This window comes from Magnolia sinica, chromosome 12 (genome assembly GCF_029962835.1).
Source record: "Magnolia sinica isolate HGM2019 chromosome 12, MsV1, whole genome shotgun sequence".
NCBI lineage: Eukaryota > Viridiplantae > Streptophyta > Magnoliopsida > Magnoliales > Magnoliaceae > Magnolia > Magnolia sinica.
Window position 1 is genome coordinate 13905972 of NC_080584.1, and position 111211 is coordinate 14017182.

The 111211-nt window shown below is 40.1% G+C and overlaps 5 protein-coding genes, 1 long non-coding RNA gene, 1 other non-coding gene and 1 pseudogene across 7 annotated transcripts; 5 read left to right on the plus strand and 3 right to left on the minus strand.

Annotated features, from left to right (window-relative positions):
• Positions 1 to 2647, minus strand: part of LOC131219942 (transcription elongation factor SPT6 homolog) — a 3332-nt pseudogene extending 685 nt beyond the window's left edge.
• Positions 2648 to 2929: 282 nt separating this feature from the next.
• Positions 2930 to 6327, minus strand: LOC131220375 (dol-P-Man:Man(6)GlcNAc(2)-PP-Dol alpha-1,2-mannosyltransferase-like). Its single transcript, XM_058215314.1, has 2 exons — positions 5988 to 6327; positions 2930 to 3186 (listed from the first exon to the last, which is right to left on the minus strand). The coding sequence occupies exons 1-2, from the start codon at positions 6209 to 6211 to the stop codon at positions 3075 to 3077; spliced, it is 336 nt and encodes a 111-aa protein (XP_058071297.1). The 5' UTR covers positions 6212 to 6327; the 3' UTR covers positions 2930 to 3074.
• A 14478-nt stretch (positions 6328 to 20805) lies between these two features.
• On the plus strand, positions 20806 to 22458 carry LOC131219943 (UPF0481 protein At3g47200-like). Its single transcript, XM_058214927.1, has one exon. The coding sequence runs from the start codon at positions 20806 to 20808 to the stop codon at positions 22456 to 22458; it is 1653 nt and encodes a 550-aa protein (XP_058070910.1).
• Positions 22459 to 42064: 19606 nt separating this feature from the next.
• Positions 42065 to 47743, plus strand: LOC131220376 (uncharacterized). The gene is made up of 4 exons (XM_058215316.1): positions 42065 to 42111; positions 42662 to 42724; positions 44087 to 44188; positions 47014 to 47743. The coding sequence occupies exon 4, from the start codon at positions 47044 to 47046 to the stop codon at positions 47350 to 47352; it is 309 nt and encodes a 102-aa protein (XP_058071299.1). The 5' UTR covers positions 42065 to 42111; positions 42662 to 42724; positions 44087 to 44188; positions 47014 to 47043; the 3' UTR covers positions 47353 to 47743.
• Positions 47744 to 54893: 7150 nt separating this feature from the next.
• LOC131219944 (UPF0481 protein At3g47200-like) lies at positions 54894 to 55841 on the plus strand. The gene has a single exon (XM_058214928.1). It carries the CDS (start codon positions 54894 to 54896, stop codon positions 55839 to 55841), a length of 948 nt encoding a protein of 315 aa, XP_058070911.1.
• A 5597-nt stretch (positions 55842 to 61438) lies between these two features.
• Positions 61439 to 64303, plus strand: LOC131220377 (uncharacterized). Its single transcript, XR_009158540.1, has 3 exons — positions 61439 to 61542; positions 61656 to 61787; positions 63748 to 64303. It is a non-coding gene; the product is annotated as an uncharacterized LOC131220377 (long non-coding RNA).
• A 15286-nt stretch (positions 64304 to 79589) lies between these two features.
• On the minus strand, positions 79590 to 79696 carry LOC131222017 (small nucleolar RNA R71). The gene has a single exon (XR_009159727.1). It is a non-coding gene; the product is annotated as a small nucleolar RNA R71 (small nucleolar RNA).
• A 14919-nt stretch (positions 79697 to 94615) lies between these two features.
• Positions 94616 to 97796, plus strand: LOC131219946 (uncharacterized). Its single transcript, XM_058214929.1, has 5 exons — positions 94616 to 94657; positions 95300 to 95365; positions 96004 to 96066; positions 96190 to 96291; positions 97051 to 97796. The coding sequence occupies exons 1-5, from the start codon at positions 94616 to 94618 to the stop codon at positions 97387 to 97389; spliced, it is 612 nt and encodes a 203-aa protein (XP_058070912.1). The 3' UTR covers positions 97390 to 97796.
• The last annotated feature ends 13415 nt before the right edge of the window (positions 97797 to 111211 follow it).

Consider the following 111211-nt stretch of genomic DNA (forward strand, 5'->3'; position numbering starts at 1 on the left):
AGTCAAGAGGGATCGGGCTTCCTTTTCCATTAAAGGAAGAAGAAAACTAAAGAAAGCATCCTTCAATATCAACTTCCGCTGCTCGTTCCAAAGTTGAGCAAACTTACTAACTCCATCACTGATGTTATAATCATTTGAATCACTTATTAACTTAGTTTGAATATTTTCTGGCAATTTTATGGTAACCTGAAGGAGTTTCTCTTCTTCCGCTTTTTGGATAAGAAGCCACTGTGCATCTTTGAATCGATAGAATGGCTTCTCATCCAACCACTTGACAGTTGCAAACTGATGAAAATAATCTATTGCAGTTTTCCCATCAGGTGTAGGACTAGTTGAGACCACAGCTTTCTCCATGAATATACTGCGAACATGTTTCCTGACAGATGGCTCACAGCTGATCTCTACTGCCACCTGGAGCATGCAAAAAAAAGAAGAAGATGAAAATGCTAAAAATGCCAAGCACAATATGCTGTAAATTCCACACGAATATTGAAACTTAAGATTCAGGGCAACAATAAAGTAGAATTCATACCATGTGCCTGGCACCTTTGAGCACATCTTGAGGAGTCTCAAACATCGCGCAAGTAAAGTTCGCAGCTATTTCATCAGGTGTTTCCTTGACATCTTCCAATTCATCCACCAGCTGGAATCAAGTGAAGTGGGGCATGGTTACACTTTATGTTCAAAGCCAATGCAAGGTTATGATAAGAATATACATACCATCTTTACTAGTCCTACAAATACCCGAACTTGTTTGCTACCTCCCATAGACCAGCCTTACTGCAAATACTATACAGAGATTTTCGTTTTGGCCTCTTAAACTGCCCTTCTTCCACTTCCACTTCACCTGGAGGGAAATGCAAATTAAATTTTGCATCAACATCATCAACCTCTCTTTCGGATTCAGCAACCTTAAGAGACTCAAGAATAGAGTCGAAAAGCTGCTGATTCAATGCAAGCCTCATCTCATCGTCAATCCTTCGAGCTTCTTCCTGAAAGCGCTTATTGTAGTACAATTGAAGAGCATTCTTTTGCTTTTGAAGCAACAACCACTTTTTATCAAGGTTCTGGATAGCCCAAAGTTTCTGGAAAAGGAAAAAAGTAGCAGTTATCTCTTCAGCACTCCATGAGCTCATAATGCAATAGTCACACTCTATGCATGAGCAAGAGAATTACCTTGAGCCACTTCAGCTTAGGCATTCTCTCAGCTCTATCTTCACCATCTGCCAAATCTTGCTCAGGGTCTTCCAGTAGGCTAAGGCAGAGCTCCTTCCGATAAGTATCAATAAAAGGAATCTACAATATTGGATTCAAAATTGCCAATATCACTCTCAAAGCATTTCTCGTATCCGATCATCCCTTTCAGTCATATACTTCTCCGCAAGAATGGAGGTTTAAATTCATCCTCAAGCCTCTTTTCCCTCCACTCTCCAGAATCATCATAACTGCCACCTTTCTGAAGACCTCATTTGCGAAGCATTAGGAGTTCATCAACATCCCCAAATATGTCATGAGCTTCCTGTAACGCCGATGAGGACACACCAGGTGCTTGCCTTGACTTTTTTTTTTACTTGGTTTCCTCTTCCTGTAATGTGACCTAGAAAAGACATTGTAGTGGCAACATTGATCTGTGAGGCTAAAAATACACCAAGTTCAATTACAGAGTAATAAATTTGTTCAAACTATCGAAATCTTAAATCTTATATGGATTACATAAGATGAAACAATGATTATTGAACACCCATTCATTTTTGGGCTCATGACCCACGATGATATGGAAAAATGAATGGACAATCAAGCTCAAGACCCACATCATGGAATGTTTAGATTATCCATACCTTGATTGGACTCACTACAAGGGTAATCTTTCAATGATGGCCCACTGCTTCTGATAATCACTACAGGGGTAAGAAAATTACAAAAAGTAAGACTCATGAGATGACATAACCTTCCTTGAATGAAAAACAAACCTTCTTTGAATGAAAAACAAACCTTCTTGGAATGGGTGGACAGGACTGAGTTGGTGTATATTCCCATGGGCGACATTGGGTTCACATGAAGAAATGGGCAAGAAAGGGTTATAATGTCCAAATGAAAATTCCTTTTGTAGCAGAATAGGAATGTCTAAAAACAAACCTTCCTTGAATGAAAATTCCAGTTACAAATATGAAACTCCAGATATTTACAAATTATAATTCACCCAGACATGTTCAACCCATTACCTTCCATTCCAGATTTTGAGTTCCAACTCTAATGACTAATGGAAAAAGTCAATCTCATAAGGACATACCTATACTCACACACAAACTCTCAGACTCAATGAATCCAATATACAGTGAAATAATAATAATTAAAAAAAATAATGAAATTTTGATAGAGTAGGACACCAGGACAATGTCATATTCTATTTTCCTATAATCTCAAATGTGAAATGATGATGTAGGAATACCTGGCCATTATTGACTATTATATTAATTTTGCTGTCAATAGCATCTGCTAATCCAATACTCTTCAGGTCATGGAAATTGGTTGTCAAATTTGAAGATTCTGCATTATCTGAAACCAAGCCTTTTCCCAGACTATATGGCAAATAATACCTGCATAAGCATTGTTTACCTGACTGCAGTTTTACAAACAACAAAACCATAATATCTTATCAATAATCCTGAGAAAGTGAAAAAAATGAAAAGTTGACCAGTTACAAAGTCAACAGCAAAAGTATGAAAGAAGCATATAATCCATTTACAAAGGTTTCCCCAAAAAAAAATAATCATTTAAGCAAGACAACTAATGCATACATTAAACACCTCGAAACAGAAATAAACTGTAAATTTCAAAGTCGTATAAGCCTAAATTAAACCTAGATTTGAAAATTCCCAAAGAAAAAAAAAAGACCAAAATTTCAAAGAAAAACAAACAAAGATTGAAGAAACTGTATTTCATAGTGACAAATTATACTAAAAAACTAGATAGTGCAGAATGTCACATTAACGTCATGGGGAATTGAAAGAGCCTGAAAACATGCCCATGCTATGGAGTAACAGGGAACACGACCTTAGCAATACAACATAGTTCTATAAGACCAGCAAATATAAGAACCCATCGCAAGACGAGCTTACATAAAGAAGGTTGTTTTCTGAAGCCAAGACAACTATGTCAACAAACGGTAGCAGTCCAACTTTCACTCTACAAAAAAGATGGCAAGAAGTAAGATTCATATAATTGGTATGTGGCTAAATTTGTAGTTGATCAAGCCTCACTACCTTGGACGTGTCACAATAATAGAAGCAGCAGCAATCGCGGGATGCTCTGGCTCATGTGAAGTTTAACATCAACAAGAAGCTCATTATTACTCTCATCAGTCTGAAGCCTTACATAGCGTAGCACTTTTTGTTCTTGAAGGAGCAAACAAATAATAGGCCCCTCATCATTGTCAGTTGCCAGAAACACCTAAACAAGTATGGCAATGGCAATGGCAATGTAACTTACAAGATATAAAAAAGACAAACATGGTTCCATACTATTAGTAACATTGGAGAGAAAAAAAAAAATCATGGATCTATTGAATGTCATCAAACATAAGGTTACATCATTAATTCCCTCTAGAAAGACTAAAATGACCAAACATGCAAAAAGAACATACATCACATCAGCTGCAGGAAAACTAAATAGTCTAACTACACAAACATTATTAAAATGCATTGTGCATGCCGAACATCAAATTCCTATATCAGTCTCCGCAATATTTTATGCCCCATTTTTTGGAAAGGTGGATGGTACCACCGAATTTATTGATTAAAAAGGAAAATTAAAATGGGGGAACAAAACATTACACCAAGAAAGCTAACAATGAACATCATATAGCACAACCTTATCCAAAACAAAAGCAAGTTTAGCCTTAGCAGGCAGAGAAAACCTATTATCGAAAATTTCATTAGATTGACAATCACAACACCATCAAGGCATCAACCACCTTATTCCCTTCCCTGAAAGTTTGCATGAAAATCACTGTCAAGCTATATCAGATATTTTGAAATTCATTCCAAAGCAAAAGAGAATTCCTAAGAACATTAAAAAGTTTGAAATATCTAATCCTATCAACTAGTATTCTTATCTCTTCACTCAATGTTATAGCAATGACCAGTAGTGGGAGAATCGAAGAAAGGAGAAACCAGGGGAGCTGCCCAAACATGAGTGATAAGACCTCCTCCAGAAATACCCTGGTTCCCACAAGAAGCACCATCAAGTGCAGAGAATTTTTTTGACAAAGCTCAGAGAATGGAATCAAGCTATATTGACAAAATTAGAAAAAGAAAAACAAGGATATCATATGAATTGGGACCATCCACCTATTGGGTCCCATCATGGATGGCCTGTGGTGCAAGAACCACATAATTGGATGGTCACAGTGATCACAATCTCCACACTTCTCCTCATTAAGTGTTGCCACTAACTGTTTTTTTTTTTCCCACTGTCAATTCAAAGGAAGACCAGACAGATTCCAATATGCACTGATCAAATATTGTTTTTGATCCATGAGCCATCCATGCCCTGGCCTAGCAGACAGACAAGTCCCGATTCATAGATGGCCTGACCATCTAAACAGCGGACGTGGGGCTCTTGTAAAATAACCAAAGCAATCAGCAATCACAATTCCAAAGCATCCTAAATTCACCTCTAGGAGAGCAATGCAGTTGTTTAAACCAGAATCATCCAGTCATCTCTAGACATTTGCTGGTTTTGTATACACATTTATCTCTTATGAACAAATGCATGCATTTGCTGAATTCATTAAGAGGGGAGTCAGAAGAAACGACCACTTATTGATGTATCTGTAGAAGTTTGATTGCCATCACAACCACTGAAAGAAATGGCCAAACCACCACTCGTACCTTTATTAACTCCAGACAGAGGTCTGTGGTTTTCCCACTGGTAGAATCTAGCCCTGTATGAAATCAACAAGGAACTAAGAATTAGTCCTGATGCATCAAAACATGGTTGAAAATTCTAACTAGTAGCATCAGCCCACATGTGAGGTGTCACAAATGCACACATGCATCTTCCATGAAGGGTTTAAGAAAACTTGGGCTCTCGCTTCAAAGCCTAACCACTTAAGGAAACTTCACATGAATATAGTAGCATGAGAGACTCTTAACCCTTTCCATCTAAGCTCAAAACGTGTGGGCCTACCCATTTCTAAGCACGTAGTTCAGGGAGAACTGGGGGAAGGTGAGTCAAGGGCATCTACATGTGTGGATGTATGGAGCATCAATCTGAACCGTTCATGTGGACCCTAGTGGTTGGCTGGATCCGTTTAGACCATTCTTTCATGTGGTGTGGTCCATTTGAGCTTTGGATCTGCCTCATTTTTTTTGCTCATGCCCTATAAATGAGCTGGCAGAACCAATGGACAGCATGGATATGACATATTCATCACGGTGAGCCTCACGATTTTTATCAGTATAGAAATGCACAGGCTTCCCTTTTTTAGGAGAGATGATTCACACAGTTTTGAGGGAGCAATTCTCCCTCGACCAAACAATGGTAAGAAATAATGATGGGCCATTTGCAGGTATTTACAGTGTAATTAGGAAAATCAAATAGCCCCTTAGGTTCATTTCCATGGAAATCAAGCTGAACAACAAATAAGGTACATTGACACGAGTCCTTGTAACATTTACACTATTTTCTGTGTTGACTGATTTCCATGGGGGTTTCCGTATCAACATTTCATCATCACCCTACTCAAACAACCCCTAACCAGCTGAATCAAGTGATTTCCGATGTGTGTTTTGCAGAACCAGGACCGTCACGATGTTTGAATCTTGCCCAGGTTCTATAACACGGAATGCGGTATTCTGATCATGGGATTGGACAAAACCCTAACCTAGGTTCTTGGAATGAGGAACACGAAAATGATCTTGGACTCGAGAAAATGACTTTGGACACTTCAAAATAGAATTGAAAGAGATGGAATGAGGGTTTACCTGTATTCCCAGGTCTGGAATCCGGATTTGAAGAGGAGAAAATGTAGAGGCTCCCAGTAATTAAAGACCTCGTCACAGTTGTGTATGATGTTGGATGTCGCGCTCATGTATCGGAGGGTTACCAGTGCGAAGAACGGGAGCTTCCAGCTCATGGATCCGTCATTCGTCTTCTCTCCACTGTCCAATTTCTTCTCTGGTTTGTCCTCCTTGGTGTAGCTCTCCATAGAAGGTGAAGATGAGGTGGGAGGGCGTCGTTGCCTCAATGTGGCGAGAGAGAGAGAGAGAGAGAGAGAGAGAGAGAGAGAGAGAGAGAGAGAGAGAGAGAGATGAAGAGGGGGAGAAAAGGGTGGATGCGGGCGGGAGATAAAAAGCGGAATGAAATTTTGGGGAGGGCGCGTGACGGACGGACCATTAGGACCATGCGTTTTTGAACGTGGGGCCCACTGTGATGTATGTTATTTATCCACTATGTCCATTAATTTTAAAATATTATTTTATAGGTTGATGTAAAAAATCAGTCAGATCTAAGTTTTAAAAAGACTATACAACATATTAACAATAGAAATTTAATTTTTATTATTTCTCATGGTGTGGTCCACTTATATTTTTAATCTATATAATTTTTGGATTAATCCACTGAAATTATATATCAGAATTTATAGACGGCTTAGATCAAACACATATATTCTAATGGGCCTCATGGAGCCCCTTAACCATAATCAATATCTAATAAGGTCCTGATGAGGATGTAGGTTTTAGCTACAGATCAATTATGTTTTTGTTACGGATTAAAACTATAGTAACTGTAACAAAGGTTTATATCCGTAACAAAAAACTAACGTGGTCCGTATCCTTTGCCCCCTTTTTTTGGTAGTGTATGGATCGCAGTTGTCCTGTTATATGGGTCGAGTTATCCTGTTATATAGGTCGTGGTTATAATGATATGTTGGTCGTGGTTATCATGTGATATGGGTAACCGACAAGGTGTTTGGATCGGATCACCCCATTGTGGGCCTTAAGCTATGGTACCAATCGTTTGGTAAAAAAGGAAGTGAACACGTTGCAAACCACGAACCATGTAACATAACAACCACAACCCATATAACATGACAATTACGACTCATGCAAACCATGACCCAAATGGGCCCACATTGATGTATGTGAATAATCCATGCCACCCATCCTTTTTGTTGTGTCATTTTAGGAGTAGAATCAAATATCAACTATGACCTTTTGTGGATAAAAACCGCGATCTATTATGCATGTGAACCACGACCCTTCAAATGGATTGTGATTGTCATATAGCAAGGGTCATGGTTGTCATATTATATGGGTCGTGGTTGTGAAGTTATATGGGTCGTGGTTGTCATGGGTCATAGTTGTCAAGTTATATGAGCCGTGGTTGTCATGTTATATGAGTCGTGGTTGTCATAGGTCATGGTTGTCATGTTATATGGGTCGTGGTTGTCACGGGTTGTAGTTATCATGTTATATGGGTCGTGGTTGTCATGTTATATAGGTCGTAGTTTTCATGTTATATGGGTCGTAGTTGTCATATTATAGGGGTCCTGATTGATATGGGTCTTGCTTATCATATTATATAGATCGTAGTTATCATGTTATTTAGGTCGCGGTTTTTACGTGACATGTATAGTTCGTGGTTATAATGTAATAAGGGTCAATGTTGTGATGTTATAAGGATCGTGGGTCCTGTTGTGTTTTGTAGATTTATCTGTAGACACTGATGGTAGTGATTATTCTTTTAGGAAAAAAAATTCTAATGGGAGATCTTATATCACAAATTCCAAAATGTGAACGGTTTAAATTGTTGGAACACAGAAAATGTGGGGCCCAGATCGGCGACAGACGCTTTATACTAATCCGCGACGGAGGCAAACCAAACTCTTTTCTCACCCAGATTCTCCCATGACAAGATATCATGAGATTTGGTTAGGTTTTTAATTATGGGGTCATGGTTCCGTAATTAAGACCATTGATTTATTTTTCCCCCCCACTTAGAATGTATTATGCATAAAAAATCTCCTTCATAGGACTTTCTTAGCCTTTTGATGTGGCCTACAAATAAACGGTTGAGAAAAGAAATGTAACAACGGTCCAAATTGTTGTATTTCTCTTCGTAACTATCTCTCCAGGACACAAAAAACATCCTAATATCAGTTGCTACATCTTCCAATCCAGAGGTTTAAGGGAAACTATCCATCTACGGTGGGACTCAACGGACTAATGCCCTAGATTAGGGAACCATGGCCCCACTTGTTATAACTGAAATCCCATGGAGCCCTACCCGGACGGATTACTGTTCGGGCGGGGGTAAGTCGCAATCCGCGTCCATGTACCACACGCCAGCTATATAGCTACTATAGGTACATGTTATGCGAGGAGAGGAAACAGATTGGCTACTCCCCTTGATGCTCCTCCAGCTTAGAGTTGTACGAACGGTTACATGGGCCCCACAGTGATGTATTTATTATATCTACATCATTTATCTATTTTTAGAGATCATTTTAGAGCATTATCTAAAAAATGAATCATATCCAAAGATCATATGGACCACACCACAAATAGCAGCGGAGATAATGATTTTCACCGTTAAACAATTCATAAGGCCCACCATAACGTTTATTTTCCATCTAATTTGTTCATAAGGTCACAAAGACCTAAATTAAGAGGGAAAACAAATTTCATATTGATCTAAAACATCTATGACCCCAAAAAGGGTTTCCATGGTAGACATTTAATTCCCTACTGCTTTTTGTAGTGTGGTCCACTTGATATTTATATTTGTCTTATTTTTCATCTCAAGCCTTAAGATGAGCTAGAAAAATGGATGGACAGTTTGGATATAACACATACCTCATGACCAGACCCACAGAACTTGCTGACGTCTACAACAGCTGGTGTGAGGTACACTAGTCAATCTGCTTCTGATGGACACGGATGGACGTGGATTAGATACAGGTTGAGTAGCGAGTCGGCTACTAAAGTGACGTCACCAAGTTCTATGGGCCCCACTATGATGTATGCATTGTATCTACACCATCCATCCATTTTGAGATATCATTTTAGGACATGAGCCAAAAGAATGAGGCTTAATGGTGGGCGTAGCACATACTTCCACTGGAGCTTTGGATATAACTTATTCTTTAAATATTGCCTTAAAATGATCTCTCCAAATGGATGGAAGGTGTGGATACAAAACATACATCATGGTGGGCCCTTGGAACTTGGTGATGTCTCGCTACTCAACTTGTACCCGATTAGATACGGACAGGTTGAGTAGCGAGTCTGGATACTCAACCTTTTAGTAGCAATCTGCGCTTGCAGGTTGAGTAGCGAGCTTGGATACTCAACTTGTCAGTAGCAATTCGTGCCCGTTTTTCTTTCTTTCCCAGTGTAAGTTGTGCGCAAGAGAGGAAATCGGATTGAGTACTCGGTTGGGCCCACCTTAAATGTATGTGATCTAGCCACGCCATCTATCCATTTTTCTATCTAATTTAAGGGGTTGAGCTCAAAATTAAAGCATATCCAAAGATCAATTAGATTATACTACGACCTTAATCTGTAACCTTTGATCCATTTACACTACAAAAAATGGATTGTGGTTGTCATGGGTCGTAGTTGTTATGTTTTATGGGTTGTGGTTGTCATGTTATATGGGTTGTGGTTGTAATGTGGTAAGGGTTGTAGTTGCTATGGGTCTTGGTTGTCATGTTATATGGGTCGTGATTGTCATGTTAAATGGGTCATGGATCATAGTTATCATGTTATATGGGTTGTGGTTCTCATGTGATATGGGTCGCGGTTGTTACATGTTCACTTCCTTTACTACCAAATGAAAGGATAACCATTGGTACCATAGCTTAAGACCCACAATGGGGTGATATGATCCATCCACCTTGTCGGCCAACTCGTCGTGAGCCCAAAAAGTCTTGACTTAGGCAATGTCCACTTTTAACAAACATCTCAGTGAGCTTGAAAAGTTTCAAGAGTGGGTGCCACTGTCACCATTATTTTCTATAATGTGGCCCACACGAGTACTGGATCGGGCTGATATTTGGGCCCTAGCCCTAACATGACACGACAAAAAAGATGGGCGCATGGATTATACACATACATCAATGTGGGCCTCGAGATATGGTCAAATTCTCATGTTGTGGTTGTAATGCAGTACGGGTCATGGTTGTAAGGTGGTAAGGGTCGTAGTTTTCATGGGTTGCGGTTGTCATGTTATATGGGTCGTAGTTGTTATGTTATATGGGTCATGGTTGTCATAAGTCGTAGTTGTCATGGATTGTGTCATGGGTCGTAGTTATCATGGATCATAGTTATCATGTTATATGGATTGTGGTTCTCATGTTATATGGTCGTGATTTTCATATTATATGGGTCGTGGTTGTCATGTTATATGGGTCGTGGTTGTAATGTGGTAAGGGTCATAGTTGTTATGGGTCGAAGTTGTCATGTTATATAGGTCGTGGTTGTCATGTTATATGGGTCGTGGTTGTCGTGGGTTGTAGTTATCATGTTATATGGGTCGTGGTTGTTGTGGGTCGTAGTTATCATGCTATATGGGTCGTGGTTCTCATGTGATATGGGTCGCGATTGTTACATGTTTACTTCCTTTACTATTAAATGAAAGGATAACCATTGGTACAATAGCTTAAAGCCTACAATTGAGTGATTCGTTCCATCCACCTTATCGGCATGCTCGTCGTAGGCTCAAAAAGTCCTGACTTAGGTAGTGTCCACTTCTAACAAATATCACAGTGAGCCTGGAAAGTTTCAACAGCGGGTTTCATTGTCACCATTATTTTCTATTATGTAACCCACACGAGCTCTGGATTAAGCTGATATTTGGGCCCTAGCCCTAAAATGACACAACAAGAAGGATTGGGGGCATGGATTATACACATACATCAATGTGGGCCCCACGAGTTTTGTCCTTGTCCATGCACAAAAAAAGGGTTCCGTACGCATCACTTTATTGGCATTAAATATGACATAACTTCTTATTCCCTAGAAAACCATACAACTACCGAAACAAAGCAAGGGCATTTTTGTCTGAGTAAGTTTTAGAGGCTTGTCAGAAAGCTGCTCTTGGGATATACGTAGTGGCTTTTTAGGTAATTGACTCAAACTTCAAAAAAAGTACTACCAATCTCCCAAAAAATTAAGCATGTCTTGGTTTTAGCATGATTTGGCTTTGGTCTCATTGTTTTAAACCGAGAGAGTTCATCAGGGGCACATAAAATCTATAGATATGGAGCCCACAATAACATATATGTTTGATCAGATCTATCCATTCATTTTGAAAGATCATCTTAGCGCGTGAGACAAAAAATTAGGTAGGTCGAAGGATATAATGGACCACATGACAGGAAGCAGTGGTGACAATGACACGAAATTGAAACCTTCTTAAGGTCCACCGTGATTTTTATTTTCCATCCAAACTGTTCCTAAGGTCACGTAGAAATGGGTCAATAGAAAACATAAATATCATCTTGATCCAAAACTTCCGTAGCTCCCAAAGGTTTTCAGCGGTAGGTATTCAATCTCCACTGTTTCTTGTGATGTAATCCACTCCAGCATTCGATCTGTCTCATTTTTTGCCTCCTCACCCAAAATGATTCATTAAAATGGATGGACGGCGTAGATAAACTACATACATCACGGTGGGTCCCACAGATTCCCTGACAGGGTTGTCTGTCTCCAGTTAAGTATCAAGGTCAACCATGCACGGGGTTGCGTGCCCCTTGCGCAAAGCACGAGTTCACGATGTGGATATAGCGGATCAAGTGTGCCCATACGTATGTGCCCAGGGCTGTCGACAGAGATGTCCGTGAAAAATCCACTCCGTCCATCTGTTTTGAAAAAGCACGATAGGGCAGGGTTTTAAAAATTAGGCAGATCCAAAACTCAGTGGGCCATACCAAAAAATAGTGGCAACAGCAAAGTCCACTGTTGAAACCTTCCTGGAGCTGACTATGATGTCTATATGCCATCCCAACCATTCATACAATTATTAGATGTCTACATGCCATCCCAACCATTCATACAATTATTACCATTCAGATATCATCCTAACACAAAACTTCTGTCACCACCAGACGTCCAATCCTCACGGTTTCGTATGGTATGGCCCACCTGAGTTTTGGATCTGCTTTATTTTTTGAATCCTACCCTATTATGGGCTTTCGAAACAGATGAACGGAGTAGATTTCTCAAGGACATATCTATGAGTACATTCAATCCGCTCTCAGAAAAAGGACAATGTGCCGGATTAAGTATGCGTACACGTGGAGAGTGATGGATCACACGCATGCACTCAACAACTGTACACGCCCCATACATTCCAAAAGCTCGTACGGCATGACCAAAAAAATTAGGCAGATCAATATTTCAGGTGGACCGCACCGCAGGAAACAATGGTGAAAAACCATTAAAAACTTCCCGCGGGGCACAACAATTTTGGATGAAGCTGGTATTCTTGAGGTCCATTCACTCGTTTTTTCATGACTTTATCAACAAATGGGTAGAAAATAAACATTCCAATGACTCACGAGAAGTTTTTAATGGTATTTATTTAATCAACACTTTTTCTTAGGGTGTATGTTGGCCCTAAAATGCAGAAATATATCATAAAATTTGAAATACTAAACAAGAGAGAAAATTGGAGAGTTTAGACACATTGTTGTTGCTGTCTTAAAGATAGATTTGCCTATACAAGAAGACGATCCCTAATGCGTTGGGTCTTAATAAGTCCGTCCCTAGGATATAACGGCTCTCCTCTAAGATGAACGGTTTAGATCTAGTGCACTTTCGATCACAGCCACATAAACTCAAGAATACTCGAATTGATTTGCCCAGAAAAAACACATAAAGAAAATCTAGAGGAGAGAATTTTCAAATGAATTTTGCAATGGAGAGGTGATGTCCTTATAAAGGAAATGTAGATAGCCATTGGAGCTCGAGGCGTATGCGAGCGACGTAATAAATGTATGTTAGCGCATACTTGCTCATTAATTATTAGGCAAGTGTGCAACGACTCTTTGTCTTCTCATATATGAGTAAGCCAAAACATATGCAGAGAAAATCAGAAGTATCCGATCAAAGACATAGCATACTGCACCACACGACGCCTCGTCACGTCAAATCCATGACCATGGCAGCAACACGGGCGCGTGAACGAGATTGCTTTCATGGCATACCCTTGTTTTCCAATACAAAAGATAAGTGAGTGATTTTAATATAAATGCTTAGTTTTTCTAATAACTTTCCAATGCGGAAGAAAACTAAACAAATTAAGGTAAGTTCGTTAACAAAGGAAAAAATTAAAATTTTTTTTTCTAATTTTTCAAATCTAATTTAAGAACCTTTTTAATCCAATAATCTCCACATACTTTGAAAAATCACAAAACAATTATAAAACTAGTTGAAAAAATTAACAAAACGAAGTACATCAGCAAGTGTATTTAAAAGATTTGAACCTTTCTTAATGTAGATATGTCTAGTTTGTCGGGAGAAATTAACATAAAGTTTTGAACTAACCTCCCATAATAATAACCTAAACACATCACATGCACAATATTTTACATCAACTTAAATTTCTTAAGCTAACACGTTACAACCATGTGCTTTATCCAAGTTTCATGAGTGCTTTAGACAATGTCCCAATTCTCATAGGAAGTGACCCCACTTCTACACTCATATAGGTGAGTCCTTCAGATATGTAACTTTAACTAGACATCTTACTATATTACAGTTATGAAACTCATTAAGGACATAGTCTAACTTTCATCGCAACAAGTCATTGCACTGTTACATCATATGAATGTGGTTCTAAATTTGAATATATAATATCGATACCAAATCAAAGTAACTTATTGTTACCCCCATTGAAGCTAGTTCTTCGGATCTCTAGTCATATAGGTTGGGTTCCCATTGCCAATGATTTATTTAAATGTGACTCAACCCCGTTTCCCTCGATATACTCATCAGTAACTCTCTGGTCAATGCTTTAGTTAGTCGATCAACTAGATTCTCTTTAGATCTTAAAAAGTTAATTGCAATTATTACTTCTTGGATCAATTGCTTGACTAAGTTATGTCTTAGATGTAAAATGTTTAAACTTTCCATTATAGTTTCTATTATTTGCCTTAACTATCACAACTTGGCTATCACAATGTAATATAATTGTTGCCACTACTTTACTCCATAAGGGTATATCTAAAAGCATATTTTGTAAACCATTTGGCATCTTCGCTTGTATTTGCAAGAGCAATAAATTCGAACTCTATCGTGAACCGAGATATAAAAGTCTGCTTCTTAAACTTACAAGATATTGTGGCTCCTCTAAGAGTAAACAAATAGACTCTAGCGGACTTGGATTCTATTCAATCTGATATCTAATTTGCATCATTGTATCCCTCTGGTACGACTAGATCATATCTAGTATACCTAAGACTATACTTGTAAGTTTTGTTTTTTTTTTTTTTTAAATTTATTTTTAGTATCATAGTAATATATTTACGGTATTCCAGTTATCTTCTCTAGAATTACTGGTGTATCTACCCAGCTTACCGATTATATATGCAATATCAAGTGTAGTATAGTTCATTAGATACATTAAATGCCCAATGATACTGGAGTACTCAAGTTGTGCTATACTATCACATTCATTTTTACGTACAATTTTATATGTGGATCAAATGGAGTACTTGCCGGTATACAAGATAGTATTAATCCACAGTAACACCAGGGAGTCTTGCTCTAGCCACACCTCAAAAGCAGGATTGATATTAATGGAGGTGGGCTCCCCTGTATCATCAATAAGAATTTGGTTCAAGCACTTGGATGAACCATTAACGAATTTAAATAATTTGTTTGCTCAGAGAATTAGGATAAATTGGCTTTTTGACGACAAATAGTTGTCATGATCCAGCTTAATGGAGACCAAACTGGTAACGTTGGACACATAAAAACCAATAGAGGATGAAGAAGAAGTCGCTATAATTTATTTTTTAATTTATTTATTTTTCCATTAACACATTCAATGCAACATCATCCAGAGAGGAATTACAAAGTCAGTAATGCAACAGCCAGAGATAAAAGGAAAGGAACTAAAAAAAGACCATAGCCAAAGATATCTAAGGATGAACATAAATATGATTGAAGGCATGCATCGATCTGAATAGAGATTAGATAATAGGGACAAATGCTGGAAAATTGACAACGGTAGCAAATGGAAGTGATGACAGCGACCAACTATAGGTTGCAAGGGCCGAAAGAGTGGTTGTGATCAACAACAGAGAGTGGTTGTGATCAACAACAGAGTGGAAGGCCGGCAATTGGTGTCACAAAAAATAGATCCAGTGACAAAGTTGAGAGGCAAGTGATCGTCCCGTGATCAATGGGTTGTGCCGGCAGCTAGCGTTGCTAAAAATAACAACAGATGGTGCGTAAATATGTAGTGCATGAGTTTTGAATAGCAGAGGTCCCAACAAAGTCGTTTCCTTTTTCTTTTCTTTTTTTTTGATTGTTTTTTTAGCGCGGTTGACACTGGATTGTAAAAAATGGCGTATCCGACCTGAAAAGGAAATCAACGCGTGGAGGTGAAATGATTGGCCGTGCGTCGACATAGGGGTCGATGATCTCCGAGCGCTGGCGACAATGCTGACGGCAGAGGTCCCAACAAAGTCGTTCCCCTTTTGTTTTATTTATTGTTTTTTTTTTTTTTAGTGCGGATCCTGGAAACGGCGAGCGGCTGAATCCGGCTTTTTTTATTGGTACACGTCACTGTAAGTGCCACGACACCAGTTTTATTACATATATTAAAAAATTACATTTCACGGAAAGTCCAACGGAAACCGTTAGACGGTTTTCATTTGAAAATCGGATTGCCTGTACACCACGCTCTTATCTGAGTAAACTCAGTTGGGCCCACCTTGTATGTATGTGGTCTATCCATGCCGTCCATCCGTTTTTCCATCTAATTTAAGGGGTTGAGCCCAAAATTAAAGTATATCCAAATATCAAGTGGATACACAGTAAACAGTGGGGGATAATGATTTCCACCGTTGAAACCTTGCTAGGCCCCACAGTGATGTTTATTTGTTATCCAACCCGTTCATAAATTCATACAGGCATGGATGAAGGGAAAACACAAGTATAAGATTGATCCAAAACTTTTGTAGCCCCAAGAAATTTTCAACGATAAATGTTCAATTCAACTGTTTCCCATGGTGTGGTCCATTTGAACATTGTATATGCTTCATTTTTGGCCTCAAGCCCTAAAATTATCAGGTAAAATTGATGGACAGATCGGATAAAATTTATAAATCATGGTGGACCCCAAATAGCGTACTCAGTACGCTACGTTACTCACCACGCAGTCCGCTTCCTTCCATTTGGGTACTCCACGCCTTCCATTTGGGTACTCCACACAACGGGTTGAGTAGCCAGACTTGCTACTAAAGTGACGTCACCTAATTATGTGGGTCCCACCATGATATATGTTTTGTATCCACTCCGTCCATCCATTTGGAGAGATCATTTTGGGGCATGAGCCAAAGAATGAATCAGATCCAAAACTCGAGTGGACCCCACCATAGAAAACAGTGGAGAGAGTCATGTCCTCCATTAAAAACTTCCAAGGGTTACAAACATTTTCGATCAAGCTTATATTGTCTGTGTTAACTTACGAACAAGTTGTATCTCAAATAAAAATCACAGTGAACCTTAGGAAGGCTTCAACGATGGATGTCACTCTCCTCACCATTTTCTGTGGTGGGGTCCACTCCAGCTTTGGATCTACCTCATTCTTTTGATCATGACCTAAAATGATTCCTCCAAATGGATGGATAGTGTGGATACAACACATACATCATGGTGGGCCCCACATAACTTGGTGATGCCACCTCAGTACCGAGTCTAGCTACTCAACCTCCTGTCGGTAGCTAATCTGCCTTAAATTTCTTTCTTCTAAAATTTAATTAGGTCACATTATCTCACGTCAATTTTATAAGATAAAAAAGTATTTACAAAATCTACCTTATTAGCAAGGAATATTAGTTGCGACCTAAGATGAGTGATGTCCGTAGGATCCTCACCGCGGGCCCACCTTGATCTATACATTGTATATCTACCCCATCCATCCGTTTTCTCATATTATTTTAGACAATTATACAAAAAATGAAGCAAATACAAGTCTTCGGTGGACCACACCATAGGAAATAGTGGTCATTGAATGCCGACCATTCAAAACTTCATTGTCCACTTCAATGTTTATTTGCCATCCAATCTGTTGTTGATAAGGTCACACAGCTCGGACGAAGGAAAAATACAAATATCAGCTTGATCCAAAACCATTTGTGGCCCACAAATAGGTTTTAATAATAAATTATTATGGTTTCTTGTAGTGTGGTCAACTTGAGATTTGGATAGGCTTAGCTTTTTGGCCTACTCTATAAAATGACCTCGCAAAATGGATAGATGAAATAAATATTCAATGTATATAATTAGACGGGTCTCACTTACATTGGGGGATTCGTAGTTGTCGGGTTTTTTCTTTTACACTCGGATCACATGACATAGTACACAACACCAATGTTGCTATTGTGTCACCTAGTAACTCGACTTGATGTTTACAACCCTAAGTGTAGGGTCGCGATATAGTAATAACTCGGTGAGACTGAGGTCGAATCCATAGGGACTAAACTTATATGTATTCTAAAAATAACTAGAACTAGAACTAGAACTAGAACAAGATTTAAATTTAAAATCTGAATAAAAGAGAGTATAATGTTTGACCCTTTAAAATAAAGGGTGGACATCTCTCTCCCAACTATTTCCTTTAGTGCGTATCTCTAGGCTCAATATGGGATTTAATAGCCACTGATTATAATGGATATTAAATAAACATCGCAGTGGGCCCCGAAAAATCAAGAGTCATGCCCCATATATATATATATATATATATATAGGGAAAAGGTTCTATGCAGTCGAGCTCATGGGAACTTCCCTTGAGGTCGAGTTGTGTGGGCCCCACCGTGATGCATGTCGAACATCAACATCGTGTATTTGATGGGTCCCCTTTAAATTATGGAATATCTCAAAGATCAGCTGTATACGGAACTCAGGTGGGCTATTCCATTTAAAATCATGTGAAGACATGCCTAAAACATATAAAAGCACTTGGCGAGGCCCACCTGAAATTTGGATGCATCTGAAACTTAGTCTGACCCTCATCCAAGTGGGACACACAATGGATGGGTTGGATTTGTGAACCACATCTCAGTGGGCCCAACAAATGATTATGAATGTTTTAATGGAAGGATAACCCCTCTCAACTTTTGTATGTGGTGTGGCCCACACAAGTCACGTATTGACTTGAATTTTAATCTCGAGGCCCACCATGGAATGGTGCATCTGACTGATGGGGTAGATGTTCAACTCGCATCACAGTGGGGCCCACACAACTTGACCTCATGGGAAGTTCCCATGAGCTTAACTGCATAGAACTTTTTCCTATATATATATATATATATCTTTACAATTGGAGAAGTATGGGGGATTGAATTTTTTGTGGGGGCCCACCACGATGTGTATTCAAAATATACTCTAACAGTTAGATGCGTAATCATTTAGGCCCGAAAAAAAAAAAAAAAGGGTTAAGATGAGATTCATGTGAGCCACACTAAAGAAAATATTTGAAAGAGAGACATTCATACTTGAAACATATAGGACCCACCATAATGATTGATGATTATATAAAATGGACACATTATTTTATCCAATGAAACCTTATCATTTTGTCTAATGGAACCCTATCACTTTGTCAAATGAACCTGTCACTTTGTCTATTGAAACCCCGTCATTTTATTTGACAAGCCGCCACTTTATTTAGTGAAATCTTGTCACATTGCAGAATAACATCATCACTTTATCTAGTGGAACCAAGTCACATGAGGAATGATCTACGACTTGCATCAACACAGGTGTGGCGAGATCTGATTGAAACTACTCTGTGATGCTAAGGAAGAAGACCATCGATGATCTAATATATAGAGCTGATTTAAAAGCTCTATGCGAAAGCCAACGATCGGAACCGAAAGCTGTAACTTGTAGATGGGTTCAAAAGGAACCTATGAAACAGATTTGAAAGTGTGGTGCACATAGACCGTAGATGCAGAAGCAATTGACAAAAGTGAAATAGGAAGGAAAGTACATGAAGGAACTGTCGTCGAAACAGTTGGACGAGATAAAAAACCATCGGATGCAGAGGATCAAAAAAGAAAGAAATGAGAGAATACATCTCGATAGGTCTCTGCTACCATATAAAACACTTAGTAATTGACATCAATTTGATAACTTGGATTTCATGTATTCATCTCTATTCATAGAAGTTGGATTACAAAAAATATTTGAATAAATATAAATTCAAATATATTTGAATTTGAATATGTCGTAGATGAAAAGCTAACCTATAGAGAAAGTTTTAGAGTAGACGGGGATTGGTGGTTAACAAAGCAGACCATGCCGTCCATCGTGGTGTATGCATTTGATCCACGGTATCCATCAATTATACTAGTTCATTTTAGGGAATGAGCTTAAATAAGTTCAAGGGGACCACATCATAAGAAATTAACAGGGGGATGATGTTGTTGATGTCTTAAATATTTCTGCAACAGGGTCTGTCGATGCCATAGACAGACCATCCAATGCCATCGAGAGATGTTTGATGCCATCGAGAAAATCCAAAAATCCCAATTTGGTTGCTGGACACTTTGTAGTGTTGTGGTTGATGCCATCGATAGCCGTCAATGCCATCGAAGTGCCATCGAAAAAATTCAAAAAATACATGTTTAGTCGCTGGAATGATTTAGTGTTATACTTGATGACATCGAAGGCCTTCGATACCATCGACAGGTCGTCGATGCCATCAAAGTGTCATTGAAAGGGTGCGCATAATTACACAGAATTGCGTAAGTGGGGGATTTGTTTCATGTTTCGATTGTCATTCTCATATATGCTATATGTATATATAGGTGTAATCAGGAATAGGGTGTATCTTAGAGTATTCTAATTAGTTTCAAAATGTTTTAAGGGCTTGTAAGGGAGATTTGAGGCTTGTTCAAATCAGGTAATCTATCTCTTGTAATTTTCTACTTTCATAGTGCATATCTATTGTTTTATACCGTGGTTTTTTCCCGCAATGGTTTTTTATGTTAAATCCAGTTTGTTTGTGTTTGAACTTGGTTGTGCGATTTATATACTCTGCTTGATTCATCTCCATGTGCTTCCGCAGTTCCCTAACAGATAATGGCATCCCCTTGAAAGGTGAAACCATCTACGAATCTAGCATTGATGTGTACCTGTGATCCAACCTATTCATTGTTCATATGGTCACGCAGACATAGACAAAGGGAACACAAAAATATCAACCTGACCCAAAACAACTTGTATGGCCGGCAAGAAGTTTTCAATGGTAGGCGTTTAACTCCCCGTTTCTTGTGGTGTGGTCCACAATTTTGAGATCAAGCCCTATTAAAACGGATGGACAACAAGGATTAGAAACCGGATCCATATATTTAATAATTTCCCCGTGGTATTAGCGTCAAGCTAATCACATGTCAACTAAATGATTATTTTTTGCCTCTATTTATAATGGTAAATAGAAAATCAACCACTATAAAGTGATTGTCAGGGTTTGAGAGAAGTGCGAGAGAGGAAGCTATTCTCAAGGCCATTGAGAGATAGGGATAGAGAGAGCGAATCGGTAGATTGCAGTCCACTTGAAATGGTGGAACATCAAATATTGTTCATGCAAGAGTCTACTGTAGACAATGAAGAAAAAGCAAATCAAGGAGTACAGCCACACGTTCCGACAGATGCAACACGGGCTTCTTCACTCGCGCACAAGCTTCTCATCAATCCACAGCTCCAAAAGGAATCATGGATCATCAACATCTCCTGCCCGACCCACAGAGTCCCCAACAGCTTCCCGCCATATGGCAGAGAAGCTAATCAAGGAGAAAATCCACCAGTTCCAATACTCCACGATGATCTAGATCCAACATGGGTTTCTTTGCTCGAGCAAAAGCTTCTCATCGATCAACAGCCCGATAGGAAATTATCATCTTGTTCGATCCACAAAGTCCCCACCTGCTTCCACAAAGGCGACGAGACCGCCTACGTGCCTCAGATTATCTCGATCGGTCCGATTCACCGGACAAAGAAGAGCCTACAAGCCATGGAAGAGCACAAGAGGAAGTACCTTCACGATATTATTTCTTTGACCAAAACCAACAGCGAAGATTCGGCATCGAACATCTTCAAGAGGTTCCTGACTGCTGTCAAGTCGGTGGAGAAAATGGCATGGGAATGTTACTCAGAGAGCATTGATGATGATCTCAACAGCAACGCCTTCGTCGAAATGATGGTGATTGATGGTTGTTTCATCATCGGCCTACTTTGCAAGGCTGCCCGCCTTATCAATGTCGATGGTGAGGATCCCATCTTCAAAATGAGCTGGCTGCTAAGCAGGCTTAGGAATGACTTACTGATGCTTGAAAATCAAATCCCTTTCATCATCCTCGACTGCTTGTTCAATCTGATGAACATTGTCCGTGGTCCTAATCGTCCCTCCCTGGCCCACCTAGCCCTTGATTTCTTCCAAGGACTGGTGCCACAAAAGAGTACTAGGTGGGCCATGAAAGAGAAGTCCGAGTATAAGCATTTACTCCATCTCTTCCACTCCAGCCTACTTCCAGCGGTGAAAGAAGATAAACAAAGCGAGAGAAATGCTTGTTTTAAACTGATTGTCAGCTGGATAAATGTGTTTAAGAAGTCTGGAAACAAAGAAAAAGATAATGAAATGGAGGCTAATCACCTCAACCTGATACATTCGGTAACAGCACTTAAGGAGGCTGGAATTGGGTTCAAGAAGGGGAAGGCGGACAGCTTCTTCGATGTGAAATTCAAGAACGGCACGATGGAAATACCAACATTCGTGATCCATGGAGCCACCTACTCACTGTTCCTCAATCTGATTGCGTTTGAGCAATGTTACACTGATTGCAGTAAGCACATCACAGCTTACACTGCTTTCATGAATTGTCTGATCAACTCCGCCAAGGACGTCGAGACGCTCCGCCACTGTGGGGTCATCGAGAACTGGCTTGGTAGCAACGACGAGCATGTGGCCTGTCGGTTCAAGATGCTAAGTAGGGAGGTGGCCATTCCGACTGGCAGGTCTTATCTCTCCGACGTGTTTTGGGCTGTTAGTCGGTTTCGCAGGACAAAATGGGAGGAATGTAAGGAGAGCTTGAAGCGTTATCACTTCAATAGTCGGTGGGCTATTTTCCCATTTGCAGCTGGTATTTTTGTTTTGGTTTTTACTTTCATGCAGACCATCCCTACCGTGAATTCATTTTTTCACCATTCATCCTAGGGCTGTGATGGTCTTCTTCTTCTTCTTCTTCTTATTATTATTTATATTGGGTTAAGATGTTTGTGTTCTCGGTGATATTGTTATCTTTGTTTGTGCATTGTTGAAGAAAGAAGTAGGAGGGGGATGTGCAGGACGGGGGCAGGAATGATCAAGGGGGCATGCCCACTGATGTACACTAGAATCATGTGGGATCCACTGTGATGTTCCATTCTGAAATCTACTCCGTCTAACTGATTCTATGGCCATAGTAACACCCAAGTATGGGAGACACGGGGTGTTACACGCATGAAAATGAAAGATTAGAAGCTATTTGTTGAGTGGACCATAAATTAAGGTCCAGCTCAAATATATATTTTATGGTTCTCGGCCACACACAAGTCTGAGAGCTAGTCCACGTTTACGTGCGTTAAGTAGTACATGTTTGTGTGATTCAATGCATCCATCTGGTGGGCACAACCATAGAAAGGTACTTCTTTTATCGAGCAAAACTTAAAACCTAGATCCAAAGACTCTATCAGACCTGAAAGGACTACCTAGATCCAAATTTGGTTAGCCCAGGCATGGCACCATAGGACCTGACCCGAACCTGATCCATTGACAACCCTGGACTTCATAATAGGTGTGGCAATGAGTCTGCAGGTTTGAGCCAGGTTGAGGTTGGCCCATTTTCTAAACATGCTGAATAATTCTCTAAAGCCCATTACCCAAAAGCCAACTCATCCCACTCAGCTTTCATCAAGCTGACCTCACCCATTTAGAATTCCAAGTGTGATCCACTCTATGAGTGGATGTGGCTTATTTTTGCATGAGGTAATCCAATGGTTGGGCCAATTTATTGTACGGGTAGGACGTTGGACACACATGAAATGTTGGAAGTTATTTAGTGGGTGGACCATAAATTATAGTCAAGTGGATGGACTTAAAATCTTCTCAAATATATATAGACCATTCTAACAACAAAATGAGACGTTTTCTAAGTCACAAATGTTTGTGCGATTTAATTCATCCATTCCATGGCTCAGTGTAGACAAACTCTATTTCAACATTGAGATAATGAGATTCGACCCACTTGATTTATGAAACCATTGTGTGAGGCTATGGGCCCACTATATGTTTGGCCCTATGTGGGCCACTGGTTGGGAGCAATGTTGGTTAGATGTCCACATAGATGGGCAATGCCGGTTAGATATCCACATTGTGACCTTCCCTTTGGCCTTGTTCAACTGATTTGTCAAGCCTGATTCTGATTGTCAAGGCCAATTATATAGGCCGATTCCGATTTGTCGAGACTGATTGTATAGGCCGATTTCAATTGTTGAGGCCGAGTATCAAGGCTGATTCCGGGTGTCGATTTCAATTGCCAAGGCTGATCGTCAAGACCTATATGATGTATATGCGACCCGTAGTTAAAACCATTGTGATGTATTCGTGGCCTATCGAAAAGGCCCATTGTGATATGTATCAGGCCCATGATGCATGACCCATTTGATGTATTCAGGACCCATGTGTAAGGCCCAATGTCATGTATTTGAGGCCCATGGGCAAGGCCCATTGTGATGTATTCGTGGCCTGTGGGCAAGGCCCATTGTGATATGTATTAGGCCCATGAGTAGGGCCCACCTGTTGTGTATATGTGCCTTTGAGTAAGACCCATTGTGTTGTATATTTGGCCCTTGTGTGAGACCATGTGTCCACTATATATTAGACTCTATGTGGGTCATTCCTTAGGGGCAATGTTAGTTAAATGTCCACATTGTCGAGGTCGATTGTCGATGCCAGTTAATGACATCGATTATGAGTATGTGACAGCATAGCATCATGATACATGCCTATACGCATCATCTGCATGTTTGTTATGAGATGTGGTTGATCATTGCATATGTCATTGAGCATGTTGTTATGAGACTCCTTGATAGGTGGAGTTTATTTAACACGAGCGCACGGTATGCACAGGATTGATGCATGACTAGATTGTATTGCTCATGCATCTTGCATTATGATTACTATACGCCCTAACGACATCAGGGTCGTAGCCTCCACAGGCATATCGTGGATGGCTAGACGGGACACCGAAAATTTGTTCCAGCATCGGGCTGTCATATATGGCCCTAGGTGAAAATTCTTAAACCCTCTTAGTACCAGAGGATGCCCTAACATCGAGACCGAGTGGATACATGAGCGCCCGAGTGCCGAATACTAGGAGGCCACGTCTCCCACTGTGTCGTGGTCGGTTGGGAGGGGGTGTGGCCTTACCCACCCGAGGGTAGGTGGCATAGTTAGGTTGAGTTTGACCAGCTCGTAAATGGGTCCGCTATCGACGTGCCAGATAGGTATTGGCAGACTATTGGCCAGGTGGATAGTGAGGTTTCTTACACTCACCTGGACTGTGTTGTTGGGAGAGGGGCAGTGCCATTTAGAGTGTACTAGACCCTGGTGATGCTCTCAGAGAGAAACCGTACTGATATGTGGACTTATTGAGCAGGAGTTGCATACTCATTTATTCATTCATTCACTATCCATTCGGGCTGGTGGTGCAAAACTATTTGTTACGTGTACCTTTGCAATAACTAGAATTTCGATTAGGGTGCGCAACTAACTTGAGATTAGGAGTTTATCACATCGAGTCTGAATATCCAAATTTAGGAATGAGACTGGTTTAGATAGAAGTCCCTTGTGGTGGATCCCATAGCTTGCGACCCTATGTACTATCATCCCGACTTCACACTCCAGCATGGTCATTCTATTCGCACCATATATTGTATTACATTCGCGGTATATGGTATTTTGGGTTACTGTGTTTCTGCATTTATATGGTCTAGATACTGTTGACGCTATTCATGAACTCATCAGGAATTGCATATTGCATTGCATCCTTGGCATCTGATATTTGGATCTTTATGACTCCTCATTTGCATAGCTGTCCTATGTTGCGTATTTTGATATTGATTGACTCATGGACTTGTCCGTATTTCCGCTTACTCTGTTATCCTATAATTTATGATCTTGTCAATATTTTTGCTTATTCCGATATTGTACGATTTATGGATTACCAGTATTTTTGGTATTGTATGATGATGGCATTGTATTTAATACTTGGCATTTACCTTGTGCATACACTTACACCACCCTCTAAGCTTTTTATAAGCTTATACATGATAGATGCGTGCAGGTGATGTTAGGTTGTAGCAGTGTTGAGCTTAGAGCGTGCAGTAGTCTTCTGGAGCTTGATTTTTAATTTATGTATTTTTCTTTTGGCATTGTACTTAAATGATTATATTAGTGGATATGTGTTGTTGATGTTGCCTTTGTGAATTGGGTAATCTTATGGTTATGCTTATTGCTAGTTAAATGTGCATTGGAAAAGGAAATAAAAAAATCCTCCTTGTAGGATCCCAGGATCGGAATCTGGCGTATGGACGCTAGGAGCCGAGACTGGGGTACTACGAAGGCTGTCGGCACTGAATTCGACGATTGGGATTCATGTGAATTCGATTTCTGAGTTTGGGGCGTGACATAATATGTTATGAAATTCAACAAACTAGATAGTGTTGTTGAGTTGCTTTGTAGCTCCTTAGCCGAATTAATCATTAGTTGCGACCATATTTCGATCAATATCCATTGTCAGTTATGAGGCCATTACGATGAATAATTAACTTTTCCACCTTAGCAAGATACGTGACATGCCTTCCATGACAGTATCCAGCTGAACTTGCCATTTTTGGGTTGTTAATGACTTTTTTTTTTATTCTGATCAAATTCGACCATCACAGCAACTACAGAGATCATTTATTTCGTAGCATATTGAGATTTCGTCGTCACATGGTGTCATCATAGTCAAATTAGGTGTAAACAATTACATCAAGAAAAGAAAATAATTTATCTTGATTTGGCATTTTTCTATTGTTTAATTTACAAAGAAAAGTAAACATGTTGAGTCATTCATTTACCATTGCCACATTTACTCTTTTTTTTTTCTTTCTAAGTAAGATAATATTGCTAGGTCCCCGATCCTACACATAAGTAAGAAACGCTAGTCCCATCTAATTTTCTGAATTCAAGTGTAAGGAGAGGAAGATCCTAGATCCTGGTATTCTATTATTCTCAGCTATGACTTCTCAGACAGGTATGTTGAAAAGGCCGAGTTAAAAGTTCTTCGGGGGGGTGTGAATAGGACTATGCCAAATTAAAAATTAAATGCGAAATTTAAACAAATATAATTAAAGATAGCAATTAAACAATCCCACAATGCAGAAATGTAAAACAACCTCAAGTGTACAAGTATTGAGAGGTTGATACAGATATTGTTCTAAGGACAACCTTACATTAAAAACTAATGGCTTATGGTAGGACAACCTGATTCCTAGAATGGTTTGTGTATCAAAATCTCAAACTGATACAGAGGAATAAAGAAATAAATAGGAAAGAAGGAAACTAAGCTATTACAACATTCCCACACTTGCATTAAAAAGATTACAACATTCTTTACAAATACATAAAGGGAAATTACAACATTTACAAAATGAAATAATCAATCAATCACCACAAGACCAGAAATTATAGTGGTTCGCTTTTGTGTATACCAACTGTTTAGAAAAATAGTCACACAACTACTCTACTCCTAATATCCTCACACAGTGGATATTAGCGTTTACTTTGAAATAGGTTTTTCAAGGTTCACCTAAAACCCTCACAATTGTGTCTTTCAAGTGGGCTTATATAATTCAAAAAACCCCACACTCTGAGTTTTCTGGATCACCTCAGACAAACCAAAAGAAAGAGATTTTTCTGGCACAATCTCAATGAAACCAAAAGAATGAATCTACAAAAACTGTAAAATACTTATCTGAATATTTTCCTTTGTTGCAACTCAAAGAACCAATTCGCAGTAGAAGTTCAATGTAAATGTTCAATGTTCACACTCACTTATGAAATGGTTCTAAGTTTTAAATTGATTTTAGATTAATTCACCTTAGGCTAGCTTGATTTGATTTTGATTCCAAGAAATGGGAAAACTTCAATCCCTTTTTCAAATACGATTGAAATGTAGAATATAAAATTAAATACAAAAAGTTAATTAAAGCGAATATAAAATGAGCACTAAATAGCCTAAGAATATCACTAACTTATCTCTCAGAGTGGTGTCTTGATTTTGCTTGAATTGGATATCAAACTATGAAAATCGTGCTCTATTTATAAGTATAGAAATCGCGCCTTCGACTGGTCCTAAGGTCGGTTCGACTAGTCAAAAGACCAACAAACATTTGAAATTTTGGGCACGTTAAGATAAGACCGTTCCATAACTAGTCAAAGGACCTACTCGACCAGTTGAGTGGCCTCCACGACCGGTTGAGTCCTGTCCACGACTGGTCATGTGGGACTCATTTTAGTTGCTGGACTTTGAGTTGAGCCTAAAGGACTGGTCGAGCACTGTTCACTTGACTGGTCGAGCAGTCTCCAGGACTGGTCGAGGCAATAACAAAAAATTCTGAAAATAAGTAACAAACTTAGGACTGGTCGATGATTTCTTGGACCGGTCGAGCTAGTGCTAGGACTAATCGAGCTTAGTCTAAGACTAGTCGAGAAACAGGCTATGCACTTATAAAGTGACCTAATTAAATTATGTATTCAAAATGACCTAACTTATAGTTAATCTAGGGTCATTCATACCTTATAAGCGATATATGAACATTGAATCTTCTCTTTGCTTCAATTAATAGTTGCTCTTTGAAGTTCATGAAGTTTGAGGTCTTGACATATGATGAAGCTTGAACTTCAGACATTGTGAAGCTTGAATTTGAAATTCATTGAAGCTTGAGCTTGAGGTACTTGAGATATACTTCACCTTGAGCTTTGAGTACCAAAGTAAAGACTATTGTCTTGCCTTAGAAGAAGCTTTGAAACCTTGAACTTTGAAGCTTGAAAGAGTGAACTATCACATGGTGTTGTACTTGAACTTGTATATCTCTTGATCTTGCATTTGAAGTTCTTGAGGTAAAGACCTTTGATCTTGTACATGAGATGCACAGTCTTGAAAATGTAGATGAGCTACACAAGACATAGATTCCAAGAGGTTTTCCAAGAGGTTTTAGCACTACAAAATTTGACAATCATAGGAGCTAGAAAACATAGCACTTACATATGTCCTCTTCCCTCTTTAATCACCATGTTCTATGCACAGCAAAGTCCATGGGCTAATTCCGCATATTAGATTAGTCCCACAGTTGGTATTAGAGTAACTGTGCATAGGTATGGATGATCAGATTCATCTATTACAAATTTAGATTCAGAAATTAGGGATTTCGAATCCCGAATCCTCAAATCTAATTTTGAATTTAGGGATTTTGGATTTCGATCCCCAAATCAGGATAATTAGGGATTTTGAATCCCAAATCCCGTATTAGGGATTTCATATCTCAATCAGATTTTGGGGATTCGAGTACCCAGATCATGCAATCAACGTTAGGGTTTTGGATCCTCTAATCCCGACAGTCATTGGGGATTTTGATCCCATCGGGATCTTGGCACTTGCAAACAAACGGAGGAGGAGCCATCATCCATCTGCGAACTCCTTTTTCATCACCATCACTGGCAACCGCTGTTTCCATAGCTTCATCGACATCATGGATCGATCATGTGTCATCAAAGACTGTTGAAAACTTAGACAGGAGGGTGATATGGACCTTCTCCTCATCTGGTCGAGTGGGTAGAGAGATTTTCTCTCCTTCCCTCTTGCTGTCTATAATAGATTGGCGATAGCTCCTCCCCCCTTGTTTTCTCTCTCGAGGCGTGGATTAGGTCAAGAACTGACTTATAATACAGTCAAGTCTACAAGACCCGATTCCAATACATCCAGTTCCGCACTCTGGACCTGTGAACCAGATCCTCCTACAGGCTACATCCATTGGGCCCAACACTCACACTGGGCCCATTTCGTGAACACGATCCACTTTAATTCCATTGATGGGCTTGATAATTGCACAAGGCCCATCACTTATATCCTGGGGATTAAATCTATTATCTCCTATCACTGGTGGGCCCCAGTAGTAGATCATACGCATGGAAAGTTGTTGGGGCCATCTTTTGGATCATATAATTGACATGCCTTTCGGATCCATATGTAGGCCCACATCTGATCCATTTGTTTAGTTCACAATGAGCACTCACGATGATTTATTCACTAGATAGATAACAAAGTACATAACCTTCATTTAATGAATATTTAGATTATGGACTGATCCATCCATCTTATGGACACCCATGGATGGATCTACACATTAAATTATAAAGTTTAATACTTTCTATCTATCATGTGAGTGTCAGGAACTAGACTAGTTATGCTCATTATACATGAACTGATCATGTAAAGTCTTGATTCGGCTCAGTTATGGGCTCATTACCCATCCTTAAGAACTTAATATAAACCATTGGATTATAGAGAGTGAAACGTATCCGTCTGTTTCTGTCCATGAATTCCTCTATTTTCCAATGATCAATACCAACCATCTTGTGGGCTGTATTAGACTAATTCAGATATAATCCATTGAGGACAGGATTATAATCACGATCCTAAGTCTACAATCGTAGAATTAGATTCCTTTGTGTTAGCCACGATGGTGACCTCAATTGATGAAAATTTTACAAATACAGACTTATGATAACTAGGATTTTAGAGGATTGCATACAGTTGTGTTCACATTCCTTGCAGATGGTAACGAAAACACAAACGATCACTGTTTAGTAGGGATATGAACAAGTGGAGTAAATCGTGCCAGTAATGTAAAGTTGAAAGACTTATTTTACCCTCAGGTACTAAGTGTCTTAGATTTACATAATTGGCATTGCTTAGCTTCATGTTTAGGAGGATCACTGACATATTATCATTACCTCCCATAAGAGGAATGATGATGTAACATATCCTTACCAAGATGTGATGGTTGAGCTTATCTTCATCTTGGATAATTCAGTTGATGCCTCCAGTAGCAACCGAATTGATTAGCTTTGCCTGATATTTCTTTATATTCATGAATTGTTTTATGAAATAATGAACAAATGTGAGTAAATATATCTCGTTCATTTTAGTCTCAATTCCAACTAATACGCACCACGTTCCTGCCCTAAATGGATCCAATTATGCTCATTGGAAGGAATCCATTAAAGTTGTCTTGGGTTGCCTGCAATTAAACCTTTCTTTGATAAAATCAGAACTGCCAAAACCATCTAATGATGCCCTTGAATTAGAGATTAATTGTTACAAGGCATAATTTAGATCGAATGATACATATCTAAAAGTCATAAAGTATTCAATTTCTGAGTCTATGAGAGGTGTCATGCCTAAAGTAGATAAGGCCAAAGCTTTCCTGATCGAAATGGAAAAACGATTGAAGAAATCTAATAAAGCTGAAGTAGGTTTTCTTTTGAATAAATTAACTTGCTCATCCTATGACGGAAAAGGAAACATCCGTGAATACATCATAGAGCAGATCGAAGTTGTATCTAAGATTCGCTCTCTAAGCCTCGTATACTTACTGATGAGCAACTGATTCACTTTATCATGAATAACCTACCTCCTCAATATGGCACGTTCCTGTTGAACTATAACACTCTGAAGGACATGTGGAAATTGGATAAACTGATCCCTCAGTGCATTCAAGAAGAAGATAGGATTAAGCAGTTGGGCAAAGTACAAAATGTTAATATGATGACCTCAGGACATGGGCATAGGCATGAGCATAAAGGGAAAAGGAAAAGGAACCAAGATTCTAATAATGGATCCTCTAGTCCTCCATTAGAAAACCATAAGAATCAATCAGAAAATGGATTGAACCGCAAACGGTTTAAAGGTAATAATTGTTTATTTTATAAAAAGGCAGGCTATCTAAAGAAAGATTATGAAAAATATACGAAATGACTCATAAAGAAAGGTAATAACTCTGTTATTGTCTGTTTTGAATTTAATTTGACCGATATATCAGTAAATTCATGGTGGATAGATTCGGGAACTACTATTCACATATGCACTTTCATGCACGAATTACTACAGGGTAGGCCAACAATTGATGTAGAGTGCTCAGTATATGTAGGGAATGGTGTCAAGGTCAACGTGGAGGTAAGTCTATAGGCTTAAGTTAGAGTCTAGTCAGTTTTAGATTTACTAGGTACATTTTGTTTGCCTTCTATAAGGTGTAATTTAGTATTTCTTATTTGGATAAAATGCGATATTTATTTCAATTTGAGAATAAATGATTCAATATATACTTTAATTTGAATAAAGTTGGCATCGGCTCTATGAATAACAACTTATACCAGTTAGACTTAATTGCCTCACACATTTATAATGTTAATGCCTTGCATGGAAATAAAGCAAGATCTAAGCGAAGGCTAGACTATGAGAGTTCCTCCGTGTTATGACATAGGCGACTATGTCATATATCTCGTGAGAGATTGGACAAGCTTGTGCGAGAAGGAATTCTTCATTCTCTAAACTTTTTCAACTATAAAGTGTGCATTGATTGCATAAAAGGAAAACAGACCAGAACTATAAAGAAATGCGCAACAAGAAGTGTAGGTATCTTAGAGGTGATACATACGGACATTTGTGGACCATTCCCTATAACTTCATAGAATGAACATAAATATTTTATTACCTTTATAGATGACTACTCTCGTTTCGGGTACTTCTACCTTATCAGTGAGAAATTACATGTCATGGATGCCTTTAAAATTTATAAGGTTGAAGTTGAAAATCAACTCAATAAAAGGATTAAAGTCGTTAGATCTGACCATGGTGGTGAATACTATGGCAGATATGACGAATTAGGACACAATCCAGGGCCATTCGCTAGATACCAATAGGATTGTGGCATTGTCGCCTAGTACACTATATCTGGTACTCCAGAGCAAAATCGTGTGGTTGAAAGACACAATCGCACACTTATGGATATGGTGTGAAGCATGGTTAGTAATTCGACATTGCCAAAATCTTTATGGGGTGATGCGATCAAAATCGCTGTTCATATGCTTAACAGGGTCCCCGGTAAGATAGTAAGCAAAACCACTTTTGAGCTATAGAATAGGAGAAAACCAAATCTTCGATATCTACACGTTTGAGGATGTCCTACTGATTCCAAAATTTACAACCCGCATGAAAGGAAACTCGATCCTAGAACCATAAGCTATTTCTTTATCGGATATCCAGAAAGGTCAAAAAGTTTTTGATTCTACTGTCCTTCCCACCCTATCAGGATTGTTGAGATTGGGAATGCTAGATTCATTGAGGACACTGAGAACAGTGTGAGCAGGAACATTAGAGACTTTGTATTTAAGGAAGAAAGGACTGTGACTCCGATCATAGTCACTTAAGATCAGGTGGATATAAATGTCACAGTCGACCCTGAAATTACTATAAAACACCACGACGAGCCTCAAATTTAACCCATTTGTGAGGAAAACAAAAATCCCACCCTAGAGACTGAACCATTAAGAAGATTTAAAAGAGAGAGAAGACATGTAAATCGAGACGATTACATCGTATACTTACAGGATTACAATTTTGATATAGGGGTGGAAAAAGATCCTAAATCCTTTACACAAGTCAAACAAAGTGTTAATATTTCTCGTTGGTTTGATGTCATGACAGATGAGTTAAAATCTATGAGGGACAATAAAGTATGGGATCTTGTTAAGTTACTCACTCGAATAAGGCCAGATGAGTTAAAATCCATGAGGGACAATAAAGTATGAGATCTTGTTGAGTTACTCGAATAAGAACAATAACTCTTATGGCATTCGCAGAGGTTAACATAGCCCATATCTTTAAAGAAGGCAACGCTCCAGCAGATTCTTTAACTCGTATGGGTAGTGCAAACCAAAGCTTCAGGATTTTTGATGACATGCAGAGTCTTCCTCTTAGAACCATGGGTTCGACTTTCTAGATAAGCTAAGTTTGGAAGCGATCAAAAAAACTCATTCTCAGTAGTTGGCGGGTGCTATCCTCGTTTGGCTACCTTCTTTTTGGTTTTCTCTTTTTAGTTTCTCTTGCTCACGTTTCATGATAGGTGTGACCTATTTCTTTTTGCTGGGGCACACCCGAAGGGCTATAAATCTCATGTGATTAATGAAATTTTGCTTTGAAAAAAAGAAGAAAGAATAAGGCCGATTGGTTGTAAATGGATATTTAAAACTAAACAGGACTCTAAGGGTAATGTCGAAAGATATATAAAGTTAGACTTGTTGTCAAAGGTTTTAACAAGCGTGAGGGCATTGACTTTAAGGAAACTTTCTCACCAGTATCTAAGAAAGACTCATTCAGGATTATAATAGCTCTTGTAGCTTATATGGACTTAGAGTTACATCAGATGGATGTAAAGACAACATTTCTTAATAGGGATCTAAATGAGAATGTATACATGTTACAACCCGAAGGTTTTGTAGCTAATGACTTAGAACATTTGGTTTGCAAACTAAAGAAATCCATATATGGGTTGAAACAGGCATCACGACAGTCGTACCTAAAGTTTCATGAAGTAATTTCCTCATATAATTTTGTAAAAAACACTGCAGATGAATGTATCTACATTAAAAATCAGTGGGAGTAAGTTCGTTATAATGATTTTGTATGTTGATGACATTCTTTTGACTAGTAGTGATATTAGGATGTTGAGGGACACTAAGAAATTCTTATCTCAAAGATTTGAAATGAAGAATCTTGGTGATGCCTCTTATGTCATCGGTATTGAGATTCGCCGTGACAGATCACGTGGACTACTCAGCTTGTCACAAAGGGCCTATATTACTAGGGTACTCAAAAGATATGACATGCAAAATTGTGCTTCCAAACAGTCGCCCATTGTGAAGGGCAACAAATTTGGCCTGTTTCACTGTCCAAAGAATGATTTGGAAAAGAATCAAATTGATGAAATTCCGTACGCATCAGTAGTAGGGAGCATCATGTATGCTTAAGTCTGTACATGATTGGATATTACCTTTATTGTTGGAATGTTGGGGAGATACCTATTTAATCCAGGAATGCAACATTAGATAGCTGCAAAGAAAGTGTTGCAGTATCTACAGAGAGTGAAGGACTTCAGACTCACATACAGAAGATCTAATCAATTGGAATTGATTGGATATTTAGACACAGATTTTGTAAGCTGTGTTGACAATAAGAAGTCCACCTCAGGATACATCTTCATGATGGTTGGATGAGTCGTGTCTCGGAAAAACGTGAAACAGTCTACCACAGCCTCATACACCATGGAAGTTAAATTCATTGTCTGTCATGAGGCATCTAATCAGACATTATGGTTACAGAATTTCTTATCAGGTTTGCGGGTACTGGAGCATATCTCAAAATCATTGAGAATATTTTGCGACAATTCAACTGCAATTTCATTCTCTAGTAACAACAAGCATTTATAAAGGTCGAGGCATATCGACATCAAATATCTTGTTGTAAAGGAAATAGTTCAAAATCATCGAGTGTCCATGGAGTTCATCGGCACTGAGCAGATGATTGCAGATCCGCTTACTAAAGGGCTCCCTATCACGCCATTTCAGGAGCATGTGACATTCATGGGATTCATTAATCCTACAGATGTTTTTGGTTAGTGGAGTTGAGCGTACTTTGATTTTCACAAACATTCAAGAGATCTCATTTTATACAGCTTTAATGATTTTCATATAAAATTTTATTTTTGCTTCTCACTTAGTATGCACAATCTAATTTGAGTAAATAGAACTTCAGTCGTGTCTTGTTGGAGACATTTGAAAGCTTCAGGACCTCTTAAGGATAGACACGCATCATCACACTACATGTGTAATCCTTGTACTATACTTCCTAGTTTCTGATCTATATCGTTAAGGTTGAGAGCATTCGTGACTGCATTTAGCCTCACTTCATCTAGATTAAATGTTGTGATGACTACCGTGATTCGATGCTGATAATCTTAATGGACCAGATTAAATAGCATTACCCGTATTATCCTATAATTACGTTGGTTAACCATTTGGATGTTTTCTCAAAATCAAAACAAATTCTCTCAAAAGCATTTTCAAAGGATTAATCATTGACATTGATCAATGTGGCCCGAGTGGGAGAATGTAAGATCTCTAAGAGGTGGGCCTCATCGATCAATGGTCCAGAATAACCTAAAGGCCGGATGATATAAACGGGTATACCAGTGGGCCCCACTTCCGAGTGATTCTTCCAGAATACTTGCATTAGTTTGCGTAAGGGGTTGGAATGCTATAGTAGTGGTTACGCACATAACAATTTATGTTCTACTAGGATTCTGAAAGTGTGGAGCCGTGTGAAGAGAGTTGTGATACGTTTTAAACTTTCTTCACCACAACAACTATATAACAGGTGCTAGGTCCCTGATCCTACACACAAGTCAGAAACGCTAGTCCCATCTAATTTTCTGAATTCAGGTGTAAGGAGAGGAAGATCCTAGATAATGGCATTCTATTATTCTCAGCTATGACTTCTCAGACAGGTATGTCATCTTCCCTCTTTGACCACCATGTTCTATGCACAACAAAGTCCATGGGCTAATTCTGTATATTAGATTAGTCCCACAAATATGTTATAATGACTAATATAAGATTTAAACTAAGTTTACGTTGTGAATCAAATATATATACCTAGCTTTTGGAATTAATTATTTTCCTCTGGCAGTAAAAATCGCCATTACTTTTTTCTTCGTTTCCTTAAGAATCCTCCTTATAAAACAGGCCCTAAATGTATCCAATGCCAACTTGCCAGCATGTTTCAGCAAAAATCATCTGCAGAGCAATAGGTAGATCATTAGACAATTCATATCAACTATTGGTCCATTGAACCATTAATATGGCTCATGATGTAGTAATAAACTCGGTAAGACCGAGGTCGAATCCACAGGGACTGATACCTGTACGTTATCTGAAACCAACTAGAACTAGAACTAGACTAAGATGTGATCTAAACCAAATAGAATTTAAGAAATAATTGTGGAAGAATTATCTAAGACTTTAAGGAATTCAAAGAAAGGGAACTAGGGATTCAGAGGATCCACTTGTAGAGATCAGGGAGATCGTATGCCAGTATCACAAATTGTGATAATTCACTGAACTGCCATTGATATAGGTTTCAAGAGATGAAAGGTATATGAATTAGAAGGGATTCCATCATCTAACTATGCCCAGGAGACAAAGTAAACAACAGGATTAAACTAATTACCAACCAATCAACAATGTATGAAGATCAGGAAGGGTACTGTCATTCTACCATGCCCAGGAGACGATGGTGAACAACAGGGCTTCCTGACTTCATAAATATAAAAAAAGGAAAGAAATATTCAAAGCCATTGCAAGCCCATTGTAATTTCAGTCACAACATGCCATTAAAAACTAAAGATATTCCCATAAAGTTTAGTAAAAAATAATCTCTTAAATCTTAATCAAAGGACACCAGCAACATCTCTCCCATCAGGCTACAAGCTTCACCCCTTAGCCCTAGCTAAGAGGTTTAGCTACACATGAATGGCTGATTAAAATATAATAATAAAAAGAAAAAGAAAAGAAAAAAATAACTGAGTTTTTATCTCTCACAATCCAGCCACTGATGCAGCCAAGCCAAACTCCATGTCTTCCTCTTTCTGATTCTCTTCCTTGAACGCCTAAAACCAAAATAGATCACCCTGCTCCAGCACTCCCCTGCCAATAAACCAGCAGCCACGCCCCTCCTCTTTCTCTTCCGTTTCTCCTCTTTTTCTCTCTCCCGCCTGGATCCCCCTTCCTTCTTCTTTTCCTTCCTTTTAAAGATGGCCAGCCCCCCCCTTCCGGTGCTGTGGAGTCCTATCGGGAGTAGGCTGCGGAAACAGTCCTTTCGCAGCCTGGAACGCGTCCCTCTGCTGCGAAAGTCCTCACGCAGTCCGGAATTCCGCATCTCCTTTCTTCTTATTTTTTTTTTCTTCTTTCCAAAAGGACAGCGTCCCCTGGGAGATTCTTGGCCCACCTACATGATGAACGGTTCAGATCAGCCGTCCGACCGCCCCCAAGGGCGTACAACCCGTCGCAAGGGTCGGACGGCGTCCGGCTTTCACGAACGCGTGTAACAGGGCACGCGCTGACACGCGGTGGGGCCCACTTCACCGGTTTTTTGAAGGATCCACTCCGTCTATTCGTATCAGCTCGAAAAAACAGGTGGGACTCAATGTTTTTGGATAAAAATTGGTGCGGTCCAGGGATGGTTTCATTCAGCCGTCCGCCTCTAGTTTTGACGATCAATAGCCGGCCTCCGATCTTTCTTGAAATTTTGCCATCTAGGCGAGGATGATAGGGGGCAAGGGTTTCTGATGGACGGTCCGGATTGATCATCCGATGCACGGTGGTGCCCCACCAACTTCCGCAGTCCGATCGTCTGCGTAACAGCGAGACGTGCTGCAGCGTTGAGAGGGTGAGTTCGAGTCCAGGACGGTTTGACCGTCCTGGAGTTGCCGTGTACGCCCGGTGCACGCACGCTGTATATGTGCGATGCACATGTGGGTCCCATGCTGATGTATGTAAGAGATCAGCCCCGTCCATCCGTTTTGTCAGCTCATTTAAACGGTCTATGACAATTTTGAAGCATATCCGGATATCAGGCGGGCCCCACCTAATGATTAAAGGGGCTGATCATGTAGTTGGGCCACTTCCGCAGTGATCCAGGAGCTGAAATTTTATGTGTACGGTTCATTTATGGTTCTCAGGCCACGTATGGAGTTTTGAACTGATCGGATGGTGGGAACCCTATGATCTTGCATTCTGGACACTTTTCAGGCCACTTGAGCTTCAATTCCTCAATTTCCTTGGACCCCTGGTGTATAATTCCGTCGCTCTTGGTCTTCTAGAGTCCGTTCCTTGCCTTGGTGTCATTAGAGCGTTAAGTCCATGCTTTAAACACCCATTTCGGTCCAGGCTCGTACATACACTCTGCATCACATACACAGTTAAACCAAGCCGTTAAACAGAGTCATGCTCATAAATCCAGGTAATAAATGGGGTCTGATATGCAATATTTGACCCTCAACAGCTCACATTAGCAAAACCAAATCAAGCAATCAAATTTAGCTTTCTGGTTCAAAATGAGATGCAAAAATTATATAAAAGATGTGTTGGTTTCAAGTTGGGTCCACGTCAAATAAAAGTATTCACATGGTCAGGCAACCTGAACAGACGAATTAGATTAGGTACGTGTGTCACTTTGTCACATGCATGGTGTACGTAAATAATCTTTCTTACGTGTGCAGGGCTAAGAAAACCTTGTTCCATTACTAGAAGCACCATATATGTTGACTATATTTATAGGATTATTATTAGCTGACCGACCTTGATTTCCACCGGTCCACAATGGTGGGCACCCGAATTTTTTTACCAGGTTGCCTAAAAAAATAAAAATAAAAATGCTTAATTTTTAAATTGGTTTGAGAAATTGGATCCAAACACATTTTATAAATTGGTCCAATGCTCTTCAGCATGCACATGGGAGTTTGCAGCCAAAGATCTCACACCATAGGGACTGGATTGCCTGAAAACTCCCTGGTGTCCTGACTTAATTTGTGAGGCCCGTTGTGCTGTCCATCGTTTCTTTTTCTAGATAATTTTAGGGCATGGGCCCAAAAATATGTGGATCTGAAGCTCAAGTGGACATACCACAGGAAAAAAGTGGGGATTGAATGACTAATGTTAAAAACTTCTCGACAGTCATAGAATGTTTGGATCAAGCTGATATTTGTAATTTTATGAACTGATTGGATGGTAAATAAACATCAATGTGGACCTTAAAAAGGTTTAAACATTGTATGTCTTTATCCCCACTATTTTCTGTGTTGTGGCTCACTTGAGCTTTGGATATACTTCAATTTTGGGCTCATACCTTAAAATAAGCTTGGAAAAAAAATGGATGGTATGGATAAAACACATACATCATGGTGGCCCCACGACGTCTGGTCAACGTCTATGGTGTTACGGTCACCACGCAATCCACTTCCATCCGGGAAGTTGCAGCCTATGTTGTCAAATCGCATCTCATTGGTGATTGAATACTATATCTATGCTGTCCATCCATTTTTTGAGATCATTATAGGGCATGAGACCAAAAATGTAGCTGATCCGAGTCTCAGGTGGACCACACCACAGCAACCAGTGATGATTAGATGCTGATCATTAAAAAAGTTTAAATCGATATAATATTTGTGTTTTTCCTTCATCAGTGTACACATGACCTTATCAAAAGGATGGATGGCAAATAAATACTACAGTGGGCCTTAGGACGTTTTTGACGATGGGCAATATTCAATCATCACTGTTTCACGTGGTATGGTCTGCCTTGGATTAGGATCTGTTCATTTTAGTATCATGCACTGAAATAAAATGAGATGGCAAATGTGGATGGAAGGCATGGATATGCAACACATATAGAGCTGGGCACGGGACAACTCGACTTGATTCGTTAGACTCATTCAGACCCAACTCAATCCGAACTCAAATCGAGTCAAGTTCAGGTCACTTAGGAATTAGACTCCATTTAACCCAAAATCCAACTCGGTATTGACTTGACTTGATCCAAACCGGACATATATATATATATATATATAATTTTTTTAAAAAAAATCACATTTGACGTTTCAAATATGAGATAGCATGCAGTTGATGGGGTGGCTGCAATTACGGCAGGTGTACTTAGTTTTTGAGTTGTGATCATTTCAGCCCGTGGATACCCACTGCCCATGACATGACTCGGTGCCAACTCGACCCGTCTCAGTACCTGCAACTGGGTCAGACTCGATCATAATTTGTCCAGTCTGGACCCAGACTCGGATCCGGTCAGGCATGCTTTACTATGTACCCGGTCGGTCAAGTTTGGATTAAGTCTACTTCCAAATCAGGTCAAGTTTCGGGTCAACCCTAACTTGATCCCACTCGACTGGATGCCCAGCTCTAAACACATACATCATGGTTCACCACAATCACAACCTCATCGAACCCGCTTCCAGAAGAATTGACTCGATATCAACCACTGATTTTGGCAACCTCTATTATTCCAACTTCCAAGATATCATATGATCCTCTCTACCTGAGTACGTGTACAGTGTCCTTGTGCCCTCATTCTTTACAAGTCGGGTCCATGTTTTGCTGATCCATACAATCAATCGGATATCCACAAAACCATTCAAATTGAAAGATTCTTGCAGTTCAATATTACATGCCCACAAAATCTTCGAGATTAATTGAAAGATCCTAACGGTTCAATTTTGGTCTTTTAACATTGACCGTATACCTTTCTCATATACAGAACATGGTGGGCCTCACACAACCTGGAAAGTTTTTAATGATGTCTCTCGATCCCCACTGTCCTATGTGTCGTGGCCCACCTGAGTTTTGGATAGGCCAGAATTTTGAATGCATAGAAGAAAATTAGGGGGCACACGTTATAGACAGACTAGATACCATGAAAACGTAACGGTGGGTCCAACCGGACCATTTTTCCTGCTCATTTCAGGACATGAGCCCAGAGATGAGGAAGGTCCAAATCTTGGTGGGGCCCACAGAGCTTTGACATCAGCTGGCTGGCTGGTCTTGGGGTCACTAGCCAAACCGCGTCCCAAACTACAGGCCCCAACATTTATTGGCTAAACAGCACAGGATATTGCATCGATACTCACGCTGAGGATCGTATGGTTCCTCCTCTACAAAAGGAGGTAGCGAGTATGCTCCATCTGCATTCCTGCCGGTCTCCCCTTTCAGGCTCTTCAAGCGTCTTGATGCTAGCTATAATCTCTTGATTAGCTGCTAATCTCCAACACCATCTTATCTAACCGTTGATAATCGCGGCCTTCTCCATCAGCCGTCGAAAGGATGGACTTCAAGAGGTTGCCGAATGTGAAATTTAGGGAGGCTACGGTATGATAATCTAACACCTAATTTAAGACCATGTTTAGGCCTTATTTATCTCTACAAATGGATGGTTGATAATCCCAAATGCATGTATGGCCCAGCTGGGCACATGCCTGTGATTACATGTGGCACACCGTAAATATTGGGTGGCCTGGAAATCGGGACCGTTCACAGTGTATGAAACGAGATGGATGGCAAAACCAATGTTTTCTTTTGTAGCTTGTGGGCCCATCTGATGAGTGAACGGTCCAGATTTTTCTGCCCCCTTTAGCCATTTTTTAAAGCAAACACCCACAAATTAACGAGAGACTCGATTTGCGAGTTGCATCGAGTTGAATGAGTCAGCAAGTAGACTCGAACAGTCTTGCCGAGTATAAGACGAGTCAACCTCACTAGCGAGTTTCGTAATGACTCAGCTCGAAATCCGTCGAGTCACTGAGTTTCATAACTCCGATCTATGGGGGCTCCACTAAATGTCCGAGTCGAGTTTTTGTTGGACCTTTTCACCATATAGATGATCTTGACCGTTATTTTGTAGGCTGCTGATTGATGGCTAGATTTGTGTTTTTCATAGTGGTTCAGAAAGTGTTGTCTGTACCTTTCTTCATGCTCGTTATAATCTCTTGATTACCTGCTAATCTCCGACACCTCACATCTAACCGTTGATACTCGCAGCCTCCTTCTTCGCCATCCGATGAAAGTTCATGCTCCACCGGCACACTGGCAAAGAAAGAGGATAAGGTATGATGATCTAACACCTAATTTAAGAGCTTGTTTAGTCCTTAATTATCTTTACCAACGGAGAGTTGACAATCCCAAATGCATGTATGGCCCAGCTGGGCATGTCTGTGATGATGTGTTGTTCACCTTATATATTGGGTGGCCTGGAAATCGGGCCCGTTCACAGTGTATGAAAAAAAGATGCATGGCAAAACGTCTTTTTTTTTTTTTTTTTTTTTTTTTTTTTTTTTGTGGTAGCTCATGGGCGCATCTGATAAGTGAACGGTCCAGATTTGTTTGCCCCCTTTTTTCCTTTTATTAAAACATACTACCGGAAGTGAGTGAGTCGATTTGCGAGTTGCATCGAGTTAAATGACTCGATTTGGACCTTTTCACTATATAGATATCATCTTGACCGTCATTTCGTAGGCTGCTGATTGATGGTAAAATTGTGTTTTTCATGGTAGTCCAGAAACTGTTGTCTGTAGCTTTCTTCATGCATGCTTGCTATATTCTCTTGATTAGCTGCTAATCTCCAACCCCATCGCATCTAACTGTTGATTACTTGCAGCCTTCTTCATCAGTAGATAGAAGTACGTACCTCACCAGAACACCAGAAAACAAAGAGGCTAAGGTATGATCGTAACACCTGATTTAAGAGCATGTTTACGCCTTTAATCTCTACAAATGGAGGGTTGATAATACCAAATGAATATATGGCCCAGCTGGGCACATGTCTGCAATGACGTGTGGCCCACCTTATATATTGGGTGGTCTGGAAATCGGCCCGTTCAGTGTATGAAACAAGATGAATTGCATAGGGACACTTCAATGATCCGATGGATTGATCTGCACTGTCCGTTGCATCCTGTAAACGGTCCATGGGCAACAGTGTGAAAATCACACTTCAGAATGACCTGATTCATCCATAAGCTTACCTTCTTACTTACAACCGTCCATTCTTTAACCCATGGATGATGGGATGGTTAGGATTAGGCACCTGAAGTAATTCTTTAAAACCATAAGCAATCCATGATGAGACTTAACAATAACAAATAGATGGCTCAAATTACTGATTGGACCTCTTTCTTCATAAATCATCCTCACCGACTTCACAGGCTTTTGATTGGATGATTTGAATTCTTTGGGCAGCGTTTGAAATATACTGAGGACCTAATAGACGGTCCAGATTCATTCATTGGACTGTCCAAGTGCAGACACCACCAGGGGCTTTGAAAGAAAACTTGAGTTCCCATGCTGTCGATCTTGTTTAGGGCCCATCGTTATGTGTTGGTGGAATCCAAACCGTGCATCTGGTACATTGCCTCATGTTCCTTAGGTTCCCAGATAACAGGCTGATAAAAAATCTCTGGTAGGCCACAACGAAAAGAACAACATAAAATCACAACTAAAGCCCTTTAGTTCATGTGATGTAGACCACTTGAATTTTGGAATGACCTGCTTCTTGGGCTGTCCCAATCCTGGTGGGGCGTGTCTGATCCTATTGGACCCCACACAGACCCGGATTGTGTGGTGACATTGCCACCACCGACCTCTATGAAAGCAGGACTTTGTGGGGCCAACCCTGATGTATGTGATTTATCCATGCCATCCATTTTTCCAACTCATTTTAGAAGATGAGCCCAAAGCATATCCAAAGCTCAAGGATAAAACAGAAAAATGGATGTGGCATGGATAAAACATATACATTATGGTGAGGCCCACAAAGTCTTGCCACCACAGAGTTCGGGGGTGGTAGGGTCGCCACGCAATCAACGTCCCTAGCTACCCATTGCTCCATCTTGTTCTCTCTGAGCGTTGGATTAGGCTGAATTTTGGTCCCTTATCACGTACGTTTGAACATACGTGAGTAATATTCATATGTATTAGCAGCGATGATGAGGCTTTTTCTTTTTGAGTGATCATACGATGAATGATGTAAGAGGTCGAATTTATTTTTCTCTCTCATTTTTTTAGTTTTCCTATGCGGGCGTAGAAATCTTCGGGTCCACTCGCACTAACCCTACTCCTTGAGGACGGGTCAAAGCACGGTGAGATTGATTCCTCCGCGCACAGTGAGAGAACGCTAGCGGCTTTGGTAAGTCTTGCTTTCACATGCAATTAATTTCGTGTTCCTCACTTCCTGATTATACAATGCTCCACATTCAAGTTCGTACAAGTAGGGCACATGGTTGAAAGGTGGGTCCTATTGGAGATAAGTTTGGGGAATGATCATTCCCATGTGGGCCCCACCAGACTAACGGTCTGGATCATGACAAGTATACCACCCACTTATACTAACTCAAAACCTTAGGAGCCACTTGGTTACCAACGAGTTCCATTCGGATAGCGTTGTTGGGATAATGGCAACACCACTATCTAATGATAAAGTGGGCCCACATAATGGACTGTCCATATTAAAGTTTGGCCTGTAATAATGAATGACCCACTTTGAAGTTAGCCCTGCATGATGGACGGTCCAATTTAAAAGGTAGGCCCCACATGATTAGCTATCCACATCTAATGTTTGCCATGGTGGCCGGCCCACATCATGATGGTCATGCAAACGAAGAGCATTAGATCAATCATGATGTATACATGCTACAAAATCATTCACTATTAGTGATAGATCGATTCCATCTTGTTCTCTATGTGAGCTATATTGGGCTCGTAAGTGAACCTAGTATCCTTTGTGCTCTTTAAAATGTGGTCAGACTATGTTGAAGTAGTGCTACTTTGGTGTACATCATCACTATAATGGCTAATGGATTCAACCAGGTCAGAAGAATGCTAGGAGAGTGGTGTAAGTCAAAAGAAAGACTATAGATGCTATCACATGGTTATTCGGAAATGTAAATGATGCATCCAAGGGCCCGGATTGGATGGATGACTGGATTTTCACTGTTAATCTATTTGAAATAATATATTTATATATTAGAAATTAAATATTTATATATACCAACGAGTTCCATTACTGTCTGCAAGGCAATTGAGGATCAAATGATAAAGTGGGCCCCACTATAAAAATCACTAATAAACCAATGGTCAGATTTGGGCCGGGATACTGGTGTGTCCTATCAGCCATGCCTGAAGTATGGGTTCAAAATCTGATCAGATTCGGACGCGGTTTGGCTACTGACCCAAACACCAGCCAGGTAGCTGGGGTCAAAGCTCTGTGGGTCTCACCATGATGTATGCTGTTTCATTCATTTTTTTCAGCTCATTCCAGGGCACGAACCCAAAAATGAGGTAGATCCAAATCCAAGGTGGACCACACCACAGAAAAAACAGTGTTGATTGATGTCCACCGTTAAAATTTTCCTAGGGCTTACTGTAATGTTTATTTGCGCGTCCAACTTACTGGTAAGGTTTAAAAATAAAAATAAAAATAAAAATAAAATAAAATAAAATAAAACCTAGATAAGAGAAAACACAAATATCAGCTTGATACAAAACATATGTTGCCCTCAAAATATTTTCAACTATGAGCGTTTAATTCCCACTGTTTCTGTTTCATGTGGTGTGGTCAACCTGAGATTTGGATCTGCCTCTTTTTGGGCTCCTGCCCATAAATGAGCTGGAGAAATGGATGGACGGCGTGCATAGTAAATGAGCTGGAGAAATGGATGGCCGGCGTGCATAAAACATATATGTCATAGTGGGGCCCACAAAGATCTGACAACAGCTAGCTAGGTCATAGCCAAACCGCATCCATCAGATTCGGGTACACATTGTATCCTGTTAAGTCTGATTTGTTTCACCGAGAAGAAGAGGTGGGCCTAGTGGTACCTGAAAGATATGGGACCACATGATGTATATAGCACATCAAACCCATCCATCAGATGCATTACCTCGATAAGAAATTAACGCCCAAAATCAGCTTAATTCAAGACTCAGGTGCCCCACAACTCATGGAACAAGGTGGGAGGGGACTCTCGCCCTCGATTTTCAACAAGGGGTCCACCTGAGTTGGAAAAGGGGGTGGGCGTCCCTTCCTAGCGGGAGCGGATTAGGTGAGACCCCGGATCCATCGAGGTGCATGGGACCCTGACTATGGGGCCCACCTTGATGTATTTGACTACATCCTCACCGTCCATCTGTATAGAAAACTTATTTTGGGGCATGATCCAAAAAAATTGAAGCAGATCCGAATCTCAGATGGACCATGGTATAGGAAACAGTAGTAATTGACCATTAAAAACTTGTGGCCACAAAAGCTTTGAATCAAGATGATATCTGTATGGTCTATTTATATAGTTATTTATGAACTTATCAACAGCTTGGATGACAAACAAACATTCTGGTGGACTCCATGGCGTTTTTAGTGGTGGGGATTCAATCACACTGTTTCCTGTGGTGTGGTCCACCTAAGATTTGGGCATGCTTCATTTGTGGGGTCATTCCCTGAAATGAGCTTTGAAAATGGTTGGACGGTGTGGATTTAAGGCACATACATCACTGTAAGCCCCACAGTCAGGGGTCCCACCCACCTTGGTGGATCCGGGTCTCACCTAGTCCCCGCTCTCCTACCTGGCTTGTTTCCGTGATGTGGCAAGTGAGTTTTGGACCACCCTGATTTTTTATCCTTTCGGATATTTTGGGGTGATACATCCGGTGAATGTGTTGGATGTCGTTCAAACATCATAGGGCCCACATCTACCCAGTATCACCCTATCTCCTGATACCTTTGGAGCTAAACCCGAATGAATTTGGTTTCAGAATATGGTCTGTAATCGGATCCATGTTATGCGGTTTTAAATTAAAAATAAATAAATAAATAAAAATTAAAAAAATATATTAAATAAAATTTAAAATTAGATCAATGGTCATGATGTGCTTTTCATCCTGATCATCATGGTGAGCCACATTATGTATGATGCTGGGTCCCAGTACGACTAAACGGTCCACTATTGTATACAACAGGAGCAACAAATAAAGAAGTGTAAGAATAAGATGGAAGGCCTTAAAAAGGAGATGAACACTCTAAAAGAGCAACAGATAAAGGAGCGTGAGAAGCAGATGAAAGGCCTTCAAAATGTGGTGACCAATCTACTGCTGAAGGTGAGAGAGCTTGAGGCCAATGACAAGACCCATCTGACTCGAAAGGCCGAGGCCCACCTACTAATAGAAGCTGCAGAGCCATCAGCTACAGCTTCCAAAGAGCAATTGATGAACGCTAATCAGCTTCGAAAAGATTCGAACACAAGTAAAAGAAAGAGCTCAGATGGTGATCATAGTCCTGAGAAAAGGCAAAAGAAGTAAACAGAAGACGACCAAAAGAAAGATGAACGGTAATGATCGAGTAACAAATTGGGCCACTAGGTGTACCTGCTTGATTGCACATTGGAAGTGCATGTGCACGAGATCCTAGCCGATCATCAGGTGGTCCCTATTATGTAGATGCCATGTCTTAAGAATCAGACTGATCTGATGATTTCACATGTGAGATCAATAAAATAAGAAACTGTTTGGATGACGGCCAAATACCATTAATTTCTGTTTTAGCTGTTTTTTCTTTTTTTAACATAAGGCAACGGTTATCCAAATGTAAGACATAGTCATTGTTAAAGATGTATTGTGTAGTGGTAAAGTAGAGGATTGGATGTTAGGAAAACGATGCATATCCATGGATAAATAGAAAAATACAAGTGTGGTGCACTCAATCATTGTGTGGCTGATTTTTGTACAATGCAATCCTTATGATGAGGCCAACATATTGGACGGATTGGATGTGGTACAAACATGAAAGGTTGGAATTTATTCACTGGGTGGACCTTTACTTGAGACCTTGTTGGCAGTAGAGTTGATAAATGCATCTTATTGCATTTCTTTCGTAAAGTGACTTTTTTAAAGACTCTGGCATCCAAACTATATTTTTAAGGGGGAAAAAAAACTCCAGAGAAATAGATGGTATCATTAAAAATCATTTCTAGATGAAATTAATTTGCAGAAATTGATTTTCAAAATTATCATTTTTAGATACATTTACTTTTAGAAAAGTCATTACAGAACTGTTTTTTAAACTACAGCTGAAGCTAATTTGTTGTCATATGGATCTCCTCTTTACCTTTAGGGCATGTTTCTTTTACCTTATGTGTCAAAATAACATAAATGAGTAATCATTATATTTTAAAATATTTATTTAAATAAGTATTATGATATATATTTGGAGGGTCAAATATAGATAAAAGATGAGTCCTGCCAAGAAATTATATAATGATTACAATTTTATATTGGAAACACCAATTGGAATAGTAATATTAGTTTATTTTTGTATTGATTTATATTTTTACATGGATAAATTTAATAATATAATAGGTTAAACAAATAGGCTATTCAGAATGATATACTACTGTCATTGATTCAAGATTGAAGAGGTGGCTTGCTGGGATGAGATCCACACCGTTCAACCGTGCCCAGTCAAATAAGGTCCATATTTGAAGGTCCACATTAATCAGACCAAGCCATTTGATGAGGACTTTTGCTTGCTGAATGTGGGCCACAACTTATTTCTGACTATCGGTGTTCAGTGTTTGAGTGTTCTAATTGTGTGACTTTTAAAATGTGCACCAACATGAGATGGCCCACCTTATTTTCTACTTGAATCTTGTCCTGAGTTGCAAAGTGTAAGTGTTTACTCGTTACCTGTCTATGTTAGATTTAGAGATTTAGATGATGTCAATTTGTGAAAGATCTTTTTAGCGGCCTAGCAATCGAATATGATACGAATTTGAAAAGTTATGAGTAGTCCAAAACGATTAAATTTAACTAGTCACAATTATAAGACACATATTGCACGTATTACTCATGTATGAACTAGTTATTCACCATAATAGCCTTATAACAAAAAATAGGTATCAATCAAAACACAGTTATAGTACGTAAGAATTCATCAGATGCACAATAGCATCACATAAAAGGCCAAACAAATTTTTTTTTTAAAACCACTTAGCAAAAAGATAATAATAACAAGTTAACCGAGTTTTATAATGCACTACACATGTTCACATAGAGAAAGAGACTATTACCACTAACATATGGCATTGCGAGAGAGAAATTCTTGTCCACGTGATAGGAGCAGGACATGCGCGTAACCAATGGCTAACCCGTGATAAATGACTAACATATGTACAGTTTTTGAAAAGCCACAACTGTCTTTGAATCCAAATGGTTATTTTAATTATACTAACAAATACGAGGAGTGGCTACGAAAATCTCTCTGTACCGCCTTAAAAATTTATAAATATAAAAAAGATTGAAGAGCTTCGAGCCATCATCAACCCGGTACAAATCAAATCTATAGTATAATGATGCCTATCATTTTTTATATGATTTTTTTTTTTTTTTTTAGGTTAGCTTGTTAGTACACACCCATGTCAGTACACACACTCCATGTTAGCCACCCCCCTTAGGGATCAATACCAAGACCTCAAGTGTTGAAATGAGGTATCTTAAAGTAGGAGAACCCGTCCATACTAATACTTACGGTGGACCAACTTTAGCCTATGCTACACTAACTTAACTTAGGAATAGTGCAATTTCCTTCCATTTACATTAAGTACTGAATTGCAAGGATGACATTTTTTTTTTTTTTTTCTTTCTAGTAATGTAATTTCCTTCACTGTGCCTAAATTGCTAAACCAAGAAAAACTTAGATTTTGGGCATTGCTATTTATGTTTCAGGAAGTTGGATTTTTGATAGATACTTTTGTATATGCTTTTATTTTTATTTCATTTGTAATACAGTTAAGTCCATTCTATTCTTATATTGCATAAGCCAATTTATATTTGTTATCACAATGAGAAAAAATTATTTCAGTTCAAAAGTAAAAAAGAACTCATTAAAAGGATAAATTTCCTCGTGCAAATCACTTAATTTCATTCACATGTGACTGAATAGATAAACAAATTACTTTAATTTTGGATTATAGATGATCGCTCACAAATTCTTTGTTTGTTTATCTCAATGCTTGAGATTATAGATGTTCAGTTTGGAGGCCAAGCTATGATAAGCTCAGGTATGCCCGTAACCATACACACATACGCACACCCAAATTTCAAGTCAAGATATGCACAATATAATTTTGTATAGTTACCCGAGTGCATTTGATAAATGATAGAGAGTTTTTATCACATCCAACCCGTCCATTGAATGCGTCCCCTCGCTGTTATCTCGGGAAAATAAGCTTGATGCAAAGCTCTAGAGGGCCACAATACAAGGAACAAAATGGGAGGGATGCTTTTGATTCTCATTGGGGTCCACCTGAGTCTAGAAACATCCTTTAAAAAAAAATAAAAAAAAAATCTTAATTTGTCATCCATGGTAGATGAAGTGTCTGGATTGCTGAATTTTGTATAAACATTATGGTGGTCCCCACGCAAGTCAAGGGTGGGTGTTCACCCTCCATCAATGCTCTGTTTTGTGACCCACCTAAGTTTCCATTTGGGTTGATTTATGGTCACTATGGTAATGTTAGGCAATAAATCTGATGGACGGAGTGGATTTCATGAATACACCATATGAGTCTTACATTTTCTTGTACCTCCGGAGCACATCCGAAAGAAAACATTTGCAATCTCAGCGTGGTACCAAGCAGATGTAGGCCCCAGTGATGTATGCACGATATCCAATCCGTCCATAGGACATGTCACCTCATGAAAGTACCAGCTACCCAAAGCTCAGCCCAATCCAAATTTAAGGTACGCAAATGGAAAGGGAATGACCTACTAGAGAATAACCACCGTTGAATTTCACAAGGGCCCACCCAAGTACCAAAACAGCCTGAATCTTGACCTGTGCCTTCATCTTGGATGAATGGCCTGAACACCTCTATCACACGCTCACGTGTGTACACACAAAGCAGGTTAGGCTGCACATGGTAAGCCCTGTTTTGTGGCCTGAGTTTTGGATTGATCTGAATTTTGGAAAGTTGGGGTTCTGTGAGGTGAAGTGAAGCATCTCATGGACGGATTGGATTCCATAAATATATGGAGGGACCGACCTTTTCTTGCGGTGGGTTACAGTGGTACCGGTACCACAGGGCCCACCACAAAAGAAAACAATCCTTTTGTAACATACAACCCGGGAAATTTTCTAAATTGTACGAATCCAGAAAATTTAAATTAATAGCGCACAGGACGAGAGATGGCTGTCCACGTTTAATAATCAAAATGATAGTATATTCCAATACGAGAATAGTATTATTGGGTGTCTCTATCCACAGTGAGGCATGTCATGAAAATGGTTTGGATCACCGAACATGACACTAGATCTAAGTATCATAGTCGATGAGCTTATTTGCTTGCTTACTTTTTTGTGGTTTTTAGTTGAAAATTCCTCGGAACATTTGATATTTTTATAATTAACATGCTTTGACTATTTATATTTACTAAAATATCTCAATGATCAATGACGAACAGAGGATGGAAATTCAAAATTAATATCAATTGGGAGATGTAGATGAGACCTAAAGCCTAGTCTTTTTGCCCAAAAATTCGGAAGCTATAAAAAATTTAGTATGTTATTATATATATATATGACCTATTTTCATATATATATGTATAAAAAAAAATAGTCTCATATGTTATTTAGGTGGACCATATGGGTGGAAATAATGTACATAGTGATACATACCCTTTAAATTATTTTCCTTGATGTAACTTACATATTAGGCCTAAGTATTTTTGTGGAATCTAATAGTTGGAGTGGATTTCTTATAATTATCATGGCGGAGCCTATAAAAATCAAGATAGGACATTTCGTCCAACTATTTCCTTATTGTGATTCATTTGAATTACCGGCCAGCTTGTATTTTTTGCATGATCAGCGTCTAATTTCACTGAGCATGTACCTAAACTAGATTAAATCAAATGTGTACTCATTGGGCCTTTAAACTTTGGTTTCAAGTTAGGTCCACATTTGATATTTACATGGTTAGGACAACCCGAGTAGATGAATTAGATCACATGTGTCCCTCTCATAGACACGTGCCTGATGTAAGTAGAAGAGCTAGGTCCATTACTAGAATGGTCATATATGTTGACTTGGAAAAGATATATGATTATGATTAAGTATACGGTGCAGGGATGTGGCTAAGAAAAAATTATTGTGACCATAATTATAATAATATCATTAACTGACTCACATTAGCTGATTTCTAAAATGGCAGACAATTTTTATTTTGGGATTTTGACATATGAGCATTGTGTCGGTTGAATTCTTAAAACTGTGGGATTTTTTCAAATATTCTAAGCGTAGTTATCCAACAAGTTTTAAAAAGTTTTTCAGGTCAAAGTGCTCTTACACTTGAATTAGTAGTTATATAATTTTTTAGTGAAAAAGATTACGTTGTATTCAATCCCAGAAAAGTGATATAACGTATGCTCTACAAGATGCTGAAAAATGATTTTCAAAATTCGGCCCTACCATAATGCCCTAAAATGATCTAGAAAAATGATTGGACAGCTTGATATAACACATCATGGTGGGGCCACGTAACTCGGTGACGTCAACATAACACACCACGACATGCCCCCTTTCTGTGGGGGAGGCCTTTTCTTTTTTACGTTCACACGCACCCACTCTCGCTACCTAATCCCTGTCTAGATTAGACGGTCAACGGAATTGGATTTCAACTCACCCTGCATGTACGGAGGTCGCTACTGGTGGGTGATATATGGGCCCACCATGATTTATCTGTCTTATCCACTCCGTTCACCTATTTTGCCGGCTTATTTTTGGGAAAATCCAAAAAATTAGACCGATCAAGATCATAGGTGGCCCACCCTACAGGAAAACAGTGGTGATTGGACGCACACCATTAAAAAGTTGCTGGAACCCACTAATATTTATTTGCCATCTAACCTGTTGAATAGGTCATACAGAAATGGATGAAGGGATGGATTTGGGTCCGTCTCATTTGAGTGTCATACTCTGAAATGATCTGGAAAAATGGATGGACGGCATGGATAAAAACATATAGATCGTGGTGGGCCCAAAGAGCACCGGACCCATTGGCAGGGTAAGTATGAAATCCGCGTGCCCTACCAACCGCGCCCACCGACGAAAGCGCGGGATGACCGTGCGAGTAGTAGAAGGTTCCATGCATGCAGGAATGAGAATTTGTACACGTACGTAGACTTACCTGATACTCTGGCTGAGGCTAATGGATCGTACGCTAATGGATCGTACGCACGCACTTAGCAACGGAAACGGATTGGCTACTCCCCTGCTACCAGCCCGGTGGCTGATGGTCGGTGCTCTGTGGGCCCACCATGATGTATGTGTTTCATCCATGCCGTTCATCTATTTTTAAAGATCATTTTAGGGTTTGGTTAAAAATAATGAGAGGTATATAAATCTCAGGTGTACCACGACACAGTAAAACTGTAGTGATTGGATATCCACCATGAAAATCCTGCTAAGGCCCAGTATACTGTTTATTTGACATTCAATCTGTTTATTAGGTCATACAGACCCGAAAAAACAAATATCAACTTTTATGCCCTCAAAAAGTTGTTAATGAACTACGTTCAGTCAACACTTTTTCCTGTAATGTGGTCCACTTGAGATTGGTATGTACCTCATTTTTGGTCTCATACCATGAAATGATCTATAAAAATAGATGGACGGCATGGATGAAAATATACATCATGGTGGGCCCACAGAGCACCGACCACAGCCATTGGCTTGTGGCATGGGAGTAGCCAATCCGATTCCCTCAGCAACTGTACACGTGGCACACTTATATATCCATTTAAACTCCACAAATAGCGGGCCTCAAAATAGCGTTGAACTGCTAAGATCAGATCGGTTGATCCTAAGAGACTATTTGAAGTACCAGCGTTTTACATATTCCAACCGTCCATTGGATGTCTACAAATCAGCTAGTTTTCGTCACTGTTCAACTCTAAAATGCTAGCAGATGGCCAATCTAAATTCGTTCCCATAACTGGACGGCTTTATTTGAGTGACACGTGATCCATACGTGCATTTCTGATTGATTGTGTACGAACTATGAGTACTCTATTAAAGTAGAAAAACCATTTTCTTCACTTACCTATTTCGCGTATAAGATCTGAACATCTATCCTCATTTTGATTGAAAAGCGAGATCAAGGATTCTCAACACGATTTTGAGAGAGAGAGAGAGAGAGAGAGAGAGAGAGAGAGAGAGAGAGAGAGAGAGAGCTGTTGGGGGGAGAGAGCCCAAGTGGGAGAGGGAGTGTGTGTGTCAGCGAGAGAGAGAGCTGTTTTGAGGGGAGAGAGTGTTTGTATCAGAGATAGAGAAAGAGAGAGAGTCTAAGTGGGAGAGAGAGTGTGTGTGTGTGTAGAGAGGGAGCTGTTGGGGGGAGAGAGTCTAAGTGGGAGAGAGTGTGTGTGTCAGAGAGAGAGAGAGAGAGCTGTTTTGAGGGGAGAGAGAGTGTTTGTATCAGAGAGAGAGATGTCCGCAGATAGCAGTTCACTTGAAATGGTGCAACATGAACCGAACCATCATACCATACAAGTAGACAGTGACGAAAAGGAGTCATGGAGCATCAAAGGCTCATGTTCGATCCACCGAGTCCCCAACTGCTTGCATCAAGGTGGAAAGAATGCCTATGTCCCCCAGATCGTCTCCATCGGCCCTTTCCACCATTCTAATAAGACCCTACAAGCCATGAATAACAACAAAAACAACTACCTCCGCGACATCATTTCTTGAGATCTTAGACAGGTACCTGGATGCCGTCAAATCAGTGGAGAAAAAGGCCCGGGCCTGTTACTCAGAGGCCATCTATCTCAGCAGCAACAACTTCGCTGAAATGATGGTAATCGATGGTTGTTTCATCATTGCCCTCCTTTGCAAGGTGGCCGGGCTAATCACCGGCCACAAAGACGATCCCATCTTCAACATGGTCTGGCTGTGGAGCAAGCTTCAGAATGACTTACTGATGTTTGAAAATCAAATACCATTCATCATCCTCCAACGCCTATTCGATCTGATGAAGGTCCTGGGCGGTCATGATTGCCCCTCCCTGACTCGCCTAGCCCTTGATTTCTTCCAAGGACTGGTGCCCAAGATTGAAACAGCCACAAAAGAGAACCCCAATATCAAACCCAAGCATTTACTCCATCTCTTCCACTCTAGCCTACTTCCTACACCCAAAGAATACAAACCAACAAAGCTAAATCAAAGGGAGGCTAATGACTTCAACCTGATAAAATCCACAAAGGCACTTAAGAAGGCTGGAATCAAGTTCAAGAAAGCGGAGGCGGCGGACAGCTTCTTCGACGTGAAATTCAAAGCCGGCACAATGGAGATACCGACCATCGTAATTGGTGAATCCACTAACTCTGTGTTCCTCAATCTGATTGCGTTCGAGCAATGCTACTCTGCATGCACTGATCACTTCACAGACTACACCGCTTTCATGAATTGTCTGATCAACTCCCCCATTGACGTGGGGACCCTCTGCGAGAGTGGGATTATCGTGAACTGGCTAGGGAGAGATCATGAGGTGGCTAACCTGTTCAAAATGTTGGCTAAGACATTAACCGTTTCGACAAACAAGTTCTATCTCTCCGACGTGTTTTGGGAGATTAATCAGCATCGCCAGACCACTTACGGTGCATGTATGGAGAGCTTGAAGAGATTTTACTTCAACAGTTTCTGGTCCATTTTCCCTTTTGGGGCTGCTATTATTCTTCTGGTCCTTACATTCTTGCAGACCATCTTTACCATGCATGCATATTATCACCCTCCATCCTAGGGCTGTGATGATTTCTTCTTCTTCTTCTTCTTTATATTGCTGTATTCGTTCATGTATTGTTGAAATGTGGATGTGGTGATAAATAACGACATATTAATAACATTATTTAGCCATTGAGAAATAAACAATTTCAAGCGTGGTCCAGTTTCTAAGTGGAAGTGGATAATTTTTGCACGAGGAAATCCCAATGGTTGGGCCAACCTATTGGACGGGTTGGATTTCACACACACATGAAATTTGCAAGTTATTTGCTGGGTGTAACATAAATTAAGGTCCAGACGGATGTACTTGAAATCTTGATCATTCTAACAACAAAATGAGTGGTTTTCTACGCCACACATGTTAGATAGCAGTTTACTTTCTAAACAAGCCAATTAATTCTCTCTAAACTTAACCTGCGAACCATTAGCCAGCAGCCGAACCCGACCCACTCAGAATTCATCAAGTCCATTAATTAGAATTTTTCAAGTCCAACCCACCTGACCTGACCTGGCCGGACTTCAGTTGTTGGGCTAGGCCTATTCCACATTTTGATTTTGTTAATCCAAGGCCCATCCCATCAACGACCTTGTCATAAGGTCGATAAGAATAGTTAGGAACCATAGATCAGTGAGGCTGCCAATGGGCTTGGCCTGGGTTGGTTTGGGTCCATATTTAAAACTGTCAGGCCAGGCCGTCAAGCTGTGCCTGCTAGAAGTTTTTATTTTTCTAGGTGGACACGGCTTATTGAGAGCGAAGTTTTTATTTTTTCGGGCGGGCACGGGTTATTGAGAGCCCCGCACCTTCTTTACCATAATTATCAACTATAGCTAGAGATGGGCACGAGGCGACTCAACTCGGTATACTTGACTTGTCCGACTCGTTCAGACTCACCCAAAATCTAACTGGTACTAATTCGACTCGATCTAAAACCCGAATCAACCCAGGTTTGGGTAAGTGTGTGTGTGTGTGTGTGTGTGTGTGTGTGTGTGTGTGTGTGTGTGTGTGTGTCTATATATATATAAAATCCAATCTAACTTTCTCGCCACACCTGACCTGACTTGGTGTTGACTCTACCCGACTCGGTCCCTGTGATTGGATCAAACTCGGTTTGAGTTAGTCCAGGTTAGACTCGAATCGGGTCAGGCATGGTGGACTCGGTACCGAGTTGAGTCGAGTTCAGATTAGGTCCACCAGAAATCTCTCTTATTTTTGGATAGGGTAGGATTGGGTAATTTGAGGGAGAGTTGATTCTCTCTTTGGTGCCTGTTGTTCTTTTCTCATGATAGGCGGGCCTATCGTCTTTTGTTGGTAGGCCCGCCCGAAATCTCTCTCGTGTAAATCTTTGGCTTTTAAATGAAAAGAAAAAAATGTTCTCATTAAATTTTTTTTTTTTTTAAAAGGTAGCTAATTTGGATGATGTGATAGCATGCACCATTTATTGAATTTTTTTGCTGGCTCCCGGGCCACTGTATGAGTGACCCTTTTAGTGGCATTATCGGGTGGCTAATCTAGATGTTGTGGTAGCACGCGTACCTTTTCTTGGGGCATTTTTGCTGGCTCCGAGACTATTGTCAAATGTCCTTTTTATTTACTATGAGATAAGTCAACTGTTTTGCACAACTCAGTCTCTTGCATTTTTTCCGATTGGTAGGACGACCCCTGTGCGATGAATTTGGTTTGGTTGAATGAGCATCCCTAGTGTGATGAGCATTTCATGCATTTACACATTTAAACAAGATAAATCATAAACTATGATTGTTTTGGAATTTTTTTTTCCTATGAAACTATACTCAGTTAATATGTCATTGTGTAACCTTGTGGGGTTTTCTCACTAAGTTAGTCACTCACATCTTGAATTCAAAAAACCAAACAATGGATGCACTGTTGACCCAGTGCGATCATAAACCGTTGTTTTTCTTATTGTGGCTTTCCCTTAATGTTGCATGTCTCATAACTTAGGTTTATGTTATGGTTTGTGTTGGTTCCTATGAGCACCCCTTTTGGACTTGTACACTTATTTAATTGAGTGCCCATGCAATTTATGATTTTAGTTGTCCTTGCTTATCACTGACTATCCATTGTGTTCTAACATGCACTTCTCTGATGTTTAAAAGTTAATTTAACTATGTATGTAAATGGGAAGTAGGCATTCCCAGGGTGAAACTTGGGTTTATGTTGTGAGAGCATCGTACTCTAGCGGTGAAAATTGGAGTATTGCCAAGGCTGGTGTCATTGGACCCAATCATCATATTGCGACGCTCTTGAATTTGGGACCGGAGTCACCATATTTGAGTGCCGAATTTAGGAGCATTACACGCTCATACATTGGGTTGATAGTAGCTTGTAAGTCTCAACATTACATTTTCATTTGCTTATCAGTGCACTGCTCGACAAAGTACTCTGTTGCTCTCAGTCATGTTCGTGATTCCGTTTTAGTGGTAAGTCTCGCTTTTCCATATCCATCTTCAACTCATTTCCATTCAATCATATAATTACTGTTAATTTGAAAGTCCTTGGTTTTCAAGGAAAAAAGAATTCATTGGAGGAAGAGTCCCAACCATCGCAAATTGCTTGATTAGTGCACTTGATACTTGGTTGAATAGATGATTAGTCTCCAAACCATTCGATCAAATACTGCTTTATCCCGACTCTAGAGGTCAATATCATTCGGTTTGAATTGGACTGAAAATCGATTATGAAACACTTGCAAATTTCACAAATGTACCACGTGACCAAATTCTTGATTAATACTATTCATGATCTTGGTCCAACCTGTTTTGCGTAGATTAGGGTTGAGCCTTAAGGCTCAGGACCTAGGAAGGGCCTAATTTTTCAAGCCCAACAACAAATTAGGTCTGTCTTGTACTTTAAAGTATGTAGAATGACCCATTTGGATGCACCTTTAAGAGGGTCATTTTTAATGACACCTTCATTTTGATATGAAGTGTGGATTGTGTGGGCAACTTTGAAATTCATAGCAAACTTCATTTTGAAAAGCAACTGGTTGAAATGGATGGACAGTGTGGATAAAACACATACATCATGGTGGGGGTCTACAGAGCACCAACCAATAACAACATCATATAGGTTGAGTTCCCTCCTTGGAGTCACCTCTATGTACGTCTCATTATCTACACTATTGACACAGGGATGAACGTGATGAGGTCGATCACCATCTTCCTCAAGGATAACTACTTCGAATCCACGAAGTTTCTTTGGACTCCTCACAAAGACTTCTCGAATCCACGAGAAAAAATAGAAACTAGAAATAATTCTAGAAAGTCGAAATAAATTTATTGAAGATTGATAGATGAAATAAACGAGTCTACAACCCTGTAAATCGGGATACCAAGACTTGGAATAAGTTCAGAAAAAAATTCGTAACTTACTATAAATAGTAAATTTACTCTTTCTAGTAAGTGTCCTATATGACTTAACCACGTTATTCTCCTAATTTTTCTAAACACTTTTCATGTTAGACACAACTCCTAAAGCCCAACGGATGAAAAGTTACAATCAAACAAAAAATTATTAAAAATAATAAAAACTGAAATAAACATGGAATTTGACCGTCAATCTGATGGAATTTCACAAATTCAGCGTGGCAATCCGGCATAGCCAAGTTTGTTAGATAAAGTAGCCCTACCCCAAAATCATATATGATACGTCGAGTAACTCATTCTAGTTTGCGAGATATGCCTGTTTTAAGGTTCTGATGGTCTTTATGACTTCTACTTCCTTTCGGGCCTTCTCTGGTCCATCTTGAACATAAAAGTGTCCACGACCCGCTCTACATCACTGTCCATCCATTTTTCCAACTCATTTTTTAGCATTAGACCAAAATTGAATCATATCCAAAGCATAAGAGTGGACCGCCACAGAAAATAGTGGGGATAATGACGCCTACCAGTGAAACCTTTTGAGGGACTAAGGTGATGTTTATTTTTCACACTCATCATTACTTTTTTTTTCTTTAATTATTTTCTCAAGGAATCCTCTCCGTAAAACAGGCCCTACAGAGCACCTCTATAGAGCATATAAGTATAGATGTTTAGGGAATTCAAATCATCTATGTGGTCCATTGAACCATTAATGGGCCGCCATAGCAAAAACCACATAATTATAGCTTTTCAGTTCAAAGTGAGAAGTGAAAATTATATAAGAGATGAGGTTGTTATGGGTTGGTTTCTGATAATTTGATCTGAAAAGTTATAATTGACTGAGATATGCCAGCTTTGATTTTTTGATGACCTATGGTATCCATTGGGTCACTAGACCTTAGTTTCAAGTTAGGTCCACATCAAATAAGTGTTAATATTTGATAATCTCAAATTACGGATTTACAATTGCTGTAAAATCAAAGGAAATAAGAAACCAAAAATATAAAATTAAGGACAGGCTGAAGCACGTGTGATCATACTATCCTTAAAACGTTATTTTGCCCTTTCTCAAATGATTGGGATTGCTGACATGTAGCAGGCAAATAGCTTCCGGTATACAAGCCTATGCGTGGTTCTTCTTTCAGCAAGCACGAAGGAACCACTGATGGAACTATGTAAACACAGTTTTTTCTAGCAGATAAAAAGAAAATTTCCAAATTGAAAAAGAGATAGAAAGTAAAAGATTGGGTTTGTTGGATCGGACCACTACACTGGTCTGGTTCTTGTGGACTTACTGGCTTATGTTTATATTGAACATGCTAGCTTATTCAGAGAACACTACGAGCTTAATGGACAAGTCAAATGGTTTGTGTTGTTGAATTGAACTAGCAAAGCTCGGTTTATATAGCCAAGGATGGTTGGACATTTTGGTCTAGGGTCATTATTACAATGGACTGTTTCTGACTATTGGTGAGAAACTACTTGTTATTTGACAATTTTTTCCTGTTTTGCATGTGGAAGTCTAATTGTATGCTAATCGTTTAGATACATACAGTGGCTAGCAGTTTATGACTGTTGGGCTAGTTACATGCAACAATTTCTCACTACCAAAAAATAGGGCAAACCCGACGGACTTAGGATGGTTTTGGCTACGGCTAAACTCCGTCAGAATATCCGACGGCTAAAAGCCGTCGGCGAAACCCAATAAATCCGTCGGCGTACTCAGGTTCTGAACGGTGGACGTTCAACCGTCCAGAATGTTCTCATTTGTGGTCGACTTGAGACTTAATTAGTGCTCAATTTTGGGGATCAATCCCAAAAGGATGTGGAGAAATGGATGGACGGAGTGGATGAATCAAATGAATCATGGTGGGGCCCATAGAGCCATACCAGGTCCAAAGCTAAATTCAATGTTTTCATTGTTCCATTTGCACTGTGAGTTTTGCATTTGATTTAAAATAGTGGTGACTTGTTAATAACAATAGTGGCTAAGATATAGAGTTATCCAGACCATCCAAATAATCGGTCTAGTTGTAAATGGTAAATATTTATAATTTTTATTATATAATACATCTTAACCATCCAGAAACTGGTCCCATTTGTGTACGACATTTAATAGAGTTTGTGTTATTGTGTAGTGGAAAACTCACAAGATACGGATTTGAAAATGCTATGTTATTTGAAAGAGGATTTCCAAATTCATCGAGCGCCTTTCCTCGTTTCCCTCTTTTCCTCTTTTCCCTCTTTCATCTTCCATCGAGAAATCCTCCATCGAGCATCATCTTCCATCGAGAAATCCTCCATCGAGCGTCATCTTCCATCCTGCAGTCTGATTAGAGGTAGATCTACTCGTCCAAACGCCTGTAATCTGATTTACGGTCATTCAAACGGCCCCTTGATTTCTCTTCTCTTTTTTTCCTTTTCTTTCATGAGTCTCCTCTTGTTTTATTAGATCACGAAACATTGCAGAAAGTAGCAGTCTCCCTCTTTGCTACTGTGATGCTGTGGTGCTGCCATTGCTGAGAAAAGCAATTCAAAATGGAACAAAGGCAGCAAAGATGCATAAAAGAGGAAGGAATCTGATGTGTATCTCTCCTTTTCCTTCTACTTTTAGTTGGGTTCTTTGGTTTCTAAGGCCTGACTGATTTTGGGGTCTTTGGAATGGGCTATTTTGGTATCTGAAATCAATATGTTTCAATCCATCCGGATGCATGAGCAGATCACCTTAAGAGATTACACTCCCAAGTATAATCGCTTGCATAGTAGCATGAGTTGGACGGTAAGATTGCTAGAACACGTGGAAATGTGCGAGACATATATGGAATCCTAGCCATTCAGCAGTCATTTCCCACTATGAACAATCCAAGGCCCGAAAACGATGGCCTAATCCACTCCTGATCGTCCATTTTCTTACACAAGTGTGGCTTGTTTGATGAATGGGCTTGTTTATTTTTGGGCAATGGCATGTCAATGGTGGGGGCCACTTGAGGAATGACCCACATCTCAAATGCATGTGCCATGAACATGGTAACACATTACTGGTTAATAGGGAGTATATCTCAGACAACCTGACTATAATCCTGACAGTCCATTCAGGTAACATTGGAAGAGACTTTCATCCTACATCCATACAGTAAATGGAACATTTTGGTAAATTGAAGAGTTAAAACACATTACAGAAATATCATATGTTCCAAGAAATTTTCAGGTAAAAACCACTAAAATAAATCATTTCATATCTTCCTATATTTTAAACTAAAATTTATTAATTTATAATCGATAATTTTTAAATATTTTATTTTAAGGGAGATATTTTCAATAACACTGCAAGAAAAATGTGAAATATTGAAAATAACTAAAGAAATTCATGGCCGAGAAATTGCCAAGAACTAGATTTGTCACTGTGATGAAGCTATATGGATAGCCTTGTTTGATTTCTATTTTACATGTCGTCTCGTCACACGACTTTGTGTTGATTTTGCTGAGATCATTGGATGATAAGTGGAGTGAAATTTATGAACAGAACTGGTGACACAATCTTGAATGAGCATATGGAAACCTGCTACTGGCTGGTCAATTTTATTTATTTATTTTTAAGTTAATTACAATAAAAATATAACATGCTTGTTACTGTTTTACAAGATCATTTTACCTAGGAAATGATGCGATAAAATATCCATAGACCATTTCCCATAAATCATACTGATCAGATGATCCTCACTATCTGGTTTCAATCATTGAATATTGGCTGCAGACCATTATCTCTTTCAAACAGTTAAGCCCACGATCTGGATGGAATGGCCCAGTTTTCGTTATTTCTTGAGTAAATGATTTATTATTATTTGATTAGCTTATTATATTGGATTTCTTCATTCAATGATTTGAATATATTTTCTCATAATTGATGAAACTAGAGGAAAATTCACTTGTAATTTTGTTTAGATCTTGAAACATTTTAGAATTCAAACTCAATATTCAGCTGTGATGATGATGAAAATCTGGGGGGCACAGGTGAATGGGCTTACAGAATGGATGGTCTTACCCACTACACGAGTGCCATGGGTACATTGGAGATGTTCTCATGTCCCACGTACAGGTGATTTGTGATGCATCTCCACATCAACCTTAGATCTGATTCTCATAAAGTGGAGTTAGGTTCCACTTCTGGGGAGTTCAATCTACGGTCTCCCTGTTTTGAATCTATGGTTTTTACTTGATTCTGATTTTATTTTTTTTTCTTTTTGTTTTCTTTCCCATTTCTAACACCTTCAAATTTGGACTACTCACTATTTACTTTTGACCATCTACTTGATAGCCATCAATTGGATAGTGAGGATTGCTTGATCAGTGTGATTTTTGAGATGCTCCACCCATAATGAGTTATGAGACCCACAATTTCGATGATCTGTATAGCTGCACATCAGATGTTTTTGGGTTAGATTCGGGCAGTTTTGGATATTCTATTTATATGATTTTAGTGTTGCAGCAGGTAATTAGATTTGGGCAGTTTTGGATATTCTATTTATGTGATTTTAGTGTTGCAGCAGGTAATTAGATTGTTTTGGGGGTATCTTCAGTGTGCCTTTGTTATTGACCCAGAAGATTTTGGCAATGGCTTCAATGGACTGGTTTTGCATCTTTCAACAGACAATATCCTCGCTTATTGTCTATTGTCTATTCAAGCTTCTAAATGAGGTGGGTGAGATTATGTTATGCATTACCAAAACATCTGTTGGACGATCCATGCATTTCCTTTTGTTACAAAAGATTAGGTAGACAGTGGGGTGTGTACTAACAGGCTAACCCAAAACATCTTCCTTCTTCCTTCTTCTTCATTCATTTTTTTTTGTTTTTTTGTTTTTTTGCTTTCTTTTTTGGTTTTGTGTTGTGTGCGTGAGCGTGCACACGTGCCAGGATGTACATCAGCCAATATGTGCACAATGCATACTGGTTTCGACTGATACTTTACACCTTGCTGACACATGAGATTGAGGGGATGGAATCATTAACTGAAGTGAAGTAAGCCAAAGATCTTAAATCAACAATGTAGTGAATGCATCCACTAGAGTTGCATAGTTAACAGAAGCTCTGTGTTATCTATTATTTTTATACGTAATTGAGCTCAAGTGTGGTACGGGTATTGGTTAGGAAATGCTTTGTTGACTGAGATTGAATGCATGATAACTAAGATCTTAGCATGCCTAACCAGATACTCATTCTGGTTTTGTTTTCTTTACATGCATCTTTCTTGTGTTACTGGCACGATTGTTCCAATGCTTGAAGCTGTGATAGCTACTGTCCATGTTGAGAAGCTTGCTGTACATTTCCATGACACATGGGCAATCTCTTTCAAATATTCTCATTTCCATCCAAGTAAACAAAACTTGAATAAATTTGTTGTACTAATGCAAATTGGTCAATTTGTGAAGATAGTTTCTTATTTGATATGTGGCGCAATGCTGAATGATTGAGAAAAAATGGGAGTTAGGAAGAGGACTGCTGGGATTTTTAAAAGTTCAGGTACAGTTAGGATTATCCAAAAGCTTTGGCACTTGTTTATGGATGCTTGGCCATTGAACTCTTGATTCTTGTAGTATTCTTTAAACACCATAATAGCTCTCTTATTAGAAAACTGATCACCTACAACTGGAAGTATGGTATGACGATTCTTTCGTATTCCAAATTTTTTATTTCTAATTTTTTCCCTTGAAAATCTTTTATATTTTCAAGAGAAAATGTTTATAGGAATGGATTTTAAGCTAACCTACAGCTAGTTGTTGGTGCAGTCTTTTTATTTTGCCAAAAAAAAAAAAAGGTACTAATTCACTTGTGCATATTCTTTGGTAGTTATGGAATGATGGCTTTGTATCTTAGCTTGTGGCTGCATTTGCCAAGGATTTTCAATCCATGCATCAGGTAGGCCCCACCATATGGATGACATGAAGGCAATGGTTGATCACATTTTGATGCAACTTGGTTATCAAGGCAATGGTTAATCACATTTTGATGCAGTTTGGTTATCTGGAGCATAAATGTGAGCACGCATGGAATCAATTTCAAAATTCTTAATATCTTTTGTTTTGTTTTGTTTTTTTTTTTTTTCATATTGGCCATCTCTAGACTATTTTTTTTATATGTATAGTAACTCAGTTACTGAAAAATGTAGATCTTTAGCATTGATTAGAGAAGTGCTTATATTTTGGTTTAGTGCAGCAAAGATCATGGCTTGTCTACTCACATCAAAGGAGGAAAAGATGCAGGAAAATCTAAAGCCGTTGTAGGGTTTTTACAGGTGAAATCTAAACAACAGGAGCAAACCTCAACTTCCTTTAAAATGTCTTATCATGTTCTTTAAATATTCTAAGTTGTCTTTTCAAGGGACTGAGGAGCATTTTAGATAATTTTCTGATAGTGGTCATGGACCCCACGGATGCTGTAATGATGGTTGAAATGAAAAACTGTCAACAGTCAGATGGTACAAACAGCTTCAACCAACCGGGGCTCAGGATCTGAACAAAATTGCATATACTGGGTCCCACCAACTGAACGGTTTGGATTTATTACTTGTAAATGCACAGACTTAAATGATATGTGGTTTCTTTTTTTTAAAGCATATATCCAATCCAAATATTTGGAATTTGGATGATATATTTGATTTTGATTTCTTCCTTTTCTATTATTGTGTAGACTTGCCTTCTCCAATAGGTTGGTTCGTTCAGAGCTTTGGAGAAATGGGTATATTTAGTTTTGGATGTGTGTGTTGATTAATTCACATCCATAACTAGATATGCCAATTTCTCCAAAGCAATGAACTAAGTCATTTGAGTAGGAAAAGTCTACACAGAAGAAGAAATCAAAATCATATATATCATCCAAAATTTTTATTTTTTTTAAATTTATGAGAATCACCGACGGATTTTAGCCGCCGATAACACCGATGGATGTTAGCCGCCGACAACACCGACGGATTTTCGCCGCCGATAATGCCGACGGATTCTAGCCGTCGATAACGCCGACGGATTTTAGCCACCGAAAACTCCGACGGTTTTTATCCGTCGGCGAGCATTGCCGACGCACCCTTTACCGACGGACCATGCGACGGCTAAAAGCCGTCGGCGTTGCCCTATTTTTTGGTAGTGTCTGAATGGTTTGATTAATTACTTCATAAACAGTTACACTAGGCCTCTTAAACGGCTAGTTTAGCTCCTATATAAGGCTAGGAGGTATCTCTTAGACCTCTTACCCACATCACTCCGAATCTAGCCACCTAACCCATCTCACTTAGCCACTATCGCATTGTGACTCGCATGTACCTCGCGCCGATTCGTGTAAGGTCGTGAGGGAGCGACCCATCTGCAACACGTGCATGTGTGATGTGTGCCACCAGCGCCTCTATAGCCATACGCCTCAAATGGCCACACTTTTGCATCGAGTCCATGCCCGTGCGCATTTGTCCTAGAACATGCAAGTCTCGGTGCTCCTTCCATTCACCAAGCAAATAGTAAGGTACTCAACACCCTACTTATTAAGAGAAAATTTTCTTATCTACTTTTTGACATGGGATTCTTTCCAAACGTACAAAAAACTAAGTTTTTTCACGAACATTTATATTTATATATAAATTTTTTTTATTGAAAATATTTTTAATCAAAACATTTTTTGAGTTGACACATGCCTGGCCTGATGTAAGTAGATGAAGAATGGTCAAATACGTTAACTAAGAAAACATATATTATTAATAGATGAAGAATTTTCAAACACGTTAACTATATATATATATATATATATATATATATATATATATATATATATATATATATATAAACTTGCATGCATGTGGCTAAAAAAACCTTATTTTATTACTAGAATGGTCATATGTTTAACTATATTGGTAAGACTATTATTATCTAGCTGACATAGACGGGTGTCAATTGATTCAAATGGTGGGCTCATTTTTTTAGAATTTTCAGGTATATAGGGACGGGCCTTTTATGGTTTTTTTTTTTTTTTTTTATTTTTTGGCCGAGCGAGAACTTGTCCCATCTCTGACAGCAAATGCCCCACCAATCAAATCTTTCCATATCACCATGCCACCACTAACGGTAGTGAGGACCTTATCCACACCGTCCATTTATATTGCCAGTTCATTTTAGAGTATGAGCCCAAAAAACGGGGCAGATCCAACGCTCAAGTGAACCACACCACTGGAAGCAGTGTGGATTGAATGCCTACTGTTAAAACTTTATTAGGGCCCATCTCGATGTTTATTTGCCATCCAATCTGTTTATAAGGTTACATGGAGCTAGAGGAAGGGAAAAATATAAAAATCAGCTTAATCCAAAAATTCTGTTGCCCACAGGAAGTTTTCAATTGTCAGCCTTGAATTCCCACTGTTTCTGGTGTGGTCCACATGAGATTTGGATCTGCCTCTTTTTTCATATGATTCCTAAAAATGAGCAGGAAAAATGGATGGACCGACCAACAGAGATTTTTGACCAGTATGGACCAGTACCAAGCTGGACACTAGAGGGGTGATTACGGAATCCAGTCCAGGCCTCGTTAGCTAAAACATCCACATCATGGTGGGCCTCACAGCATTGACCGGTAGCGACTGTAGCTGTAAGGGTGGGTATCTAGTCCGCGAGTTCCCACTCACTACGTGAACCCATAGAAACACGCGTTGACCATGCGAGTAGAAGTATACCATATTAGCTGGTACTTACCCTAACCGTGTGGGCCCCACCTTGATGTATTTTTTTTTTATATCCACGCCGCCCATCTGTTTTTCCATTTTATTTTAGTATGCAATTCCTAACATTAAAAAGATTCAAATTTCAAGTGGACCATACCATTAGAAACACTAATGAATGACCATTATGATTTTATTACCCAATAAAATACCCGACCTGACCTCATCCATGTAGAATTTATCTAGCCCAAGCGCAACTGCCTGACTCATTTAATTAATTGCTTAAGCTAAACCTAGCCGGCCTATCATGGCCCACTTTAGCTTTAAGAATGGAACATGGGAAGCATGGTAAGCCACTCTAACCCAATTTGTAAATATCATATGTAAGCATTCATACTCATTTTCTAATACTTTGTTTATGGTTTTGGGTCAGGTTGGGTCGGGTCGGGTCATTGGCTTAGTCCTTCGATAACATATAAGGGTGGGGTTTCACCTGAGCACGACCATTTGATTAAATGGGCCACATTTCTAGCCTAAACCCTACGGACTACCCATTTAGCTTAGCCCAGGCTTGTGTAAGAAATGGGTCAGGCCAATTGATATATGAGCCGAACCGTCCCGCTGCCACCCGTGTTTTGGAATGAATTTAGAAATTGTCCGGTTTTAGTTGTTGGGCTGGGCCTATTCCAAATTTTGATTTTGTTAAGCCTAGGCCTATCCCATCGATAGCCTTGTTGTAAGGTTGATGCCAAGCTAGAATAGGGTGGTCGAGAGTGAGGCTACCTATGGGCTGGGCCTAGTTTTGTTTGGGCCCATATTTGAAATTGTCCTCTCAAGCTGTGCAAACTAAAAGTTTTTATTTTGCACGGCCTGGGCACCGCTGGTAAGACTTTTATAAGGTGAGCTCAATTGATTAATGGTTTGGATCTATCTAAAGGTTGAATAATATGATTGAGGATACTAGTGGATCTCACTAAAGTTCTGATTGTCTCAAATTCTTATAATGGGTGGTGTGCTTAGACTATGATTCACTCACGGTATATGGATGAAACTCGAATCATATTGATATATGGAGCATGAGAGGAGTTTCAATGGGTTTTAAACTCCTCCATCTCACATTTATAAAATAAATTATATTAGTGATGTATAGCGGGTCGCGGACAATTTCATAACCAAGATAGACCAGAGAAGGATCAATCAGAAGCGGAAGTGATCTGGACCATCAAAACCTTAAAACAGGCATATCTCACACAAACCGGAATGAATTATGCAACGTAGGAGAAGCTACTTTAGCGAACCAAGCCGTATTTGCGAGATTCCATTAGACGGACGGTCAAAAATCCATTTTATTTCTGTTTTTACTATTTATAGTAAGTTTTAGTTTGATTATAACTCTTCATCCTTTGAGCTTTGAGTTGTGTCCAACATTAAAAGTTCTTAGAAAAATTAGGAGAATAACATGGTTAAGCACACTTACTATTTTTGTCCCAAAACATGAAGTCTAATGGGAATCATGGCTTCTATTTATAGTAAGTCACGATTTCAGGGAGTTTGAGTTGTAGTTTGAATCTAAAACTTCTTAAGGTTCATATCACATTGTAAATTTTTTTTTTTTTTTTTTATAAAAATATTATCAATCAATTTATTTAAGATTTATAGAATGTATTTCTATTTTCTCTCTTAGTGGATTCGAGGAATCTCTGTGAGGAGTCCAGAGAAGCACCGTGGACTTGGAGTAATTATCTCCCAAGGAAGATGGTACTCGACCTCATAACGTCCATCCCTGCGTTTAATTAGGCAAGGTCATAAACCTACACACACTATTCTCTCCTATCCTTGCTTCTTCTAAAGGTGTAAGTTGCCGGAGATTCTCAATTCTCCAATGGGTCCCTTAACTGGTATGTAGTTTCAATTCAGTTATATTGATTTTCATATACGGTGCGTAGTTCGATCCTAATATTCCACCTTTCGTATTACACAGCTCATTGAGAGCCCTACATTTTCTTGCCATCATCAACTACTGCCATGATTCCATCTTCTCCGGTAAGGTATCCGAATTGATGGTTAAGATCATTCAACCAGATTAGATCAATTCACAGTAGGGCTACCAGTTGGTTGGTTAGTCACACGAATGCCATGTCCGTCGGTATACCATGTCTACATTGATGCAGAACATTCATCTAAGAAGGGAGACTGTCTTTGTTCTGCGTGGCAAAGATCTTACTGACCAGATATCCCGATCCATACAAGGGCGAGTTAGAAATTGTCTGTCTGGACCATTGTTTCTAACTCAACTTTGTTTGGACCGATGATATATATGTATATTAACATGCAGCCCTTCTATGGTAGATTTCGAAATTGACTCGACCAGATTTCACCAGGACGAGAGAGAGAGATCTGGTCAAATTCTCTCAATTTGAAAAAAACTTGGCAAAATCTTAAAACCTATTTGATTTTCCTAATCATGCTCCAAATTGCTGCAAATGGGTTATCATTAGAATCCTGATAATCCACTTGCCATCAACATGAAATTTCTACTACCTTTATTGTGAATGGTCCATGTAATCACTGAGATTGTGAGCACTTCTGCATTAAGCGCGGATTAGGAACTGCCCTGCCTGTTCAGAACTCGGGACAAGTGGATGCTCTGAGGGCCATTGAGGGGCCACCATGATGTATGAATTTTATCCGCACTGTCCATCTATTTTTTTCATATCATTTTAGATTTTGATCCTATAAATAATGAAGATAAAAAGTTCAAATGGACCACAAGATGTGGATTAAATTCCTACCATTGAAAAATTCTCAGGGACCACATAAGTTTTGGATCAAGATGATATTTGTTTTTACACTTCATTCATGTATTTATGACCATATCAATAGGTTGGATGGAAAATACACGGCATGGTGGACCATAAGAAGGTTTCAATGGTGGGTGTCCTTAGCACTGCTGTTTCCTATGGTGCGGTCCACTTGAGCCTTTGATCTGCTATATTTTGGTTCATTACTCTAAAATAATATGGAAAAATAGATGGACAATGTGGATAAAAATCATACATCACAGTGGCCCCTCAATGGCCCTCGCAACCTCTGCCAGTTCGGAGCTCGAACATGCAAGAGTAGTACCTAATCTAACTTAAATGCAGTATGTGATAATGTAGCCCAATCACATTGTAATAAATATGATTTTTTCTGTTTGTGGAAAGCATAGGATCTGAATTTTTATCATTATTTGTTTGGCAGAACCTAGAATTACTACTTCGACATCTTAGAAAATCTTACGCATATTTCATGTGTTTCTATATACTAAAAAGGCATAGTCCCTACCATAATGAATATGTGATATCCATGCCATCTATCTATTCCACAAGATCAATGTAGAGCATGAGGTTAAAATGAGGCAAACCCAAAGCTCAGGTGAATCCCACCACATGAAATATTGATCCCCAACGAACCTTAACTGTTGAAAGTTAAAGCTTTCCTAGAGTCTACAATGATATTTATTTGTCATCTACCTTTTTCATGAGATTATACAGATATGTATAAAGAGAAAAAAATAATCACCTTGATCCAAAACTTGTGATCCCCATTAAGTTATTAACTATGGGTGTTTAATTTCCACAATTTATTGTTAAGTATTGTTTACTTGAGCTTTGGATCTACCTTATTTTTGGGCTCATGTCTTAAAATAAGCCATCAAAACGGATGAATGACATCGATGTGACATATACATCATAGTTGCCCCCATAATTTTTGTGCCCAAAATGTTTTCCAACTTCCATTACAAGTGCAAATAAAGATGACTATTTTGCAATATATTGAAATTAAATTTGAAAATAAAAAAGGCTTAACAAAATGTGACAAAACTCAACTCAGCACCACTTGATATTATTTATATATATTATTCATAATTTTTAAATATTAAATATAATACTGAAAAAACTTAGAAAAAATAGTACAAGTTTTCAAAGAGCTCGTAGTGTTGGATACGGTGATTTTTGCAAATTGAAAACCATGTGCATATCTTATGAGCAAGCTGTTAGATTAGATTTTTTTTTTTCTAAGATCAGATTGCTAGCTGTGTAGATTTCTTTCTAGATTTTTCTGGATTATTTTTTCTTTCTTTAGCTACCACTATGATGAATCTAGACAAGGATAGTTTAGTAATTTCACACAATAAGAAAGCCTATAAATAGGCAGCAGTGTAATACGATTTTTAATTCAATTCCAATACAGCAGTCCAAGGCTCTTCTTCTTCTTTTAGTTTTTAAAGCTTTCTAATTTTTGTGGTGGCTGCAGCCACTCATCAGCAAAAGGTGGAGTTTACAACCCAACAAATTGGTATCAAAGCTACTGATCCTTGGGCCTCATCAGCCGTAAGAAGGAGGTTCTACACTACCTGTTTTGGGTCTGCAATACCTAAGACAAATCAACCGTAAGAAGGAGGCTCTACACTATCTGTTTTGGGTTTGCAATACCCAAGACAAATCAGTCGTGAGAAGGAGGTCTCGCACTCCCTGTGTTGGGTCTACCAGATTCGTTTGATACGTCAGTTGTGGTGGGCCCACAACCCACAGGTCCAGTTTTTTTATCAGAAACAGTTTCCAGCAAAAAAAAAAATCTGCGTTTAAAAAATCCGATTGAAAAAATCTATTTTCAAAAATTAGATTGCAGCAACAATTTGTTATAAAAAAAAAAATCAGATTGCAAAAAAATCTGTTTGCAAAAAAAAAAAGAGATTGCAGCAAAAAAAAAAAAAAAAAAAAATCTGTTTTAAAAAATCAGATTTTAGCCAAAAAAAATTTGTTTAAAAAATATTCAGATTTTTTCATCTATATTCTTTTTTAAAAAAATCAGCCGTTTTTTAAAAATATATATAAAAAAGATAGCTAGCACAATCCAGCTGTAAGTTCTTAAGTTGTCAAAGGACAACTATGAAAAATGGTGCTCCAAATGAAGGCATTATTCAGGTCGCAAGAATTATGGGAGATCGTCACGGATGGGTATGAAGAACCCACTATGGAAGAAGAAGCTGCCTTCACCAATGAAAAAAAGATCGCTTTAAAAAATCAGAGGAAGAGAGACAATAAAGCTTTGTTTCTCCTCTATCAAGGGTTGGATGAATCCACCTTCGCGAAGATTGCCAAAGCAATATCAAGCAAGCAAGCATGGGATACTCTTGGCACCATCTTCAAGGGTGTAGATCGAGTGAAGCGGGTTTGCCTTCAAACATTAAGAGCCGAGTTCGAAGCGACTCGCATGAAGGAAGGTGAAAATATTACTGATTATTTTTCATGTTTGCTTGTAACTATCAATAATTTGAAAAGAAATGGTGAAAAGATTGAAGATGTTCGAGTTATTGAAAAGATACTTCGATCCCTCACAGTCAAGTTTGAGTATGTGGTTGTGGCGATCGAAGAATCAAAAGATATTGAGAAACTCTCCATTGAGGAGTTGATGGAATTGTTACAAGTTCATGAGCAACGAATACAGAAGAATACCAGTTCCATGCCGATGGAACAAGCTTTAGAGTCAAGATTGACTCTGAATAATAACAATGGTGGACGTGGAAGTTCACAACATGGTGGACGTTTTGCTAACAATCGCGCAAGAGGCAGAGGGCACGGATACCAACAAAGCCATGGCCAAAACCAGCAGAAAAATACCAATTTCCGTGGAAGAGGGAATGGTAGAGGTAGATCTATGCGTGGACAAGGAAGTACAAAGAATATCCAATGCTATAACTACAACAAGCTTGGCCACTATGCATCTGATTGCTGGAGCAAGCCGGTGACTCAAGACGAGCTATCCAACTATGTTGAAGCATCAGGCCATGAACAAGAAAGCTCCACACTTCTCCTTGCACAAGAGAAAGGTAGTGATCAGCAGGATGTATGGTATCTCGACACGGGTGCAAGTAATCACATGCGCGGTGACAAGAAACTCTTTGTCGAACTCACAGAAGGAGTTCATGGCGATGTAGTGTTTGAAGACTCATCAAAAACGCCTGTGAAAGGTAAAGGTAAAATCCAAATCTTTCAGAAGAATGGTGTTCCAAACTATATCTCCAATGTGTACTACGTGCCTAACATGAAGAGTAACATACTGAGTCCCGAACAACTTCTCGAAAAAGGGTATGTCATACACATGGAGAACTCTTCTCTTTCCATTAAAGATATGCATGGACGTTTGATTGTAAAAGTCCAGATGGCAAAGAACTGTATGTTTCCTCTCCATATAAACACAATGCTTGAGAAGCATTTTTATGGAAAAGCAAAGAATGATTCCTGGATGTGGCATCTTCGCTTTGGCCATCTAAATTTCAGTGGCCTGAAACTTCTGTCCTCATCAAGCATGGTGCATGACTTGCTTACTATTGAAGCTTCAGAACATGTGTGTGAGGAGTGCACACTTGGGAAACAACAAAGGAACAACTTTCCGAGTAGAGTATCCCGAAGAGCAAGAGAACTATTGCAGTTGGTTCACACTTGACATCTGTGGACCATTAGATCCAATCTCTCTTGGAGGTAATAAATACTTTATTACATTCAATGACGATTTCAGTAGAAAATTATGGGTGTATGTAATCAAAGAGAAGTCTGATGCTTTTACTATTTTAAAAAATTTTAAGGCCCTTGTTGAAAAAGAAAGTGGTCTTAAAATCAAAACCCTTCGATCTGACAGAGGTGGGGAGTACACCTCAAATGTTTTTTGAGAATACTGTAGGGAACATGGCATTAAGTAACAACATACTACAGCGTACACGCCACAACAAAATGGAATTGCGGAACAGAAGAACCGCACCATCCTCGATATGACGAGGACCATACTGAAGGAGAAAAGTCTGCCAAAGAATTTCTGGGCAGAGGCAGTTGCATGTACTGCCTATCTGCTCAATAGGTGTCCGATTAAGAGTGTCAAATTCTAGACACCGCAAGAAGCATAGAGTGGATACAAGCCGAGCGTGGCACACCTTAAGATCTGTGGGTGTGTCGCCTACGCTCAAGTTCCAGAAGCAAGAAGGAAAAAGCTTGATGATCGTGGCAAGAAGTGCATCTTCATCGGCTACAGCGAAGAGTCAAAGGCATACAAGCTCTACAACCCACCAACCAATAAGCTGGTGGTGAGTAGAGATATGGTATTTTGTGAGGAAGAAACATGGAAATGGAACGAGGGAAAGTTAGCCAAAGAAAAGCAAGTCGAGGTCAAAGAATACGAAGAAGAGTGACATGAGAAGCAAGAGCAGACACCCACATCACCCCCTTCGGATCGCAGAAGTCCAGGAGTACGCTCCATCTCTTCTGGAAGTACTTCATCAAATCAGAATTCATCCAGCACATCTTCATCCGATTCTCCTTCACCCTTGGCTCCTATTAAAATGAGAAGCCTCAACGACATCTATGCAGAAACTGAGTAGGTGAATTTACTCTGCCTGTATGCGAATCACGAGCCTCTCACATTCGAGGAGGCTGTGAATGAAGAATGTTGGAGAAAGGCTATGGAAGAAGAGATTCATGCCATCGAGAAGAATCGAACATAGGAGTTGACCTCACTCCCCAAAAGCCAGAAGACCATTGGTCTCAAATGGGTGTACAAAATCAAGCGGAATGCCGATGGTAAGATCGAACGATATAAGGCAAGGGTCGTAGCAAAAGGCTACAAACAGAAATATGGGGTAGACTATGAAGAAGTTTTCACCCCAATTGCTTGCCTTGACACTATAAGAATGATTATCTCCCTTGCAGCTTATCACAGTTAGATGATCTACCAACTGGATGTGAAATCGACATTCCTAAATGGGGTACTCGAAGAAGAAGTATACGTTGATCAGCCTAAAGGGTTTGTCATGCAAGGAGAGGAACATAAGGTGTATTGGCTGAAGAAAGCCCTGTATGGGTTGAAGCAAGCTCCCCATGCTTGTAATGCACGTATCAATGGTTGTCTTCAAGAGAATGGTTTCGTCAAATGTCCGTATGAGCATGCCGTCTACACAAAGAAGAATGCCCGTGGTGATATGCTTATCGCTTGTTTATATGTTGATGATCTGCTGTTCACTAGGAACAACCAAGCGATGTTTGAAGAATTCAAGCGGGCTATGTTTAAAGAATTCGAGATGACTGATGGTGGATTGATGTCTTTTTTCTTGGGCATTGAAGTGAAGCAACAAGTCGACCGCATTTTCATATCTTAGAAGAAGTACACAAAGGAACTTCTTGAGAAGTTTCAGATGGTCGACTGTAAAGCTGTAAATACACCTGTTATAACAGGCCTGAAGCTCACAAAAGATCGAGAAGGATGTTGTGGGTCAAATATTGCATATCAGACCCAGTTATTGCATGGATTTACAAGCATGATACCGTTTAATGGCCCGATTTAATCGTGTTTGTGATGCAGAGTGTATTTACGAGCATGGACTGAAAAAAGGTGCTAAAAGTGTGGATTTAACACTCCGAAGTCACCAGAGCAAGGGAGGCACTCCAGAGAACTAAGACTGAAGAATTTACATGCCAGGGATCCGAGGAAATCAAGCCATTCACGTTAAAGAGGCACGAAACTGGCGCAGAATGCAAGATCACAGGGTTCTTGCCATCCGATTGGTTCAAAACTTTATACATGGCTCGAGGACCAAAAACTAACCATACATGTCAAATTTCAGCTATTGGATCCATCTAGAAGTGGCCCAACGGACAGATCAGCCCATAAATCAGTGATTTGGGGCCCGCCTGGTACCTGAAAATGCTTCAATCTTGGGCTCAACTCATTAAATGAGCTAACAAAACAAATGGATGGATCGGATCTTGCATAGACATTACAGTGGGCCCTGTATGTACAACATGTGTACATATAGTGCACACGTACCGCCGTGCACTGAACTGACTAACGCGGGTCAGCAGGCGCTGACCCGCGTCTTCTTCCCAAAATGGCAGTTGCCGTTTTGGCGCTGCGGACGGACGAACGGCGGCCGATTTGTGGACGCTAGTGGGCCCCGCAAAGCGTACATACGGCTAATCTAAACTGTCCATCTTGTAGAGGGCCATGAATGCTTCAAACCTATGCTGAATTTTTGGACCCATGCAAGCACACGTGCGCGATACAGAGGCCATAAGTGGACTGCCCTGCAACGTTCAAATTGATGTGTGAATGATTTCTTCTTTGATTCTGAGTCAATGGACATGAAAAACCATCCGTTTCTGATCGAAATTTTGAGGGTAATCTAATGGACAAGATGGATTTCCTCGAAAACACCTCTGTGGAGCCCACCGATCACGTTAGCGCCAGACATGCGAAAGGCTACGCACATCCGCGAAATCTGATTTTTCAGGCAGTTGTGGCCCACCATCTTTGATCATATGGTAGATCTGAACCGTCCATCGTGTAGGCCAGCCAAAATACTTTCAAGAGACGTTAATTTTATAGAAATAATGCAAGGAACACGAGAGTTATGAAGCCCCGAACTTGGCTGCGAAAAGGCTTTCGCTGCGCGTGTGATAGCTTCCCAAATCCGATTTCCACCACTCCAGCAGCTATAAAAAGAGTTCCAAACGTGGAGAAGAAGGTGTGCTTGAACAGGGGACGTCAGATAGAGAAAGAGAGGCGGAGAGAGAAGTGTTGGAAATTTTTATATATTTTTTATATATTTTTCTTCTTTTTCCTATGAATTATGTTGAGATTTAGTCTGATTATGTTAGGCTAAACCTCTTAGCTAGGGCTAAGAGGTGAAGCTTGTGGCGTGATGGGACTGATTCTATGCCTTTGATTTATGCCAGACTGACTGATGTTGATTTTAGTTCAATTAAAAGGAATACTTTCAGTTTTATTTAATGGTTTATTATGACTGAAATTACAATAGATCTGCGATGGCTTTGAGTATTTCTTCCTCCTTTTGATGTTTATGACGTCAGGAAGCCCTATTGTTCACCATCGTCTCATGGGCATGGTCGGATGACGGTACCCTTCCTAACCTTCATGCATTATTGATTGGTTGGTAATTAGTTTAATTCTGTTATTTGTTTTGTCTCCTGGGCATGGTTTGATGATGAAATCCATTCTAATTCATATACCTTTCATCTCGTGAAGACTAGATCAAGTAAGTTCAGTTTGATTTCCATGATTCTTGATGCAGGCATAAGATCTCCCTGATCTCTACAAGTGGATCCTCTGAATCCCTAGTCTCCTTCCTTTGAATTCCTTAAGTTTTAGATTAGTATTTCACCATTATTCATCAATTTATATTTGATTTCGATTTCATCTCATTCTAGTTCTAGTTCTAGTTAGCTTCAGATAACGTACAGGTTTCAGTCCCTTAGGATTCGACCTCGGTCTCACCGAGTTTATTACTACATCACAACCCTATACTTGGGGAGTGAACAAGTTTTTGGCGCCGTTGCCGGGGAGTGACGGTTACGTTTTTCTGAACTTAACTAGTTTTAGGATTAGTTTAAGATTATGATTTTTTCTAACTTTAGGTTTAGATTTTCTATTTTAGAAACTAACCTGTTTTCCTGTTTTGTAGGATCCTGACACAAACTTCTAAATTGGTAATCCCTTTCTAATTCCTCTACTTTTTCTATTTTTAGAATTAGGGTTTGAATTTTAGAAATTTCTAATTCTAATATTTTTCTATTTCTAGGAAATAGTTTATGTTTAGAAACTTTCCTCTTTTTAGAAACTAGGTTAGTTATTTCTCTTTTTAGAAATTTTTTCTAATTTTATAAACTAACTCATCTTTCCTTTATTTTATTTTTAGAAACTTTCTAATTCTAACTTCTCCTCTTATTTTCTGTACTTTTCTAATTTTAGATTTAGATTCTTCTTTTAAGTAACTTTTTATTTTCTAGTTTTAGAAATTTTTCCTTTTTTTTTAAGAATCTAACTTTGTTTCCTAATTTATTTTAGAAATTTCCACTTTCCTTTAGGAATTTCTTCTTTTAGAAACTAGTTTACTTCTATCTTTCTTTTTAAGGATTTTCTAATTTTAGACTTTCTTTTTAGAATCTGACTTGTTTTGTTTTCTTTTGCAGGTTTTTAACTTAGGGACTCCAATTTGGTAACTTATTTCCAACCCTCTCTTCCTTTCTAGATTTTCTTTTCCTTTCTTAGAATTATGTTTCAAATTTGATTAAGGGCTGTGAGTGTTTCATGCCCAAGTGGACCTATGACAACACTCGACGTCTCTTAACTGAAGGAGGATTGGTTGAGGGGTTGACTATCCATCGCAGGACTAGACACCACTCGAAATCCCCTGAGTTAATTGAAGTGATGGCTGGGAACCAACCTTTTCTACCCCAACCTAGAGTGGAAGACATTCAGGATGAAAATGAGGTGTATCAAGCACCCCCGCCACGTACTTTACGAGATTATTTACAACCAGCGGGGGTGAGAACGCCCTCAAGCATGATTTTTTCTGAAAATACAGGACATATGGACATCAAGCCAGGGGTTATCCAACTCCTTCCTAAGTTCCATGGGCTTGAATCTGAAGAACCATTTTTACATTTGAAAGAGTTTGATGAGATCAGAGCCACTTTGTATTTTCAAAATGTGTCTGAGGACACAGTCAGGCTGAGACTCTTTCCTTTTTCCTTAAAAGAGAAGGCTAAGACGTGGTTACATTCACTGCGTCCTAGATCCATTGGCACATGGAATGATATGCAAAGGGAATTTATAAAGAAATTCTTCCCACATTATAAAACAATTACCCTTAAAAAAGCAATCATGAACTTTACCCAAAAGGATGATGAAACATTTTACTAATGTTGGGAAAGGTTCAAGGATTTGGTCAGTTCATGCCCACAACACAGTTTTGAAACGTGGCGCATTACAAATATTTTCTATGATGGACTGACATCTTCCATGTGCCAAATGGTCGAGACAATGTGTAATAGAGAGTTCATTAATAAAAATGTTGACGAGGTATGGGATTACCTCGATAGTCTTGTTGAAAAAACACAATCATGAGACTATTATCCAAAGTCGAACACCACGTCTAGGCCAACTCAATTAAAGGAGAAAGGTGGATTGTATCTCTTGAAACAAGAGGATGATCTCAAGTGTAAAGTGACTACGCTCATAAGGAAAGTTGAGGCTATGGAAGGAAAGAAGGATAAGGTTAATGAAAGTGTTTGCGGCATCTGTGATTGCAACATTCATACAATTGAAAATTGTCCTACAATATCCGCTTTTCGAGAAGTGTTGAATGAACAATCCAATACCGTAAATAATTATTAAAGACCTTTCAATGGACCAACCTCTAATACATACAATCCTGGTTGGAAAAATCATCCAAACTTTAGTTGGAGAAATGGACAAACTGCTACCCCTCAAAGTTTCTTCAATCAAAATCCAAATCAGGGAAAACCTCAAGAAGAACCGGTTCAAAATTCCATGTAAGAGCTGACCCGTGCAATGCGAGACTTTATGCAAAAGATGGATTCACGTATGACGGTTATAGAAAAGGGGATGCTTCCTACACAACCGCTCCCCAATCCTAAACCGCAATACGAGATAGGTGATCCCAGCTCTTCAAATCAAATGGGGCACGCTAAATCCATCACCACTCTTAGGAGTGGGAAGATAATCGATAAAACCCTTCTGGTTAGGCCCGAAAAGCCTCAAGAACCAGAAGAGGACAACAATAATGGATCTAGTGAGGCCCCACAAAAATTAGAACCGGAACTTCTAGAAAAGCCAGTTGCTCTATTTTCCCAACGGTTGGTCGCACCAAAACCTCTCTCTAACTCTCAGGATATCCTAGAGGTGTTGAAACAAGTGAAAGTCAACATTTCTCTACTTGATGTCGTAAAACAGATACCTTCATATGTCAAATTTCTGAAAGACTTATGCACGACCAAACGACGGAAGAATATTCAAAAGAAGATCTTCTTGACCGAGAAAGTGAGTGTCATCTTAAAGCAAGACGTGCCACAGAAATTCAAAGATCCCGGTAGCCCAACCACATCATGTGTAATTGGGGATCATCGAATTGATCATGCACTTCTTGACTTAGGAGCGAGCGTCAATTTGATTCCCTACTCGGTATACAAACAGTTAGGTTTGGGTGAATTAAAACTCACTCTAACCACACTACAACTTGCTGATTGCTCTGTTCATGTACCAAGAGGGATAATTGAGGATGTGTTGGTCCAAGTTGATAGATTTTACTACCCTATAGATTTTATCATCCTGGACACCGAACCCATCAATAACATGAGCACTCAGATCCCCGTCATTCTTGGTCGCCCATTCCTTGCCACTTCAAACGCAATTATTAATTGCAGGAATGGTGTCATGACTATGTTTTTTGGGAATATGACATTGGAGTCAAACATTTTTTTCAATAACGGTAAAAACTCAGAGAATGATGACGATTTCCACGACATTAACATGATTGACTCTTTAGTGGAAGATACGACACCTCTGACCTTATCCTCTGACCCTCTAGAGACGTGCCTGACCCACTCCCATGATTTTGATAATGACATGATTAGGGAAATGTGTGCCTTACTCGATACTGCACCGGTACTTAAAGTTAACCGGTGGAGGCTACAATTTGAAGAGTTACCCCAAACTGATGTAGTGCCTCTACCGTCTAACCTCAAGCCGCCGAAGCTTGACCTAAAACCTTTGCCATCTGATTTAAAATATGTCTATTTAGGTCAAGATGAGACATACCCGGTGGTGATCTCTGCCCACCTGGAGAAAGAACAGGAGAGTATGCTTATATCTACTCTCATTGAGCATAAGGGAGCCCTTGGATGGACAATAGCGGACCTCAAGGGAATCGACCCCTCGATTTGTACTCACCGCATTTATCTTGAGGATAATGCGAAAATCGCTCAGCAATCACAACGTAGACTAAATCCAAACATGAGGAAAGTGGTTAAGGCTGAAGTTCTTAAACTATTGGATGTGGGTATCATATACCCCATATCCGATAGTCAATGGGTGAGTCCAACTCAGGTGGTTCCTAAGAAGTTCGGGATCACCATCGTAGCCAATGCTAATAATGAACTCGTGCCAACTAGAGTTACTACTGGTTGGAGAATGTGCATTGACTATAGGAAGCTAAATACCGTCACGAGGAAGGACCACTTTCCTTTACCCTTCATTGATCAAATCTTGGAAAGGCTAGCTGGTCATTCCTATTACTTTTTCCTTGACGGATATTCGGGCTACAATCAGATTGAAATCGCCCCTGAGGACCAGGAAAAGACTACATTTACATGTCCCTACGGCACCTTTGCCTACAGAAAGATGCCATTCAGATTATGTAATGCCCCTGCCACCTTTCAGCGATGTATGATGAGTATCTTTTCTGACATGGTGGGGAAATATCTAGAGGTCTTCATGGACGATTTCTCTATTTTCGGTTCATCTTTCAGCGAGTGCTTAGAGAGTCTTAAATGTGTGCTGAAAAGATGTGAAGAAAAGAACTTGGTACTTAATTGGGAAAAGTGTCATTTCATGGTTCATAAGGGAATTGTCCTTGGACATATTATCTCGTCCAAAGGAATCGAGGTGGATAAGGTAAAAATCAATTTTATCTCTAACCTACCTCCACCCAAGAACATTAGAGACGTGCGATCCTTCTTAGGACACGCAGGATTTTACAGGCGATTCATAAAGGACTTTAGTCTCCTCTCTCGTCCTTTATGTAATCTACTTCAAAAGGATGCACCATACGAGTGGACTGAGCCATGTCAGGAAGCTTTCACTAAGCTTAAGGGCATGTTGACTAGTGCACCCATCATACAACCACCCGACTGGGGCATTCCTTTTGAACTTATGTGCGACGCGTCTGATTATGCTCTTGGGGCAGTTCTAGGCCAGAGAAAAGATAAGAAACCCTACGTTATTCATTATGCGAGTAAGACTCTAAATCCTGCCCAAGTGAACTACTCAACTACGGAAAAGGAACTCTTGGCCGTAGTGTTCGCTTTGGACAAATTTCGGTCCTACTTGATTGGATCCAAGATCATTATTTACACTGATCACGCGGCGCTCAAGTATCTTCTGTCTAAGAATGATGCTAAGCCCCGCCTGATACGATGGATCCTCCTACTCCAGGAATTTGACCTAGAAATAAAAGATAAAAAGGGAGTAGAGAACGTAGTGGCTGACCATCTTTCTCGCCTTAATCCCTCTAATTCCCTTGAAACGACACATATCAATGACATGTTCCCTGATGAACAATTGTTCAGAGTCTCCCATTCACCTTGGTTCGCTGATATTGCTAATTATCTTGCCACAGGTTCCATACCGACACAGTGGACTGCGCAAGATAAGAAGAAATTTTTCACCAAGGTACGTAACTTTTTCTGGGACGATCCATATTTATTTAAATATTGCTCAGACCAAATCTTGAGGAGATGTGTGTCAGACGATGAACATCAGAGTGTTATCTCCTTTTGTCACTCACAGGCCTGTGGTGGTCACTTTTCTGCTAAAAAGACCACAGCCAAGATTTTACAGTGTGGCTTTTACTGGCCCACTATGTTCAGGGACACTCACGAGTTTTGCAAAGCTTGTGAGCGTTGTAAAAAATTGGGAGCGTTGTCCCGTCGATGCCTTTGAATCCCATTCTTATCATCGAGGCATTTGATTGCTGAGGCATCGATTTCATGGGACCACTTCCCCAATCTTTTGAAAATCTATATATTTTGCTCGCTGTAGACTATGTCACTAAGTGGGTTGAAGCGATTCCGTGTCGGAATAATGACCATCGCACGGTCATTAAATTCCTAAAAGAGAACATCCTTTCCCGATTCGGAACGCCTCGAGCTATCATTAGTGATGGGGGCTCACACTTTTGTAATAAGCCATTCGAGAGTTTAATGAAGAAATATGATATCTCTCATAAGGTGAGCACCCCATATCACCCACAGACAAGTGGGCAAGTTGAGATTTCTAATATGGAGATCAAACACATTTTGGAGAAAACGGTTAACCCTGACCGTAAGGATTGGTCAATCCGATTGACTGATGCCTTATGGGCTTACCATACTGCGTTTAAAACCCCTATTGGAATGTCTCCCTTTAGACTTATCTATGGGAAGGCTTGCCACTTGCCTGTGGAGTTGGAACATAGAGCCTACTGGGCAATCAAAAAATTGAATTTCAATCTGGACAACGCTGGCTCACTACGCAAAGTTCAATTGAATGAACTCGAAGAAATCCGGAATGATGCGTACGAGAACTCGAGAATTTACAAAGACAGAATGAAGGCGTTTCATGACCAACATATTCTACGAAAATCATTCACACCTGGTCAGAAAGTCCTATTGTATAATTCTCGATTACATCTCTTTCCAGGTAAGCTTTGATCTCGTTGGACTGGCCCTTACATTGTGGTCACTGCACATCCTCATGGGGCTGTTGAGATAAGAGATCCTGACAATGGTAAGGAGTTTAAAGTAAATGGACATCGCTTAAAGCCATTTGTCGAGAAATTTGATTCAGAGGACATGTCCATACCTCTGACTAATCCTGTTTACCAGGATTGATCTCCTAGTCTGATGAAGGTATAGGTAGGTTTCCCGCTTTCATAGGACTAGGGTAGTTGCTTTATTTGTCTGGCTGAAGACGGTATACTTAGCGCTCCTGGGAGGCAACCCAGCTCTTCATTTCATTTATTTTTATCATTAGTTAGTTCAATGTTTGTGGGTAACATTACTGCAAACCCTCACGAGACTACAACTCGTCCACTAGGGGCAACTTAGGGGTTTAAAGGCTTGTTGCATACGCTAAATGCAATCGAGAGTACCTGCGAAAGTGGTGTAGGTAGAATTTTATTTTTGTTATTTTTATTTTACTTCTGTTGGTTTCTCTCTTGTGCTGACCCGATCTTACGTACATATCTTTGGAAAGCCTTTTGATTCTTTCGTCCAGGTATTATCTTTCCATCACTCCTCTTATATTTTTGTTGTCCCATGTGCATTGCATGCTTATTTCTTTTACACTGAGGACAATGTAGATTTTAGGTTGGGAGTGGAAGATTATGTTTCCTAATCAGCGTTTTCTTGGTCTCGTTCACCTTTTTTATCTAACCAATTGAATACAGAGAATGATGTTTTATAGTTGGTAGCTGCAACTTGTCTACCATCACTCTTAAGACAATGTTCTCACTACTACCATTGTTTATGATCACATAACAGACTTTGTCTTTGACGGTGCACCGCGTACGAAATATATTATGTTGCTGTAGATGTAATTCCTTCCATGAGGTGTACAATAATTGCCTTACAACTAGAGATTCGTCATGATCTTCGCCCGTCCATTCATCGCCATCTGCTCCTTCCTCAGTGGCTTGTTTATGTTCATCAAAGCCACGGTCTTCTTCTACGGCCTCACCTTTAGTGTCCCATTCGTTTATGGTTAAGTGTGTTGCGGGACGTTGATGACAGGTGTTAGATAAGTGGCCCAGTTGGCCACAACGGTAATAATTGTTCGACCTTATCCGAACGTAAGGATTGGAATCCTACTCAGGCCCGTTGTTATGGGTGCTACACGTTGAGGCCTACATGACCCGCTCCCCGTATCATGGTTTGCAGTTGCAGGAGGTTGATGACATTCTCCTATTGATTGTTTTCCTTGTGTCAGCACTGGATCCTACGTGGGACCCGTCATGGGGGGTTGAGTTAAAGGATAGGGTCGAGCAGGAGCTCTTGCAAGTTACATTTCTGCCCTACCTGCTAATTGAATTGCTTCAACCACGATCTCGACTGGGTGCATCTAAACTCGGTCCTGAATCGTCGGTCGTAACCCACCTATAAATCATGCTACCTTTTATGATTCGGTTTCTGACGGGTCATTTCACGTTGCCAATCGTTGAAATTCTTCGGTGTAGTCGGTGACGGTTCGATTCTCCTGTCGACAGTTTTAGTATGCTGGAATAGTACCCGCTCGTAATTACTAGGAATAAATCGTGATCAAAGAAGGTGCCTCATCTGTGGCCATGATGAGATGGGCGCCCTATTTTGTCGGGCACGTGAGAGTTACAATTGCTCCCACCATGCAGAAGCACCATATTTTAATTTAAATGCTACTAATTTCACTTTTTTTTTACTCTGACACATCCATGTAATCAAAATATCGTTCTACTTCAGTTAGCCAGTCGAGGAAATCTTCTTTGCGTAATAGACCGTTAAAACTAGGAAGTTCAGCCTTACCTCGATAGTCTCTTTCAGCACAACCTAGATGATCTTCTCCATGGATTGGTCGTCGGGCAAAGCCTTCATCGTTGTTAGAACTTAAATCATCCGGTGTAGCCCTACGATTTACCACTGGTAGTGCTTAATGAAAATCGAGGTTGTGTCATACAACTAGGGGTGTACACGAACCGAGTTAGCTCGCTCGACTCGGCCCGAAAAAGCTCGACTCGGCCTGACTCAAAACTGAGTTCGATCTGAGTCGGGCCGTTTTTTACAGCTCAAGACCCCATCTCGACTCGGATCGTATATATATATATATATATATATATATATATATATATATATATATATATATATATATATATATATATATATATATATATATATAAAGCCCTAATCCCATTCCCCTTTTGAAAACACGGCCGCCCGACCCCAACGATTCAATACCCTCATCCCATTCCCCTTTCGAGCTCGTTGGCCGTCCTTTCTCCGATCCCGAGCTGCAGCGGGACATATCCCGTCCTTTCTCCAATCACTTTCCTGGCTCCTCGTTTGAAAAACACATGATCTCTCCCTTCCTCTCTCACACTCTCTCTATCTTTCTCTCTCTGCCATGTAACTCTCTAAGAACTGATAATGGCCTCTCTCCTTCCAAACATCTCTCCTTCTCCACCTTTCCTTCAGACCACTAAATGACAAAAATCCACGTCATCATCTGCCCTTCGCAAGGACACCCTCTACAATTCCTTTTCCATTTCTGCCCCTCCCCTTCTTCCCTCCTCCTTCCCTCTCACTAAGCTTGAGCCACCTCCCGTCTGGGATGCGCACGATAACCAAAGGAATGATTTCTACCTCAACCTAGGCACTGCTGTCTGCAGGGAAGACCTGCCCTTGCTTTTCTCAAAGGATCTCAATTATGATATTTATAGGTTTGCCATTCGTTTCTCATCCTTTCATTTCCTTAATAGAATTAGGGGTTTTTTTGGTAGTTTGCTAGACCACCTCAATTTGTGATCCACACTGTTGTTCTTGGCACATCTAACCGTTCAAAACCCTCTCCCCTACTTGAAAGGGGAATGCTCGAGCTCGAACTCGGCTCGAAGGCTGGCTCGAAAACTCGGCTCGAACTGATCCGATTCCTAAACAAGCAGAGCCAAGCTGGACATGCTGGCTCGGTCACCGAGTTGAGCCAATTTCGAGCTAGGTGTGCCTAGTGACTGAGCTGAGCCGAGTTGAGCCCAGCTTGACTTGCTTCGGCTTGATGTACACCCTTACATACAACAACCACAGGTGATGGAGTATCGCCTAGGGCTCGGGGCAGAAGTAACGTATCCGCAAGATAGTCGAGGGTTACCTGCAACCCTTGTATGGTCAATTGACTCTTCCGAAAGATAACGAATCCCTATATCACCATCCATATGATTTGGGTTCATACCTTTGTTGTTTGCCATCGGCCCGAGGGGAATCCTCGCTCTGATACTAATTGATGCAGGGATGAACATGATGAGGTCAATCACCATCTTCCTCAAGGATAACTACTCCGAATCCACGGAGCTCTTTTGGACTCCTCATAGAGAATTCTCGAATCCATGAGGAAAAAGCAATAAAAATATAAATAAATTCTATAAAATTTGTAACTTGATTGATGAATGAAATAAACGAGTTCACGACCCTTTAAATAGGGAAATTTTTAATTGTCAATAACCGCTGTTCTCATGTGGATGTGTAATCCACATGGGATTTGGATATGCTGGGATCATTTCCTAAAAAGAGCTGTTAAGATCGATAGACAACTTGGATTTAAGGAAACTGCATCGCAGTGCCCCACGGTCAGGATACCACCCCACCTCGGGATCCATCGTTTGGAAGAGGGGAAGAATGAACCGGAATTCGATGAAGCCAGGACCGTGGGGCTCACCTTAATGTATGTGTACTATATCTATGCCGTCCATCCATTTATCCAGGTCATTTTAAAGCCCAAGACCAAAAACATAGCTGATCCAAATCTCAGGTGGACCACACCACAACAATCAGTGATGATTAAATGCCCACCATTAAAAAATCTAATTTTTTTTTTTTTTGTTTTTCCTTCATCCATGTACACATGACCGAATCGATACCTGCTACTGGATCGGACTCTATCTGAATTAGTCTAGGCCAGACCCGGACTCAGGATCCGATGACATGCTGATGTAGAGCGGGTCGCAGACAGTTTCATGGCCAAGATGGATCAGAAAAGGCCCGGTCGACGACAGAAGTGATTCGGACCATTGGACCTTAGATCGGGCGTATCTCGCAATCCGGAATGAGTTATCTGACGTAAAATATATGATTTTGGGGTAGAACGAGCTACTTTAGCCAAACAACCCAGCTTTGCTGGGTTGCGCAACCCAGAATTGCAAAAAACCCCTTGATTGATGGTCGTTTCCCTGTTTTAATTTCGTTTTTACTATAAATAGTAAGTTTTAGTTTGATTATAACTCTTCATCCGTCGGGCTTTAGGAGTTGCGCCCAACGTGAAAAGAGCTTAGAATAATTAGGGGAACGGTTTGGTGAAGCCAAATAGGACACTTACTATTTTTAGCCGAAAACCTTGCGCACTAGTAGACATCACGACCGTCTATAAATAGTAAGTTTACTATTTATAGTAAGTCGCGGATTCTAGGAGTTTGAGTTGTAGTTTGATTATGATTTCTTTCCCATTGCTTGATACCCTTATTTAAAGGGTTGTGAACTCGTTTTTAATGATTCATCAATCAATTTCAAATTTATTTCTATTTTTTTCTTTCTTTCCTCGTGGATTCGAGAAGTCTCTGTGAGGAGTCTAAAGAAGTTCCGTGGATTCGGAATAGTTATCCTCTTGAGGAAGACGGTGCTCGACCTCACGTCCTCCCCTGCATCAATATCTCACGAGAATCTCTCATTCTCGTGAGATAGCTTGCATTTTTCGTCTTTATCTCGCTACGCTCTGAGCCAAGGGCAGGGATGAGACCACGTGGTCTCGCAGACGGCTGGAATCGCACCAGCAGCAGTTTCTCGAAGTGGGAATGTTCCTCTTTGCTTTTCCTTGCACAGCCCTTGCCCAGCCTTTTCTGGAATAGAGAGAGTACCGACAGTGCATCCAAGGGTCATTCCTGAGGAAGGGGGCTCCAGTGAGGAGAAAATCGATGACATACTCTTCCAATACCCCAGACATGGCGGCGATCGAGTAGATCGAACGGATCGAGAATTCAAGATGAGGGTTGATATTCCTAGCTTCAATGGCCAACTACACATTGAGGATTTCCTCGATTGGCTTTCTGAAGTTGAGCGATTTTTTGACTATATGGACATCCCTGAAGTAAAGAAGGTCAAGATTGTGGCCTACAAGTTGAAAGGAGGAGCTTCAGCTTGGTGGGAACAACTGCAACTCGCGCGAACCAGGCAGACGAAAGCACCAATCCGCACCTGGCAGAGGATGAAGCAGCTACTACGTGCCCGATTCCTCCCTAGCGATTACGATCAGGTATTATTCCAACAATACCAAAATTGTCGACAGGGTAGTCGGTCGGTAAGAGAATACGCAGAAGAATTTTACCGCCTGGCGGCGCATAACGATTTGGTTGAGACTGAATCGCGGTAAGTCGCCCGATTCAACGGTGGATTGCGTATGGCTATCCAGGATCGGGTCCAGATACAGTCCGTCTGGACGATGAATGATGCGATCAAGTTAGCTACTTGTGCAGAAGTGCAACTTGAACGTCCTAACACACGGACCTATCCTACTGCAAGGATTCCTGTGGCAGGTCTGCCCCAGGGAACTGCACAACCTAAGGGGAAGGAGCCCATAAGAGCACGCACTCAACCTCCTACGTTTGAGAACTGAGATCAGGGAAGTGGGCAAGGTAGACCCCAAAGGGGCGTATCGACTGCTGCTGGTCCAAGTAGAATCCCGAACCCCTATGCTCGGTCAAGGCCCGATAACTGCTATCGTTGTGGCCAACCGGGCCACCTATCAAATACTTGTCCCCAGCGAAAAGTGGCAAACCTCGCCATCAATGATGGTAGTGCTGATAACGCTTATGAAGATCCAGACAGTGAAGAACAGGAGCATACCACCGAGGACGAGGCAGATGATTCAGGTTGGATTCAGCAAGATCATGGCGAGTCGCTTGTCGTGAGGCGACTATTTTATGTGCCAAGAAAAGAAATGCATCCACAGCGGCATAACATCTTCCGCACTAGGTGTATGGTGAATCGAAAGGTTTGTGACGTGATCATTGATGGTGGGAGCAGCGAGAACATCGTCTCCAAGGTCATGGTGGAAAAATTACAATTGAAAATGGAGCGTTATCCCTCTCCATATACAATCGGTTGGATCAAGAAGGTCAGCGAAACAAAGGTAACTGAACGGTGCACCATATCCTTTTCAATTGGCAAATATTATAAGGATGAAGTAGTATGCGATGTGGTCGACATGGAAGCATGTCACATACTACTCGGTCGGCCCTGGCAATCTGACCGTGATGCCACTCATAAAGGGCGAGATAATATATATATCTTCGTCAAGGACGGCCGGAAGACCATATTGGCCCCTATGGATCTAGAGGGACTACTTGAAACTTTTAAAGTGGAGGGCCGTTTTCTCTTAACCATACGGGACTTCGTGGAAGAATCAAAGGAAACAGGACAGACTTATGCATTAATTGTAAAAGGGGAAGAACTCGAGCCTACCAACATCCCTGAAATATTAAGGCCCCTGCTACATGAATTCAAAGAAATCTGGCCCGATGACCTTCCCGATGGGTTACCCCCCATGCGGGATATCCAACACCATATCGACTTTGTCCCTGGGTCTAGTTTACCGAATCGTCCCCATTATCGAATGAGTCCGAATGAGTGCGAGATTCTGCAGGGACAAGTAGAGGAGTTGATCCGTAAGGGTCTTATTCGAGAGAGCATGAGTCCATGTGTTGTACCAGCTCTATTAACTGCAAAGAAAGATGAGAGTTGGCGCATGTGTGTCGATAGCCGAGCCATCAACAAAATCACCATAAAATACAGGTTTCCTATACCACGGTTGGACGATATGCTGGACATGCTAGAGGGTGTAAAAATATTCTCTAAATTGGACTTAAGGAGCGGCTACCATAAGATTCGAATACGGTCGGGTGATGAGTGGAAAACAGCCTTTAAGACCAAGGAAGGATTATATGAATGGATGGTCATGCCCTTCGGTCTTTTGAATGCGCCTAGCACATTTATGAGATTGATGAACCAAGTTCTGAAACCGTTCATTGGGCGGTTCGTTGTGGTTTACTTCGATGATATTTTGATATACAGTCAAGACGAAACCACCCATATGGAACACCTTAAGAAGGTCCTTCAAGTGCTCACTAAAAATAAACTGTACCTCAATTTAAAAAAGTGCAGCTTCATGACTGATAGCCTATTGTTCCTGGGTTTTGTCGTCACATCCACGGGCATTCGGGTGGATGAGGAAAAGGTGAAGGTAATCAGAGAATGGCTGGTTCCTACAAATATTCACGAAGTGAGAAGTTTTCATGGACTGGCAACATTCTATCGTCGGTTCGTGAAAAATTTCAGTACCATTGTGTCACCAATCACAGATTGCATGAAGAAAGGGCAGTTTCAGTGGACTGACGAAGCCGACAGGAGCTTTGCCGAAATCAAGCGCAGATTATCCACGAGCCCGGTTCTTGTACTTCCCAACTTCGACAAACTATTTGAAGTTGAATGTGATGCCTCATATGTCAGAATTGGGAGAGTTTTGTCTCAAGAAGGTAGGCCGGTAGCCTTCTACAGCAAGAAACTTAGCGATGCACATAAGAAGTGGTCTACATATGAGATCGAGTTATATGCGGTGGTCCAGTCACTGCGGCACTGGCGACATTATTTGATTCAAAGGAAATTCATACTTTACACGGACCATCAAGCTCTCAAATTTATTAATAGTCAAGGTAACATTAACCGTGTACATGCTAGATGGATCTCATTTTTACAGGAATTTACATTCGTACTAAAACATAAGTCAGGGCAACAGAACAAAGTAGCTGATGCATTGAGTCACCGTGCAACTTTGTTAATCACTATGAGCAATGAGGTTATCGGGTTCGAGCGCTTCAAAGATATATATGCCGATGACGACGACTTCAAGGACGCATGGGTTAGATGCCAAGAAGGTCACCCCGGCGACTTACATATGCAAGACGGGTTCCTTTTCAAGGAAAATCGACTGTGCATCCTAAACAGTTCGCTAAGGGAACAGATAATCCAAGAGCTACATGGAGGTGGCCTCAGTGGACACCTTGGGCGAGACAAGACGCGAGCTCTTGTGGAAGAACAGTATTACTGGCCGCAATTGGTACGTGATGTAGGAAAGGCAGTCCAACGTTGTTATATTTGTCAGACCTCTAAGGGACAATCTCATAATACAGGCCTTTACACTCCATTACCCGTGCCTGACGGCCCTTGGGAGGATTTATCTATGGACTTCATGCTTGGTCTCCCACGAACACAACGCGGCATGGATTCGGTGTTCATGGTAGTAGATCATTTCTCCAAGATGGCGCACTTTATTCCATACAAGAAGACTCTCGATACAACACACGTGGCGAATCTATTCTTCAGAGAAATTGTGCGGCTACACGGGGTTCCCAAGACTATTACTTCTGACTGTGACACGAAGTTCATAAGCCACTTTTGGCGGACTTTGTGGACTCGATTCGATACACGACTTCAGTTTAGCAGCGCCTACCACCCACAGACTGACGGTCAAACTGAGGTTGTGAATCGCACGTTGGGAAACCTCCTTCGATGTATTTCAGGAGAAAAACCGAAGCAGTGGGATTTAGCTTTGTCTCAAGCGGAGTTTGCATTCAACAACATGGTGAACCGCTCGACAGGGAAATCCCCGTTCCAGGTTATTTATGGACGAGTCCCTCGCCACACACTAGACTTGGTCCCTCTGCCCAAGCTCCCAAGCATGAGCATTGCAGCGGAACATATGGCTGACAAGATCATGGGCATTCATGCGGAAGTACAAACCAAGCTACATGCCTCGAACGAAAAATACAAGGAGCATGCCGACAAGCATCGGCGACAAAAAGTGTTCGAGGTGGGTGACCAAGTAATGGTCCATCTGCGCAAAGAACGATTTTCGACCGGAACGTACAACAAGTTAAATAATAAAAAGATTGGACCGGTACCAATCATCCGAAAGATCAATGACAACGCTTATGTTGTTGATCTTCCAGATGACATGGCAATCTCACGGACTTTCAATGTTGCAGACCTGACCGAGTTTCATGAACCAGCGCAAGATGAGAACTCGAGGACGAGTTCTTTTGAAGTGGAGGGGACTGATGTATAGCGGGTCGCAGACAGTTTCATGGCCAAGATGGATCAGAAAAGGCCTGGTCGACGACAGAAGTGATCCGGACCATTGGACCTTAGATCGGGCGTATCTCGCAATCCAGAATGAGTTATCTGACGTAAAATATATGATTTTGGGGTAGAACGAGCTACTTTAGCCAACCAACCCAGCTATGCTGGGTTGCGCAGCCCAGAATTGCGAAGAACCCTTGATCGATGGTCGTTTCTCTGTTTTAATTGCGTTTTTACTATAAATAGTAAGTTTTAGTTTGATTATAACTCTTCATCCGTCGGGCTTTAGGAGTTGCGCCCAACATGAAAAGAGCTTAGAATAATTAGGGGAACGGTTTGGTGAAGCCAAATAGGACACTTACTATTTTTAGCCGAAAACCTTGCGCACTAGTAGACATCACGACCATCTATAAATAGTAAGTTTACTATTTATAGTAAGTCGCGGATTCTAGGAGTTTGAGTTGTAGTTTGATTATGATTTCTTTCCCATTGCTTGATACCCTTATTTAAAGGGTTGTGAACTCGTTTTTAATTATTCATCAATCAATTTCGAATTTATTAGAATTTATTTTTATTTTCTGCTTTCATTCCTCGTGGATTCGAGAAGTCTTGTGAGGAGTCCAGAGAAGTTCCATGGATTCGGAATAGTTATCCTCTTGAGGAAGACAGTGCTCGACCTCACGTCCTCCCCTGCATCATATGCTAGCCTAGATACTAAGTTGGGTCCAGTTCGGCTCAAGTCTATTTCAAAACTGGGTTGAGTTGCGTCAACCCTAACTCTGTCCGACTCACTCAAGCCTAGCTCTAAACACATAAGTCAACTTCACCGAATCTGCTTCCAGAAGAATTGACTGGATATCAACCATTGATTTTGGCAACCTTTATGATTCCAAGATCTCATATGATCCTCTACGATGTTGGGGTCAGTAGCCAAACCGCGTCCCAACTACAGGCTCCACATTTCTTAAATAAGCAACGAAGGATACTGCATCGATCCTCATGCTGAGGATCGTATGGTTCCTCTTCTCTACAAAAAGAGGTAGTATGCTATGCATTCCTGCAAATCTTCCCTTTTGGGCTCTTCAAGCATCTTGATGCTTGCTATAATCTCTTGATTAGCTGCTAATCTCCAACACCATCTTATCTAACCGTTGATTATCGCGGCCTTCTCCATCAGCCGTCGAAAGTATGGGCTTCAACAAGATACCGGAAGTGAAAAGAGAGGATACGGTATGATAATCTAACACCTAAGTCAAGAGCATGTTTAGACCTTAATTATCTCTACAAACGGATGGTTGATAATCCCAAATGCATGTATGGCCCAGCTGGGCACATGTCTGTGATGACGTGTGACCCACCGTAAATATTGGGTGGCCTGGAAATCGGGCCCGTTCACAGTGTATGAAACGAGATGGATGGCAAAACCCATGTTTTGTTTTGTAGCTTGTGGGCCCATCTGATGAGTGAACGGTCCAGATTTTTCTGCCCCTTTTTTCATTTATTAAAACAAACACCCACGATTTGAGTTGAATGAATCAGCAAGTAGACTCGAAGAGTCTTGTCGAGTATAATCCGAGTCAACCTCACTAGAGAGTTTCGTAATGACTCAGCTCGAAATCCATCGAGTCACTGAGTTTCATAACTCTGATCTATATATGGGGGCTCCACTAAATATCCGAGTCAGTTTTTGTTGGACCTTTTCACCATATAGATGATCTTGACCGTTATTTTGTAGGCTGCTGATTGATGGCTAGATTTGTGTTTTTCATAGTGGTTCAGAAAGTGTTGTCTGAACCTTTCTTCATGCTCGTTATAATCTCTTGATTAACTGCTAATCTCCAACACCTCACATCTAACCGTTGATACCTGCAGCCTTCTTCTTCATCATCCGATGAAAGTTCATACTCCACCGGCACACTGGCAAAGAAAGAGGATAAGGTATGATGATCTAACACCTAATTTAAGAGCTTGTTTAGGCCTTAATTATATTTACCAACGGAGGGTTGACGATCCCAAATGCAAGTATAGCCCAGCTGGGCACGTCTGTGATGATGTGTTGTTCACCTTATATATTGGGTGGCCTGGAAATCGGGCCCGTTCACAGTGTATGAAACAAGATGGATGGCAAAACTTCTTCTTCTTCTTCTTCTTCTTCTTTTCTTTTTTTTTTTTTTGGTTGTTGTTGTTGTAGCTCATGGGTCCATCTGATGAGTGAACGGTCCAGATTTGTTTGCCTCCTTTTGCCCTTTTATTAAAACAAACAACCGGAAGTGAGTGTCATTTGCGAGTTGCATCGAGTTAAATGACTCGATTTGGACCTTTTCACTATATAGATCATCTTGACCGTCATTTCGTAGGCTGCTGATTGATGGCTAGAATTGTGTTTTTCATGGTATTCCAGAAACTGTTGTCTGTAGCTTTCTTCATGCATGCTTGCTTCTTTTTATTTTTTACACACGCACACACACCACCACACATTCACGCCGTAGTGGGATTTCACCACCTATGCTTGCTATATTCTCTTGATTAGCTGCTAATCTCCAACACCATCGCATCTAATTGTTGATTACTTGCAGCCTTCTTCATCAGTAGATAGAAGTACGTACATCACCAGAACACCAGAAAACAAAGAGGCTAAGGTATGACGATGTAACAGCTGATTTAAGAGCATGTTTACGCCTTAATCTCTACAAACGGAGGGGGTAAGAGGTCGAAGTTATTTTTCTTTCTCTCATTTTTTTAGTTTTCCTCTGCGGGTGTAGAAATCTTCCGGTCCACTCGCACTCACCCTACTCCTTGAGGACGGGTCAAAGCATGGCGAGATTGATTCCTCCGCGTACAGTGAGAGAACGCTAGCGGTTTTGGTAAGTCTCGCTTTCACATGCATTTATTTTCGTGTTCCTCACTTCGTGATTATACAATGCTCCACATTCAAGTTCGTACAAGAAGGGCACATGGTTGAAAGGTGGGTCCTATTGGAGATAAGTTTGGGGAATGATCATCCCATGTGGGCCCCATCAGACTAACGGTCTGGATCATGACAAGTATGTCACCCACCTGAGCTAACTCAAAACCTTAGGAGCCACTTGGTTACCAACAAGTTCCATTCGAATAGCGTTGTTGGGATAATGGCAACACCACTATCGAAGTAGCTCTTTCTGTCTGCAAGGCAATCGAGGATCAAATGAACGGTGTGGATTTAAGGAACATGCATCAATGTGAGCCCCACAGTCAGGGGTCACCCCCACCTTGGTGGAACCGGAGTCTCACCTAGTCCGCTCCCATTCCTGTCTTGTTTCCATGCTGTGGCCCACGTGAGTTTTGGACCAAACTGATTTTTTATCCTTTCGGATATTTTGGGATGATACATCTGGTGGATGTGTTGGATGTCGTTCAAAAGTTACAGGGCCCACATCTGCCCAGTCACACCCTATCTCCTGATACCTTACGGATGGTTTTTAAACAATTTTTTATTTTTATTTATTTTTTTATTTTATAAAATAAAAGTTAAAATTAGAATAATGTTCATGATGTGCCCTTCATCCTGATCACCATGGTGGGCCACAATATGTATGATGGCTGGGTCCCAGTACGACTAAACGGTCTACTATTGTATACACCAGGAGCAACAAATAAAGAAGTGTAAGAATAATATGGAAGGCCTTAAAAAGGAGATGAACACTCTAAAAGAGCGACAGATAAAGGAACGTGAGAAGCAGATGAAAGGCCTTCAAAATGTGGTGACCAATCTACTGCTGAAGGTGAGAGAGCTTGAGGCCAACGACAAGACCCATCTGACTCGCAAGGGCAAGGCCCACCTACTAATAGAAGCTGCAAAGCCATCAGCTACAGCTTCCAAAGAGCAATTGATGAGCGTTGACCAGCTTCCAAAAGATTCGAACATAAGGAAAAGAAAGAGCTCAGATGGTGATCAAAGTCCTGGGAAAAGGCAAAAGAAGTAAACAGAAGACGACCAAAAGAAAGATGAACGGTGATGATCGAGCAACAAAGTGGGCCACTAGGTGTGCCTGCTTGATTGCACATTGGTAGTGCATGTGCGCGAGATCTGAGCCGATCGTCAAATGGTTCCTATTATGTAGATGCCATGTCTTAAGAATCAGACTGATCTGATGATTTCACATGTGAGATCAGTAAAATAATAAACTGTTTGGATGACGGCCAAATACCATTAATTTCTGTTTTAGCTGTTTTTTTTTCTTCTTTTTTTAACATAAGGCAACGGTTATCCAAATGTAAGACATGGTCATTGTTAAAGATGTATTGTGTAGTGGTAAAGTAGAGGATTGGATGTTAGGAAAACGATGCATATCCATTGATAAATAGAAAAATACAAGTGTGATGCACTCAACCAGTGTGTGGCTAATTTTTGTACAAGGCAATTATTATGATGAGGCCAATATATTGGACGGATTGGATGTGGTACAAACATGAAAGGTTGGAATTTATTCACTGGGTGGACCTTAACTTGAGGCCTTGTTTGCAGTAGATTGATAAATGCATCATATTGCTTTTCTTTCATAAAATGACTTCTTTTTTTGCAAACTGTCATCCAAACTATATTTTTAATGGCAAAAAATAAAAATAAAAATAGATGGAATCATTAAAAATAATTTCTAGTTGAAATCAATTTTCAGAAATTGATTTTCAAAATTATCATTTTTAGATAAATTTACTTTTAGAGAGGTCATTACAGCACTGTTTTTTAAACTACAGCTGAGGCTAATTTGTTGTCATATGGATCTCCTCTTTACTTTTAGGGCACGTTTCTTTTCCCGCATATGTCAAAATAACATAAATGAGTTATCATTATATTTTAAAATATTTATTTAAATAAGTATTATGATATATATATTTGGAGGGTCAAATATAGATATAACATGAGTCCGGCCAAGAAATTTTATAATGATTACAATTTTATATTGGAAACACCAATTGGAATAGTAATATTAGTTTATTTTTGTATTGATTTATATTTTTACATGGATAAATTTAATAATATAACATGTTAAGCAAATAGGCTGTTCAGAATGATATATTACTGTCATTGATTCAAGATTGAAGATGTGGCTTGCTGGGATGAGATCCACACTGTTCAACCGTGCCCTATCACATAAGGTCCATATTTGAAGGTCCACATTGATCAGACCAAGCCATTTGATGAGGACTTTTGCTTGCTGAATGTGGGCCACAACTTATTTCTATCTATTGGTGTTCAGTGGTTGTGTGTTTTAGTCGTGTGACTTTTAAAATGTGCACCAACATGAGATGGCCCACCTTATTTTCTACTTGAATCTTGTCCTGAATTGCAAAGTGTAAGTGTTTACTCGTGATCTATCTATGTTAGATTTAGAAATTTAGATGATGTTAAATTGTTGTGAAATTTTAAAAAGAGATAAACGAAAGATCTTTTTAGTCCCTAACAATTGAATATGATCAGAATTTGAAAAGTAATGAGTAGTTCAAAAAGATTAAGTTCAACTAGTCACAATTATAAGACACATATTGCATGTATTACTCATGTATATATGAACTAGTTATTCACCATGGTAGCCTTATAACAAAAAATGGGTATCAATCAAAACACAATTATAGTATGTAGAGATTCATCTGATGCACAATAGCATCACATAGAAGCCCTAACGACCAAAAAATGCTTAGCAAAAAGATAATAACACAAAGTTAGCCGAGTTTCAACTATCAGAAAAAGGGGTAAAGGCTATAGATAAAAGCAATAGTTATGAATTCATAATGCACTACACATGTTCACACAGAGAAAGAGACCACTACCACCAACATATGGCATCGCGAAAGAAATTCATGTCCACATAATAGGAACAGGACATACGCGTAACCAATAGCCAACCCATGATAAACAACTAACATATGTACAGTTTTTTATAAGCTACAATTGTTTTTGGATCTAGATGGTTATTTTAATTACACCAACAAATACGATGAGTGGCTACAAAAATCTCTCTAACTACCGCCTTAAAATTTTATAAATATGAGAAAGATTGAAGAGCTTCGAGCCATCATCAACCCAATACAAATCAAATCTATAGTACAATGATACTTATCATTTTTTATATGATCTTAATTTATCTTAAAGTAGGACAACCCGTCTGCACTAATACGTGCGATGGACCAACTTTAGCCTATGCTAGACCAACTTAAATTAGGAATAGTGCAATTTCCTTCCATCTACATTAAGTACTAAATTGCAAGGATGACATTTTTTTTTTCTTTCTTTCTTTCTAGTAATGTAATTTCCTTTCACTATGCCTAAATTGCTAAACCAAGAAAAACTTACATTTTGGGCATTGTTATTTATGGTTCAGACGCTGGATTTTCAATGGAAACTTTTGTATGTTTTAATTTTTATTTCGTTTTTAATATAATTAAGTTAATTCTAATCTTTTATTGTACAAACTAAATTATTTTTGTTATCACAATGAGAAAAAATTATTTCAGTGAAAAAGTAAAATTAACTCATTAAAAGGATAAACCTCTTTGTGCAATCGCTTAATTTCATTCACATGTGGCTGAATAGAAGAAGGAATTACTTTAATTTTGGATTATAGATGATCGCTCACAATCTCTGTTTGTCAATCTCAATGCTTGAGACTATAGATGTTTAGTTTGGAGGCCGAGCTACAATAAGCTCAGGCATGCCCAGAACCATACACACATACACATGCCCAAATTTCAAGTCAACTGATATGCGCGCGAGTGCATTTGATAAATGATAGAGAGTTTGTATCACGCCCAACCCGTCCATTGAATGCGTCCCCTCGTTGTTATCTCCGGATAATAAGCTTGATGCAAAACTCTAGAGGGCCACGATACAAGGAACACGATAGGAGGGATGCTTTTGATTATCACTGGGGTCCACCTGAGTCTAGAAACATCCTTAAAAAATAAAAATAAAAAAATCTTAATTTGTCATCCATGGTAGATGAAGTGCATCTGGATAGTTGGATTTTGTATAAGCATTACGGTGGCCCCACGCAAGTCAAGGGTGGGTGTTCCCCCTCTATTAGGGTTGTACATCGAGTTGAATTGAGTCGAGCTGAGGCACCCCCTCCATTAGGGGTGTACACTGAGCTGAATTGAGTTGAGCTGGCCTCAGCTTGACTCGGCTCGGCCACTAGTTGACCCTAGCTCAAGCTCGGCTAAGCTCGGTTTAGTCAGCAGCTTGGGTGAGTTAACAAAATCGAGCCTCCACGACATTTTTACGAACACATGCTGTGCACTTTCAATTTCTCACTGTTTGTAAAACAACAGCAGCTGTTTACAAGTATTTCATCAAACACCTTGTAGGCAACATCAAAATCAAGAAAAAATGGTATTTATTTCATATACATACCTTCCTTGCCACTAGTCAACACTTCGTTAAGTCATTTCATCAAATACTTGGTCAACAACATCAATATCAAAATAACTGAGTCACTGAATTAGTTCGATCCGAGTTCAATTCGAGCTGGGGTTCAATTTGAGTCAAGTCGAGCTCAGGCAAGCTTGAACTTGGTTCGAAAACTCGGCTCGATATCAGCTTCGAACCGAGCTTTTTCGAGTCAAGTCGAGTCGAGCTAACCAAGCTAACTCGGTTTGTTTACACCTCTACCCTCCATCAATCCTCTGTTTTGTGACCCACCTAAGCAAATGGAAAGGGAATGACCTACTAGAGAATAACCACCATTGAATTTCACAAGGGCCCACCCAAGTACCAAAACAGACTGAATCTTGGCCTGTTCCAAGGGCATGAACACCTCTATCACACGCTCAGGCGTATACACACAAAACAGGTTAGGCTGCACATGGTAAGCCTGTGTTGTGGCCTTGAGTTTTGGATCGGCCTGAATTTTGGGATGTTGGGGTTATCTGAGGTGAAGCATCTCATGGACGGATTGGATTCCATAAATATATCAAGGGACCGACCTTTGCTTGCGGTGGATTACAGTGGTACCGGTACCAGCCCTGGAAATTTTCCATATTGTACGGATCCAGAAAATTTAAATAAATAGCGCACAAGACGAGAGATGGCTGTCCACGTTTAATAATAAAAATGATAGTATATTCCAATACAAGAATAGTATTGGGTGTCTCTATCCACAGTGAGGTTTGTCACGAAAATAGTTTGGATCACCGAACATGACACTAGATCTAAGTATCATAGTCAATGAGTTTATTTACTTACTTTTTTATGGTTTTTAGTTGAAAATTCCTCGGAACATTTGATATTTTGATAAAATGGTCTGACTATCTATATTTACTAAAATATCTCAATCAATGACCATGGAGGATGAAATGTCAAAATTAATATCAATTGGGAGATTTAGATGAGACCTAAAGCCTCAATCTTTTTGCCCAAAAAATCGGAAGCTATTAAAAATTTACTCCATCATTAGGTATATATATATATATATATATATATATATATATATATATATATATATATATATATATATATATATATATAGTCTCATCTGTTATTAATTAGGTGGACCATATGGGTGGAAATAATGTACATAGTGATACATACCCTTTAAATTATTTTCCTTGATGTAACTTACATATTAGGCCTAAATATTTTTGTAGAATCTAATAGTTGGAGTGGATTTCTTATAATTATCATGGCGGGCCCTATAAAAATCAACATAGGACATTTCGTCCAACTATTTCCTTTGTGTGATCCATTTGAATTTACCGGCCAGCTTGGATTTTTTGCATGGTCAGCGTCTGATTTCGCTGAGGATGTACCTAAACTAGATTAAATCAAATATGTGTACCCATTGGGTCTTTAAACTTTGGTTTCAAGTTAGGTCCACATTAAATAAGGATATCTACGTGGTTAGGGCAACCAGAGTGGATGAATTAGATCACATGTGTCCCTCTCATAGACACATGCCTGATGTAAGTAGACACATGGTCATATATGTTGACTTGGAAAACATATATGATTATTATTAACTAAGTATACAGTGCATGCATGTGGCTAAGAAAAAATTATCGTGACCATATTAATTGTTGATGTCAAAATCTAAACCTCCCTCCGCTTAGATATTCGCACTTCAAGCCACTTCGAGGTCTTGAACTTGCACAACAGTGATGAACAAAGGTGGCCCTAGTTTGAGCAGGGGACCCTCCGATGCCTAAGTCAGGTTAAGGGAATTTGGGTCTAAGTAGTATGTTAGAGGGAGAGTGTAGAATATTACGTACCCGTTTGCTTCCCACAAAGTGCTATTTATACCTTACGCCTAAGGTGAGCATGTCTGCATAATTCAGCGCATTTTAGGGCATGATGAGCATACCCGTCTAACTCGGCGCATCTTAGGGCATGATGAGCATACCCGTCTAACTCGACGCATCTTGGGGCATTTGCTTCACCTCACGAGTGATTCAGTTATCCAATCGTTGCATGGTCGTGCAGACGTGGGTGGTTGAATAACCATCGCCAATCGTGTGATAGTGAGACTCTTCTCGGCCTTCCTCATTAGTGGATCCCGGTCCGAGTCTTAAACTGAGCATCTTGGCATCAAATCGCTCTGAGCCGACCGCTTCGGCCTCGGATCATTCCGAGATTTCGCTCTGACCTCCAAGCGGACCGACTCAGCCTCGGAACATAGCAGTCGTCGAATTGGATGTTCATCCTTCGCCTATTCAACTCCAAGCTTGGTTTCATGCCTCAAATCAGCTCTGAATTATTTTAGACCTTAGCTCGGATGTGTCTCTGGTCTTCTCATAATAGAAGGCCCCTACTCTCCGAGTTCGGACATGGACTCAAAGAGTAAGTATGTGCGGAAGACCGGTAGTTTCCTCTGTTACGTCCCCAACGCGTGTGGTTGTAATCATGGTTTTTATACAAAAAAAGATACATCCTCGGGACTTTTTGTCCACGAGTTATTCTCGAACAGACGCGTGACGACGGTTAGGATCTCGAATCGTCAGAGACATTATAAAGGACTGCCACGTAAGCCACGAAGGACGGCTAAGCAAAGTTTCCACTGCTCGAGGCTCAGCACTCGATGCTAGGGGCAGGTGACTTAGCAGTGCTTAGACCAGTGACCTCCACCCATGTGTCTTCTGAATTCGGCTTACAATGGTTCGGCTGTGGTCATCATATCTCGCCATTAATGCAAGAATCATCTACGAGTTATAAAGATTCCAGCGCTTGGAAGCGCTCGCATTTTTGCTTTTTGAATTCGCGTTGATGTGAGCTACCTGAGGAGGCGATTTCCGGCGATTACGGCCTGGGGGAGAGGCAATTTCTACTAATCAGCAATTTTCGGCTAAAGTGATTTTCGGTGACCATCTGGTGTCAATTTCCAGTGACCGTATGGTGAGTCCTCCCTCTCATTTTCGGTTTACCATCATTTCCTTCGCTTCTGTGGAATGTCGGACGATTTAAATATGGTCCGAGGTGATTATGACATTGAGGATGACTCCGAGCCGGGAAGCTCGGATGATAGAAGAGGGGCCTCCAAAGGCCCCTTTGAAGCAGTACCCCTCTTCCCTCTGCCCAAGAGGGGCAAAGAGGCAGGGGCTCGTATGCGCTGCAAATGTGGGAAGAAAACCTCTCGAGCCCCTCAAGACTTGACAGCAGGTGGTGCGGAGATGCCTGCGAGCGGGCGGACTACAAAGACCATCCCGGGAGGCTTTGTACTTGTCAAGTCTCAGATGGAATGGATCCAATCAGAGTTCGAGATCCCGGACTTCGTACGGATACGAGCACTAGAGCCCCTCGATACTACAGGGGCTCCCACCAAAGGGAAAGTCGTGATCTTCCTCTGCGCACTACAGTATGGGCTCCGACTTCCCATCCACCCCTTCATCTGAGCCCTAACAGCCTATTTGGGACAGTCCAGGCCAATTTACCCCCAATGCTTTGAGGGTCTTAATATCTTCATACATCATCTGGCACCATGTCGGGAACCCGAAACTGACACCAGAGGAGCTAATAAGTTTACACCTGATCAAGCACGATAGCCAAGAGCCATGATACTACTTCGCGATTAGCGGCAGCAAAGGCTCAGGACTGGTCTGGTAACTCCCATCTTCCAATAAGGATTGGAAGAATAAATGGTTTTGAGCTTCGGGCAAGTGAGAAGCACTAGCAGTGGAGCTCAGGCATCTAAGGACTCGGGTTCCCACCCGATTTACCCTTCCAGGGTGGACTCTGAACCACCTACTTACAATGTTCCTTTGTTTACAGTGATATGATCAGTATCTTCATTTTATTTTTGTAGACTTCTCGAAGGGCCTGCCTCTCGTCATCTCGGACCAAAAGAATCAGATCGCCAAGGCAAGGGCACGTCCGAAAAACCTACGCTCCTGGTTAGACTTGATCATGGCTGAAAATCTTTATCGGTTCGGGCTTTACAAGTCCAAGACACTCCCCACCTCATTCAGTAAGTGCCCCTTTATTGTGATAAAATTAAAGGTCTCTCGGCTCGGACATTAACTCATTGCCCTATGTGCAGGCATGGCCGAAGCCTCTGGGTCTCGGAAGAGGAAGGCCGCTCCGTCCGTCGAGGAGATGGTGAAGGCCGAACCTCGGACAAAGACAACTATCCGGAGGAAGTAGGCAATTCCTCGCGATGGGGGTCCCTCGGTTCCAATTTCTGTCGCTGTAGCTCCGGCTCCAGCTTCATTTTCTGTTGTTGTAGCTCCGACTCCAGTAACTGCAGTTTCAGATCACGTCGTGGTTGGGGTCACGACTGACAATGCTCTGGCTCCAATTTCCCCTCTGATCATCACTCCTTGCATTCTTGATGCCCCTCCACCAGCCCCCGAACCTTGCATAGCCATCCCATCTTCTTCTGAATGGGAGGAGGTCATTCGGATGACTAACGTGATGCTCTCTCCTCCCAAAGCTGGGGATGACCCCAGAGCTGAGGCCCAAGCTTCGGCAGGCAGCGGGACTGGGGCAGGGGGAGCGATTTGGTTAGCTCGAGTCGGAGACAGGGGGGACGGACTTTCGCCAGGCTATCTTATGTCGGTCTTAGTTCACTGGGCTGTGAATCATGCCCCGAAGGAGGAGATTACAGACCTTCTCAACAAGTCAGATATAACACCCTGTACTTTCTAGTACTCGGGTGTTACCGTATATCCAAATTTAAAAATAAATTCAAGTCTAGCCTAAGCAAACGGCCACATGCATTTCAGTCTAAATCCAACCATTGAAAGTAATCCCTACCCACAAATTAAACTATCCATTGGAATGATTCTCAAAATGGTCCATCAAAAGCTCAGGGGCACCTACTTTGATACTTCAATCACTCGGATAGACCAATCAAACCGTTCATCATGCCCATAACGTCCCATAGAGCGATCTGCCACTTGATCGACGATCTAAGTGGTATCTCAAGTGTCAAATCCCCTTTTTGTTTCATGGCTCGTAGGACTACTAGGACCGTTGATCAGTGGTTTTGGATCAATTCGCCCATTGGATTATAGAACAAACACCGCAGAAGATACGTGTTTGTCCAAAATAGCCTAATTGAATAGGTTGACCAGACAATTGTGAATTGAGCAACTTAAGAATCATGTGGGGTCGTTCAGATTAATACCTGAACTAGTTTAGGACCTTTTGGATAAGGGTGGACCCACAAATTATAGAGGAATGGAAGAAATGACACAAATTAATAATAATAATAAAAGTGATAAATGATAATAAGGTTGGTAATGTATATTAGGACATCCAATCCCTAAATAACCATAAATTTCTCTTAGGATCAACTAAGGACCACTAGGAACCATGAAGGTCATATCTATAGATGATTTGACCGTCAGATCTTCGTAAACAGTAAGATAACCTATGTACTTAGAAGGTACGACTCACTTACAAGTTTAAAATAACCTAATTAAGCCCTACAGGCGACTGATTGAGTAAATGAATGACATGGATAGAGATGCAAACCATGAAAAACAACTTAGAAAAATAAAAATAATAATAATAATAATAATAAAGATAATAATATTAATGATATTAAAAGCATTGAAAACAAATATCTCATACTATAAGCATGTATTAGGCCATATGATTCATAGAACAGCCATTAAATCCTCGCTTAAATGGTCCGTTGGACTCTTTTAGCCATTGACGTCCAAATTCAAGATAATCCAACTAGCGGATCAGCAAGGATCCGTACTTAAGGCCAAGAATCATTTGGTATGGCCCACCTAGGCTTTGGATCCACCTCATTTTAGCTAAGTGTCCTAATATGACCCGTAGAATCGTTTTAATGGAGTAGATTTAGAGAATACATCCTGATGGGCCCCGCATTGGTGCCCGTGTCCACGTAGATGGCGTGCACCCGCTGAGCACCCAACCTCCAAGGCGGTCAGACGAGCGCTGACCCGTGCTCGTCCAGAAATGGGAATTTTTCCCGCTGCGGCCGTTTAAAACAGAGGTGTTTTCCCCCTCTTGTTTGATTGGGTTGTGGCCCACCTCCTCAATCCATCTGGGAGATCCATACCGTCCATCTGAACCAAGAGGTTGGGATGACGAAAAAATGGCATTATTCACGAAAAAGTGCACTTTTGGGCACACGAGGACCGACACAAACAGACCCCACAAACACTCGTTTCCAAAAACGGAAACTGTTTTCCGTGTGCGAGCTTGACGATCCGCGTGAGAGGTGGTTGGTGCAATCTGGAGCGTATATTTGATGGCATCTCAGCCATCCAAACCCGTCTCCACCTTAGCAAAAGCAAAACCACGGTCAGTTTTGCTGAAAAACCGGCCGTTTCCTCCTAGCTCGAACCCACCAGCCGATCCTCCTCAAAGCTTCAATGAAGCTTACCTGCAAGCTCTCTAGAGTCCTCATGGACTGTCTGATGGAGGCAGATTCGAAGAAAATGCAGAGATGGCGAAAACGCCATTAACAGTCATCGTCTTCTCCGCCGTTCAAAGCTGAGTCGAGATCGGTTCGAGCATGCCATCCCCAACTTCTCGCCAGACGGAGATGTCTCTGGTGTTGGAAGAAGATAGAAGGAAAGAAGAGAAGGAGAGAAGGGAGATTAGTGAGTGGCTGCCCTGTGCGGCAGCGGCCCGAACCGAGCCGAATCTGGGCCGAGTTGGGACGTGGTTTGCTACGCCCGTTGTTGGACGCTTCCAGCAGCAGAAGGAGAGAAGAAAAGAAGAAGAAAGATACAGAAATGAGAGAACGAATCAGAGAGAGGGAGAACAGTGAGAGCAAGGGGTTGCTGTTCGGTTTCATACAGCACCGAGTCTTGGCCTGACTCGCTGATGAACCGTTGGGATGAGTTGGGTGAGTCCCGGTCGAGTTGGCGCTGCTTCTAGCCAGAAAAGAAGAAGAAGAAGGGAAGCAGGAAGGAAAGAAGGAGAATCAAAGAGAGAATGGCGAGAGAGAGAGAGAGAGAGAGAGAGAGAGAGAGAGAGAGAGAGAGAGGCTGCCGGGTTGAACTCAAACCGAGCCGAGTCGGGGAAGTCAGGGTTGCTGTCCATCTGGGCTGGACGTGGGTTGGTCCAGTTCAGGCTTTTGAGAAGTCTAGGGAGAGAGAAGAGAAGGAGAATAAAGGAAAGAAAGAAAAGGAAGAAGAGGAGAATAGGAAGAAGAAGAAGAAAGAGTGAGTGCGAGTGTAGGCCGCACTACACTCTGCCAAGTCAGCTGGTCTCGACTTGGCTGAGCCGTCAAGTCTGGAGCAGTCCAGATTCTTGCTGAACATCCTAGCAAGAAGGAAAGGAAGGAGAAGAAGAAAGAGAGAGAGAAGGAGAGCATGAGTTGAGCTGAGTCAACTCGACTCAAACCGAGTCGACTAAGGTGAGTCCATGTCTTCCTCCATTTTGAGATTCTTTTGATTACCATTAGCATTGTTGATATCATTGTTAGAATTATTAGTGGTAGATATGAATATCCATTAGTAAAATCTTCCATACTAATAATAGTTATTGTAGATAGATAATAATAATAATAATACCATTATTAAATCCTAGTGCTTTGGTTGCCACTCTTAAACGTTACCATTAATAGTAGGTCATAATATTAGATGACATCATAGCAATTATTATTATGTTAGCCAACATGAATAATAACACTAATGCTAATAATTATCTTGTAATTGTTAAATTACATCATAGTTAATGGTACCCCAACTAGAGTTTAAAAATCCTAAATCTAAGCCTAGAACTTAACCTAAGGATGAAACCCTAAAACCTAGGTAGTCTAAATCCTAGATTAAGACCTTAACCTAAGTAGTGTATTAGGTTTGAGCTAATTGTAGAATTTCATAACTTATGGTAGGTCATGGTATCTATTATCATGATTAGATTCATTATTGATAATTGGGATTAATATCATTAAAAAAAACACTATCAACTACTTTAGGGGTTAGTAAAATTCTTGTAATGTGGTTATTATCGTTAGCCATTATCATTTTACTATTAGTAAATGTTCCATTTGTATTACCTCTATTATTAAATAGATTATTAGTCAATATAAGAACATTATATATTACATATATACTTGAATATAAACTTGTGAATTATCATATTGTGAGTATTATTGGGCCCATTGCATGATGATAATATTAATATAACTTGGGGATTCAAATCCTAGAATCTAAGCACCAAACTAAAAGTTGAAACCTTGACCCTACAACCTTAAAGATAAATAACTAAAATCCTAGGCCATGATCTCAAACCTAGGTATTGCGTAGGGCTTGGATCTAATTGTACAAGCTCATGTTTGTGGTAGGACTTGATTCTAAGGGTGCAGACACTCAACAACACTAGGAGGTGATTCAATTCATCAGGTGATGATTTCTTCCCCTTGATCTTTCCACTTTCCCATTATCTTAAGCTATAGTCCTTATTTTAATTTATAATTGATATCTCTATTTTATAATCACATGTGTTAATTGTTGAAATTGAATTGCTATATCACATGCTTAATGCTTATCCTGTATATTTAATTCATGCTATTGGATTACTTGTGGATTGTTTCTGGGATTTGAACTGGTACGTTAGTGGGAAACCTCCACTTATAAATGTACACCCATACTTGGGATATAACTCGATTGATTTTGGTTGTAATGAACCTTCGACTTAGTGGTTATTGAATGGTGGGGTGATTCAAATATTGATGTGAGCTTACCATCCAGGGGTTGTATCTAAGTGGTTTTTAAGGATGGTCTTTATTGCATGATTTTGACACTTGCCCTATGTGGCTTATTTTAATATCTGCCCTAGGTGGCTTGTTTCGATATCGCCTTATGTGGATTTGTTTTGGTATTTACCTTATATGGGTTCGATATTTTATTTTGTGCAAACATGCAATGGTAAGCCCCATATACTGAATATGATTGGCCACTAGTCGATTGAGATTCATTAAACATCCTAAGGTGGTAGCCTCATGAGCCAGGGATGGTGGAATGGGATACTATGCCTAAGCTGTCTGCCTACATTGGGTTATGAGCTCCCTGTAGTGACCTTTGAGTTTTATTAAACTGGTTGGTTGTAAAATGGAATAATAATGGTTGGACTAATCATGCATTTTTATATATTATGATTTTTTCTTGGTGATTAAATTCTCCTTGGGCGATTTATGTATTATGGTTTTTTTCGGATAGCTGGTTCTCCTCGGGCGTACCTTTATGTATTTTTCCAGGTGGCTAGTTCTCTTAGGGCGACCCTTACTTATTGGTCTTTTCCGGGTGATTAAATTCTCCTTGGGTGATCTATACTTTATGGTCTTTTACGGGTGATTAAATTCTCCTTGGGCGGATCTATATATTATGGTCTTTTCCGGATAATTGGTTCTCCTTGGGTGTACCTTTGTGTATTTTTCTAGGTGGCTAGTTCTCTTAGGGCGACCCTTTATTTTGACAGTGGGATGTGCACCCCAGGTCGATGATGCATTCATGCATCCATGCATTTAATAAGACTGCATCATGCATTGTTTTGTATGTCTTACTATGTTTTTATAACTATGCTTACCTAATGCGAAGGTGTGTAATCTTAAGGGGAATTCACACTAAGTTGGCCACTCATCCATCAAATAAATATAACCGTACAGGTAGCACAAGTGGCTTAAGTGATTTTCAGGTTCAAGTTGATGAGGAGCCGAGTTCAAGTGCTAGGGTTGCATGACTGTATCTGCCTTGAGAAGTTGTGCGATCTTGCGGCTTATGTTTCAAAATTATGTGAATTTTTGTATTTGTTATATCGAGACATTAGTTTGTATAAGACATTATGGGCAACCTTTTGTATATCCTAAATGTAAATGAAGTTTTCCATTATGTATAATTTGTCCATTATACGCTCATTTGCTTATTCTGATAGTTGAAAAAATATATATATATATATATATACTCGAACTTGACTATCCTTTAAGGTTAACACTCGGGTTTTTGGGAATCGAGTCATATACTTGGGTCCTGAAAAGTCGGGATGTTACATCAGATGAGTCCTTCGTAAATGACATGGCCTCCATGTTCTACCGGGTATGTTTACTGACCTTTCCTGTCTCGATTTCCTTCTCATCACACCCGTATGCTTGTATTTATTTTTATCCCCTCTTTTTTTTTAGTCTGTCCTGAAGCTCCTGATGACTCAGGAGAGGTTGAAGGAGCTCACGCGGAAGGACAAAGAGATAACGGCCCTCAAGGGCGAGGTCGGGACTCTTCAAGATGAGGTTGCGTTCCTTCGGATGGAGTAATCGGAACCGCACCGACAACTTGATGATGGAAAGGCACTAGAACTGTAACTCCAAGGGGTCGTTGATGATCTTCGGGCGCGAT

What these genes read in the sequence shown, in the direction of transcription:
- LOC131220375 (XM_058215314.1), bottom strand. Translation starts at nt 6,211, where the DNA reads ATGGAGAGCTACACCAAGGAGGACAAACCAGAGAAGAAATTGGACAGT. An exon ending in TTCCAGACCTGGGAATACAG is followed by an intron (nt 3,187 to 5,987) that starts GTAAACCCTCAT and finishes TCTTTTTTGTAG; the next exon opens with AGTGAAAGTTGGACTGCTAC.
- LOC131219943 (XM_058214927.1), top strand. Translation starts at nt 20,806, where the DNA reads ATGGTGGAACATCAAATATTGTTCATGCAAGAGTCTACTGTAGACAAT.
- LOC131220376 (XM_058215316.1), top strand. Translation starts at nt 47,044, where the DNA reads ATGGAAGGCCTTAAAAAGGAGATGAACACTCTAAAAGAGCAACAGATA.
- LOC131219944 (XM_058214928.1), top strand. Translation starts at nt 54,894, where the DNA reads ATGATGGTAATCGATGGTTGTTTCATCATTGCCCTCCTTTGCAAGGTG.
- LOC131219946 (XM_058214929.1), top strand. Translation starts at nt 94,616, where the DNA reads ATGGGCTTCAACAAGATACCGGAAGTGAAAAGAGAGGATACG. An exon ending in AAGTGAAAAGAGAGGATACG is followed by an intron (nt 94,658 to 95,299) that starts GTATGATAATCT and finishes TGATACCTGCAG; the next exon opens with CCTTCTTCTTCATCATCCGA. An exon ending in TGGCAAAGAAAGAGGATAAG is followed by an intron (nt 95,366 to 96,003) that starts GTATGATGATCT and finishes GATTACTTGCAG; the next exon opens with CCTTCTTCATCAGTAGATAG.